Here is a 144179-nt window from a genome sequence, read left to right as displayed (position 1 = left end):
CTATTTATTGTGTAATTCCTAAAATGTTAGACCTCCCCAAATGCATTACCTCACACTTTCCCATGTTGACTTCCACTTACCACTGCTCTGCCCACTTGACCAGTCCACTTATATCCTCCTGTAAATCACAGCTAGCCTCTTCATTATTTACCATGATGTCAATTTTTGTGACATCTGTGAAATTCTTGATATCTTTGCAATAAAGTACAAATCATTAATGAACACCACAAACTGCAAGGGTTCCAGTACCAAATACAGTGGAACCCTACTGGAAACAGACTTACTATCATAGAAACTTCACTCTAACATTATCCTCTGCTTTCTGACTCTCACCCAGTTTCAAATCCAATCTGCTACTCTGCCTTGGATCCCATGGGCTCTTACTCTCTTGAACAGTTTGCCATGAAAAACCTTATCAAAAGTCTTGCTAACGTCCATGTGGATCACATCAAATCCATTACTCTCATCAACATTCCTGGTTGCCCCCTCTAAAAATTCAGTCAAATTTGACAAACATGATCTTGCCTTAAAAAAAATCAATGGCAACTATCCCTGATTAATCTGTATCTCCAAGTGCAAATTTATTCTGATGCACAAAATTCTTTCTAACAATTTCCCCACATTAGACTGGCCTGTAATTTTCTAGTCTATCCCTTCCTCCATTTTTTTTAAGAATTAACAGTCCTCTGGCACCTCACCTGTGTTCAAGAAAGGATTCAAAAACACAGGCAGCGCCTCTGATATCTCCTCCCTTGCAACCCTCAACAATCTCGGATGCATCTCATCCAGGTCTGCAGATTTACCCACTCCTTAGACTGGTAAACTGGTAGTGCCTCCCCAATATATCTATTAATTTCTTGTATATTTCTCAGCCCTCCACCCTAATGTCTGTATCACTGTGAAGACTGATGCAAAGTATTCATTAAGGACTGTGCCTATGCTTTCCAGGTCTCCATACGGATTACTTCTATAGTACATCATGAATTCTACTCTTTCTCAATTATTGTCTTGTTTTTCATATATTTTTTGAGAAGTTGGGTTTTCATTTCTTTATTCTACCCAACAAAGCTTGCTCATAAACTCTCTTAGCTTTTGTAATTATTTTTTGATTATTTTTCCTGCACTTTTTAAGGTCCTCCATATACTCTAAAGTATTGAGCTCTCAGTATTCATCATAAGTTTATTTTCTTTTGTGCCCCTTGATATCTAGGGTTTCCTCAGCTTGGTCCTAACATTTGCCATCACAGGAACAATTTGCCCTATACTCTCTAAATAAAAACCAAAAGAGCTGTGGATGCTGTAAATCAGAAACAAAAACAGAAGTTGCTGGAAAAGCTCAGCTGGTCTGGCAGCATTTGCATTTATTATTGGCCAAGATTGCACGATCAGCCATGATTGTATTGAATGGTGGTGCAGGCTCAAAGGGCCAAATGACCTTCACCTGCACCAATTTTCTATGTTTTCTCAACCATCTCTTCAGCCACACATTGATCCATCCTTCTATTTCTATACTCATGACTGCCATGGTACCAGGAGTAATCTGGAGATTACTATTTTTGAAGTCCTGCTTTTCAATGTCCTGCCCAACTCTCTCAAGTCTTGTTGCAGGACTCATAGCTCTTTCTCTCTATGTCATGGTCCCAACATGGACTATGACCTTTGGCTATTCACCCTTCCAATTCTAAATGCCCCACAGCCATTGAATAACATCCTTGACCCTGGCAGGCAGGAGGCAACACACTATCCTGGGTTCACATTTACAATAACTGAAGCACCTGCCTACTCCCTTCACTAATGAATCCCTTATTGCTATTGCCCTTCCAAACGTCTTTCTCTCACTCTGAGCAGTTGGAGTTCCCAAGGGTATGGCCTTGGATCTGGCTGGCCTCCACAGAGGAGCTGTTACACTCACCATTTTCGAAGGCTGAAAAGTGGTTTGAGAGCAAGATACACTCGGGGGCCTGCTTGGTCCCTTTCTTCTGTCTGGTAATCACCCATTCCCCTCTGTCTGCTGTTCATAGAAACAGAAATTAAGAGCAGGAGTGGGCCATAGAGCCCTTTGACCCTACTCAGCCATTCAATATGACCATGGCCGATCATCCAACTCAATAGCCTGTTGCCACTTTTCCCCCATCCTTTGATTTCTTTAGCCGTAACTGCAATATCCAAATCCTTCTTGAAATCATACAGTGATGTGGCCTTGATTGCTTACTGCAGTGGTAAATTCCATTGGCTCAACATAATGTGATTGAAGAAATTATGCTTCATCTCTGTCCTAGATGTTTATCCCATATCTTTAGACTGTGACCCCTGGTTCTAGACTCCCCTGTAATTAGGGCTATTCTTCCTGCTTTTGCCCTGTCTATTCCTGTAGGAATTTTAAGGTTTCTGTGAGATCCCCTCTCAATATTCTGAACTCCAGTGAACATAATTCTAAGCAATTCATCTTCGCCTCAAAAGTTAATCCTGCCATTCCAGGAATCAATCTGGTAAAAGTTTCTCCGCACTTTGCTGTACAAACATCCTTCCTTAGATAAGAAGAACAAAACTGCACACAATATTCCAGGTGTAGTCTCGTAGAGGCCCTGTAAATTTGCAGAAAGAGACCTTTGCTCCTTTACTCAAATCCTCTTGCTTTTCAGGTCTTCGTTTCCTGCTGCACCTGCATGCTTACTTTCAATGACAAGGTTACTGAGAAATAGTGCTCCAACAATGCAGCATTTCTCAGTAATGCACTGCAAAGTCAGCTTAGATCTAGTACTCGGCCCTTTAAGTGCAAATAATTAAGCTTAACATTTCTTTTAACTTTCTGTTCATATTCTGTATGATTTTTCATTACCTCTATTATCTTTCTTCCCTGTTTAAAAAATTGTAAGAAGTAAATAAACATGAGCACCTTTAAATGTGAACCGATATTATTGCTATATTAAAAGACATTTCAAGTTGATTATTACTACTGAATGGAAAAATATGAATGAACCCATGTCATAATGTCAAACATGCATGCACAGAGCTCCTGTTCCTCAAAATCAATTAAAGTATCTTGGACGAGTGCCTTTAAATAAAACAAAGAACAGCACATGCTGGTGATCTGAAACCAACAAAAGCAGAAATTTCTGGAGCGGCTCTGCAGGTCTGGGAGCATTAGTGAAGAGAAAATAGATTTAATATTTTGAATCCAAAGACCTTTCTTCAGGATGTTTTGAAGAAGAGTCACTGGACTCTAAATGTTAACTCTGTTTTATCTTCACAGACGCTGTCAGACTAGCTGAATCTATCTTTTAAAAATCATTCATGGACATCAAATGTCCATCAGTGGAAAAGTGTTGTTGGTAAGTACTCAAACTTTGCATGTTATCAGGTCATCACAAAAACAATGGAAATACCCCGTCTTTTCTTGCCAAAATGGGCTCATTACTTGAAATCATTGTCGAAAGTATCAATAATAAATTTCTAAGCAAATTCTTGTCACCAGTGTGGTAATAGTTATGAAATGCATTTTTGGTGTTGCCACAAACAGTTTTCACCAAATTTTACTCTTTCGTCCATGATAACTGCTGCCATTAATGCATAAAACAACAACTTGCCTTTATCCAGCAGCTATATCATCTTATGGCATATCACAAATAAATATAAGGAAAGCAGACCCCACTTCAGAAGGGACAGAGTTGAAGCAGTGCTTATAGGTTTACTCAAAGCTGTTGGTGTAGAGAAGATTTTAAGATCTCAGCTCAATCTTGTACCACTCAATGTACCACATTTATAATATTGACACAGAGAAACCCAACAACCAAAGATTTTTTCATGTGCACTAGAGGTTAAGTTGACTATTTGGGCACTAAAAACTGAAACATTTAAAATTAAGGTGTTGAGGGTACTTTTACTTCATAACATTCTTAGACTTTCTTACCAAGTGAAATCTCTTCTTAGCTTTTTATAGCTGGCTTGTCAAAACTTTAACATAGAAAATTAGAATATAGCAACAGGAATAGACCATTCAGTCCTTCAACCCTGCTCCATTATTCAGTATGATCATAGCTGCATTGGGCGGCACGGTGGCTCCGTGGTTAGCACTGCTGCCTCACTGTGCCAGGGACCCAGATTCAATTCCAGCCTTGGGTGACTGTCTGTGTGGAGTTTGCACATTCTCCCCACGTCTGCGTGGGTATGCTCCGATTTCCTCCCACAGTCCAAAGATGTGCAGGTCAGGTGAATTGGCCATGCTAAATTGCCCATAGTTTAGGTGCGTTAGTCAGAAGGAAATGGGTCTGTGTGGGTTACTCTTCGGAGGGTTGGGCAGAAGGGCCTGTTTCCACACTGTAGGGAATCTAATCTAAACAGTACAGCACAAGAATAGGACTTTCAGCCTACCAAGCCTGCACTGATACAGGATGCCTTTTGAAATTAAAAGCTTTTGCCCCTATATGGTTCATATCCCTCTGTTCCTCTGTCTTTGTGTATTTGTCAAGATACCTCTTAAAGGTCATTATTGCATCTGCTTCTAACATTTCCTCTAGTAGCACATTATAGGCACTTACTAGCGTCTGTGTAAAACACAGCTCTCACATCTCCTTTAAACTTGCCCCCTTTTTACCTTAAACCTACATCCCTATTAATTATCATTTCAACCCTGGGAGAATAAATCTGATTACCCATGCCTCTCATAATTTTGTAAACCTCTATCAGGTCCTTCCTCAGCCTTTGATGTTCAAGTGAAAACAAACCAGGTAACATCCTGGAAAACCTTTTCCGTACCCTACCAAAACCACCACTTCCTTGTAATAGTGTCGTGATCTGAACTGTACACAATTTTCCAAATGTGACCTTACTAGAGTTCAGTACAGCTGCAACATGACTTGCCATTTTTTTAATATGCTATGCCCTAACCAATGAAGGCATGGATGACATATGCCTTCTTGACCACCATATCCATGTGTTGCCATTTTCAGGGAATTGTGGACTTGTGAACGAAGATCCTTCTGTTTGTTAATGCTTCTAAGGGTTCTGCAATTTACTGTATACTTCCCTTCTGCATTAGACCCTCCAAAATGCATCACCTCACACTTGTCCAGGTTAAATTCCATCTGCCATTTCTCCATCCAAGTCTCCAGTCTAACTATATCCTGCTGTATTCTCTGCTCATCCTCCTCAATATCTGCCCTTACCCCAATCTTTGTGTCAACCGCAAATTACTATTCAGACTATCTACATTTTCTTGAAGAATCTTGATATATGTTACAAACACCAGGGGACACACCACTGTTGCCTACATCATCAGCAGTCCCTCACAGATGAGGATGACTCTCTTCCACTTTCAGAGTGAGTCTGTAGGTGGCTGTACAGTCTGATGCTGTTTTCACAGATGCTACTACACTTGGGGCAGAAGGTGGCTGTGGGAAGGGATGGGGGACTGTTGATATGGAAGCGTGCTCTTTACCCTGTTCAAACCTGGTTTCCACATTTTCCCGACAGCAAGTCTCAAGATACTCAACACCTTCTCAGATGTTCCTCCTCCACTTTGGACGGTCTTGGGCCAGTGATTCTCAGAAGTCAGGGAGAATGCTACATTTTGCCAGAGAGGCCTTGAGGGCATTCCTGAAGCACTTTCATTGTCCACAGCACTCATCAAAGATCTCCAGTCGAAAAAATATCTATCCACCGTTACTCTGTGTTCAATGACCAAACCAGTTCTATATCTATCTTGCTAACTTACTACTGATCCCATGTTACTTCAAGTCCTGTATCAAGCTGCTCTGAGGGACTTTCAAAGGTCTTGCTAAAGTCCATGTAGACAGCATCCACTGCTCTGCTTTCATCAATCATCTTTGTCACTTCCTCAAAAAAACTCAATTAAGTTTGTGAGACACACCCCCACACAAAGCCATGCAGCCTGTTGTTAATACGACCATATTTTTCCAAACGTGAATAAATCCTGTTCCTAAGCATCTTCCCCAATAATTTCTCTACCACTGACATAAGGCTCACCAGCCTGTAATCTCCTGGATTATCCCTGTTGCCCTTCTTAACAAAGCAATAACATTGTCTGAAAACAAAAAAAAAAGTGATCACAGCAGGCCAGGCAGCATCAATGAAGAGAAAGCAAGCTAATGTTTCGAGTCTAGATGACTCGCCATCAGAGCTGAAATGAAATGTGGAGGGGGTTGTATTAATGCAATGGGGGGGTGGGAGCATTGATACGTTAACACTCGAAACATTAGTTTACTTTCTCTCCATGGAAGATGGCTGACCTGCCGTGATCTTCAGGAGTTTTTGTTTTCACTACAGACTCTAGCATCCACAGTAATTTGCTTGAACAATATTGTCTATTCGCCAGTCCTCTGGAACCTCACCTGTGACTGAAAAGGACAGAAAGATTTCGTACAAGGCCCGAGCAATTGCCTTCTTTGCCTCCCTCAGTAATTTGGGATAGATTCCATCAGGTCATAGAGTAATAGAGATGTACAGCATGGAAACAGACCCAGCTGCCCAATTCATCTATGTCGATCAGATATCCTAAATTAATCTAGTCCCATTGCCCAGCATTTGGCCTGTATCTCTCTAAAACCTTGTTCATCACATACCCATCCAGATGCCTTTTAAATGTTGTAATTGTACCAGCCTGCACCACTTCCTCTGGCAGCTCATTCCATGCATGCACCACCTTCTACATGAAAGAATTGCCCCTTAGGTCCCTTTTCAATCTTTCTCCTCTCACCTTAAATTTCTGCCCTCTAGTTTTGGACTCTGCTACCCTGGGGAAAAGACCTTGACTATTCACTTTACTCATGCCCTTCATGCTTTTATAAATTTTGTAAGGTCACTCCTCAGCCTCAGGTCCTGGGGACATTATCTTAATGCTTTTCAAATCAGCCAACACCTTTTTTTCTATATTGGCACCATCCTAGAATATCAACATACCCATCTCTCTAGACTCACCATCCACAATATCCATCTCCTTTGTGAATACCAGTGCAAAGTATTCATTAAAGACCTCAACCACTTGCTTTGGCTCCCCACATAAATCTCCTCCTTTGTCCATGAGTAACCTACTTTTCACTAGTTAACCTCTTGCTCTTTATGTACATATAAAAAGCCTTAAGATTTTCCTTAATCCTATTTGCCAGGATCATTTCAAGGCCTCTTTTAGCTCCTAATTCTTTGCTTAAGTTCTCTCCTACCTTCTTTATACTCCTCGAAGCCTCTGTCCATCTTTGGATGCCTGAACCTTACATATGCTTCCATTTGTTTTCGGACTGAGCTCCCTATTTCTCTTGTTATCCGAAGGTCCTGAATCTTGCCCTCCTTATGTTTCACTTTCACAGGCATATGCTGGTTCTGAACTCTAACCAACTGACCTTTAAAAGATTTCCACATGCCAGATGTGGATTTACCCTGAAACAGCCACTCACAACCTACATTGTCCAGTTCCTGCCTCATATTGTTGTATTTAGCATTCTCCCAGTTTCGTATTTTCACCAGGACAACTTTTATCCTTAGCCATAAGTCAATTAAAACTGACAGAATTACAGTCACTGTTTCCAAATTTCTCCCCACTGAAATTTAGATCACCTGGCTGCTTTGTCCCGCAAAAGGAGGTCTACTTGTCGTTGGGGTTTGCTGAAAGAATGACAAGCTATATAAATGTAACTTCATTCATTCACAGAAATGGATCTTGGCAACATTAAGAAATCCATGCTTGTTAAACTTAAATGGCATTTCTTAGGCTATCATTTTAAAGCAGTCACGAATGTAATGCATTGTTTTTAAATAATAGCTGTCAAAATAATAAATAACGGACTGTCACTTAAAAACATTGTTCCATCAATATTGATTACTGTCCTATTATTTCTGTTCTTTACAATACATCTCAAACTTTTTTTTTAAAAATCTTTATAGTTTTCAAAGATTTTGGGAAAAGAAAATAATTGGTGTGCAGTTCTCTAATAACAACCCGGAAAGACGTACATCTGTTAAACATTTTCTTTCCTCTTATGTCACTCGATGTGTCATTATCTTTCCTTGGCAAGTTCTTGCTTATTTCTCTTTTATTGCTCCCGGGACGCGAGCTGCAGCCCATCTATCCTCTGCACTCAGTTAATTAATAGTTTTCCACAAGCTCCATGGTTATTACTCTAATATTAAAGGCCCATGAAGAAATATTTCAAGCAATATTTTTCATTAACAAATCTAATTTGAAAATTCACCACCACCGAATAAAGTTTAGTTCGTTACCATGTGTTTGTATTAACAATTAGAAATATGAAGGAAGTGGGAAATGGGAGCAGGAGCATCCCTACAAAGCCTGCTTCGCCATTCAACGCGATCATATTTGAACTTTTACCCAAGGTCCATTTCCTGTATCATTCCCGCTATCACAGCGAAAAAATACCGTTGAGTATATTCGACTGTTCTGAGTTGAGGCATCAAAATACTTTGTTTATAATGATTTTATCTTGTTAATCTTCAGCAATATATATCACTCCAATTTTGCTCAAGAACTCAAGACCAATGAAGGTCAAGAAGTTGCTAGAGGTGTTCAAAGTTTTGAACAGTTTTGAGACGGAACAAAGTGTCTGGAAGCAGAGGTAACTGAACAAGGAATCGGAGGGCAGATTACCGCTTTTTCACAAGTTATTATGAGCTGAAATGCATTACCTGTAGGCTGGTGGGATCAGTAATTTTGATAAGGGAATTGAATAAATATTTGTACAGGGGCGCTTGCAGATCTATGAGCAAAGAGCAGTGGGACTAGTGGAAAGCATGTTCGAAAGGTCAATCCGAGACTCTCCTCTAACACAGGTTCCTCATCCTATTTCCAATCTACTGCAATAACCAACGGTGTCCCCAGATTATAAATATTCATCTTAATCTCGCTCAGTTGGAAACATTGCTGCGTTAATTTGATCGACAGATGAAGAAGTCGGGGGCATCGGGGAAAGAGCGTGTTTTTCAGAAACGGATGCTCTGCTGTCTGTAATTTCTCTTGATTAAACAGTATTCCTGTAATGGCAACGATTTTGTTTATGCCAACTGTTTTGCCGCTGTTCCTACCATTGATAAAGATTGTGCCTAACGGCTGCAGTGAAAATGTGTACTTAAAGGGTTTAGCACAACCATCGGGAATAATTAAAACCCAATAGTTTCAGCAGTCGAAGGGTATGAATGATTTACTGTTTTACAGCTATTCCTGTGGATGACGGTTTCTTGCGTTTGTCTTCCAAAACTAATAAGGGGGGGGGGGGGGGGTTAGAGGTAACTAGACGGAGATGTCCTTTTTTTAGTTTGCAGAGATCCTCAGTTGTGATTTGATCGTGTCGATGTTTTCATCTTTTCTGAATAATCCTGCAGCCTCCTCCAGCAGCGAGTGTGGGTGGAAAATCACATGTGTTTGTTAGCATGGCTTATCGGGAAGTGACTAGTGTACAAACAAAAATCATCATGTGGTTTATAAAAAAAACATAGTGAGAAATGGGTGAAATCACAAACAGCGAACTAACGATAACTGGGAAGGATTGAATTAAGCCTACCCTCGCCGCCAAATGGAAATGTTCTCGAAATTGGAATTTCTTGTTCCCTGCTGTGGTGGATCAGTCTGTTCTATATAGTATGTAACTATATAGCCGCTACTTCCGTGACGCTGGGTGAAAATCCTGGAATTCCCCTCCTTAACAGCATTGTGGGTATCCTACACCCCCAAAACATCAAGAAGATAACTCATCACCACCTACTCCGATGCAGCTAGTGATAGGCAATAAATACTGACTGAGCCAGCGACGCCCACACCCCGTGAACAAATATAACTAAATCGCCGCACGAATTTGGATTCTTGTGACTATCATTCTCGTCCCTAGATTATAGACATAATCCAAATTAGTTTTGAATAAACAACCACTTATCATATTACACAGAGATCGCGAGGCGTCACTGGAAGCGCAGTTGTATTCCTTAGATTTCATTTTTACCTGCGAATTAACTTTAAGAAAACCAATACTAATCACAGTTGTGACATTTCATGAGAATTTGCAGTGTCAAAGAAAAAAGCAAGGGGAAATCTTATGGGACCGGACAGGACATCAAGATGAATTGATTCATTCATTCCCCAGTTTGGAATCGATCGAATTTCTTTTAAAAGTAAAATCGAAACCTTCAGTATTAAGCTGAATTTAAAGCATGAAATGAGCCGATCTTTGCCTTGCTATTGAAATCGATACGATCATTATCATCTGAAGACAATCTGAAGCATTTTGACTCGGCGTTTTTGTTCTATTCCTGTCTAGTTTTGCCAGTCAATGTCAATGTCTTTATTTGACATTTCTAAATTCTATCTGTTATCTTGTTATTAGATATTACTTTATGGTTTAAATTGATGATAAATATGCCTTCGGATTTATAGTCAAATTGAGTGAAGTAGTTTTTTTAAAAAATCTTCCTGTATTTTCTCCCACTTTGGCGACAGCGGGGCCCGGGGCCCGTGATAATGGGAGAGTTTGATGTCCTCAAGTCATGCGCTCACCACGGGCAAAATGTCTTCGTTTCCAACCTCTACAGTGTTCTTTATCAGGTGTACAAAGTTAAAAATCACACAACACCAGGTTATAGTCCAACAGGTTTAATTGGAAGACCCCAGTCCAACACCGGAATCTCCAAAACTGCCAATTAAACCTGCTGGACTATAACCTGGTGTTGTGTGATTTTTAACTTTGTACACCCCAGTCCAACCCCGGCATCTCCAAATCATGACTTTATCAGGTGTGTCATATTTTCGGTTGCTATCTTACGAGCTAAAAATGTCTTTTCCTTTTTTCCTCTCACCGAGAGTCAAACCAGAGTCGACATGCCGGTGAATGGGAAAGAACTGTCGGAGTATCCATCACTCAGAACCGCCTCCATTCAATCACCCCCACAGGTACCTCTGCAATGTTTAGATTAGATTAATTCCCTGCAACGTGGAAACCAACAAGTCCACACTGACCCTCCAAAGAGTAAGCCACCCAGACCCATTTACTCCTGACTAATGCAGCTAACACTGTGGGCAATTTAGCATGGCCAATTCACCTGCACATCTTTGGACTGTGGGAGGAAACTGGAGCACCCGGAGGAAACCCACTGGGAGAATGTGCAAACTCCACACAGTCAGTCGCCTGAGGCGGGAATTGAACCCGCGTCTCAGGCGCTGTGAGACAGCAGTGCTAACCACTGTGCCACCTTGATTTTGAACTTGGTTCACCCCAGTCCAACACCGGCATCTCCAAATCATAGCCTTAATAGGTTTGGTGGGGCGAGTCTTGGTTATAGGAGAAGGTGAGGACTGCAGATGCTGGAGATCAGATCGAGAGAGTGTTGCTGGAAAAGCACAGCAGGTCAGGCAGCATCCGAGGAGCAGGAGAATCGATGTTTCGGGCATAAGCCCTTCATCAGGAATGGTGCTTGTGAGCCTCCGTGGGGGACGATGGAGAGCTAAATGGGAGGGGGTAGTGGGGGGCTGTGGAGAGCCATGTGGGAGGAGTGGGGGGATGCTGTGGAGAGCTAAATGGGAGGGGGTGGGGGGCTGTGGAGAGCTAAATGGGAGGGGGGAGTGGGGGGCTGTGGAGAGCCATGTGGGAGGGGTGAGGGGGTGCTGTGGAGAGCTAAATGGGAGGGGGTGGGGGGCTGTGGAGAGCTAAATGGGAGGGGTTGGGGGGTACTGTGGAGAGCTAAATGGGAGGGGGTTGGGCTGGGGGAAGGTAGCTGACAGTGCGATCGTTGTTGGTGAGAGTAGGGTTTCAGAATTCCACCTCTCTGAAAAGTCTAAGCTTAAGTTCATGCCCCTTTCTTTGGTACAGGGGGAATCTATCCTCATACAGATCGTCTTAAATGTCTCAAGGCATTTTTCATCTTCTCAATGTGCCTTCTCCTGATTGCGCCCCTTCGAAATACGGAAATCTCCCACTTTGGATGGAACACCATAGACTCGAAACATTAACCCCAACTATATCTCCATAAATGCTTCTCGGCCTGTTCGGTGTTCCTGTTCCTTTTTTTTTCGAAAATTACTTCAGGCTTTTATTTACCCTGCAACCGTCCGCAATATTGCCCACCACCCGTTTAACACATCAAAACTGTTCTCATGAGAGACTTTCTGGTAACCAATGGTCCAAACCAAAAGGGGTCGGCGAAACGCCCCTCCTTTCTTGTTTTCCAGCGAACAGATTCCCTTTGGTAAGAACAATCTCGACAATTTCGTTAAAAAAGGACATTTTTTGTTTCCATTTTGACACGAAGTCGCCTGCACATCATTCCACCCTCATTGCACTCGTTGGAAGTTAATGATAAAGACCCCTGAACCGTTTCTTCCCTGCAATAATTTGAAGTTCGGATCCAAACTTAGGTGTTCCTCGTTCGAAATTGTTGGCGATTACGAGGGTGGAGTTTGGGAGAAGCCAAAAATAAGTACAATTTAGAAGTATTTTTGATAGTAAGGCGCCCATACTTTATGACAGTATCAAAGGGATGGGTGATCAAGCATAACTGGATTAGTGGTGCTGGAAGAGCACAGCAGTTCAGGCAACATCCGAGCCCGAAACGTCGATTTTCCTGCTCCTTGGATGCTGCCTGAACTGCTGTGCTCTTCCAGCACCACTAATCCAGAATCTGGTTTCCAGCATCTGCTGTCACCTGCCGGGTGTTCGGTGTTTTTTTTGTCATAAAGACTTACATCGCCTTCTAAAGTGAAAAAAAAAACGGTTTAGAGATAATTCATTAATTAATACCGAATGACACCGATAATTGTCATCGAACATGAAAAGACTTTCGGTTTAATGGCTAATATCATCCTGTGAAAGGGCGCGGATTTATCCTATCTATGTTTCCCCTGCCTTTGATGTTCAGTCCTTCCTGCTGTCCCCCTGCTTTCATTCCAAACGGACAGCGGTTAGCAGAGGGTTAAGCTAAAAACCTTGAACTCCCTGCTGATCAGCGATGTGGTCCATACTGGGTTCACCCCACCCCTGGCCAACTGAACACAGCAAGCTCATGATGAAATCTCCTCTGTGCCCGCAATTACCCGGGGGCAAATCGACAACCAAAAGGCAGTGTGTGAAAGAAATGTTCGCTCAGGCTCCAACGTTAGGAGTTCGGTTTGCATTCATGTCGCCAATGTCCAGTCATTTCTGTTGTCCTGGTTTCCGACTGGCTTGGAGGTGTCAGGAAATTTTGGAGGGCTATGAAACGGGCAGTATCTGTGCGCCTCAGTGGATCATGGATCTAAAATGTGAAATGTTTTTGTCTCCGCTGTTTGCACTGCCAGTATTCCCCGATTTATTCGCAGCATTTTGTCTTTATTCTAGTATCTTTGCTAACTTTATTACAGATCTTTGTGGTTTCCTTTTGTTTAAGGAGCGCGGCTTCCAAACTCCGCCACTCAGCTGAGGAAGTGTCGGAGAAAGGGGAGAGGAATTTGGCTCCATTTCCCTGGATTGTCTAACAGGGCTCTCTGTGACATCAACCTCACTCAAAGCCACGCAGCCTTACATGAGCTGCATTGTGGAAGTGACATACTGCGATGTTGCGGACTACCATGGAACTTGACATTTAACGGCTTGGAAGTAAATGTCAAATAGAGCAATCTCAAAACTAAACGAACTTCATTCCTGCTCACATCCAGCTTTTCATTTCTTTTCCTTCTGAAACAGATACACTTTAATAGAACAGAAAGCGTTGGAGAAATGTAGCAGCGAGAGAAAGCGAGTTAATATTTCGAGTCTAATTTCAGTTCCGAAGTCGTGTAGTCCGAAACGTCAACTTTATTTCTCTCTGCACCGCTGCTGCTGAGTTTCTGCAGCAATTTTTGTTATGTTGTGATTTTGGATTGCCAGTATCTATTTAGAAGAATCCTTCTTCGCCGATAATTGATTCACACACATATACGTGAGCCATGAAACTAAATCAAACATGACGTCGTCGTCATGTATTCAAGGTGTTATGTTTAATTGTCGAAAGATTGTGGAACTAAGGGTCCTGGTTACAATGATCAGTCATGTTATCTCCGAGCCCCTTGTGCACCGTGCGATATGCAGGGCTTTTCTTATTCAAATAGAAAATCAATAACTACACGACCCAACAGAGAAGAACAAGAAGTTATGAAACTAGCCAGATGCTACAGAAACTGAGAAACAACTGTGCATGCTTTTACTGTCAAACACGGTAAATCCATCTTCAGTTGTACCTCAGTACAATCGTAGGTCATATCTGTGAAACACTGAAATGACATGCATTTATTTTGATCGATTGGGGTGGACCAATGTCATGCACATTCAGAATCCCTCAAGGCCCTCTTGAACTGTCAAGTTAAACTACGCTATACAGATGCCTAGCGCGATGCTTTCACGAGATCCCCTTCCAGAATAACTCTGAATCTAAATTTGTACACCACAACTCAGTGTTTGTCACTCACATCGGGACTTAGTTAGACGAGAGCAATTGAGGTATTCCATTCCAAATGAAATGCAAAACTTGAGCCGTTAAATCTCCTTAGTACAGACGGTTATAACACAAACATACATCTACAAACTTATTCTCTGGTGAACGATTTATAGTTACAACTGTGGAATTTATTATTTTTAATTAAGAAGTTTTGGGTGTTCATGAAAGAAACTAAAAAAGTTACACTTGAAAAGAAACGCGAAGATAGCTATTCAAGAACACGCGGAGTGTCAAAGACAGATGAAAAATCTGCATACTGTACTGGGTAGTTCCGATTTCTGATGGAAGGTACAGTTTTAATGGGTAGGTCTCATCTCAAGGCCAACCTAAAACTAACATCAGTTGTTCAGCCCAGTATTGAAAATGTGAAAGGGAAATGAATGTGGGTTTTGAGTATGGATGTATGTATGGTAGACAATTTTAAAAATCATAACAGTTATAAGGTCAACAGTTTCTGAAGCAATGATTCATTCTTTTAGTTCTCATATCGTACGTTCTTGGTTTGTTTGAGTCGAGACTAGAGAGTGTCACAACCAAACGACGGATTCCACAGAGATTGCTAGAACACTGCCTATTGAACCGTACGGAACTCTTACCCTAACTGATATATTAGCTAAGGGTCGAGATGTAGACCGTCGGAAAGATTGCTAGATGGTCTATTTTGTTTAGAATTAAACTTCCAAGAATATGTTGCCTGTTCCATTTGCCAAAAAACAAACGCTATGGTTCGAGTTTACACGATTATTGCGTGGAATTCCCTTTCCGCGGAAAAGAAATTGCGTCAGTAAAAGGTTTAGCGGTTGGTCGGCCTCTGTTTGTCATTTGTTTGACCTCCCTTTGGAAGGTGCCCATTCGGAGATGGGGCCGAACCCCTTTCGCTGGAGCTTAAGATATTGAACCCGAAAACTAAGATACCACCTCAATTACGGTAATTATACACGCCCCCGATTACTTAATCCCATGGATTGAATTTGGCAATAAAGTTCAAATTACTTGATTTTATATTGTTCCTTTTCGGTTGCAACATAAATAAACTGTCAAAACAACAACAAAATGCTGGAGAAGCTAAACAGATCTGGTAGCTTCTGTGGAGAGAGAAACAGATTTAACGTTTCAAATTGTCCATTTTGATTGAAGGAATAGACTTGTTATTTAAATGGGGAGAAACTTCAAAGCAGAGTGAGACATGCCAAGAAAGGTCTGCTAATACATAAATGAGTGAAATTACATTTCAGTGTCACATTTGCAAATTTCAACGTCAGTATTTTTAAAGTGTGAAAAATAAATAAAACAAATATTTTTCTAGAAGCTAACAATGTCCTTTTTTATTGTTCTTACATTACACTGAAAAAGGGATTTACAAACATTTATAAAGACATCATCTCCTCATTGATCTCAGCAGGTCATTAGACTCAGATTGATCTGAGAACAACCATTGTACCCCTAAGGAGTCAGTTATACAGAGCTCCACCTTGGAAACTCAGTACCTTACTGTGATTATCCTTATAAACCAATATGACTTCTGACTTGCTTTAGAATACAATGACAAGTTGAATTGTATTGATAAATTATCCTAAATCCTATAAATATCCACCAATAACACACATTTATTTAATCAAATTCATTTTGTAATTTTGTGTAGTCAACTTAATATAACCCTTGAGAATGTAATTAGAGTCATAAAGTCATAGAGATGTACAGCACGGAAATAGACCCTTTAGTTCAACCTGTCCATGCCAACCATATATCCCAACCCAATCTAGTCCCACCTGCCAGCACCCCGCCCATATCCCGCCAAACCCTTCCTATTCATATACCCATCCAGATGCCTCTTAAATGCTGCAATTGTACCAGCCTCCACCACACCCTCTGGCAGCTTATTCCATACACAGACCACCCTCTGTGTGAAAAAGTTGCCCCTTAGGTCTCTTTTACATCTTTTCCCTCTCACCCTAAACCTATGACCTCTGGTTCTGGACTCCCGACCCCAGGGAAAAGACTTTGTCTATTTATCCTATCCATGTCCCTCATGATTTTGTAAACCTCTATCAGGTCACCTCACAGCCTCCGACGCTCCAGGGAAAACAGCCCCAGCCTGTTCAGCTTCTTATAGCTCAAATCTTCCAACCTTGGCAACATCCTTGTAACTCTTTTCTGAACCCTTTCAAGTTTCACAACATCTTTCCAATAGGAAGGAGACCAGAACTGCATGTAATATTCCAACAGTGGTCGAACCAATGTCCTGTACAGCCGTAACATGACCTCCCAACCCCTGTACTCAATACTCTGACCAATAAACGAAAGCATACCAAACACCTTCTTCACTATCCTATCTACCTATGACTCCACTTTCAAGAGCTATGAACCTGCACTCCAAGGTCTCTTTGTTCAGCAACACTCTCTAGGACCTTACCATTAAGTGTATAAGTCCTGCTAAGATTTGCTTTCCCAAACTGCAGCACCTCGCATTTATCTGAATTAAACTCCATCTGCCACTTCTCAGCCCATTGGCCCATCAGATCAAGATCTTGTTGTAATCTAAGGTAACCTTCTTTGCTGTCCACTACACCTCCAATTTTGGTGTCATCTGCAAACTTACTATCACTGGACAAAAACTATTACCGGTAACTAGTGGGGCTCAACGTCAATAAGTGCCATGGATCCAAAGGGTTACATCCGATAATTTTAAAGGAAATAGTTACAGAGAAAGTGGATGCACTTCCAAGAATCCTGAGATTCTACAAAAGTTCCAGAGGATTGGAAAACTGCCAATGTAACACTGTCATTCAAAAAGGAAGGGAGACAAAAAAAACATTTAATTTTAGGCATTAGCTGAACATCTGTCATTGCAAAAATATTTGAGTTTATTGTAAACATTGTAATACATAGGCACTTAGAAATAAATAACATAACCAAGCAGAGTAAACATGACTTCACAAAATAAATCATGCCTGACAAATTGATTAGCTCTTTGAAGATGTACAAGCAGAATAGATAAAAGGAAATCATTAGATGTAATATATCTGGATTTCCAAAAAGCACTTAATAAAGTAGTATATATAAGATTATTTAATAAGGTTAGACCTGTGGAGTTAGGGATAGTATGTTACAATGTATAGAAGATTAGTTAAACTAATTGAAGACAAAGAGTTGTGATAAAGAGAGCATTTCTTCAGAATGGTCACCTGTAAGCATAGCGTAATGAAAGGGAGATCATGCCTGACAAGTTTACTGAATTCTTAAAAGAAGTAACAAGCAAGATTGGAAAAGGGTAAGCAGTGGATTTAATATATTTGGATTTCCAGAGATTGTTTGATATGGTATCACACATTAGACTACTTAATAAGCTAAGAGCCCATGGTATTGGAGTAGTACATTAGCACAGATAAAGGATCAGCTAACTAATAGAAGATGGAGAATCGGCATTAGGGAGATATTTTCAGGATGAGCAACTTCGGGGGTAGTAGAAGTAAAGATGCAAGGTATTTACAATTATTTACAATATATATTAAAGACTTGGATGACAGAGGTGAATGTATTATTGCCAAGTCTGTGGATGATATAAAAGTAGATGGGAAGGCAAGAAGACGTGCGCAGAGGGTTATAGACAAGCTAAATAGTCCTCAAACATGAATCAGAAAAAGCTAGCATTTAAATTCAGCAGATAATAGGGAAAACAAATAAACTGTTGGCTTTTACTTCAAACGAAATGGAGTACAAAAATAGGGAGGAGAAGGGGAAGAAATGTCACTGGACATTATTTTCTCCACACTTGCTGTCAACTTTTTTTATTCATTCACAGGATGAGGGTGTAGCTGGCCAGGCTAACATTTATTGCCCATCCAAGACGGCAGTTAAGAGCAACCTCAATGTTGTGGGTCTGGATTTATCTCTAGTCCAGAGCGGGTAAGAATAGCACGTTCCTTTCCTAAAGTATATTTGTCAACTAGATGGGTTTTTCCCAACACTTGGCAATGGATTCATGGTCATCATTAGGCTCTTAATTCCAGAATTTTACTGAATTCAAATTCCAATGTCTGTCATGGGGGGATTCAAACCTGGTCCCCACAACATTACCTGGATCTCTGGACTAACAGTCTTGCAATAATACCACTAGGCCATTTCCTCCCTGCTGAGTTTCTCCAAAAAATCCTGTTTTTGTATGAAACTAAGGAAGCCTTGCTAAAACAACACTTGATACTAGTAAGACCACACCTGGAATACCATGAAAAGTTTTAGTTCCTTACCTGAGCAACATGACAGTGGCATTGGAAACAGTCCAAAGGAGGTTCACTAGGTTCTTATGAAGGATTTTCTTATGAAGAATGGTTGAGTAGTTTAGCCTTGTACTCATTGGAGTCTTGAAGAATGAAAACAGATCTGTAGAAATATATACATTTCATGTTTATGAACATGTTCGCTACACACAGCAAAGATTTTGTGTGTGTGTGAATATTGGAAACTGGAATCTAGCTGTAAGCATCAGTCAGAAAGGCTACTCTTGCTGCTGTTAGGACAGTGGTGTCACGGTGACTCAGTGGTTAGCACTGCTGGCTCACAACGCCAGGGACATAGGTTCGATTCCAGCCTCGGGCAACTGTCTGTGAGGAGTTGCACATTCTCCCAGTGTCTGTGTGGGTTTCCTCCGGGTGCTTTGGTTTCCTCCCAAATCCAAAGATATGCAGCTTAGGTGAATTGGCCATGCTAAATTGCCCATAATGCTCAAGGATGTGTCAGTTAGGTGATTAAGTCAGGGGAAATGTCGAGTAATAGAGAAGGGGAGTGGGTCTGGCTGGGGTACTCTTTGGAGGGATGATGTGGACTTGTTGAGCTAAATGGCCTGATTCCACACTGTAGGGATTCTATATACATTTCTTAGGGGGCTTTGAAAGTGTGGATGTGGAAAGATTGTTTCCTCTTGTGGAAGAGTATAGGACCAAAGGGCATAATCTCAGAGTAAGGTGTCGCCCATTTATAACAGAGATGAGGAAGAACTTCTTCTGTCAGAGGGCAGTGAATTTGAGAAACTTCTTACCACAGAAGGCTGTCAAGGCTGGGCCATTTTGGGTATTCAAGGTTGAGATTGACAGATTTTTAAAGTATTGATCAGTAAGGGGAGCAATGGTTATGGGGAAACGATGGAAAAATGGAATTGAGGATTCAGATCAGCCATGGTTTCAGAGACTGCTGGGGCAGACTCAATTGGTTCAATGCTTACTTCTGCTTCTACACCTTATAGTCTATTGAAGGAACCTTGTTGAGTTTCTATAAGTGTATCAAATAAATAGTGGATTGAATATGCTGTTCTTGTGTAACAGTCTGACTTCACCTAAAAAATCCAGTTCAAAGGGAAACATAAGTGCGCACCAAAATTGATCTTAGGCACTTGCTACCATAAATACACTAGCATCTATCATGTCATGAATCTTGAAAGTCTACAAACAAGGAGTTAGATATTCTCCTAATCAACATGTTCAGAGGTGTTATTATGTACCCGAAAACAGATGAGACTTGAACCAAGGTCTCTTGGCTCAGAAGTAGAGATATTAACACCGCACCACAAGAACCCCTTCCAATCAAGGATATTTATAATATTTGTACAGACAAGCAGTTAATATTTGAATTAAAACCATCTTCAGCCGTTAAATTAAGGAACTCCTTCCATGATAAGGTCAAAAGTAGGGATGTTCACTGATGATTGCACAATATTCAGCACTATTTGCAACTCCCCAGATACTGGAGCAGTCCATTGTCAAATGCAGCAACACCTGAACCAAAAAAAAATCTAAGTTTGGGGTTGACAAAAAGGCAAGAAAAATGCATGCTACACAAGTGGCATGCAATGACAACAACAGATAATCTAACCAGTACCCCATGACACTACCATCGCTGAATCGCACCATCACCACCACCCCACCCACAACCACCACTTCCCCCCCAAACATCCTGGGGTTACCATTGCCCAGGAACAGGACTAGCCAATATTGTGGCGATAGGAGGCTCTGAATTCTGAACTAAGTTACTCACCACCTGACTCCCTAAAGCCTGTCTACAATCTTACACGCACAAGTCACAAGTGATCAAATTCTTCTCACTTGACTATATGAATGAAACTCCAATAACACTCAAGAGGTTCAACACACACTAGCCCACTTATTTGATACTGCTTCCACAAATGTTCACTACCTCCATCACTGACACTCAGTAGCAGTACTGAATACCATCTACAAGTTTCACTGCAGAAATTTGCCAAGGTTTCTTAGACAGCACTTTTCAAACCCATGACCAGCACCATTATGAAAAGTGAGGGCAGCATATAAATGGGAAGACCATCTGCAAGTTCCCTTTCAAGCCAATCACCCTCCTGACTTGGATATACTTATTATTATTCCTGCAGTGTCACTGAGTCAAAATCCTGAAACTCCCTCCCTAATGCATTGTAATTATCACCTCCTCGAGGGCAATAAGGGATGAACATTAAATGCCCAGTGATGTCCACATCCCATGACTGAATTTTTTTAAAAGTTCAGAAAATCTCTTGGGCATGCTGCCAAATTTCATAACTGGTTACCTCCACCAGGCTCTGAAAAATCAAGACAGTTCAGAAGTCCAACTAAATTGAATGCCTTATTTTACAGAACAGCAAGTACTGATGTAGCCCAATCTTACCACGGTTTAGGTCCTCAACAGAATACTTAACAATGAAACTTATATCTGAAAATGTGTTGCTGGAAAAGCGCAGCAGGTCAGGCAGCATCCAAGGAGAAGGAGAATCGACGTTTCGGGCATGAGCCCTTCTTCAGGAATGGCTCCATTCCTGAAGAAAGGCTCATGCCCGACACGTCGATTCTCCTTCTCCTTGGAAGCTGCCTTACCTGCTGCGCTTTTCCAGCAACACATTTTCAACTCTGATCTCCAGCATCTGCAGTCCTCACTTTCTCCTCAATGAAACTTATATGCCAGTCATGAAGGAATGGTGTTTTGATGTATTTAAATCCAATTTACTCTTCTTTTAATTTGCAATCAACATTCCTCTGTTACTGACCATTTTTCTAGTTACTACATGATTGTAACAAGTTTGCATGTTTTATCTTTATCACTTAACCTTTATATGAACTTATAAATGTGAGCTCCCATGCAATTCAGACTTTGGGCTGTTAGCATTTTCCTGAATAAAATACCATTATTGTTATGAATACTATAATGTCATACACCACAGCCAAGGTGATGTTGGGAATGTAGGGAGTGAATATTTAAGGTGGTTGATGAGGTGCCAATCAAGCATAGATGGCATAGAACCCCTGAGTGTTTTTGGAATTAGACACATCCAGGCAAGTGGAGGATATTCCATCACTCTTGACTTGAGCTTGACAGAGGATGGAAAAGTTATTTCCAGCATGGGCTCAAGACGCTAATGTGGGTCCCACACATTTGGTAAAGTCTGCATTTATGCTGCTGCCAACTCCAAAATTGGATATTTAGGTATTTGTTTTGCAGCTATCAATTAATTTCCAGGCCCTTGCATTGCATATTTTTGATTCTAAAGTATCTTATAATACATTTCTGCAGTTTTCCATACCATGTTAAATTCTATGAGCCATCTGTGGTCTGGTAAACAGGCAGCTGGACCTGGAAATTAACTGTGCCAGTCACAATTTTAGGTGGTGGGAGAGGCACTGGTGTGCTGTATAGTCATGGTCCAGTTGTAGCACTTAAGTTGACAATTAATGATAAATCAAGGGCCATATCCTGCAATCCTGCAGGACAAGTTGGTCAAAAAACTATGATGCACCAAAAATTATGCCCATTGTTCAGCCCACCAGCATAGAGTCATAAAGATGTACAGCATGGAAACAAACCTTTCCGTCCAACCCGCCCATGCCGACCAGATAACCCAACCCAATCTAGTCCTACCTGCCGGAACGCAGTCCATATCCCTCCAAACCCTTCCTATTCATATACACATCCAAATGCCTCTTAAATGTTGCAATTATACCAATCTCCAACACTTCCTCTGGCAGCTCATTCCATACACGTACCACCCTCTGCGTGAAAACATTGCCCCTTAGGTCTCTTTTATATCTTTCCCCTCTCACCCTAAACCTACGCCCTCTAGTTCTGGACTCCCCGAGACCCCAGGGAAAAGACTTTGTCTATTTATCCTATCCATGCCCCTCATAATTTTGTAAACCTCTATAAGGTCACCCCTCAGCCTTCGACGCTCCAGGGAAAACAGCCCCAACCTGTTCAGCCTCTCCCTGTAGCTCATATCCACCAACCCTGGCAACATCCTTGTAAATCTTTTCTGAACCCTTTCAAGTTTCACAACATCTTTCTGATAGGAGGGAGACCAGAATTGCACACAATATTCCACACAATGGCCTAACCAATGTCCTGTACAGCCGCAACATGACCTCCCAACTCTTGTACTCAATACTCTGACCAATAAAGGAAAGCATACCAAACACCTTCTTCACTATCCTATCTACCTGCGACACAGCTGATCAGTGAAAGCCTCCATCCTGGCTCCCCAGTGTAATTTAGAAACTCCCAATCCTTCCCCCTCCACAGCCTCTCACCAGGAATGCTGTCCTCACCCGCTCCAACATGCCCCCTGCTATTGTGGCTGCAGTCCTGAACTTACGCGGGTTTAGGGATATCCATGGTTCTTCTTCCTCCCAGACATCTTGCAGTGGCAGGATATCCTGGAGATAGATGGAAATCTTGCCTCACTCTAATTAAAGAGCCATTGCCTAAGAGAATTGAAGTGAGAAGAATTGGCCAAACAGAAGCTGACTTACCCCCAAAATCTATGCCTACCCTAAGCCTATGATCCAGCCATATATATTCTTTACAATATATACTTCAAATATAACCATGGTTACTTCATTTTTGAGGCCAATGGCAGTTCTAAATAAGAGCAGGCAAATTGCAAATAGTTGCAAACTTTGCATCCAATGGATCACTAACCTTCATGTATTTGTTACTATTTAAGGGATGCTGAGTTGTTTGCTCAAAGATATTTTCCACTTGATGTCAATTTTATGCAGCATCCGTTTTCAGGGTATTATTTTAGCTAACCTGATGGTGGGAAAAAATTACAGCTAAAACACTAATTCTGGATGCAACCTTATTTTGTTTGAGACTGTGTGTCTCACTTTGACCTGAACTATGTGGTATTTACATTTTAGTTTGATTACATTTTTCTCAGCTTATTACATACGCACACAGAGAGAACAAAGCCAAATGTTATGGGAGGGTAGGCAAGCAGGAGGTTCTGCGCCCTGCCTGGACATTCTAGATACCAACTTCCAGGCATCATGTCTAAACAACACTAGAGCAGAATTTCACTTTCTCTTCTCCAAGAGACCACACAACCGTTGCTCATCACCCACAATCACCCCCACCGATGTCAGAGACCAGCTGAAAGTGATACTATGCTTTAGTCTGCCCTGAAGCTGTCCTTAAGAATGTCCAGGAGAGAAAGGAAATTTCTTTGACTTTGGATGGCAGCAGGAAGACATTCCTACTGACAAAGGCATTATAGACAGAGATGGTCATGGAGATCAACAGCTGTGGGTGGCATAATAGAACCATGCTTGAATGCCACAAAAGAATGAATGATCTGCTGTACTCTGCCAGAATGTGTCCCACTATCGACTCAATGCTTCATGTTCCTATGCCTGTGAATTGGTTTTGTAATATTACCACTGCAGAGGAGTGTCACAAACAAGTTTGAGTGCCAGTAGATGCCTCATGTGCAAGTAATGTTTGTAGTCACAAGTCTAGCATTACTGGCACCACAGTGACACTGGCTCTAACGCATCTGCCACGGTTCACACTTGAAAAATAAAAGTAACTGCAACACCTAGCGGTTCACATACTATCACCGTCTTTCTTCGCAAATAGAACATAGACATCTGATAGTATTTCACTAAAGACTTGCATGGGACAAGGATACAACCACAGAAGATGCTCTTGGAATAGAATAACCCATGAGTATCTCAGGTACACATATAATTTAACCCTGCGCAATTCTGTAGAATGGAATAGAGGCTGCACATTCCCCCATCTCAGTGGTCCTGTGTCCTCTTCTTATGGTCTCTGATAGTTTTTGATAGTCTTGGTTCCAACAGTCCTTTTTCTTCCCTCACATTAATGTAGGGGAAGCTCTTGCTCATCCCCAAAGAAGTAGAGTGGCTCCCTGCCCCAGATCTTTTTGCCACATCCTCCCCTTCTGTCCTTGTTAATATACCTTGTTTTGGTGGCTGGCTTTCAATGCCATGTCAATTACCTGTCCTAACCCATCTTGGTCAACAATCTTGGCCAGCTATTCATGACTCAGATGACTTGTCTCCCTGCCACCTCCATTTCAAGGTTAGTTTACCATTCTTTCTAAGAACAAATACCTCTTATTTTTGATACAATGTGTTGATAATGGAGTTTGGTGGTTTGATGATTCTTACAACATTTCATGTAGAAATGTTTATATTTGCAGAATTTTAGTTATTAATGTGATACAGTTAGATGAGGTCTCATGCTACACTGGAAATACTAAATGTGGAATGCTGAGTTAACACAGGTTAACAAGGTTCCTCATGGACCTCCTCTCCAATTATTATTCATTCCATAGAAAGACCCATTCTATGTAGCTGCAGAGTGCTGGTCCTTGCAACTAAGTATTCAAGTGCATGAAGACATTGAGCAAGGGCCAGATACTTAAAGAATGCAAATGCAACTTACCATGCATAATTGTCAGCTTTCCTTCAGGGATGATGCAGTAGAACAGGCGGCACGGTGACTCAATGGTTAGCACTGCTGCCTCACAGCGCCATGGACCCAGGTTTGATTCCACCCTTGGGCAGCTGCCTACGCAGTTTGTATATTTTCCCTGAGTCTGCGTGGGTTTCCTCCGGGTGCTCTGATTTTCTCCCACAGTCCAAAGAGGTGCAGGTTAGGTAGATTGGCCATGGAGAATGCAGGGTTACAGAGATAAGCTAGGAGGTGGGTCTGCTCTTTGGAGAGTCGGTGTGGATCCAATGGGCTGAATGACTTGCCTCCACCCTTTAGGGATTCAATGGGAACTATTGAAATCTTGCCTTGGAATGATAGACCTTCCAAAAAGACATCCCTCAACTCCAACTCTTCCCCACCTTTCCCATTGTCAGCTAGGAGCATGTAGTACTTGAGACAGTTATCCTACGCCAACAGATTACCTTATGGATTGCATCTATCTCCCTTCTTCCATGGCATTCATGCATTCATACTTTAGACATTATGAGATTGTAATCAGCCTACAATGTATGTTGCAAGACTCTTGTGATGCAGTTAGAAAGTCTGAAAGTCTGGGTTCAAGTCCTGGCTATGTCTCATATTATGGCTGAATAGGTTGGTTAAAAATGATTGCAATGTGCTGTAGCTCCATGGTTTCATCAAATCTTGTAGTGAACCCATGTAATACCATGAGATTTGAAGTTATGAAAGCAAGGGGCAGAAACTACAAAAATGACAGTATGCCAACAAATAAATTTAGACGAGGGAAAATGGTAATTAGAGAGCATTAAAAGCTCTTTATCTGAATGCAGTAGTTATTATAATAAGCTGGTTGAACTGCTAGTATACTTAGAAATAGTGAGTAAGCTATGTTAGCCAGGAACTCTCATGGCACAATGGTAACATCCCTGCTCCTGGACCAAAAGTTCCAAATTCAAGTCCCACTTAAGGACTTGAAGGGTGTATTCACAATGTCGCAAAACAGGTTAATTATGAGTCTGTAAATCCTTCCAGTACACCTGATGACAGATTGACACAATTCCTGGCTAGCTAATATGGTGAAAGCGATGACAAAACACTGTTTATCTTTTGCCAAACAAAATCAAGGACCACTCCAATTAGAGTACACGGTAGCCAATGCCCTATTCTAAAAGGATAGCTATGACAGAGGCAACTGAGTAGGATTTGGAGCAGGGGTATTTGGCATGTTGGAAAGAGAAGTGGGATAGATGAGATAGGACAGTAATGAGAAATTGTTTTGGTTTGGAAAATATAGAGTTGTTCTGATAAGAAATAAGAAAGGTAAGAGTCTCTTGTGGCAGAAATCTATGGGTTCCCTAACAATGTCTATTATTGTTCAAGTACAAATCAAGAAATAATGGGGGATAACATGAAAGATACTATAATAATGATGTCATAATGATAATAATTTTAATGTTCATGCAGATTTGGTGAATCAAATTGGTAAAGAAAGCCTAGAAGATGAGTTGATGGAGTATCTTCAAGACAGGTTCCTACATTCTGAAACCAGTCAGGAGAAAGCTATTTCAGACTTGATAATGAATAATGAGAATTAATTAACGGCCTCACTGTTCAGGATCCACTAAGCTAGAGCAATCATAATGTGATAGAAATTCACTTTCAGTTCAAGGTTAAAAACTTAAGTCTTTATCTAGTGCCTTGAACCTAATAGAATCCTTGAGAAAATCCAAAATTCCTTGGATTCTGAAAAAATACAAGAGGATTGGACATGCCTATTCAAAAGGGAGTGAGGCAAAAATGGGTAACTATCTAGTGTTGGAAAATTATTAGAATCAACTTTAAGGAAGTAATAGCAGAACATTTGGAAAAACATAATCTAAATAAGCAGAGCCGGAAGGCTACCTGAAAGGAAAATAATGTCTAAATAACTTATTAGAGATTTTCAAGGAAGTCTCAACCAGAGTATGTCAAGGGAACCATCTGATATGTTGTGTTTGGACTTCCAGAATACATTCAACAAGATACCTCACAAAAGGTTAAGTCATAAGGTAAGAGACTATGGTATTGGGGCCGATATATTCACATAAAGAATTGGCTAATGGGTTAGAAAAAAGCAAGTGGGTATAAGGGGTTCTTTTTCATTTTGTTGACCAGTGGGATTCCTCAGGGGTCAGTTTTGGGATCACAACTGTTTACAATATATATTAATTGCTTGGAGGAAGGAAGTGAATGTACTGTAGCCAGCTTTGAAGACAACACAAAAAAAACTGAAAAGGCAAGTGTGAGAGGATTGCAGAGTTTAGAGAGAGAGATTGATAGATTAAGTAAATGGGCAGAAGGTGGCAAATGGAGAATAATTTGGGTAACTGTGACGTTATTACTTTTGGAAGGGAGAACAAAAGAACTTAATATTATTTAAATTGAGAAAAACTGCAAAAGCAGCAAAACAAAGGGACGCGGGAGGACTTGTACATGAAACACCGAAAGCTAGCACACGGGTGCAGCAGGCAATCAGGAAGGCTAATGGAATGTTGGCCCCTACTTCAAGGGACTTGGAATATAAGAGCAGGGATGTCTTACTACAAGTGCACATATTACTAGTGTGAACACATCTTGATTACTGTGAGCAGGTTTGGTCCCCTTATATAAGAAAATACATCATTTTATTGAAGGCAGTCCAGAGAAGGTTCATTAGGATGATCTTTGAAATGGAGCATTGTCTTATGAGGGTAGATAAAAACAATGACTGCAGATGCTGGAAACCAGATTTTGGATTAGTGGTGCTGGAAGAGCACAGCAGATCAGGCAGCATCCGAGGAGCAGCAAAATCAACGTTTCGGGCAAAAGTCCTTCATCTGGAAGCCCTTCATCAGCATTGTCTTATGAGCAAAGGCTAAACAGATTAGGATTCTACTCATTGGCATTTAGAAGAATGAGAGGTAATTTCATTGAAACATATATGATTCTTAAGGGACTTGATAGGGTGAATGCTAACAGGATGTCTCCTCTCATGGGAGAATGAGAGTGCATAACCTCAGATTAAAGGAGTGCCAATTTAAATCTGAGATGAGGAAGAATTTTTCTCTCAATGAGATGTGAGTCTTTGGAGCTCCTAACCACAAAGAGCTATGGTAGCAGAGTCCTTGTGTATACTTAAGGCTGAGGTAAATAGATGTTTAATCAGCAGGGGGAAAAGAGTTAAGGAAAAATGCAGGAAAGTGGATATGAGGAATATTGGATCAGCCATGGCAGAGTAAATAAGTACTCTATACTTATTTCTTATGATCTTCGAACCAATTACAATGATATACAGGCAGAGTTATGGGCTGGGGAAATGAATGAAAAATCAACATGGTAAAAAGCAGTGGTAGACAATTAAGGATACTTCTTAAGTATACATTCCAGTGAGAAATAAACTCTCTATGAGAAGGCAACATTAATGGCTAACTAAAGAAGTTAAGGATGATATCAAATTGCAAGATAAAACTACAATATTGCAAACATTGAGGCCAGAGATTGGAAAAAAAAAGAGACTTGCAAAGGATGACAAAATGAAGAGGGAGAAATCAGAGTACGACAGAAAACTAGAAGAAATTACATAACTTTTGAAATCATAATCCTTACCTTTCGCCAGAGCAGAAGACTCAAATAAGCAACCCCATCCTCATCACCTCAGGAGATCTCCCATCCACTGCCTCCAATCACATAGTCCCACAAACCCGCACCGCCCGTTTCTACCTCCTACTCAAAATACACAAACCCGACTGCCCCAGCCAACCCATTGTCTCAGCCTGCTCCTGCCCCACCGAACTCATTTCTGCATACCTTGACATTGTCCTGTCCCCCATAGTCCAAGAACTCCCCACCTACGTTCAGGACACCTCACACGCCCTCCACCTCCTCCATGATTTTCACTTCCCCAGCCACCTTATCTTCATGATGGACATCCAGTCCCTATACACTTCCATCCCCCATCACGAAGGCCTCAAAGCCCTCCGCTTCTTCCTCTCCCACCAACCCAACCAGTACCATTCCACTGACGCCCTCCTTCGACTGACTGAACTAGTCCTCACTCTTAACAACTTCTCCTTCCAATCCTCCCACTTCCTCCAAACCAAAGGAGTTGCCATGGGCACCCGCATGGGCCCCAGCTATGCCTGCCTCTTCATCGGATATGTGGAAATGTCCATCTTCTGCAGCTACACTAGCACCACCCCCCACCTTTTCCTCCGCTACATCAATGATTGTATTGGTGCTACTTCGTGCTCCCACGAGGAGGTTGAACAGTTCATCCACTTTACCAACACCTTCCACCCTGACCTCAAATTTACCTGAACCATCTCAGGCTCCTCCCTCCCCTTCCTAGACCTCTCCATTTCTATATTGGGCGACCGACTCGACACAGACATTTACTACAAACCGACCAACTCCCGCAGCTACCTAGATTACACCTTCTCCCACCCTGCCCCCTGTAAAAACACCACCCCATATTCCCAATTCCTTCTCCTCCGCCGCATCTGCTCCCAGGAGGACCAATTCCACTAACGAACAACTCAAATGGCCTCCTTCTTCAAAGACCGCAATTTCCCCTCCGATGTGGTCGACGATGCTCTCCACCGCATCTCCTCCACTTCCCGCTCCTCTGTCCTTGAACCCCGCCCCTCCAATCGCCACCAGGACAGAGTCCCACTAGTCCTCACCTTCCACCCCACCAACCTCCAGATACATCGTATCATCCTCCGTCATTTCCGCTGCCTCCAGACAGACCCCATCACCAGGGATATATTTCCCTCTCCACCCCTTTCAGTATTCAGGAAAGACCACTCCCTCTGCGACTCTCTCATCAGGTCCACACCCCACACCAACCCAACCTCCACTCCTGGCACCTTCCCCAGCAACCGCAAGTAGTGCAAAACTTGCTCCCATACCTCTGCACTAATAAGAATGGGGTTCCGACCATACCATCGCCCTCCATACCTTGACCGCACTAATAAGAATGGGGTTCCGACAGTAGTCCATAATCTTATTCATGAACAACAGATTAATAAGAGGGCACTTTGCATGGGATGCCTCGATATCCAATCATTTGAGCCTGGATCATTCCCTGCCCAATTGCAAACAAAGGACAGTAGGGAACTCAATTGATACCTCCTGATGTCTGGGAAATCAACTCTTCCCCCTCTTTGAGGCAACTGCAATTTATTAAATTTAATGGGAGGATCACCCATGACGCCAAACAAAGGAATCAAACCATCCCATAAGTTTCCGCAGCACTGACCTGGGAAACATGATAGGGAGCATACGCATGAGATAAAGCAAACGAGGAAGAACATCCATCTTAATGAGAGATATTCGGCCCAACCATGAAATTGGAAGAGCCTCCCATCTCTGGAGATCCCGTCTAATATTGTCAAGCAAGTGGGCAAAGTTAGTCCAAAATAACCGATGAAATTTTAGGGTAATAAAAATACCTAGGTATTGGAACCCTGCCCTTGACACTTAAAAGGGAACCTAGGGCCAACTTCAACCTCAGGCACTTCTTTGAGGTTCCCCAAAGACATAGCCTCCGATTTTGCGAAGTTGATCTTATATCCTGAAATAACCCCAAATGAATTGATACATTTTATCAGATGGGGTCTGGAGATCATTGGGTCCGATAAAAACAGAAGGATGTTATCTGTATACAGTGTGATCTTGTGTACCCTCAATCTCACTTCCGGAGCGGTTATGTGGACGTTCTGATGAATGGCCTCTGCCAGCAGTTCTATCACCAACATAAACAACAACGGTGAGAGGGGGCAGCCTTCATGACTATCCCACCAATCCTAAAGTTCCCAGAACTCACCCTGTTGGTGATGACTATGGCCAGAGGGTGTGATATAAAACCTCCACCCACCTAGCAAAGACCCCACCCAACCTAAACCGCTCGGAGACATAAAAAAGTTCTGGCCATTCCACCTGGTCAAATGCTTTTTCTGCATCTAAGGAAATCACCAACCCTGAATCAATCGTTGCTGACAAACTTGGACCATCTTCAGCAACTTTCCAGCCCCTTATAAAACCTGTTTGGTCCTCTTTAACAATATGGGGCAACACCTTTTCTATTCTCAGCGCCAGGATCTTGGACAGAATCTTGAAATCTGAATTTAATAGAGAGATGGGCCTGTATGAGGCACACTCCTCAGGAATCTTCCCCTTCTTAAGAATTATGGAAGTATTAGCTTCTCTCAAAGATGGTGGTAAGCATTAATATAAAAACAGTGATTGTACATCCCCAACATTGGCCCTGACAGAATCCCTATAAACTCCTTATAAAACTCACCTGAGAGACCATCAGGGCCAGGCGCTTTCCCACTCTGAAGTTGCCTCGCTGCCTCCTGTATTTCCTGAACTGTCAAGAAGGCATTAACGAGAGAGGTCTATTTCAAGGTTACTCCTGGGAGGTCCAGGTTCTTAAAAAAGGCCTCCATTTTGGCCCTCCTGTCTTTGCAACCTTCAGACCGATACAATTCAGAGTAAAAGCTCCAAAAAGCCTCATTAAACGACCCCGGCGCTGTCTCTAATTGCAGTAATGGATTGGGGAGCACACTTTTTTCTAGTCAGGTACACTAAATATTTCCCTGGCCTATCCCCATACTTGAACAGCCTTTGTCTAGTTCTTTCTTTGCAGTTTGTGTAAGTATTGAATTCAAGGCAACCTGGAGAGCTGTGATCGGTTGCAGCTTAGTCACCGAAGGCCACGCAAAATGCGCCGCCTTGGCGGCTTTCAACCATGTCTCGTGTAAACGCTGCTGTTCCCCCTTCTGTCGTTTCCAGTTAGCTGAATAGGAAATAGCTAATCCCCTAACAAAGGCCTTAGCAATCTCCCTTAGCATAGACGGACTACTAGCCATGCCTGAGTCGATAGTCAAGAATTCCTGAAACTCCTTCAGAAAGTCTTCCATAAATTTGGAATCCTTAAGGAGAAAACGATCCAGACATCAGTGCTGCAAACCTAGCCCCTCACTCTTGGCCTTAACCTCCAAATATACCACCACGTGATCAGAGATAGCTATATTCACAATCTTACAACCCATAATCGAATCCAGAAGGGCTGAGGGAGCTAGAAAGAGATCAATCCTCATATGACATTTATGTGAGCTTGAAAAAAATGTGAAGTCTCTGCCAGTAAGGTGAGGGTATCTCCAAATGTTCACCAGCCCCAACTCCTCGCATCAGTCAGTCATCTGCTTGGCCTGTGAATAGTTGGGGGCCCACTAGGCATCCTGTCCACTGTCGGACCCAAAAGGCAACAGAAATAATTTGCCATGTTCCAAAGGCACTCAGCTTATAGATGGCACTAATCAAAAATTTGAGGGATGCACCAGAGGACAGTAGACATTTAAAATGCCATATTCCTCCCCATGTATAAGGGCTTTAAGTATCACAAACTGTCCCTGCTCATCTTTCACCTGCTCTAATAATTTAAATGGAAGATTTTTCTGGATAAGTACTGCCACTCCCCTACTTTTAGTAGTAAAGCATGAAAAGAATACCCGGTCATAATCCCCTGTTGTAACTTTAAGTGTTCCAAAAGTCAAGATAGGGGTTTCCTGCAACAGGGTGGTATCAACCCTTTCCCTCTTAAGGCTAGAAAGCACTTTCTTCCTTTTAACAAGTGAATGACTTCCCTTGATGTTCCAGGTGCACCATTTAACAAGATACTTAGCCATATCCCCTTTCAGAGACCCTTGAACCCTGGGAGGGAGAACCCTGCTTACAATGCGCTAAGCACATAGAGTTGCAGAATTGTGTATACAAAAACTACTCTATCATAACCACAAACAACTATTATTACCAAAAAAACTACAAAGAAAACCAACTATAAAACCTCTCTCCCTTGCTCATATGGGACATTCACCCTGCCCATCCCTCCTTCACAGCTCCTTCAAGCCCAGACTGTGCCTCAGCCTTAGGTAAAAAAAATCCATAAATCAACAAAAAAAGACAAAGTCAGGATGAGCACAGGGAAACACAGGGAAAGAAGGAAAAGAGGACGAACATTAACCATATTCTTGAGACCATGTCTATTCTGTCTATTTTAAAGTGTCTACAAATTTTTTAGCTTTATCCACTGAATCAAATGTATAAACTGAGTCCTTGTGGCTGAAATGGAGCACTGCGGTTACCTCATGGAGTACTGGATACCCAGGTTCCTCAGCCTCTTTTTAACTTCATCAAAGGATTTCCTCTTTTGAATTAAAGCTGCCGAGAAATCCTGGAAAAACATGATTTTTGACCCCTTGTGCAGCAGTGCCTGTGGGTCTTTTCCCAGTAGTCTTGACACTTCTATTACTTTTAGGCTGGTCCTTGAATGTAAATGCACTAGGACAGGGCGAGGGTGCTGCACTGGCCCAGACCTGTGCACTGCGATCCGATATGCCCTTTCAATCTGCAGTTGCTGGACTCGATTTGAAGGCCCAGGAACTGCAGCAGCCAGTTTTCAAAGAAGCTGATTGGCTGCGCAGTTCCTTCTTCAACCTTCGGGAGCCTGACAATCCAAAGATTCATCCTCCGACCTTGATTTTCGATGTCGTCAACCTTGTCTCGTAAGGCCCACACCTCTCGCTCCAGCACCTGGATCTGATCAGATGAGGCCTCCATCACCACTTCCAACGCCTTGGTTCGACCCTCCACCTCCTCCAGCCGCTCCCCAAGGCCCTGGATCTCCCGTTCATGCTCCTGCAGCATGGATGCGATGGGTTGGAACTGGGCACAAATCTCCTCACAGATCTCCTCAATTGCAGCCCAAACCTTTGAGGTAAATCTCTCCATCGCTGCCGCCAATTCCTGTGAGTCTGTCAGGTCCCCGGGGTGGGGGCTCAGGAGAGGCTGCTGCTGCGATCTCTGGTGTGCTGCAGGTGAGTATCCTCCCTGCTGCTGTTTGCTCACTCCTTTTCCCTTTGGCATCCTTCCCACTCCCAAATATTAACAAATATGTGTTCTGTAAGGTTTTAAACTAATAATTCCACCACATAAGTAGGCCAGGGATGGCAAAAAAAACCCATCAATATGTTTCAGTTGTTAGGCAGAGCCATCCACAGCAGTTTTACAGAATTGCCGCCATCTTGCCAAGTCTTGTCTCTTTGGCAATTACTGGCATGTTATTAGTGTCCTCCACTGTGAAGACAGACACAAAATACCTATTCAATGCCTCAGGCATTTCATCATATCCCATAACTAAATGCCCCTCCTCATTCTCTAAAGGATCAAAGCTTACTTCAGCCACTCTTTTTCATTTTATATATTTATAGAAACTTCCAGGCAGGGATACTGGGACAAAGATGGTGATAATGCAGTAGGAGTTGGTCTTTGAGTTGATGTGGGATGGTAGGTCCAGGGTAATGTTCCGTTGGTGGATGATCTTGTGTGTGGGGTCACAGAAAGGGGGAAAACAGCTGGAGTATATAACAGGAGGTGTGAGGATCAGGGTAGGCATGGGGAGAATAATATGCATAGACTCAGAGGGAAAAGAAGGAGGCATGCCAACAATGATAAGATCAAGCCTAATGGAGATTCAAACTTGACAAGGGTGAGGAATGGTTATATTAATGCATTGCATAATTGGGAGTGGAGGGAGGTAGATGAGTAACCAGGGGAGACTAGATGATAGGGGAATATGTTTGAAAGGTGATGCACACCATCATTATAGTTAGTTACCATGGAAATGTGATATCTCGAAGTGTGAAGAGGGTCTTTTCAGATGGGTGAAGTATAAGGAGACTACAATTGCTTACTGAAGGGATGTTCTAGTAATCACAAATCGTCTGGATGAGAACCATGCTCAGATTGTTCTTCTTTCTATAGATACCCTTTGAATACAGAAGACTGGAGTCATAGCAGTGCTTTCTGCAAGATCCCAGGAAGCTCAGGAACTGGAGGAGGGGATGTGCTCTGGATATTTTTGTTTCATTTCATTGTCCTTGCATTCTGGTGGCTGCATTAAATTTTATGTTTTTGTGTTAAAGTAGTTGTGCTCCTTTATATAGACCAATATGAAATGTAACACATTCTTCCTGTGGAGTCAGCGCCAACAGGATCATAACATTACTGCATAACACTGCATAATCCCATTTGAATCTCCATTACGCTTGATCTTATAATTATCATTGTCGGCATGCTTTCTTTTATTATTATTATTCTCCCCATGCCTAACCCGATCCTCACACCTCCCATCATATACTCCAGCTGTTTTCCCCCTTTCATCCACCAACGGAACATTACCCTGGACCTACCATCCCACATCTGACACCTGAGAGGAAAAATGCTGCAGGTTCTTAACACAAGCAAGACTGTACGCCCACACTGGAAGCCACATAGAATCTTAATGTGGCAATGAGTCACCCATGTCTCACTGAAACATTCCACAAGTGGGGGCAATACCTTGCTAAGAACTCTCTCATGTGGTCAGCAGCAAAACATGCAATGACTTGGTTGCAAACGACACATAGGCAGCAGCCTGCGTCTTGATAAATCAGATGAACACTCCTTGATGGGTTTTCAGGTACATTCCAAGGCTGAAATTTTACCCAAGTATACTTAGTTGTCATAATTGACTATATGAGACCTCAAATAGTGTATGCACAGGACCAAATTATCCAAAGTTCATCAGGGTAGGCAGGAATCTGGAGTAGGCAGATCAACTGTAATCTCATTGGATAGCAAAGCAGGTTTGATAGGCTTACGCCTGTTTCTATTCCTTATATTTTAACATCTCCAATGACAGAATCTAGAGGTTCATTATCAACATGGGTTTCAGAATAGGACTGATGCCCTGCAGTGCTCCAAATGTCAGAGACCTGAGCTTTCATACCCTCCATCAACAGTTGACAATGTTGCTGCCAGATCGTGATCAAAGCCCAAACTAGAATGTGCATGCACTGAGTTAAATATTTGTCTTGGTAGTGGTTATGGGGAGATGCCATGACAGTGCTGATTCTGAGTCTTCAAGTTCAGAGTATATGCTCAAGGTAGAGTTATGGAAAGGCTGTCCCTTCTGCTTGGTGTTGCTGTCAGAACCAAATAAAAACAATTAGCTGATGGTTATGCACAATCCCTTTCCTCAACAAAATTTCAGGCATTATTCCTATATGTCCACTAGCCAACAACAGACAGGAGGTCTCCTCAATAGATTACTGAGAGACATCCACACAGACCTATCATATTCTCTTCTCTCTTTCTTTTCCTGCATGCAGAGAAACAATGACTGATTACTGGATGCATAACCACTTTATAAGCATGTATGCTTTTTTCAGCTCCTGAGCTGTTCTCATTAAATGGTTAAGAAAAACATTGATGTGGCTCACTTAGATTCAATTCACCTCCCATCTGCTGCTGAGGCCTGCTACGAAATTACTGTCTAACTTTCTGCACTCACATATTTGTATTGCTTGATGTGTTTGTGAGCATAATTTTGCAATGATTACATTGCATCATTGAGCCTTGCAGAGTACAGCAGATTGTTCACTCATTCCTGCACTTCACCCAGGTTGTGAAATGTGACTGTCAAACCCTCAATTTGACAGTCATTCAGGCCACTTGGGCCAGGTGGGGAAATAGGTCCTTTCCTGTGGGAGAAACTATTGCAAAGTGTCACTGAGTCATGAGGTAACTTGTCTTCTCTAAGACATCCTGATTAGCAAGATATTTGTTGGGAGAAAGGATAAGAACAATTGGTTGCAATACAAAACCCAGAATGATTCTCAGATGAATGAACAACTTTGATTTCCATCTGGTATAGTGTCCAGAGATGTATAGGGTAAACCATGGGAAATGCAAGGTTGCAGGGATAAGGCAGGTCTGGGTTGAATGCTCTCCGGAGTGGCAGTGTGAACTTGATGGGCCGAGCACCACACCCATTATGATTCTAATTGATTCATTATAGAAACATCACTGTTTAATTTTCATTGAAATTGGATAGCTTCTTTAACAATACTGTAATGAAAATGCTGGAGTACCTCAGCATTTGTGTAGGGAGAAACAAGTTCTCATTTCAAGTCTGGTATGGCTCTTCCTCAGACTGGGTGTAATATTTAAACCCAACAACCAACCTATACTGCCTTTTCCCAGCTTGGGCTCTTCTTTACTGATGCCAAAACCAAATACATTGACAATCCACAATATTTTCCAAGTGGGGCTATTCATGGATGCCCCCAATACCAGGATGCATGTTTCTGCTGAAGTCCAAATTGGCTTTTCATCAAGATGCAAAGATGTACTCAAGTTACATGTATATGCGACCAGAAATAACGATTTTCAGACTAACTACAGTGAGATTATTTTGTTATGCAAGAACTCCACCCTGCACTTCCCTTCTTTGTGGTTTTGAGTTTTGAAATAATGAATGGAAAGGATGGAGATTATATATTTTTAGAAACAATTTTGGTCCAAAGTTGTATGGAGGATAGAAATTGGGCATCTGTTCAATGCAAAGGCAAATCAGATTAAACAATACACAATTAAAACAAAAAAGTGTGTTTGTTGGGACAATCTGAAGGCAATTGTGGCCTTTTGCTTCTGTTTCTTTGGCATCATTACCTTTTATGAAAACATAAATACATACTCTCTTTCTCCGTTTGATTCCTTTGATCACTGATCAATGCTGTTCTGCTCTCACTTGCTTTTAATTACACTTTTACCTATGTTGCATTAGCATTGACCACAATGTCTTACTTTTCCTGATTTGTTTGACCTCACAAATATTCTCTGCCCTCTGAAATAACTCCATGAATGCCAGTTTCCCCCACCAGGTTATCCTTTATTTACACGTACATAGGATATGACACTGATCCAGGTAGCTCAAAGCTGGCTCTAATAGTGAACAGAGCCCCTGACATTCCTCTTTTTTTTAATGTCTGACACTCTTTTTTTCTTCTTTTTTTTAAATTTTCCCCACACTGTCGCCTAACAGCAATAGTGCTTATTTTTCCCCAGCACCCATGTTGTGTGTGTGTGTGTGTGCGGGTGTCAGACACAGTGAGCAACAAGTGCATGAATCTTTATTTATATTCTACCAGGGAGAAAGGAAACACCAGAGTGGCCGGTGAGAAGCAATGCCCTTCTTGACAGAGGGCAATGCTACATGATACATTCCTGTTTATTTTATTTGTCTTTTTTTACCTTCCCCACCCCCCCCACCCCCCTCCCCACTCCCCCACCCCTGGCACTACCGTGCTTATCTTTCCCCAGCACACATGTGTGTGTGTGCAGGTGTCAGACACAGTGAAGAACAACAAGCATGTGAATCTTTACTTATATTACACCACCAGGAAGAAAGGAAACACCAGAGTGGCCAGTGACAAGCAGTGCCCATTTCGACAGAATGTACTGCCTGATACATTCCTGTTTTCCTTTCTTTTTTCCCCAGGACGCAGCAGCAGCAGTGGTGGTGGTAGCTGTTTGGTGCAGCTGAGCACAGCTCAAACAAAAGGAAAAACAAACACAAAGGAAAGAAAACAATAAAGAAACCCAAAAAACCAAAGGTCTTCCCTGAACAAGGGGAAAGAAAAAGAAACTCTCCTCAATAGCAGGAACACATTGACTGTGGCCCTGCCAGCACAGAGTCAGTCCCTAAACTGAGGGGATTCTAAATCTTTATTTTCCTTTTATCTTTTGTCCCCACACTACCGCCTAACAGTGGTAGTGCTTATTTTCCCCCAGCACCATGTTGTGTGTGTATGCAGGTGTCAGACACAGTGAAGAACTAATGTGTAAATCTTTGTTTCTCCTGTTTATTTTTTTCCTTTTTGTTTTTTTTTGTCGTGCGTGCGTGTGCAGGTGTGAGAGACACTGAAAGACAATAGGTGTACAAATCTTTATTCATTTTCCACCACCAGGAAGAAAGGAAACACCAGAGTGGCCAGTGACAACAGTGCCCTTCTTGACAGAGGGCAAAGCTATGTGATACATTTTTTTTAGGATGTCTGACACTGCTATTCTTTTTGTTCTTCCAGTTCCCTTAGAAGCAGTTCTCAGAGTTAGAGGAACCAGACACTTCTGGGGTTTTTTTTGACCTACACACTACCACCTAACTGCAGTAGTGCATATATTTTCCCCAGCACCCATGTCATGTGTGTGCAGAAAACAAAAATCACAATAAAAAAGAAAAAAAACTTCAAAATAAACTCCTCCTCAATGGGAAAACACCAACAAAATCAGTCTCCTCTCCTCTTTAATAAAGGGGGGAAAAAAACTCCTTCACTCATACTGATCCAGCTCCCTTAGAGCCAGCTCTCAGAGACAACAAGATGTCTGACACACCTGTTTCTTTTTTCTTTGCTTTATTTTCAGAACCCCTGGCACTCCTGCTTATTTTTCTTTCTTTTTCTTTTTTCCTTTTTCTTTATTACCCCAACACAACCGTCTAACTGTGGTTGTGCTTATATTTCCCCCAGCACCCATGTAGAGTAGACACAAGGTGTACAAATCTTTATTCGATTTCCACCACAAGGAAGAAGGAAAACATCCGAGTGGCCAGTGACCGAGCAGTGCCCGTCTTGCCAGAGGGCAATACTGTGTGACACATCCCTGTTTGTTTTTATTAGCAAAAAAATAAAAGCCAGAAAACAAAAATCAATAACAAAAAGAAACAAAAACTTCAAAATAAACTCTTCCTCAATGGGAAAACGCCAACAGTCTCCTCTCCTCTTTAATGCAGGGAAGAAAAAAAGAGCAGAGTCCTTCACTCACACTGATCCAACTCCCTCAGAGCCAGCTCTCAGAGACAACAAGATGTCTGACACTTCTGTTTCTTTTCTCTTTTCCTTTTTTCAGAACCCCTGACACTCTTGTTTATTGTTCTTTCTTTTTCTTCTTTATGTTTTTTTCCATTTTCTTTATTACCCCTACACTACCACCTAACTGCGGTAGTGCTTATATTTCCCCAGCACCCATGTTATGTGTGTGTGCAGGTGTGGGACACAGTGAAGACACATGATGTACAAATCTTTAATCAATTTCCACCACCAGGAAGAAGGAAAACACCTGAGTGGCCAGTGACAAGCAGTGTCCTTCACATCAAAGCGCAATGCTTTGTGATCAAACAGTGAAGGGGAGGGCAGGGATTAAATCAAAACAGAGTTGGATACATTCCTGTTTATTTTTTTTCAGAACCTCTGACACTCCTGTTTATTTTTTTAAATTTATTTTTTTAAACCCCCACACTACCGCCTAACTGCAGTAGTGCTTATTTTTCCCCCAGCACCCATGTTGTGTGCATGTGTGCAGGTGTGGGGCACTGTGATTGACACAAGGTGCACGAATCTTTGTTCAAATTTCCACCACCAGGAAGAAAGGAAACATATAAGTGGCCAGTGACAAGCAGTGCCCTTCACATCAAAGGGCAATGCTGTGTGATCAAACAGTGAAGGGGAGGGCAGGGATTAAATCAAAATAGAGTTGGATACATTCCTGTTTATTATTTTTTTTCTTTTTTTGCAGTAGTGCTTATTTTTTTTCCCCAGCACCCATGGTGTGTGTGTGCAGGTGTGAGACGCAGTGAGAGACACAAGGTGTATGAATCTTTATTCAATTTCCACCACCAGGAAGATAGGAAAACACCCGAGTGGCCAGTGACAAGCAGTGCCCTTCACATCAAAGGGCAATGCTGTGTGAACAAACAGTGAAGGGGAGGGCAGGGACTAAATCAAAATAGAGTTGGATACATTCCTGTTTATTTTTTTTTATTTTTTTTATTTTTTTTTCTTCTTTTTTTCCCCAATTAACCCCACACTACCGACTAACTGCGGTAGTGCTTATTTTCCCCAGCACCCATGGTGTGTGTGTGCAGCTGTGAGACACAGTGAGAGACAAGGTGTACAAATCTTTATTCAATTTCCACCACCAGGAAAAGTAGGAAAACACCCGAGTGGCCAGTGACAAGCAGTGCCCTTCACATCAAAGGGCAATGCTGTGTGAACAAACAGTGAAGGGGAGGGCAGGGACTAAATCAAAATAGAGTTGGACACATTCCTGTTTATTTTTTTTAAGGAAAACACCAGGGTGGCCATTGACAAGCAGTGCCCCTCACATCAAAGGGCAATGCTGTGTGAACAAACAGTGAAGGGGAGGGCAGGGACTAAATCAAAATAGAGTTGGATACATTCCTGTTTATTTTTTTTTAAAATTTAACCCCTACACTACCGCCTAACTACGGTAGTGCTTATTTTCCCCAGCACCCATGGTGTGTGTGAGCAGGTGTGAGACACAGTGAGAGACACAAGGTGTACGAATCTTTATTTAATTTCCACCACCAGGAAAAATAGGAAAACACCCGAGTGGCCTGTGACAAGCAGTGCCCTTCACATCAAAGGGCAATGCTGTGTGAACAAACAGTGAAGGGGAGGGCAGGGACTAAATCAAAATAGCATTGGAGGGGGAAATGATGCACTCCACTCCCTGCGGCGCCCACCTCTCCCTGAACAACTCCAGGGTGTTGGTGGACACCGCGTGCTCCTTCTCCAAGGACACCCGGGCCCTAACGTAACCGCGGAAGAGGGGCAGGCAGTCGGCCCTAACGACCCCCTCCACGGCCCGCTGCCTGGACCTGTTTATGGCCAGTTTGGCCAGGCCCAGGAGCAGACCCACGAGGAGGTCTTCAGACCTGCCCTCCCTCCTCTGCACCGGGTGCCCGAAGATCAGGAGCGTGGGACTGAAGTGCAACCAAAAGCAGAGGAGGTGGTTTTTAAGAAAATCAAAAAGGGAGTGCAAACGCCCACACCCAATATACACATGGTCCACGGACTCCACAGCGCCACAGAACAAGCAGTTTGGCTGGGAGTCTGTGAACCACCGCAATCTGCGGTTGCAGGGGACTGCTGCGTGCAACACCCTCCACCCCAGATCCCCGAGAGAAAGGGGGAGGACTCCTGCGTAGAGGGCCCTCCACTGGGGATCCCCACCGCCCGGTGGCAAATGGCCACGCCAGGGCGTGTCCGGGCGGTGGATGAGGGAGAAGAGGTGGACGGTGTGCAGCAGCAGTCTGTACAGGACCCACCTTTTAACGTCCTTGAATGGGACAAAATTAAAATTTCGGAGGCGGCTCAGGTTGTGGGGCACAGGCTCCCGCGGGAAGTACGGGACCTTGGGGCCGATGTGAAATTCCGTCCGGGCAGGGGTGAGCGCGGACGGGATCCCACCGCACACCTGAGCGTCCTCCAATTGGTGCACTACGTCGGGTCCAAGCACCGCCGTTTTAAGGCGTCGGATGCCGGTGGCCACGTACCGGACGTCTACCGCTGCCCTGCTCGCTATGTCTTGCGGCAACGTCCAGCCCAGGCCCCCGGCACCCAGCACGTCCCCGACCCTGGTCACCCTCGCCGCCACGGCCCTCCCCTCCGACAGCCTCTCGAACCCGCGAGCACGGAGGTGCGGATTCCTGAGCAACGGCTCCCTGACGACAGCCGCTACTCCTGCCGGAGGGTAGGCGCGACGCGATTCGACCATGTTCCAGACAGTGATCAGGTCCTGGTAAAAGACAGGCAGCACCTTGAGGGCGACCTCCAAACCGTCACGGTCGACGAACAGGAGCTGCGTGTCGTAGTTGAGGTTACGCACCTGGCGGAAAAAATACGTCGCCAGGGCGCACCACCTAGGAGGAGGCTCGACGTAAAGGTATCGCTGCAAGGTCTGAAGGCGGAAGGTCGCGACCTGGGTGCGGACGCACACCAGCGACTGACCGCCCTCCTCAATGGGGAGACTCAGAACCTGCGCAGCGACCCAGTGCATCTTTTTGTCCCAGAAGAAGTCGACCAACGTTCTCTGGATGTCAGCGACAAAGCCAGGAGGAGGGACCAAAGTGACCAGCCGGTACCACAGCATGGCGGCCACCAGCTGGTTTATGACCAGCACTCGGCTCCTGTAAGATAGCACTCGGAGCAGTCCTGTCCAGCGGCCTAGGCGAGCCGAGACTTTGGCCTCCAGCTCCTGCCAGTTGGCCGGCCAGGATTCCTCGGTCGGGCTGAGGTAGACCCCCAGGTAGAGGAGATGGGTGGTACTCCAGCTGAACCCCCGAAACTCCTCCGGCAGGGAGTCCACCCGCCACGGACCCACCAGTAGCCCGGAACATTTGGCCCAGTTGATCCTGGCGGAAGACGCCGCCGAGTACACGGCCTGGCACTCGCGCATCCTCCCCAGGTCAGCCGGGTCGGTGAAAGTGAGGAGCACGTCGTCGGCGTAGGCCGAGAGGACCACCCCCGTGCCCGCGCCGCGCAGAACCAGCCCCAACAACCTCCTCCGCAAGAGGCGCAGGAAAGGCTCCACGCACAGGGAATACAGCTGGCCGGACAGGGGGCAGCCTTGACGCACTCCTCTCCCGAAACAGGGACCCGTTAACTTTAACCAGACACTCTGCGGCGGCGTACAAAAGTCGGATCCGGGCGACGAACTGCGTCCCGAACCCGAACGCCCGCAGAGTCCCGAGCAGGTACTCGTGATCGACCCTGTCGAACGCCTTCTCCTGATCGAGAGACAGGAAGGCGCTCGGCAGACCAGCCCGTCGACAGAAACGGATCAGGTCCCGGACCAGATGGACGTTGTCTTGTATCCTCCGGCCCGGGACTGTGTAGGACTGGTCCGGGTGAATCATGTGGGCCAGCACGGAAGCCAGGCGAGAAGACAACACCCTGGCAAAGATTTTGTAGTCCGTGCTGAGGAGGGAGACCGGACGCCAGTTCTTCAACGAACGAAGGTCCCCCTTCTTTGGCAGCAGGACGATGACCGCCCTGCGCCAAGAAAGGGGCAGCTCTCCGGCATTTAGACACTCCCCCAGGACCTGTGCGTAGTCGCTCCCCAGGACGTCCCAGAACGCCCTGAAGAACTCCACAGTCAGCCCGTCCAGCCCCGGGGATTTGCCCCTCGAGAGCCAATCGAGGGCGCCGGTCAGCTCCTCTAAGGTGACGGGAGCGTCGAGCCTTCCGGCGTCCTCCGGGCTGAGCTGCGGCAGGTCCTCCCACAGAACTCTGCGAGCATCCTCGCTGGACGGATCCGGAGAGAACAGGGCCGTGTAATAGGATCGGACGTGGGCCCTGATACCCTCCGGATCCGAGACGAGGGACCCGTCGTCAGCCACCAGCACAAGGAGCTGCTGACGGGTGCCACGCCTTTTTTCCAGCGAGTAGAAGAAGGGGGAGCCGCGGTCCAGGTCCTGGAGGAGGCGTGACTCCAGGTCGAGCATCTCCCTCTCCAACTCCCCAATCCTGGATTTCCGCCTCTTTGTCGACCCCCTCGCGTACTCCTGATAGAAGACGCGGACATGAGCCTTGCCCACGTCCCACCATAGCCTCAGGGAGGGGAAGCTTCCCCGCTTCCTTCTCCAGCCGGCCCAGAAACGACGAAACAAGTCCCGGAACCGCTCGTCCTCCAGCAGCAGGTTGTTAAAGTGCCAGTACGCGGAGCCCAACCTGGCGCCGAACGGAAGGAGTTCCGCCCACACCAGGTGATGGTCCGTGCACGACACCTGCCGCGTGGAGGCCTTCGGAAAACAGGAGGCGTACGCCCGCGAAACGTACAGGCGGTCGATTCTGGACGCTCCGACCCCAGGCCTCACGAAGGTGAAGGCGATGGAGTCAGGATGGAGATTCCGCCAGACGTCCACCAGGTCCAAGGACTTGACCAAGTCCCCCAACCTCCTCCCCGACGTCGAACTCGTGCGGGCACCGCCGTGGTCTCTGTTCTCGAGGACGCAGTTAAAATCTCCCCCGAGGACGACGCACTGGTTCTCGTCGATGGAAGCGAGATGAGCGGACACTTCTTCGAAGAAGCTCGCTTGCCTCGGCCCGGCCAGGGGAGCGTAGACATTCACCAAGTGAAGCACCGCGCCCCCAAGCCGAACCGTCAGGTGAAGCAAACGGCCTGGCACTGGCTCCCTGACCCCCAAGATCTCCGGCTGAAAATGCGGGGCCAACAGGATAGCCACCCCGCCAGATCTGCGGGTGAGGTGACTCATGTAGACCCCCCCTCGCCACTCCAGGAGCCAGGTAGCTTCGTCTCCCGGGGTAGTGTGGGTTTCTTGCAGGAAGCACACCGCATACCTCCCGTCCCAAAGGACCGAGGGGGTCTGGAATCTGCGCTGTGACTCCCTGCTGCCGTTGATGTTGAGGCTGGCTATAGTTGTCTCCATGTCGGAAGTATAGTGCAACCACCACCAGTACACACAGTTAAACTATATACACATTTACTGGGAGGACGAGAGAGGGGCACAGAAGTCCCTCGCCCTCACCAGGAGTGCTCCCAGGAAGTTCCTGACTCGCTTTCGCTCGTTAACGTCAAGCCCCGGCGCCTGGCGCGCAGCGTGGGCTGACCAGTAGACTCTTTCGAAGGAGCTCCAGCGGTCGAGCGCCAGTTGGGCTCTATCCCGGCGACTCCGAGTTTCCTCGACAAATTCCCGGAGTTCCTCGAGGGGGATGAGGGGGAGATCGGTGGGGGGCACCTGGGACTCGAAAATCTCGCTGGAGACTGACTCCGCGTCGTCCCCGGTGTCCGCCACCGATCCAGAACCCTCCTCCGGGAGGTCGCCTTCGGTCACCGACCCCTCCCCCACCGAGAGGATGGGGGCTGGTCCGGCACCGCCAACTGGCCTCAAACCTCCAGTGACCCCACCCCCAGGGTCACCTTCCGTATCTTCCTCGGCGCACCCCTTCCCGGAACGCCCCGGGTTCGGGTCGCCGGGCGGCAGAGGCTCGGGGCCCCGCTCCTCTCCCGACACCGGGACGCCCGGCTCCTCGGGGAAAAGGGCCTCCCCCAGGGCCAAGGCCCCCGGAAAAACAGTCTGGGAGGGAGGAGCGAGGATAACACCTTCCTCCCCTCCACCGCTCAACGACCCAGCAGTGAATAGAAGACTGTCGTCTGCACCATGGCCCGTGTTGTTATTAAAATCCTCCCCAGGGGCTGGAGGAGTTATGGCGGTGGAAGGCCCGGCTGTCGACCCTGGGGGTTTGGGCAGGTCGGGCCATGGTGCAGGACAGTGGGGAGACACCGTCGGCTCATCCCCTGGAGAGGGGACGCGCTGATGGGATTTCTCCCCCCTCCAAGGGCCAGCTCCTCTTCCCCAGAGAGGCAGGGGGGAATTTATGGGTCTTCCCGTCCCCGCCCGCCTTGGTGGTCATGGGGCCCGAGGTCCCGCCCCCCCCAGCCTTTCCCGGAATATGATTGGCTGGGGGAATTCAGGGGGCGTGGCCAGGGTGGGGAGGGTCAGCTGTGTCACTTCCTGCCCCGCCCCTGGTATATCAGGTGATGGCGGGCGGGGCAGGGGCCCAGTTCCCTCTCCGGGGCCCAGAGACACGGTCGCTGCAGGAAGTGGAGCAGCGGTGGTTCCCCCCAGGTTAGTGCCAGGGGGTGGCTGGGTGGGGCGGGGCTCAGTTTCCGGAAGAGGGGTTGGAGCCCCAGGAGTTTCCGTAGCGAGGTGGGGGTCGGGGTCGGGGTCAGTGGGACCGAGATCAGGTACGTGTTTGGGGGTTCGGGGGTCAGGGTTCCCGCGCCGGGGCGACGCTGGCACGGCCGCAGGGGCATTGTCGTGCCGGGGCGGGGCAGGTCGTGGGCTACGTGGAGGGGAAGGGGAAGGGGATGGGGATAGGGTGGTCTCCCCGTGGGCGGGCTTGACGCGTTGCGTCTTCCTGAGCGCCTTCCGTTCGGTCGGACGCTCACCCCCCTCCCTGCCAGAGGCTGAGGCATTGGGAGCCTCCGGCTTAGCCCCTGGTGCCGGGGCTTGTGGTGTTGACTTTGGGGGAGGGGGAGTGGGTGCGGCGGCACCACCCGCAGCCGTTGGTGTGGGCTGGGCAGCCTTCTGGGTGGGGCAGTTCTTTCTAATGTGCCCCACCTCACGGCACAGGTGGCACCGCACGCCGTCCGCCATCCAGAAGGCGCGGTATGCCGCGCCCTCGTGGAGGACAGTGAATGAGCCCTCCGTGACCTCCTCCCGGGCCAGGCAAATAAACACCTGGCGTCGGAAGGAGTACACGTGACGGAGGGTGTGGTCCTTAAGACCGAGCAGGAGCGGTTGAACACCTGACCGGATCTCCCCCAAGGTGTTGAGGTGGGGAAGAAGGAGCTCGCTGGCAATGAAGGGCGGGACGTTGGAGATCACAACTCTCTGGGCCGTGACCTCCAAAGGGTCGACTGGCAAATGTGTCCCGCCCACAGTGAGCCCCCTCTCCACGGCCAGGTGGACCGCCTGCTCGGTCTTGAGAAAGAATACGGCCTTCCCGTACATGCGGGCCGCAGCGACGATGGCCAGTGGGCCGACCACACTAGCCATGGCCTTGCTGCAGGCCTCGATTGTTATGTTAGGGTGGGGATAGGCCTTGACCCCCAGGCGTTTGGTCAGGTGCCTGAAGGGGGATGCGGTTGCGGCCGGGGTTGGGCCAGCCGAGCCTAAGGCAGCGGCTACCCCGGCGTAGGTCCGGCTGGGCCCTGCGACCTTCGGGCTCGCCATACTCCGTCGGCCCCTGGCAGCAGCGGTGGAGGTGGGCCTCTGGCAGTATTAGCAGTGGAGCCCTTGGGGAGGTGCCCGAGGCCAGTCACCCGAGGCGAGTCCTAGGCAGCGGTGGTGTAGGCAGGCCTCAGGCAAGTCCTCGGCAGGCCCTCAATTGCAGTGTTGGGGGCAGGCCTGTTGGGGGGGTCCCCAAGACAAGTCCCAGGCAGCCCCAAATTAAGTCCTGGGCAGCAGCGGTGGAGGTGGGCCTCAGGTCACAGCAGTGGTGGTGGCTGTGGGGAGTGGCCTCAGGCGAGTCCCAGGCTGCGGTGGTGGAGGCAGGCCTCTGGCGAGTCCCAGGCAGGCCCTCAGTTGGGGAGGGACTCCCAGGCAAGTCCCAGGCAGCGCTGGTGGAGGCAGGCCTCTGGCTGCAGCAGAAGTTGAGGCAGGCCTCTGGCGAGTCCCAGGCTGGCCCTTGGTCCCAGCAGTGGAGGTAGGCCTCAGGTCACACCAGTGGAGGAGGTTGTGGGAAGGGGCCTCAGGCGAGTCCCAGGCTGTGGTGGTGGAGGCAGGCCCAGGCGGGGTCCCAGAGACCAGCAGTGGGAGTGGGCCCCAGGTCAGCTCAAACACTAGGCCCGGAGCACAAAGCTCTCACCTCCTTCTTCCACCTCCTCCTTGTTCTTCTTCTTCTTCTTCTTCTTTCTTCTCCTTCTCTCTTCTCCCACAGGCACAACACTGCCACTGGTCCAACTCCTAACAGGGAAAACACCCGAGTGGCCAGTGACAAGCAGTGCCCTTCACATCAAAGGGCAATGCTGTGTGAACAAACAGTGAAGGGGAGGGCAGGGACTAAATCAAAATAAAGTTGGATACATTCCTGTTTATCTCTGTCAGTAAGACTGCCTGATTGGACCAAATTAACAGCTCCAATCATATTCTATGAGATCTACCTGCCTGACATTTTTCCAATCACTATAACCCTCCTCCTCCTGGGGTGTTGGCCTGTTCTTTCTCCTGTAGTGCTTTCGCTCAATTCTGCCTTAGATACTGGGGGTGTGCACTGGTCCATAGGCCAACTCTTGCACACAGAGCATATGGGCCGAAATTCATCTTCTCTATAAGGTGGTTATGGCATTGAGGCAACGACACCTGCCCTGTCCATCTTGTCCTCAGAAGTTTCTTTAACACCAGCCAGAGGATTCTGACAGCCTTGCCCGATGATCTAAGGGGTGGGATCTGTTTTGTTCCTGTCTCATTTGTAGCTTTCATATCGTTCATGTGCTTGTTCAGGGCTGTCTCTCCTACTCGAACTTTGAACTATGTGGACTATGCCTCTTACCCATGCAGGGCAATTCCTGTGGTCTCAAGATAAAACTTTCTCCCCCTAAGTAAACTGTCTCTTCCTTAAAGAAGTTTTGTGTTTGGCATCAGTGTTCCTGATGCTGATCCACTCCCCACACTCCTCCAACTGCAATTAGTAGTTGCTAATGGGGTGGTCCTATAATCAAACAGGAGCCAGGTCAGTTTGGTATCAACTGAAGCAATAGGCTGTTTCTTTAAGCCTGCCTTCAAAGTTTGGACTGTTCTTTCTGACAGACCATTAGACAATGGACATCACGGAGCTGTCCTTACATACCAAACGCTGTTCATCTTTTGAAAATACTTGAATTCCCTGTTGGTAAATGAGGACCCATTGCCTGTGACCAACATTTCTGGGGTCTATGTATTGCAAGAGATACCCGCAATCTTTCAATTGTGGTTCTCGTGTTTGGTGCATGAAGTCTATTTACGTTCAACCACTTTGAATAGGCATTTGCAATGACTAAAAACATGCAGCCTATGAAAGGACCAGCATCGTTGATGTGTCACCGAGTCCATGGTTTACCTGGTCATTCCCATGTACATGGGTAATTTTAGTCCTTATTGGCACTCTGGGCACTGCCTCACCAATGTGGCTATGTTGGCAGCCAATCTTGGCCACCAGACATTATGTTTTGCCAACATCCTCATTTGGGACACGTCCGGATGACCCCAGTGAATTTCTGCTTGTATCTGCTGGTGACTTTTGCTCGGTACAATCACTCTTGCTCCTCATAATAATATGCTGTCTTCTATGTTGGTCATGTCTCGCCAGATCCAGAAAGGTTTCAATGTCGGTTCTGATGCCCCTTTTGTTTCCCCTATCACCACCAGCTGTTTTAGTTTTGCCAGGACGGGATCATTTTGTGTCTATAGTCTGATATTGTCAGCAGTGAATGGAAGGTGTCCAGAAAGTTTAAAATCAGAACAAACTCTTCTAAGTGGCTGTATCCACCAGTGGGAGGTGGCTCAGGGTATCCGCATTTGGCCTCTGTACGATGTTCCAAATTGTAATTGCACGCACTCAGAATAAGAGCTCACTGTTCAATTTGACCTAAAGCTATGGGTTGCAAGGCCCTGACTCTTTAAGTAGCCCTAGCTGGGGTTTGAAGTCCGTTACTATTACAAATTTATGTCCATAAAGGTAGTGATGGAACATTCTCACACCTAAAATGACCGCCCAAACTTTCTTCTTTTTGTTGGCATATCTTTGTTCGGCATCAACTAAAAAATCGAGGAAGCAAATGCTGTCAGGCATTCCTCTCTACTGGGCCACCGGTGAACCACTACTATCTGATACTATACGGGGAGGCATCACATATCAGCATCATATCTTGCTTGGGATTGTAGTGTGCCAACACCTTTTAGATCATGCTTCTTCACTTCCCTAGAGGGTACATCTTGGCGCCAAGACCATTTCCAAGGCTGACTCTTTTTCAATAGCAAATGGAAGGATGTCAGGATGAAGGCCAGGTTGCATATGAATTTTCCGTAATAATTCACCAACCCCAGACCTAAGCTCCAGTACAGAAATGGGAGCCAGGGCACCTTTGATCACCGTCACTTTATCTTCCAAAGGGTATAACCCAGTCTTGTTGATGCTGTAGCCCAGGTAGGTTACAGGGGGTGCATCGAACACACGTTTTTCCCTCCTAGGGCAGCATGCCCCTACTTTGGAGAAACATTTTAGTACAATTTCCAAATTCTCTAAATGCTATTTATTGGTTTTCCCAGTTATAAGCATGTCATCCAGATAGATGGCAACTTGGGATATACCTTGTAATATATTCTCCATTTTCTGCTGGAAAATGGCACAAGTTGATGATACCCCAAAGGTAGTCTTATATAGCTGTACAAACCTATTTTGGTATTATTTGTAGCATATGTCTGGAAATGCTTATCTAATCACAACTGCAGTACGCATGGTTCATGTCCAGCTTCGTGAAGAACAGTGTGCCCCCCTGCCTGCTTTGCAATAAGTTCTCTATTGGATGGATTGGGTATTTATTCAGCTGCGAAAAGTGGTTTACCATTTGTTTGAAATTGCCACAAAGGTGAACCAACACATCAGGCTTCACAATTGGTATGGCTAGTGCTGCCCATTCACAAACTATACAGGCTTGATGATTCCATTGCTTTCTATACTCATGATTTCTGCATCTACTACTGGCACTGGCTGGGAAGGGGAGACCTTGCAGAATGTGGAATTGTTTCTTGATCAACATGTAAGGTGGCCTTTGCCCCTTGAATAGGCCCTAGATCTTCCTGAAAAGCCTCTCATTATTTAGTTAGGACTTCACTCAGGCGGTTATTTTCTAATCGAAAAATGTTGAACCAATCAAATTGAATCTTTCTCAACTAAATTCACCTCACCAAGCGTGGGCCTGAGCCTTTTAACTGAACCAACTGCTTCTCATTACAGGCTGGAACCAAAGTTGTACCCTTAATCTGTAGGTGTTAACTGGTATAGGTTCACAGCCTAGCTGAGGACTTATGCTAAGAGTTTGAGTCAAAAGTGAATTTTGGTAAAGGTTGGTTCTGCAATGATTGATACAACCGTGGCGGTAATGCCCTCCATTAGAACTGGGTGATGATTTAACTGCACGTTAGTTTATTTGGTTTTGATTTGAATGTTGCTATGCAATTTAACTGTTCCAAGCTAGCTTTCCAAGGTGGACTTTCCAAGGTGTGCACTCTCCTGAATACCATCCTATGAGTCCTCTTACTGAATTCAGACTTAGTGGGACTCTTGCTGTCTTAAGTCTACATACCGGGAGCAACTATAATGGCACGCTGGTCCAGATTCTGAAGAAAATTTAACCATTTAGCTGTGACTTGGCTTTACTTTCAGCAATGCTGTGGGCTGACAGGGAGTCCCTCTGCTCAGGATACATCCTAAGTGAGGCTACGCAATTGCCTTCACTCAAGCAGTGTTTCCCAAGTTCAGAGAGCCTGGCAAGGGTGTCCACTTTCTTTGGAATATCCTGTAACTCATAAGCTCCACTTGCCTCATTTTCTAACGATAAATCCAGTTGTAGCGCCTGTTTGAAGTCCAATTGGCCTTCAGCTAGTAGGGTCTTTTACATGGTCACACAATTAATCCCACATTAGTAAACAGTCTCTCCACATCTCACTTTGGGTTAAACCAAAATCACATGCTTCTGCCAGTCATTTTAACTTAGTCAAAAATCCCAGTATGGAATCTCCAGTTCTCAAACTCTTGTAAAACTGATAAAATCTCAGAATTAGAGGATGCTTGGGACTGTAATATTCCTTAGCTAAATCCATCAACTCTTGAAAGGTTTAGTATCTGATGCCTCTGGGAAGTCAGTCTCCTTATAACTAAAAAAGCTACATGTCCCCACACTGTTAGGAGAATTACTTTGCAGGTTTTGAGAAGATTTGTACCTCAGGTTGAGGTTCTTGATATAAGTTTGCTCACTGAGCTGGAAGAATTTTCAGATGTTTTGTCAGACTAGCACAACACATCCATCTTAGCGCAAGCCAAACAGAGATGCACGAGAATTCCTAGAAGCATGGCACTCCAACCAAATTATCAACAAACACATTGAGTTAGATCCCATTTACCACATCACCCGCCCCCCTTCGAGAAAAAGAACAGGAAATAGCATCACCACAGGAAATGACATCACAACAGGAAATGGCATCACCAACCCAAGGAAACCTAAATACAAATAAAAAATGGGCCATACCACCAGAGGCTCACTGATGATATTACCTAGTATGGTCATGAAATGTCTGAAAACGAACCTTCCAGCTCAGCGAGCAAACTTACATCCAGAATTACTCTGTTTTCATCTGTCCCAATGTAATTTGTCCGAAAAAATAATGCATTCTTTTCACACACTGGGCTTAGTCTTCAAAGGCAGTATTGAATGAGTCCAAGCTTTCCAAATAGTGGCGTGATGCCAGAAATATGTACCCTAACTCAAAAAGGACTGTTTCAAGCTCATCTCTTCAGGGGCATGTTCTTCTCTCCTCGCCACTGAAATAATTTCACAAAGGCCAGTATTCTATTTGAAGTTCACTCTTTATTTACAAGCTGAAAGTCCTTGACACAGATCAAGCACCCTTAGAGTCAGCTCTCAGTGTGTCAGGATGTCTGACACTCCTGCTTTTATCTACCAGCGAGGGCTCTCTGATTGGACCAGATTTACACCCCCAATCCGGAAACACATATCCTATGAGGTCCACTTGGCTGACCTCATTGCAATCATTACAACATATTTGCATAAGTAATGGCCAGATTTTGTAATCATTGGTGAAACAATTGCATTTGCCATTGACCTTGAAGCTGCCCACAAAGATCTAAAATCTCTGAACTGCAGACTTCATCCTTCCAACACAGGTTTAAATCTAGCACTAAATCAAGATGATTTCTAGACAGCTAGCAACAATTTTCAGATCACAAACCAGGAAGTAAAATATGCACTCATTACGATTCACTTTCCAATAGTAGAGCGGCATGGTGGCTCAGCGGTTAGTATTGCTGCCTCATACCCCTAGAGACCCAGGTTCGATTCCCGCCTCGGGCGACTGTCTGTGTGGAGTTTACATATTCTTCCTGTGTCTGCATGGGTTTCCTCCAGGTGTTCCGATTTCCTCCCACTGTCCAAAGATGTGCAGTTCAGGTGAATTGGTCATGTTAAATTGCCTATAGTGTTAGGTGCATTAGTCAGGGATAGGTCGATTACTCTTCAGATGGTTGGTGTGGAGTTGTGGGCCACATGGCTTCTTTCCACACTGTACAGAATGTAATCCAATCATTTATTCCATTCTCTGTAAAATGATTGAACATATATAATAGATTAAAGTAGAAACTAAAATATCAAACTTTTAAGATCATACTTTAAGAACCCTGTTGTATAAAGTGATAATTGAAAATTTTGGCATTCCACAAATAAAAATTTCACAATTTTAACAACATTTATGAACATTGTACGCTGTTGAAAGCCCACTATATCTTAAATAACAAAGTGTAACTTTTACTAAGAACTTTTACGGTGAGACTAATAAAAGAAAAGAGCACGTGTCATGATTTCTAATTGATTTTAGTCCTTGAGGAGCTCAATAGTGCTCATAAGAAGCATAGAATCATTGCCAGTAACTTCTGAATTTCAATGTTCATATGTGCAGACTTTAGAAGTTCCTTTCAGTTACAAAGGAATAATGATTGTGAATGCTCTAAATTCTGTCATTATTACTACCACAAAATATGGACCACTTTTTTTTGCAGCTTTTGTATTAAATGTTCAATTAGATTGTAGCCATACATGCATCTTCCCAAGACATACCCAATTGTCTACAGCAAGGTATATTTCACAACTGGAGAATTCTCAACTTCATAAAATGAAGGTTATTTAATATCTAATTTCTTGCAGCTTGTTGATGAAAGGATGTTCAAAAAAGCCATTCTGTTATGCCAGAATATTATTTATTCTATATAAATTGGAAAACTAATTCCCAACATTTTTTACTCTCAAGGCCAGCCCATGTGTATTAAAGATTTTATGGATGATCTGAACATAAATATGATCCATAAAATCATATGGTGCTTAAAACATTTCTATTATTACCTTTCTTTTACTTAGTCAATGTGAAACTTGAGGGCGTGTACGATGTATAGTCGTACTAACTATGCACAACAATTTTTGTCTTCGCATCAACTGGCTCTGAGGCCTGTGTCTTACCTTTCTGAAGATGGTCACCTCTGTATATCCAGAGAGTTCTGTGGTTCCTTGACATCGAGCGGCAGAAATTTGGCAGTGTTTTTGCACATGTTTTGGCAAATTGAGGATTCAATAACCATTTCCATTTGTAGAATACAAGGGAGGGGTATTGTGGTGACTCACAGTCTGGTACCTCTGCCTGCTGCTATCATTGTAGCATCATGCTGTTTGTGCCAAGGTTTGCTCCTTCTCATTTCAAAGTGCTATTCTCCTTTTATTTTGCTTTGCCTATATCAGTGTTCAGCTTAAGTGCTGGGATATCAAATCCAAGTTCAAAAAGTCATAGTTAATTTGGGAATTACAGATTTCACATATGCCTCATCGAGAATTCCTGAGTTTGAAGATGTACTTTTATAAATGACCATCCTTTCAGAACTGTGAAACCAGGGTGAACAGTACTTTTTAAGTAATATTTACAGGACCAAACAGTCTCATGATGGTTTGTAATCACTTTGTAGTGACGTAAGTTCAGACAGACTACAAAAGTAATAGATTTTTTATTCTTCACTCGTCACCAGCCACAACTACCAACCATACCTATTATGAATACCAAAAGAGGCCCCACTTCAACTTGCTGTTTTTTATTTTAGTTTACAGCTGCTAGTAAATGTAGGGATGTAAGAAATTGGAACAGGAGTAGGTTATTTGTACATTCAAGGCTACACCACTATTCAGAGTCACTAGGGAATGTAAGAATATAAGATACAATAGCAAGAATAGGACATTCTTCCACTTAAGTCTGTCGGGGGCTGATCTGCCCCAGACCTCAACTCCTTTCTCCTGCCAATGACTCTCACAGTCCTCAACTTCTTGATATTTCAATAATCGATCTATCTCCTTTTTAAATACTTTCTGTGATCTAGCCTCCACAATGCTCTAGAGCAGAGAATTTCAGACATCCACTTTATGAGAAAGAGCAGCATAGTGGTTCAGTGGTTAGCACTGCTGCCTCAGCGTGCAGAGACCTGGGTTCGATTCCAGCCTCAGGTGACTGTCTGAATGGAGTTTGCACATTTTCCTTGTGTCTACGTGGGTTTCCTCCAGGTGCTCCGGTTTCCTCCCACAGTCCAAGGATGTGTAGATTAGGTGAATTGGCCATGCTTAAATTGACCACAGTGTTCAGGGATGTGTAGGTTAGGTGCATTAGTTTGGGGTAAAATGTAGAGCAATAGGGTAGGGGAATGGGTCTGGGTGAGTTACTCTTCAGAGGATTGGTGTGGACTTGTTGGGCCAAATGGCCTGTTTCCACACTGTAGGGAGTCTATTCTATTAAAAGGAATTTCTTCACATCTCAGTTCAAAATGAAGGTCCCCTTAAATCTTCATTTTGTTCCTAGTGTAAGATTCCTAACTAGTGGAAATATCTTCCCAACATGGAGCTAACCCTAACTCTGACTTAACCCCTCAAAATCTTGTATATTTTAATAAGATCACCATTTATTCTTGTGAACTCTAATGACTAAAAGACTAACTCATTTAGCCATTCATGATAAGTCAAACTGCTCATTCCAGGAATCAGCCTCGTGAATATCTTCTGAACTGCCAGTATCTCCTTTCTTAAATATGGGACCAAAACTGAACATGTACTTCAAGTGCAGTCTTTCCAACAGCATGTACAGTTGCAACAAGGTTTCCCTATTTTTAAACTCCAACCCCCAGCCTCCCAGCAGTAAAGACCCATATTGTATTTGCCTTCCTAATTACCTGCTATACCTGTACGTTCACCTTTTGTGTTTCATGCACAAGAACACCCAAATCCCTCTACACTGCACTTTCTTGAGTCTCACTTAAATACTAATTTGCTTTTGAATCTTCCTACCAAAGTACTTGACCTCACATATTCCTGCATTAAACTCCGCTGCCAAGCTTTTGCCTATTTACTAAACCTAACTATATCCCCTTGCATATTCCTTATGTTCTCAGTACAACATTTACCTCCACCTACTTATCCATCATCAGCAAATTCGGATACACACTTCTGCCTTCTCCAAGTTATTAATATGCATAATAAATAACTAAGGCTTATTATCGATCCTTGTGGCATCTGTTAGTTATGTCTTTCGAACCTGAAAATGACCCATTAATCCTGACTGTCTTCTGCTAGTCCTCAATCCTTGCTAACACATTACTCCTGATAAAGTGAGCTCCTATCTTGCGCATTAACCTTTTACGTGACACTTTATCAAAGGCCTCCTGGACTTCCAAATACCAATCCAAACCCAAAATATATCAATTCCTCTTTACCAACTCTGCTTGTTATATCCTCAAAGAACTGGAGCAAATTTGTCAAACCTGACAGGTTAATCCACTTGATTGCATTAGCTTTTCTATCAATTTCTTCCTCAAGAATGGACTCTAGCATATTCCCAATGACAGACCATAGGCTAACTGTTCTATAATTTCCTGCTTTCTGTCCTCCTGCCTTCTTGAACCGGGCTATCATATTAGCGGCTTCCAGCGAGGTTTCAGTGGTTTCCAGTTTCCTGGATTCCAGCGAGTTCTGGAATATTTCAACCAATGCCTCCAGTAACTCTGCAGCCACTTCCTTTGAAAACCTTGAAAATGCATCAGGTCCTGGTGACTAGTCTGCGTTCGATCTCATGGTTTGTCAAATACTTTGCCCCTGATGATAGACTGTTACAAAACCTTTTCTTCCATTAGAACCTTACTTATTTGGTATCTTTGGGATATGTAAAGAATACTCTAGCATTAAGGCTGATGCAACATATTGTTTCAATGACCTGCCATTTCCTGTTATCAATTTCCCAGTCTCATCCTGCAAGGCCCACACATTCACTTTAGTTACTCTCTTTTTGTATACTCACAGATGCCCTTCATGTTTGTTTATATATTTCTCGCCAATTTGCTTTATGATCAATTTTCTCCATTTTTATTGGCTTTATAGCCATACACTGTTGGTTCCTAAAAAAAACCCAATTCCTCTGGTCTACCACTAGTTTTCACCACTTTGTGTGGTTTAGTTTTTAATTGGATATGCTCTTTAATTGCCCCTGTTAACCATGGATGGTTCATCCTTCTCATCAAGTCCTTCTTTTTGACCAGAATAAATTTTTGATGAGTGTTAAAAATATCTGGTTAAATGTCTGCCACTGCTCATCTACTGACACTTCCCTTAGTTTATTTTCCCAGCCTAGGTACAGGTAGCTCTCCTATAATGCTGTAGTTATGTTCCCTTGCAACGCCATGTTATAGAAAAACGTGCAATAGAAATAATGGGGCCCATGGGAAAAACAGGGTTAGGGCAAATCACAAACACTATCAATAAAAATCAAAACAAAAGTAATAGTTAGCCGAACTCAAACAATTACAACAGTCTAAGTAAATTTTGACCTGTTGTAACTCATCTGTTGTATGGTGCTGTATAGTGCAATTCATCAGAATCTTCAACCAATTACACTCGATTGACATCTGTATCTGCTGGCTGCACTACATTCCAGCCAGTCTTCTGATCCCATCCAATTGTAATACTACACAATTTAGATCCCAGAATGAAACCTGCCTTGATAGATCAAGCACTGAATTTTAACTTCTTTTGTTGAGTGTCAGTTCCTTTAAGTTTTTCGGAGAGTTTCATATTGTGATGCTTGGGGAGATCTATCATCTTACTTTATAAAGCCTGCCTGATTTATTACCATTTAGTGCCCCTCTCACACATTCTAGCACCATCATACTGTGTGCCACTTTTAAAACTCACCACTTCCTGGATATCTCAGAATTGACCAATATCCGTGGTGCAGCACCATCTTTAAAAATACATTGCGCCCCCAAACAAAAGCTGTCATTCTGGAGCTCCCTGCATGGTTCCTGACATTGGCCCCGGATGTGGCAGACAATAGAAAATTGATGCCTTTCTTTGTGGGCAGGGACATGGAGATGCTGCTTATGAGGATGGGTGATGCAGAGGCAGGATGTCCTTTTCTCCCAGGCCAAAAGAGAATGCCATTCTATTGGAATCATGCCAACCTGGACCAGAGTTACTGTCCTGCCCAGTGCAGTCTCAACCAACTGAAGGAATGTACAGAATGTAGGAAGATCAATGACCTTCTCCACTGTGGCAGTGAAAGTGCCACCATCTTCTCATTGATACTCACACTCACTCTCTGCTACTTGACCCACCATTCCTTGCAAAATCTCCTCCACTCACTCTTATCCTCGCTTACATCTGACCCTGACTAACCCTGAATCTCTTTTGCATAGCCTACTCATCTACGCAGGACATCTCCCCACATGCACCAAACGTAACAGTGTGCCCCCCACCTTTCTCGCCCTCACCTATTATGTGCAGAGTTTCCTGACCCTGACCACCCTGAGCAGTTGACTGACCATGTCCAAGCCCCTGTAGTGGTATTTTTTTGCAGTTGGTTACTATAGTAATTAGTCACTGAAACAGATTCACATGTGTCTGCAGATACGCTTTAACATCTAATCATATTTTTTAAACAAGAGAGAAAAAAAACTCAATACAAACAACAAAGCCAAGTTTCAAACTGCTCCTCAACACTGTCCTTTCACTGTTAATCAAGTCCAGTGAAATTTTACTCTTATCTCAACTCTTTTAAGTTTTTTAGTTGACAGATTGCTCCCAGCTTCTTGACCTCAGGCTATAGAGGCACTTTTATGATGCTTTTCCAAGTCCACTAAAACAAACATTTCACAATACCTTTCACAAAGCTCTTCACAAGAATGCACATGAGTCAACTGAGCATGTGATGGCGACGCGGAGTCCAGTCTTCCAAGCACCACTACATCCAGTGACGAGGACAAGAATCGCATAACAGCAATCAGGAGTTCACTTTATTAAAAAAAAGGCAGCAATTCACAAATCTTATTACAAATTGCTTTTAATAAATACATGTTACAGGAGAACTGTATTTATCTGTAATTACCCTTATTTGGGCTGACGACACGGGTTTGAGATTCAATTTGCTCTCCCTCAAACTGAAGATGTAATTCTATCATGTTGCGATTGCTACACCATTAAAAAATTCTTAACTACATGATCTCTTATTAATCTTGCCTCTATTCACATTCTTAGATCTAAAGTAGCCTGTTCCTGGGTAAGTTATACAACATGCTGTTCTAAAATCAAACCCTGATCTCAATGTATTTCTCCTGCACCAATCTTTAAGCATTCATTTCCTTCTCAATTTATGTTTACCCTATGCTATTTGCACATGGCTCATGTAGTAATCCTGAGATGTTACCTTTTGTGGTTCTGCTTTTTAATTTAGCACAAACTGCTTGTAATCCCTCAGCATAACCTCTTTCCTAGTCCTGCTAATGCAATTAGTATCTTTGTGGATTCTTCCCCTCCCACTACAAGTTCCTCTCTAGCCCAGAAGAGATGTCCTGGATCATAGTGCTTTGATCAATTTGCACATCCTCCCTGCAAACTGTGTCCTCATCCACACCAGGACTAAGACCTCATGCCTGTTGGACAATAGCACTAGCTGAGTTCTCTCCAAAGTTAAATTCTGGATCCCAATTTCTGCCTCACTCACAGCCATATCCTCCTGTCTCTGACCATGGATCAAATGTGATGTAATTAATCCAAGGGGTGTCTCTCCTGAAATATAGTACTGTATTCAAATAATTTCCCCCTCCTTGATGTGATGAAAAGAATACTGTTCAGAGTTGCTCTTCACCTCTGAGCTGAAGTTCCTTGGGCAGCTAACAATTGCATCAGATTTGTTCACCTTAGATCAGACAGGCATCAACCAACTCCCCTATGTGACAACTGAAACACATTGCTTGCCCAACCTTCCGATAAATTAATCTATTTAGTTAATTGAATGTTAAAAATTTTAAAAGTTAATTTCCTAACTGTATTCTTCTGTAACAACACCCCCTGATTTAAATCACTTGATTTAAAATAAAAGATACATGGAAGCAATACCTATTAATCAACTACCAGTTTTCCTATGACATCACACTTGGATCTGACACATAGAAAAGGTTTGAAGGGGCCGTCTGCTGCCGGTTTTTATTTCCTGCCACAGCTGTTCTTCTCAAACAGGTCCACCTTCCTAGTCTGTATCACAAGTGATGCTGACCTGCTGCACACACCTCCCAGACTCAGGAAGGCTGCCAACTTGGCTCGTTCTCAGATCAGAAATAAAATAAAGATATGAATATGAGATCCAGTAGTTAATTTCTGCAGAATCTGTGCATTGAAATCCCTGATGGAATATTCAGAATGGTAATCAGCTTTTCCAGACCTTCCCTGCCTTCCCATAAATATAAGGGCCAATGCTGCTTTCTTTCAGGACAGGAAATTCTACCAACTCAAAAGGCAAAAAACTGAACAAATACTGATTGTGAAACAAAGCAAGACTCTTTGATTGGCATATTACTATTGCAAACACATTAACAGAGTGAGAAATTATAGGAATTATAGAAACTAAAGGAAATATAACTTTCGCTCTCTGTGCAATTATTCAATGCTTCATGAATTGTATTTTAAATAGGAGGCACACAGCATCATACAAAAGGGCTAATCAGAGCCAAGGTGAAGCAATCCTGCAGTCGTTGGTCTGAGGCAGACAGCAGTTGGCGTCTTCCCAACCTCCGCATGGAGATATATGTATCTGATCTATCTTTTGTTCAGAATACTTTAGCTATAGCTATTAATTTAACCTGGGGCAGTGTTTGTAGAGGAATAAGATGGTGTTATTTTCTGGGTCTGTAGATTGTGAAGGAGCAAAAATGGCCTTTGCAGTGATATGTACTTCTTGTCAGATGTAAGAGTTTAAAGAGAGTTTAAGGGTTACTGAGCATTATAAGGTTGATAAGTCCCCGGGGCCTGATGGTCTACATCCCAGGGAACTGAAGGAGGTGGCTCGAGAAATCGTGGATGCGTTGGTAATTATTTTCCAGAGTTCAATAGATTTGGGAGCAGTTCCTACGGATTGGAGGGTGGCTAATGTTGTACCACTTTTTAAGAAAGGTGGGAGAGAGAAAGCAGGAAATTATAGACCAGTTAGTCTGACCTCAGTGGTGGGAAAGATGCTGGAGTCTATTATAAAGGATGAAATTATGACACATCTGGATAGTAGTAACAGGATAGGTCAGAGTCAGCATGGATTTATGAAGGGGACATCATGCTTGACTAATCTTCTGGAATTTTTTGAGGATGTAACTCTGAAGATGGACGAGGCATGTACAGGTACACTACATCATAGTGCTTTGATCAGTTTGCACATCCTCCCTGCAAACTGTGTCCTCATCCACAGATGTAGTGTACCTGGACTTTCAGAAAGCTTTTGATCAAGTCCCACACAGGAGGTTAGTGAGCAAAATTAGGGCGCATGGTATTGGGGGCAAAGTACTAATTTGGATTGAAAGTTGGTTGGCTGATAGGAAACAAAGAGTAGTGATAAACGGCTCCATTTCAGAATGGCAGGCAGTGATCAGTGGGGTACCGCAGGGATCAGTGCTGGGACCGCAGCTTTTTACAATATATGTTAATGATATAGAAGATGGTATTAGTAATAACATTAGCAAATTTGCTGATGATACTAAGCTGGGTGGAAGGGTGAAATGTGAGGAGGATGTTAGGAGATTACAGGGTGACCTGGACAGGTTAGGTGAGTGGTCAGATGCATGGCAGTTGCAGTTTAATGTGGATAAATGTATGGTTATCCACTTTGGTGGCAAGAACAGGAAGGCAGATTACTACCTAAATGGAATCAATTTAGGTAAAGGGGCAGTACAACGAGATCTGGGTGTTCTTGTACACCAGCCAATGAAGATAAGCATGCAGGTACAGCAGGTAGTGAAGAAGGCTATAGTATGCTGGCCTTCATAACAAGAGGGATTGGGTATAGAAGCAAAGAGGTTCTTCTGCAGCTGTACAGGGCCCTGGTGAGACCACACCTCGAGTACTGTGTGCAGTTCTGGTCTCCAAATTTGAGGAAAGACATTCTGGCTATTGAGAGAGTGCAGCGTAGGTTCACGAGGTCAATTCCTGGAATGGCGGGACTACCTTATCCTGAAAGACTGGAGCGACTGGGCTTGTATACCCTTGAGTTTAGAAGATGGAGAGGGGATTGAGACATAAGATTATTAAAGGATTGGACACTGTGGAGGCAGGACACATGTTTCCACTGATGGGTGAGTGCCGAACCAGAGGACACAACTTAAAAATATGGGATAGACCATTTAGGACAGAGATGAGGAGAAACTTCTTCACCCAGAGAATGGTTGCTATGTGGAATGCTCCGCCCCAGAAGGCCGTGGAAGCCCAGTCTCTGGATTCATTAAGAAAGAGTTGGATAGAGCTCTCAAGGATAGTGGAATCAAGGGTTATGGAGATAAGGTAGGAACAGGATACTGATTAAGGATGATCAGCCATGATCATATTGAATGGTGGTGCAGGCTCGAAGGGCAGAATGGCCTACTCCTGCACCTATTGTCTATTGTCTATATCTGCCATAAATGCTGTTGGATGCGAATCTTATCAGATCGAGTGGATGGTTGGAGAGACAGACAGAAGCGATGAGGAATTTGCAGCAGCAACAGTATGTGATGGATGGCAGATATAGGAAGGGGGGAAAGTCTCAGATACAGTCACATAGATGGGTTAACTGCAGGAAGGGTAAGAGAGGTAGTCAGCTAGTGCAGGAGTCTTTTGTGCATATTCCCATTTCAAACAGGTATGCTGTCTTGGAAAATGTAGGGATGATGGATTCTCAGGGGAACGTAGCACGAACAATCGAGTTTCTGGTGTTGAGACTGGCTCTAATGCAACGAGGTGTATGTCAGCTTCCAAGAGATCAATAGTGTTAGGGGATTCTGTAGTCAGAGGTACAGACAGACGTTTCTGTGGCCCGCAGAGAAAAAGCAGAATGGTATGTTATTTCCCTGGTGCCAGGATCAAGGACGTCTCAGAGAGGGTGCAGAATGTTCTCACGGGGGAGAGGGGCCAGCAGGAGGTCATTTTTCACACTGGAACCAATGACATTGGAAGGGAAAAAGTTGAGACTCTGAAGGGAGATTACAGAGAGTTAGGCAGAAATTTAAAAAGGAGGTCCTCAAGGGTAGTAATATCTGGATTACTCCCAGTGCTATGAGCTAGTGAGGGCAGAAATAGGAGGACAGAGCAGATGAATGCATGGCTGAGGAGCTGATGTATGAGAGAAGGATTCACATTTTTGAATCAATGGACTCTCTTTTGGGGTAGAAGTGACCTGTACAAGGAGGACGGATTGTACCTAAATTGGAAGGGGACTAATTTACTGGCAGGGAAATTTACTAGAACTGCTTGGGAGGATTTAAACTAGTAAGGTGGGGGGTGGGACCCAGGGAGATAGTGAGGAAAGAGATTAATCTGAGATGGGTACAATTGAGAACAGCAGTGACTCAGTCAGGGCAGGCAGGGACAAGGTAGGACTAATAAATTGAACTGCATTTATTTCAATGCAAGGGGCCTAACAAGGAAGGCAGATGAACTCAGGGCATGGTTAGGAACATGGGACTGGGATATCATAGCAATTACAGAAATATGGCTCAGGGATGGGCAGGACTGGCAGCTTAATGTTCCAGAATACAATTGCTACAGGAAGGATAGAAAGGGAGGAAAGAGAGGAGGGGGAGTGGAATTTTTGATCAGGGATAGCATTCCAGCTGTGCTGAGGGAAGATATTCCTGGAAATACTTCCAGGGAGGTTATTTGGGTGGAACCAAGAAATGAGAAAGGGATGATCACCTTATTTGGATTGTATTATAGACCCCCAATAGCCAGAGGGAAATTGAGAAAATACTTTGCAAGGACATCTCAGCTATCTGTAAGAAAAATAGGGTAGTTATGGCAGGGGATTTTAACTTTCCAAACATCAACTGGGACTGCCATAGTGTTAAAGGTTTAGATGGAGAGGAATTTCTTAAGTGTGTAATGGACAATTTTCTGATTCAATATGTGGATGTACCTACTAAAGAAGGTGCAAAACTTGACCTACTCTTGGGAAATAAGGCAGGGCAGGTGACTGAGGTGTCAGTGGGGGAGCACTTTGGGGCCAGCGACCATAATTCTATTCATTTTAAAATAGTGATGGAAAAGGATAGACCAGATCTAAAAGCTGAAGTTCTAAATTGGAGAAAGGCCAATTTTGACAGTATGAGGCAAGAACTTTCAAAAGCTGATTGGAGACAGATGTTCACAGGTAAAGGGACAGCTGGAAAATGGGAAGCCTTCAGAAATGAGATAACAAGAATCCAGAGAAAGTATATTCCTGTCAGGGTGAAAGGGAAGGCAGGTAGGTATAGGGAATGCTGGATGACTAAAGAAATTGAGGGTTTGGTTAAGAAAAAGAAGGAAGTATATGTCAGGTATAGACAGGATAGATCGAGTAAATCCTTAGAAGAGTATAAAAAAAGTAGGAGTATACTTAAGAGGGAAATCAGGAGGGCAAAATGGGGACATGAGATAGTGTTGGCAAATAGAATTAAGGAGAATCCAAAGGGCTTTTACAAATATATTAAGGACAAAAGGGTAACTCGGGAGAGAATAGGGCCCCTCAAAGATCAGCAAGACAGCCCTTGTGTGGAGCCACAGAAAATGGGGGAGATACTAGATGAATATTTTGCATCAGTATTTACTGTGGAAAAGGATATGGAAGATATAGACTGCAGGGAAATAGATGGTGACATCTTGCAAAATGTCCAGATTACAGAGGAGAAAGTGCTGGATGTCTTGAAACGGTTAAAGGGGGATAAATCGCCAGGACCTGATCAGGTGTACCCGAGAACTCTGTGGAAGCTAGAGAAGTGATTGCTGAGCCTCTTGCTGAGATACTTGCATCATCGATAGTCACAGGTGAGGTGCCGGAAGACTGGAGGTTGGCAAACGTGGTGCCACTGTTTAAGAAGGGTGGTTAAGGCAAGCCAGGGAACTATAGACTGGTGAGCCTGACCTCAGTGGTGGGCACGTTGTTGGAAGGAATCCTGAGGGACAGGATGTACATGTATTTGGAAAGGCAAGGACTGATTCTGGATAGTCAACATGGCTTTGTGCATGGGAAATCATGTCTCACAAACTTGATTGAGTTTTTTGAAGAAGTAACAAAGAAGATTTATGAGGATAGAGCAGTAGATGTGATCTATATGGACTTCAGCAAGGCGTTTGACAAGGTTCCCCATGGGAGAATGATTAACAAGGTTAGATCCCATGGAATACAGGGAGAACTAGCCACTTGGATACAGAATTGGCTCAAATGTAGAAGACAGAGGGTGGTGGTGGCGGGTTGTTTTTCAGACTGGAGGCCTGTGACCAGTGGAGTGCCACAAGGATCGGTGCTGGGCCTTCTACTTGTTGTCATTTACATAAATAATTTGGATGCAAGCATAAGAGGTACAGTTAGTAAGTTTGCAGATGACACCAAAATTGGAGGTGTAGTGGACAGCGAAGAGGGTTACCTCAGATTACAACAGGATCTGAACCAGATGGGCCAATGGGCTGAGAAGTGGCAGATGGAGCTTAATTCAGATAAATGAGAAGTGCTGCATTTTGGGAAAGCAAATCTTAACAGGACTTATACACTTAAAGGTAAGGTCCTAGGGAGTGTTGCTGAACAAAGAGACCTTGGAGTGCAGGTTCATAGCTCCTTGAAAGTGGAGTTGCAGGTAGATAGGATAGTGAAGAAGGTGTTTGGTATGGTTTCCTTTATTGGTCAGAGTATTGAGTACATGAGTTGGGAGGCCATGTTGCAGCTATACAGGACATTGGTTCGGCCACAGTTGGAATATTGCATGCAATTCTGGTCTCCTTCCTATCGGAAAGATGTTGTGAAACTTGAAAGGGTTCAGAAAAGATTTACAAGGATGTTGCCAGGGTCAGAGGATTTGAGCTATAGGAAGAGGCTGATTAGGCTTGGGTTGTTTTCCTTGGAGCATCGGAGGCTGAAGGGTGACCTTATTATGACCTTTTCAAAATTATGAGGGGCATAGATAGGATAAATAGACAAAGTCTTTTTCCTGGGGTCGGGGAGTCCAGAACTAGAGGGCATAGGTTTAGGGTGAGAGGGGAAAGATATAAAAGAGACCTAAGGGGCAACTTTTTCACGCAGAGGGTGGTACATGTGTGGAATGAGCTGCCAGAGGATGTGGTGGAGGCTGGTACAATTGCAACATTTAAGAGGTATTTGGGTATATGAATAGGAAGGGTTTGGTGGGACATGGGCTGGGTGCTGGCAGGTGGGACTAGATTGGGTTGGGATATCTGGTCGGCATGGACAGGTTGGACCGAAGCGTCTGTTTCCATGCTGTACATCTCTATGACTCAATGACTTTATATGCTTCTGCATTTATGTAACCAGTATATAGTTTTTACTATATAATAAACGTAATCTCATTAACAAAGACAAATAACTCCTCTGCTGAGATTTATTTCTGATTCATCCTTCACAACAAATCAGAAGACCCCTAGATTAGCATATGCAGAAGGCTTATTGGCAATGTTCTGCCTAAAGTACCCAGGATTTATCGTCACAATGATAGCATAATAAACATTGATATAGCTTTGACCTGTGTCGTTTAGAAAATGACAGCTCGAAGAATCTAAACAAAAAGGAACAGAGAAAATTTGGCAGAAAGTGAGCTATTACTTTAAAAGACACAAACCTTTAAGAAAGAACCAACAAGTCAGTCAATAGCTGGAAGTGTTTATACAGACAATAATCAGCACAGGTGCACGAAAACTGAAACAGCTAATGGTTGTTCTCTGAGGTGAAAAGGCAACAAGACCTGTGGAAAAAACACCAAAAACATGAATGTGGGTGACAGAAAGTCATAACTGGGCAATAAGGAACTGGATCATAGTCGCAGTCTAATAGAGTTGCAATGAAGTTCTGCTCCAGCTGGAAATCAGATCTTCAGGGAAAAGGGTAGAAAACCTGTAATTTTAGATTAGATTAGATTTACAGTGTGGAAACAGGCCCTTCGGCCCAACAAGTCCACACCGACCCGCCGAAGCGCAACCCACCCATACCCCTAACCTAACACTACGGGCAATTTAGCTTGGCCAATTCACCTGACCCGCACATCTTTGGACTGTGGGAGGAAACCGGAGCACCCGGAGGAAACCCACGCAGACACGGGGAGAACGTGCAAACTCCACACAGTCAGTCGCCTGAGTCGGGAATTGAACCCGGGTCTACAGGCGCTGTGAGGCAGCAGTGCTAACCACTGTGCCACCGTGCCGCCCCTAATCTCGGCTGTGAAACAAAAGAGAGGAGAGAAGGAATACTTTAAATTGAACATTGCTACAGTCATGAACTTCCTAGCGGATTCAACAGAGATGTTACTAACATAACACACTAGAATTAATGCAGATAACAGTTGCTGAAAAACAACTGTTTCAAATTGAATTCCAAATGTTGCGACACGGGGTAAACCCTCCTACTTAATTTAAACCAGCAAACCAGAAAAGATTTATCCCATGTAGTAATCTGTGAAAATTCGAGGCCAAGAACTATTTAAAGTAAAAATTAACAACTTTATTTTTTAAAGTATAACGGAGAACAATTAACTAACAACTATTTGCAACTACTTCCTCTAACCTATTTTTTTACTTTCTCTTCTATAATACTAGTCCAATAAAACCCCCAATTAAGATCTTTCAAAATTCAAATTTTCAAAACCAGCCAGATGTTGAATCTTCTCTTTATAGCTTCCTCTATGTTATTTTCTTCTTCTTAGGTTTTCTGTTTCACAGGTTACTGATCAATAAAGGTATCTTGAAGAGAGCTACATTTTTTGGTAGACTGTACATGTTGGTGGCTTGGCAGCTATCCTCCCAACTGGTCAATTTTCCCCGGTATTATATCTCCAAAGCATTGGATTGTATCACTGGCTTTTAAGATTGTCAATATATTAAATTCAAACTTGATTGGAGTTTGTTATTTTTTGGGGTATAATTTAAACTGATTGGCTTAACTCAAATTTGTTTTGTCATCTTCAGGCAACCAGCTAATTGAATTGTTCGACGAAATGTTACATTGAATCTTGTTCAGAATATTTGGTGCTGTGTCAGGTAGTTCTGCTAGCTTTTAACTCTCTTAAAGGAACAGTACACCCATATCTTCATAACATCTCCCCCGAAGAAAAAAATGAACACACCATAATGAAAAGATGGCTTCATAGTTTTTCTATTCTTTAAACACATTTCCCTAACATACAGATAACTTTAATCTAAGTTCACCTTAACTTCTTCCCACATAACTGTTTACATGTATATAACATTAAACAAAGACAAATCTTATCTAAACTCTGAGTTAATCCGTGACAATGTACCTGCGAGTACATTCTTACGAACCACAACATGTGCAATTTTTAAATTAAAAGTTGACAACATGAGACTCCAACAAAATAGCCTCATATTCTTGTCTTTAAAGCATTCTAAGAATGTAAGCGGATTGTGATCTGTGTGGACAACCGTCTCCGACACATTGTTCATGGCATACACTTTACAATGTTGTAAGGCCAGTACCAAACTCAACAGCTCTTTTTCGATCGTGGAGTATTTCCTTTGGCAGATATTGATCTTCTTCGAAAACTAACCAACTGGCAGTTCAATCTCATCCTCATCTTTCTGTCAGAGCACAGCTCCAACTCCAATGTCACTAGCATCAATGGTGACATTAAAAGGTTTTGAAAAGTTTGGTGTAGCCAAAACTGGCTTTCAAATGGTTGAATGCCTCTTGACATGGGTCTGTTCACCGAAACTGTGTTCTTCTTCAGCAAATCGGTTAACAGTGCCACGAAACTGCTGAAGTTTGGAACAAATGTCTGATAGAATCCACTGAGACCTAAGAATCAAAGCATCTCTTCCTTCGAGGTTGGTCATAGAAATTCCTCAAAGGCTTTGTGTTCCGTGGGGTCAACCTTCTGTGACCGATGTTATGTCTCAAGAACGTCACCTCTTCTTTTGTGAATTCAGTTTTATTTAACTTTATCACCAGTTTTGCTTCTTACAGATGTTCAAACTGTACCATGTGATCTTTCCAGGATTTACTAAAGTCCTACATCGTCCTGCATTTGGACTACGTACACTGCACAGTTTGTTAACTCAGCCACAACTCTGCTCATGAGTCTTTGGAATGTGACGGGTGCGTTCTTCATTTCAAAGGGCATCACTTTAAACTGATGTAGCCCATTTGGGGTTACAAATGCAGAGATTTCTTTCACCAACTCTGACAAAGGTACCTGCCAGTAACCACGCATTAAGTCCAACTTGGTGATGTAACTGGCTTGTTCGACTTTCTTGATGCAGTTTTCCAATCTAGGAACTGGATATGACTCAGACTTTGCAACAGTGTTGACCTTCCGATGATCCACGCAGAATCCCATCTGGTTTGAGAACTAAGACGATTGGCGAACTCTACTCGCTCTGGCTTGGTTCGATAATGTCCTCATCGAGCATGGCCACCACCTCCATTTGGACCTATCTGGCTTTGAAAGAATTAAGTCGATAGAGGTGTTATTTTATTGGAGCAGCATTCCCTACGTCTACTTCATGTACAACAGCATTAGTCCTCCCCATCTGATTCTTACATATGTACTTGTACTGCTGTACCAAAGCTTTCAAATGTGTCTTCTGCTCCCAAGACAGACAGCTAATTAACCTATCCCACTCCTCAAGGACTTCTTCATTTTTTAAATCTATTTTTGATGCACATCAAAATCCACATCATCTAGATTTGATTCCTCACTCTGTGGAGCGGTAACTAACATATGTTTCTCCAGTTCTTTCTCTCTAGTACAAAATGGTTTCAGCATGTTCACATGACGTATCCCATACTTCTTTTTTCTATTTTTCATCTTTACTAGATAGTTCACCTGACTCAACTTTTTCTCAATTTGATAGGGACCACTAAACCTGGCTTTGAAGGGATCTCTTATCACTGGTAAGAGTAGTAACACATCATTTCCGTGGGAAACGTCAGAGTCTCAGAGCTTTTATCTGCCACTTGTTTCATTCTATACTGTGCCCTCTTTAGGTGCTGTTTAGCTAACTCACCAACTCAATTTAGTCTCTCCCTTACCTCTGATATATAACTTTCGTGTGAGATCTCCGACATTGGTCCTGTCGATTTTTCTTTAATTTCAAAGGACCTATCACTTTCTGCCCGAATATTAACTCGAAAGGAGTGAACTGAAGAGATCCATTTGGGGCATCTCTAATGGCAAACAATATGAATGGGATACCTTTATCCCAATCATTCGGTTAATCCTGACAGTATGCTCTCAATATTCTCTTCAAGGTCTGACGCAACCATTCTAAAGCTCCCTGGGATTCAGGGTGATACGCACAGGATTTAAAGTGCTGTATACCTAAACTATCCATAGCCTCCTTAAACAGCCTAGCAGTAAAGTTTGACCGTTGGTCTGACTGAATCTCTCTGGGTAACCCATACCATGTGAAGAAAGCTACTAATTCCTCTACCACCTTTTTTGCCTTGATACTCCATAATGGAATTGCCTCCGGTAATCTGGTTGACACATCCATTATGGTTAACAAATACTGTTTCTACCTTCAGTTCTCAGGAGGGGATTACACAATCAATTATAACCTGCATGAAAGGTTCTTCAAATGTGTGAATTGGCAACAAAGGTGCTGGCTTTATTACTGCCTGTGGCTTACTTAGGGATGGCATGTTAACCACATCCTTGTGCATTCCAGGAGAATAAAAATGTTTTTGTACCTTAGTCTGAGTCTTTTGTACCCCTAGGTAACCTCCTACAGGTAGTTCATGTGCATCCGTAACACCTCATGTCTGTATACTATCAGAAACACAATCTGGTGCACTTCAGCCCATTTCTCCCCTGCACTAACTTGCCGTGGTTTCCATTTCCGTCTTAGGATTCTATCCTTCAGATAATAAACCTCCAGAATATTCTCTGCCTCCTTTTCAGAGTACACATCCACATGGACATCTTTTATCGTCGTGTCTTGCTGTTGCGAGTCTCTTAGCCTTTCAGGACTAAGCACTTCTGTCTGTCCCTCTGCCTGTTCAGGTTTTTCCTGCACCATTACATCAAACAGGGTGTCCGCTAACTGAACTCCAACTACTTCATCTTTTTCTTTACTTTTCACTTCGTGCTGTGACTTATGATAGTGGGATCTGGTTACCACATGGTCTTGGAAAATACCAGGACATTCTGGTTTAACTCATCAGTTTCTTGTCTTCAAGGGGTGTCACTCCCACCTTGGATCCTGCCAAATTATTCCCAAGAGCAAACTGAGTTCCTGGAAGTGACACTCTATCAATCGCTCCCACTCTAACTTTCCCAGTCTTGAGTTGGCACTCCAACTTCACATCAGGGACGCTAAGTTTCTGCCCATCTCTCCCACAAATTACCACACTCTCGAGTAATAGATCAAAAAGAGTCCATATTCACTCATCCCTTATTATCAGCAACTGGTTAGATCCTGTATCTCTCAAAATTATAACTTCTTGTCCTTCTTCCCCTGTTCTTTCTGAGTAAACTTTACCTACAGAGGCAAACTCTTTGTAGAGATCAGGCACTAAGTCCATGCCCAGCTCCTGCCTAGGCTGTGCACTGTCCTGCAGCTTCTCAGCTCTTCTTGGGTCATCTTTATTACCTTCACTAATGCCACTGGCATAGCTTCTTTTACCACATCTTTTCCCACAATGCCTTTCTTTAACAACCAGCACTGTGACTTTACAAGTCCCACTTTACCACTGTGGAAACACCTGAGGCCTTTCACCTCCTTTCCCCCCTTCTTGGGCTTTATCCTGTGGTAAATTCTTACCGGGGCTTACTACTCTTGATTTTGCAGTGGGGGATCTCCTCTTCTCCCAACTTCTATCCCTCACGGGATGAAATTCTGGCCAGAAGCTTGTCGTATGCACAAACATGTACTCATCTGCTTGTTCTGCTGCTCTTCTCACTTCCTGAATTTTCTGTTCCTCCACGTGAATTCTTACCATCTCTGGAAGTGAGTTTTTAAACTCCTCCAGCAGAATAATCTCTCCTAGAGCCTCAAAGGTCCATCTATTTTTAAAGCCACATCCATTAATCAAAATGACTATGTTTAATTCTTTCGAACACAACATAAGTCTGACCTATTCCTTCTTTGTGTTTCTGAACCGCTGCCTATATGTTTCTGTTACTAATTCATAAGCACTTAAAATAGCCAATTTAACCTCTTCATAGTCTCTTGACACCTCATCTGACAGTGCGGCAAATACTTCTCTAGCTCTGCCTCCCATTTTAGACTGAACTAGCATTACCCATAAATGCTCGGACCACTCTGTCTGCCTAGCCAATTTTTCAAATGATTTAAAGAAGGCTTCAACATCTTTTTCATCAAAATGTTGCAGAGTTTTGACATATTTGTATATATCACTACCTTCTCTTTTAATTTCCAATCCGTTAACTTGACTTTGCTAAGTTGCAACTTCCCAAGTTCAAATTCTCTTTCTTTTTGCTCAGATAAGAACCTTCTCTCGCTTTCTTTTTCCTCTCTCTCTCTCTTTCCTCAGCCAAGAACCTTCTCTCTCTCTCTCTCTCTCTCTCTCTCTCTCTTGCTTTCTCTCTCCCTCTCTCCCTTCTTTGGTTAACTTCTAACTCAATTTTCCTCAATTGTAATTTAAATTTTTCTACCTCTGCTGCACTTGTCTGTTTCTCTGACACACCAAAGTGTTTGAGTAATTCCCTTACAATTTCAGCTTTACGTTTGTCCTTGGTTAAACCCAAATCTAACTTATTTGCTAAATCTAAAAATATGGCCCTTTTCTTTCCTCTAAACTTTCTTGGCAAATTTGAGAATCACCTTCAAATTCCAGAATCTCTTTAGCAATTTTAAGCGCCATTTCTCTCATGTTTAATTTAATCAACCACAAGTCACCGAAAGTAAACAAATTGTCTCACCTATATTTTACCTAACCTGCAAGTGTTCAAATCTGCTGGGATTTCTTTGTACTCCAAATCTATTCAAATCTGTCTAAATCTGTTCAAATCCTGACAACGAGCCCCCAAGTAGTTCAAATCCCAGCAACGAGTCCCCAAACTGCTATGACACGGACAAACCCTCCTGCTTAATTTAAACCAGCAACACAAAAGATTTATCCCATGCAGTAATCTGTGAAAATTCAAGAGGCCAAGAACTATTAAATTAAAAATTAATAATATTCTTTCTTAAAGTATAACTGAGAATAATTAAGTAACAATGATTTACAACTCCTTCCTTAACCTATCTTTTACTCTCCCTTCTATAATACTAGTCCGATAAAATCCCCAATTAAGATTTATCAACTTTTCAAAATCAGTCAGATGTCGAATCTTCTCTTTATATCTTCCTCTGTCTTCTTTTCTTTTTGTTAGGGGTTTCTGTTTCACAGGGTACTGATTGATAAAGGTACTTTTCAGAGAGCTTTTTTTGGGCAGTCTGTACATGCTGTGGTTTGGCAGTTCTCCTCCAAACTTTTCAATTTTTCCTGGTTTTATACCCCCAAAATTCAACATCAATTGAAGTTTTCAGGATATAACTTAAACCAATTGGCCTAATTTGAATCTGTTTTGTTGTCTCCAGGCAGCCAACTAACCGAGTTATTCGACCAAATGTTACATTATATCTTGTTCAGAACACTTGGTGCTGTCAGATAGTTCTGCTAGCTTTTAACTCGCTTAAAAGGTACAGTATACCACATCTTCATAACACAAACCAGAATCAAAACAACTTAATACACTACTTTACTGAGTAGATCCAAAGCTGAAGATGTAATAGACTGCTAGAAAGTAAGATACCGACAATCTTGGTAACATTAAAGAATCTTGAACAATTACTTTAACTTAAGCACAAATAGAATTCTTCAATGGACAAGATTTAACAGAAGAGTTCAACTGGCGGAGAATCTGCAAACAATTTCATTAATGACTCTTCTGAATAAATGAAACCTGTGATTATAAAGCCATGCAATCTGAATCCACAAGAGGCAGAATTTGCATCAGAATTTTTGATCAATTTTTCTCAGATCTTTTACAGTCCAAAGAGGATTTAACTTTGGAAAATGCTATGCAAATCATTTTGAAAATAGAGACCAGGAAAAATCACAGAAAATAAGAACAAACTTCGTACAGAAGTGCAATGGAACCTATTAATTTCATAAGGTACAAACACTTTAAGCACAGACATGACAATCAATAAAAAAAAAGTAGATCATCAGATACTAAGAGTCTCAGTGTAAGTGTTGTGGCACAAAGAAGCCTCAAAAAGACAGTGTCCAACTACCAAAAGAATTCTTATATCTGTAATAAAATGGGTCACTTCCAAAAGATGTGCACAAATCTGAAACAGTTCTAGAACAGTGGAAGTAATAGCGGGTGTACACACATACTGTACACAGAAGGTTACTCCCCTCCATTAGAAGGGATGTTTCAAGATATTTCAAGACATGCCTCCACTGGAAGAGATATTTGAGACATTCCTAGGGGAAGTAGGAAATCTATCACAATCAGATATGACTGAATTTATACTCAATTGACATCTTACTTTAATTGAGCCTCATACAAGGACAACCAAAATATCTTGGCTGAAACATATGAATTTACAACCTACAGATCTATAGTTACTCGTTGCATATAGAACAACACCTAAAGTTAGAATATCTGATGTTCAAGAACACTGTTATCCAGAACCAAAAAAAAACTCACTCAAGTATGGATGCGGAATTTTTCCACTCAACATTCTGCAATTCCATCACTTCATTAAAAAAAAACAGCTATCAATTGACTCAGGAAAACACAACCAGTGGAAAGCTTCATAGGCCTTCCAAGAGTTAAGGTTGAACCTGAAAAGATTGAACCTACAGATATCAGTTACATTGGCGTCCGAAACCTGCTCCAACCAAAGAAGAAGGTTCAACAGATGAAAATCAGTTATACTGAAGTCCAGGATTTATTTCACATGATCAGTAAAGAAGCCGCAGATTGCATAGAGTTTTAGAAAATGTTTTCCATTCCCAATTCCACTGAAGAATCATCAGTAGATAACTACAAACAAAATCTGAGACAACAATGAAATACTACTGCCAAAATTAAGCAATCTCAGGCAGTTCAGGCAGATAGCAGTTGGAGTCTGGCCCAATCTCTTCATGGTGACACGTGCCTTACCTATCTATGGTTAGGTACAGAGCTGAAAATGTGTTGCTGGAAAAGCGCAGCAGGTCAGGGAGCATCCAAGGAGCAGGAGAATCGACGTTTCGGGCATGAGCCCTTCTTCAGAAATGAGGAAAGTGTGCCGAGCAGGCTAAGATAAAAGGTAGGGAGGAGGGACTTGGGGGAGGGGCATTGGAAATGCGATAGGTGGAAGGAGATTACGGTGGGGGTGATAGGCCGGAATGGGAGTGGGAGCGGAGAGGTCAGGAAGAAGAATGCAGGTTAGGAAGGGACATCCGGACCAACCAACTCAATCAACCTGTGGCTCAACACTTCAACTCCCCCTCCCACTCCACCAAGGACATGCAGGCCCTTGGACTCCTCCATCGCCAGACCATAGAAACACGACGGCTGGAGGAAGAGCGTGTCATCTTCCGCCTAGGAACCCTCCAACCACAAGGGATGAACTCAGATTTCTCCAGTTTCCTCATTTCCCCTCCCCCCCCCACCTTGTCTCAGTCCCAACCCTCGAACTCAGCACCAACTTCCTAACCTGCAATCTTCTTCCTGACCTCTCCGCCCCCACCCCCACTCCGGCCTATCACCCTCACCTTGACCTCCTTCCACCTATTGCATTTCTAACGCCCCTCCCCAAGCCCCTCCTCCCTACCTTTTATCTTAGCCTGCTTGGCACTCTTTCCTCATGCCCGAAACGTTGATTATCCTACTCTTTGGATGCTGCCTGACCTACTGCATTTTTCCAGCAACACATTTTCAGCTCTGATCTCCAGCATCTGCAGTCCTCACTTTCTCCTCAACACTGATCTCTCTGGCATTCCCCTAATTACATGGGGAGGTGATAGCCTAGAGATCCAGATAATGTTCTCTGGACTCGGATTCAAAGGCTATCATGGCAGATGATGGAATTTTTTCTCTCAATGAGAAACTGTCTGAAATTAAGTTTAATGATGACCATGAGTTGATTACCAATTGTTGGAAATACGCATCTGGTTCACTAAAGTCCTTTAGGAAGGAAACCACCATCCTCATCTGGTTTGGCCTATGTGTGACTTCAGACCCACTGCAAAGTGGCTGACTCTTAGCTGCCCTCTGTACAATTAGGGATAGGCAATAAATTCTGACCTAGCCTGCAATGCCCATCTTGTGAATGAATTAAAAAATGTCTGTGAATTTTTAGTTATCTCAACTTCAATTAGCCAATCCTGTATCCATACTAATAGATAAGCCCCAAAACCATGAGGTGCAATATGCAATGTTGCATGAATCAAATCTTACACCTTATCAAATGTCTTTTGTATATCATAATACACTACATCTACTTGTTTCCCTTTATCTACCTTGCTTATTACATCCTCAAGGAACTCTGCCAAATTGTCTATATATCTGTAAAACACGTTGTTTGTCTTTCACAAGAGTATATTGATTCTCCCCATTTGTACTACAGTGTCACCTGGCTGCAATTTATAAATGGCACTAGTATCTCCAATCATCACCTTCTTGCCCACTGCCACCATTTGATTCACTGGGCTTCACAATTCTATCTTGTTGACTGTATAGTTGTATTGAGTTTACTGCTTCCAATCCATAATGCAATGTAGACCGCTTCCTGATCACCATCAGGATTCTGGTTGCTTTCATGGAATTCTACCCTTAGATTTTTTTTGGCAAATTAGTAGTCAGGATAATGTAATATCCAACGCTGGAAGCATGCAAGGAACGAACAAAGATGATATTCGGAATATAGCAGCATATGCAGGTTCTCTCAGTAGTTTCCTCCAACACTTTTAAATGGCTAATAGAATATAGAACTTAACAGGGAAGATGTGCAGTTTACAGCATGTCAGGACTTGTCTGTCATGAGTTAAAGACTGCGTCAATCTCAGACACATTCGTATATAATTACAGCACCCAGCTACCTCATGTATGCTTCTTACTGAAGTAGCACCTAAAAGAAACGTAAGGCTAGGGTCAAGCATATATTCTTCATAAAGTGGTAGCAAAAGGAAATACTGTGGTAAGATGCATTGAAAGTCTGTGCAATGTGGTTTGTCCTTACCATTCCAGCTGCACTAAAATTGTTGGACAGACTTTGTTCCTGCTTAGATTTGGATGCTCCTTTTATCAGGTCACAAACAACAGCTCAGTTAATTCCTGAACATAGAAAACCATCTATAATTGATTGTATATTTAAAGAGGGAAGTGAACAACATCAAATGAATTTTTAATGTAGACATCAAGATATGATTTCTTGAGACTCAGTAGAATTGGTGTCTTACAGATGATAGCAGGCTAACTTCTGCAGTCTATTTGGGGTGCTGTGGGGTCTCGCACCTCTAGGGCCTGGATGGTGAAACTTCTTCACAATAAAGTTATTCAACGTTTAACTGTGATCCTTGAGACTAATACTTCTATGTTGTTTAATTAAACCAATTTGAAACAAAAACAGAACAGGCTGGAGAAACTCAGCAATTCTGGCAGAGACTGTGGAGAGAAAAACACAGTTAATGTTCTGAGTCCATTCTGATGTTTCTTCATACAATTCAAAATTGTGTGCAGACTAGCAGGAGAACATTATTTTAACTCAGGAAATTCAAAATGAGTTTCTACAAAATATGCAAGTTAGAACAATGGCATATGAAATTTAATACTATTTATATGTAATTTACTTCTAATAGGAAGAAAAATAGCTTGCATATGTACATGTGCTGAAATATTTCATCTTTATTTTAAAAGAGTAGGAATTTTTTTACACCCTATGCTTAACATGAGAATCATTACAGAAAATCAAGTCAACAAAGCAAATAGAACGCTGAGCTCCATTATCAAAGAGCAGAGCACAAAGCAGAGGAAGTCATATTGAAACTGCACTATGTACTAGTCTGGCCACACTTGAGTACCATATCTACTTTTGGTCACCAATACACAAAGGAGACAGTCAAGCAGCTAAACAGCTCAGAGAAGCATAAAGTTCTTTCCTAAGGGCCAATTTTAACTCTGCAATCAATGCGAACAGGATGATTAGGGGGTTCATACAGGCACAGTGACCCTCCTACAGGTACACGCTCCTACACCCTGGCAATTTTATATGCATGTTTTAAATGGTGAGTGATGGCCCTTGCTGTAAGTAGGTTAACTCTTGTATATTTATGTCTTTGGAATCTTATGAAGCAAGCAGGATACCTACATAATTTTAAAGAGCACACATCCCAGAGAAGAAAAACCTGTATGGACCCATATGAAACCAATTTGAGATCTACTGGCATAAAGTTGCTTTGAGCTGTGTGGATCTGGATATGTACTGGAGGTGACCACAATACTGGTCAGAAATCTATTGGTCAGAAATGTGGCACCAATAGATTTCATGAGTTTTCAGTATTGACTCAGATTAGTCCTGTATTAGATCCCATGCTATCAACTTTTTGTGAATGTATGTGCTGTATACATAAAAACCATTTCAGCATTACGTTCATTATTTTGTGTTTTTTATTTTTAGACAGTCCGTGCCCCCCGGACTCCACATTCCACAGTCCCTGCCCCACCTTGCTCCCACAATTACAGTTTCCGCATCACCCTCACAGTTCCTATACACCCCAATTACCCACCATAACAGCTCCCGAACGCTGGTACCCACCCTCACAACCCCATCTCCCTAAATGCCTACCCTCACAGTTCTTGCACCCCTGACTTCCCACTTTGTGGATGGTTTTGTGTTTCTTGAATGTTTTTGGAGCTCTCCAGGTAAGTGAGAGTATTCCAACATACTTTTGTCTTGTGTTTTGTAGGTGGTGAAGTATCAAGAAGTGAGATAGTCCCTGTAGAATTTCAAACTTTTCATGTGACCTGCAGCATAACATTTTTGTGGTTGGTCCAGTTCAGTTTCTGGTTAATAGTGACTTCATCCAAATTGCTGGCAGTGGGGAATTTAACGACAGTGCTGCATTTCAATGGCAGGTGGCTAGATTCTCTCTTACTGGCAAAGAATTTAACTGATTTGAAACTTCATACATGGCCAAAACTAATACATTTACTAAATCTATCAGAGGTACAGAATAAGCTTCCACCTTGAATCCGGACCAGCATACTTGATTCTGTGGAATACCAGCAAATATACCATTTTCTAATTATTACATCCTTAGACTTCCATTTTTCTAAGCAATCTCTTCAGCAATGGTAGTACACACCTCTGAAGCAGATGAGATTTGAAACTGGGCCTCCTGGGTTAGGACTCTATCACAGGCACCACATGAGCCCTTCCTGAAACTTCTACCATCATCCGTTACAACTGTGTATTCTTGGGTTCTGTTAGTGTCTGAGACTAACACCTCTCCCAATAGGAAAACTTTGAATTTATTTTTCATCTGCTGCTCTGCAATCCAATTTTGACTAGCAATTGGCATTTCAATGATATTTGTACAGCCAATCGGAGTTGGCAAACGCACTATTGCATTCCTATTAGATAAGAGGCACACAATAAATGGCAATTTCATCACCTAACAATGTAGAGGTACAACATTCCCTCAGAGAACCTCACTGCCATTCCCACATTTGCATCACCCACTTTTAACTCACTCAATTTCTCCTTTTCTCTCAATCCAGGAGATGATAGGGCATGATAAGGACAGTAGATAGAAAAAGCTTAGATGAGTGGAGGAATGACCAATATCACAGTCCTCAGCCTCTATGGAGAAGATTGGTCCTGTTGGGATGACAAGATATCCATAGCCTGCCAACTGAGTTCGTACCACTCTTCATTTAACTTCAACTCTCACAGTAACCCCGTTGTCAGTTTCATTCATTACACATCACCACTAAGCAATGGCCACAATACCTTTGCTCCCTTGTCTCTTGCTGGTACTGCCAGGATATTCACCACCTCCATGCAGAATTGGTCAGCTCCCCTAGAAACCACCATCTCAATCTTCCTTCACCAGCTCAGATACTGACACCTCAGTTAGCCTAAGAAAGTTTGGAAGCACAATTTGATGAGCATACCACTGCAACAGCTCCACAGCTGACTGAAGATATAGCTCAGGCTGCTGGCACTCACAGGACCACTTGAGATCAGGGACCTCTTCACCTCTTGGCCAAAGAGGAGCCAGTGACCAGTGCAGTTTGCAATCAGGGATTTGGTTTGCATCCTATATAATGCATGGGTCTGTGTATAACATTGTTTCCCTTTAAACAGTCTCACATCAGTCAGTCCCGCTGCTCCCTCCCTCAGAGTTCAAACAATTATCCTTCCATCTGACCTTGGCCAATTCTCAAGACTGGTTTGCAAGGTTGTCTGTGTAATAACCCCCTGACTGATGGGTGCCTCCATGGACTTTGATGAGGACTACTCCCCTAATACTTTGAAATATGGTGCTTGCTTACTGCAAATAGCAGGTTTGCTGTGTAAACTGCTGTAACATGGTGTAGGTGTGAAAGTGGTATATCACACTGTCATACAGCAAAATTGGATGAGGACTGCTGATCAGCAAGGCAATCAGCCTGGTTGTGTGACTGCGCTAACAGGAAAGACAGGGATGCTGTGAGTGGGCAGGTTGGCACTACGTAAGCAAGCACTAAGAAAGCAAGCAAGCAGCCCTGAAGCACAGTCTGGTCCAATTTGAGAGCTGGGTCCCTGCATGCAAAGTGTCCTTCAGTGCAAAATTATGCTGCATATGCGGCCTGTATCATGGTCATCAGAGACTGAAAAATGTCAAATGCCAATGTTGATGGATGAGGAATACATGCAATGTTCCCCGTAAGCACATTTCAAGAAGTTCTAGATCCAGAAGTCAATGCTGTGCATGGACCTCAGAGGGCCGAGCAGCCAGAAAGCAAATTAGAGGGAATGCTGAGTGCATACAACTGGTGCCTATGGTTCATGCCTGAGACGCTGTTTGGTGCTAAGCGACATGGAGGCAGTTTACAGCCAGCAGCCAGCTGAAGTCACAAGACACCTTCTCTGACATCTTTGCTGAGAATTCACAACTGCCAGTGCGCTCAGCACATTTGGGAAGATAGGAAATTGATTATGAACAAAATATGTTGCAATGTTAATAAGGCATTCATAACAAGCTATAATCCCGCCTAATTGGCAACTCACAACTTTCTAATTGGAAAATTGCATCACCACTCATCAAATGCATAAAACATGCAGTGAGTTCCTACTGATGTTGAGATAAGTCTCACTGGACTTCTCACCCGATTCTACCACAGATCTCACTAAAGTGTACGTTCCTCAAAAGCTTATCAGGTACCACCTACATGGCTTAACAGACTTCACCTTACACTTAAATTCATCTTTAAAATGGAACATTCAAATAAGCTCACTTTCCTCAATGTAATAATTGTGAAATTGGCCAGGAGAGATACTACTACTGGCTGCTGCAAACCTACCTTCATTGGTAAATACAAATTGGGATTGGGGTTTTGTAGCACACTGAGACCTGACGAAGAGTACCCCAGGACTTTGTGGGTGGCTAGGAAGGAACTTGCAGGACCCCTTGCAGAGTTATTGTATCATTGACAGCCACAGGTGAAATGCCAAAAGATTAGAGGTTGGCTAATGTTGTGTCATTTTTTAAGAAAGGTTGCATTTAAGAAATGCCTCAGAACTACACAGCAGTGAGCCTTAACATCCTTTGTGGGTATGTTGTTAGAGGGGATTGAGAGATAGAATCTACAGGTACTAGAAGAGGCAAGGACCTATTTGTGATAGTCAGCAAGACTTTGTGCATGGAAAATTGTGTTTCACAGATTTGTTGAGTTTTTTGAATGAGTGAGCAAGTAAGTAGATGAGGCCAGTGCAGTAGACATTGTCTACACGGACTTTAGCAAGGCCTTTGACATGGTACTGCATGGCAGGTTGTTGAGTAAGGCTAAATCTCATGGGATCTAGGGAGACCTAACCAACTGGATACAGAGGGTGATGGTAGAGAGTTGTTTTTCAGACTGAAGGCCTGTGACCAGCGATGTGCCGCAGGGATTGGTGCTGGGTCCACTGTCATTCATCAGTTATTCAAATGATTTGGATGAGAATTTAGAAGGTATGGTTCACACATTTGCAACTAACACCACAATTGGTGGTATAGTGGACAGTGAAGATCATTACTTGGGAAAACAGTGAGATCTTGATCAACTGGGCCAATGAACTCAGGAATGGCATGTGGAGTTTAATTTAGATAAATGTGAAGTGTTACATTTTGGTAAGAGAAACCAGGGCAGGACTTGCACAGTCAATGGTAGGGCCCTTGAGAGTGTTATAGAACAAAGTGATCTGGGGGTACAAGTTCATAGCTCCTTGAAAATTGAGCCACAGGTAGAGAGGGGGGTGAACAAAGCTTTCAGCATGTTTGCTTTCACTAGTCAGAGCACTGAGTATAGAGTAGGAACATCTTGTTACAGCAGTACAAGACATTGGTGAGGCCACATCTGGAGTACTGCATGCAGTTCTGGTCTCCCAAATATAAAAAAGATATTATTAAACCAGAAAGAGTGCAGAAAAGATTTACGAGGATGCTACCTCGACTGAAAGGTTTCAGTTATAAGGAGAGGTTGGGACTTTCTTTCCCTGCAGCATAACAGACTGAGAAGTGCTTTATAGAGGATATTTAATCATGAGAGGCATAGATAAGACAGCTAGCTGACTGCTGGTTCCCCATGGTAGGGGAGTCTATAACTAGAGGGCATTGGTTTAAGATGAGAGGGGTGAGATACAAAAAGGGCCAGAGGGACAATATTTTCAAGCAGAGAGTGGCGAGCGTCTGGAATGGTTTGCCAGAGGTAGTGGTAAAAGAGAGTACAATGTTGTCATTTAAGAAATATTTAGACAGGTATTTGGATGGAATAGCTATGGAGGGATATGGACAGTTTGCAGGCAAATGGGACTAATTTGAATTGTGAAAACTGGGCAGCATGGGCAAGTTGGACTCCTATTCTGCAGACCTCTATGAATCTAAGACTCTATAGTCCTATTTCTGAGCTAGAAAATCCAGATTTAAATCCCACCTGCCCCTGACATGTGTCACAGCATGTCCATATAGGTTGATTAAAATAAGTACACATTGGGATTCCCACATTTCTGATGCTAGAATATTGCCCTTTTTGACAAACTCAGATAGAACCTGTGCCATTTTTTCACAGCGCAAGCTTGATATTGAAATAGCAAGCATCCCAAAGTCATACAATAGAATGGCAATCTTTGGTTAAATAATTTCTCATTGCATATTGAACAAAGTTATGAACAGTCCAAAGGCCTTCACTTCTAATGCTGAAAAATGCCCAGTCTACCTGAAATTAGGTAAGATATCTCAAATGTTTGATCAACAAGTGTTTCACATAGCTATTATTCAGAGCAACACAAGTAGTGTTAGCCACCAACAACTTGCTACTAACAATACAAACGGTATTCTGCCCAACACACAAGTGAGTAATGTGATTCATCAATTTCAGTGCCCATGGATGCCAGGTATACAGGCCACACATCCCAAATGGATCATATTAAACAGCATGGCTTTCAGCTATTCACAACAAATAAGATATTGACCATATCCAACCAGTTTGCCCTTGCAAAACTCACAACACAATGTCCAACATTAGAAGTGCTTCTACAATGTTTGCTGCATCACTCTAAGCAGATGAACAATTACACTGACAACCAATTTCGGATTGTCAGTCAGGTTCACAGTGTTGTGCACTTAAATGTACTGAAAAATACTTGTATCAGTACACAAAGTCCTATTTTCTCTAGACAGAAGGAACATGTGAGGCACTGTGCCCTGTTTCAACTCAATGAAATATATGAAAGCTATTCATTGGTTCATTTCTTGATGGAGTTATGCATAATGAGGAAGATTGTCAAAGGATATAGCAGGAAATAGGTCAGTTGGAAAGTTGGATGGAGAAATAGCAGATAGAGTTTAATCAGGACAAGTGTGAGGTGAATCATTTTGTGAGGGTAACTGCAAGAGGAATCAGTACAGTAAATGAGAGGACTCTTCGCAGCATTGATATACAGAGGAATCTTGGGGTGCAAGTCCATAGTTCCCTTAAAATGGCAACACAAGTGGATAAAATGGTAAAGAAGGCACTTGGCATGCTTGCTTTCATCGGTTAAGGAATTGAGTAGAAAGATTGGCAAGTCATGTTGCAGCTGTATAAAACTTTAGCTAGACCACATTTGGTTCATTTCTCAGGGTAATGCCTTCACCAGACAAAGTCCATCTGGCGTGTTTAAAATTTAAATAAAACCTGGCAGTTAATTGACCATCATCATTAACTTGTATATTTTCCATAACAATGGGTCTATCAACTGGAATTCACAAACAATCAGTACTCTCCTCCTATTTGGTACAAATATGGTTTTCCCCTCAAATTGGTATTCTTATGAACTGTCCTAATAAGTGCAAGAGATAGCACTTCAACAAAATGTGTCTTTTTAGAACATTAAGCATAGAACAGTGCAGCATAGGAACAGGCCCTTTGGCCCACTGTATCTGTGCTGACCATGATGCCATTCTAAACTAATTTCGTCTGCTCGGATATGGTCCATGATCCTCTATTCCCTGGCTGTTCATGTGTTTGTCTAAATGCCTCTTAAACATTACTATCATTTTTGCTTCTACACCTCTCTGGTTGCACATTCCAATCATTTAATTACACTCTGTTTAAAAAACTTGCTTCTCCTTTAAAATTTTACCCCCTCATCTTAAATCTATGCCTCCCAGTACTTAACATTTCCATCCTGGGAAAAAAGACTTCGACTATCTATGCCTCTGATAATTTGATATACCATCAGGGTTTCCCTCAGCCTCCAATGCTCTAGTGAAAACATTCCACTTTTTCCAACCTCTCCCCATAGCTAATACACACCATTCCAGGCAATATCCTAGTCAACTCCGTTTGCATCCTCACCAAAATCTCTATATTATTCTTATAGTATGGCAACCAAACTACACACAATAGTCCAAATGTGGCCTAACTAAAGTTTTATACAGCCACAACACGACTTGCCAACTTTTCTACTCAATGCCTTAACCGATGAAGGCAAGCATGCCACATGCCTTCTTTACTATTTTATCCACTTGTGTTACCACTTTCAGGGAACTATGGACTTGCACCCCAAGATTCCTCTGTATATCAATGCTGCTAAGAGTCCTCTCATTTACTGTACTGATTCCTCTTGCAGTTAACCTCACAAAATGCATCACCTCACGCTTGTCCAGATTAAACTCCATCTGCTATTTCTCCACCCAACTTTCCAACTAACATATTTCCTGCTGTGTCCCTTGACAATTTTCCTCACCACCATTAACTCCACCAATTTTCATGTAGACCGCAAACATACTAAACAAACCACCTACGTTTTCATCTAAATCATGACAAACAGAGAACCCAGCACTGAACTTTGCAGAACACTGCTGGTCACAGGTCTCTCGTCAGAAAAACACCCCTCCCACAATTACCATCTGTCTTCTATGAACAAGCTAATTTTGTATCTCATTTATCAACTCACTGTGGATCCCATGTTAGTTAATCTTTTGGACCAGTCTACTATGAGAGAGCTTGTCAAAAGCTTTAGTAAAGTCCATGAGGACTACATCCTATTATCAACAATCATTTTTGTTACTTCCTCAAAAAAACTCCAAGTTGTGAGACAAGACCTCCGCCCCAGCATAAAGCCATGCCGACTATCTCTAATAGGTAAATTATTTTCCAAATGCAAGTAAATTCTGTCCCTAAGACTCTCCCAAAACTTTCCCTACCACTGCTCTAAAGCTCACCAGCCTCTAATTTCCTGGATTATCCCTGTTACCCTTCTGAAACAAAGGAATAACATCGGCGATTCTTCAACCTTCTGGGACCTCGCCAGTGTCTAAAGAGAATACAAAGATCGCTGTAAAAGCCCCAGATATCTCGTCCCTTGTGTCTCTCAGATTCCTGGGTTAGATCCCATCAGTCCTTGGGAACTTATCTACCTTAATGTTTTTCAAGATATCAAACACCCCCTCCTTCCTTATTTTGCCACTAACATACCCCTCCTTAATCTTATCATCATCCATGTCCTTCTCATTGGTTAATACTGCTGCAAAGTACTCATTACGAACGTCATCCACTTTTTCTGGTTCCATGCATAAATTCCTTCTTCTGTCCTTAAAATGATGTACTCTTTCTCTAGCTACCCTATTGTTTCTATACACAAATAGAATACCTTGGGATTCTTCTTATTCATACTTTCCAAGCATTTCATGGCCTCTTTTAATCCTCATCCATGTCCTTCTGATGAAGGGCTTATGCCCGAAACGTCGAATTTCCTGTTCCTTGGATGCTGCCTGACCTGCTGCGCTTTTCCAGCAACACATTTTCAGCTCTTTTAATCCTCCAAATTTCTTAAGTTCTTTCCTGCATCCTTTATATTCCTCAAGGCTCGGGTCTGACTTCAGCAATAATTTTCATTATGGTATTAAATATATATTTTATTTCCAAATGCCGGATTATCCTCCCACTGCCAGGAATGAAAGTGGGTCTTTGGTCTGTTTGGATGGATGGCGAGAACCTGATGGCAATAATACCAGCCGTAGCATCAGCCCTCGTTTAGAACTTCTGGATCAATAAAAAACTAGGCTGAGGCTAGCTGAGGCTGCAGATAGTAGAAGAAAGTGCCTAAAGTTTGAGGTGCCTCAAAGGTCAGGTATGCATTTGCAGTTCCTGTGCCAGGATTAGGCAGGCAGAACCCAACAAAAGGAGGGGTGAGTTTTCCAACACTCGTGCAGAGCCACAGAGTAGTCACTAACATCAAGGGGCACCACCATTGGCCGTGGACACACCATTAAAAAAAGGCCCCAACCTTCACTGCTAGAAAGCTACAATTGTTTGTCTGGCAACTCATCACACAGCAGCAGTCCACCTGATGCCTACTGAAGTACTGGACAGGGTGGAAAGCATTTGTGATTTAGTTACTTTTGATCGGTTTAATTGGTTGCCCACCACTTGTCATTCCCCTGTCAGAATAACCTGTGGTGATAGGAAGACGTCAGGTTTCACATCCCCTGCTTTCTGATGCTAGTATACTAAGTATCCTGCCTCTTAGCTCGTCCCTATGGGGCTGGTAAGATCCAGCCCAGAGATTCTCCAATGGGAGGGTCACGAGTATCTCAAACGAAGTTTTCCAGATAGAAATAAAAATAATAGGTCCTCCAGGATATTTGAAACTTCAAGTATCCTGAAGAATGAACAAATTTCATTCGAATTAAATGATTTCCTGATGAAGATGCCACTTTCTTGTTGTTATTATTGGGATTTGTTCGTAAAATTTCTATCTTGATCGCATATAGGTCCCAGTCCTCAGATTTGTGTAGCAAATTAGCTATCAGACAACTAGCTGTAAACAGGTACAATATGCATTATTTCTTCAGATTCCAATAAGGGCAATAACTTTAACGATCACCAAACCAAACTACATAACATAAGCTCCCAACAGCACATTCATCAAATAAGTCTACATTATTCCGTTTACATAGCAATGCACTTTGGCCCAACATTTGCACAAGGGCATAATGCTTGAGAATTGTGTTGAGGTTCTAACATTACTCAAGAGTTGTACAAGTATGAACTTCAATCAAATTGAATACATTTTATCATTGGCATATATATAAAACACGTCTCTGAATTATGACATTTCATGTTTGATTCTCTTTTTTTTGCTCCCAATTTTTATTACTTTTCTTTCACTCACTGCTTTCTTTTTATTTGTTCACAGCATGTGGTTATCATGGGCTCGGCCAACATTTATTGCCCATTCCTAATTGCCCAGAGAACTGCGAATTGCTATTGGTCTAGAGTCGCATGTAGAACAGATAAGGTCAGAAGTTTATTCCGTTAAGGACATTAGTGAACCAGGTGGGTTTTTTTCATGGTTTAATAGTCATCATTAGACTCTTAATTCCAGATTTTTAATATGTTTAAATTCTACCATCTACCATATCAAATTCAGGTCCCCAGAACATTACCCTCATCTCTGGCTTAATACTCTAGCTATAATACCACTCAGCCATCTCCTCCCACTTCACCACAGTGCCATGCACAAATTCCTGATTGAGAAAGTAAGCAAGTAACTTGATTCTAGAACTCTGCTAGTTACATATCTGACCTATTTGTTGGACCCCTAGAAATAAATAATCTACTAGTATTCCCTCACCTAAGTGGCGCATTCAGTAATTGGTTTGAGTGGCTCAAGTGGAATTTAAGTCTTATTAAGGAACTGCAAGACTCAATTGACATTTAATTACGGAAGTCCAAAGCATCTTCCCAGTATTATGGTCTGTGTTGCAGTAGTAGTATCCCTACCTTTGGGCCAGAGTTCCCGGATTCATGTCCTAACTACATCAGAGTGTGTCAAAATAAGACCATAAGACATAGGAGCAGAAATTAGGCCATTCAGTCCATTGAGTCTGCTCCACCATTCAATAATGGCTGATAGTGGGAAAATGGGTTGAAGAACTTATTTATCTGTTTTAAATATACCCAAAGACCTGGCCTCCAAAGCCTCCTGTGGCAATGAATTCCACGGATTCACCACTCTTTGTCTAAAGAGGTTTCTCCTTATCTCCATTCTAAAAGATCTTCCCTTCACTCTAAGGCTGTGTCTTCAAGTCCTCGTCTCCCCTGCCAATGTACACCTTCCTAACGTCCACTCTGTCCAGGCGTTCAGTATTCTGAAAATTTCAATCAGATCCCCCCCTCATCCTTCTAAACTCCATCAAGTATAGATCCAGAGTCCTCAAACATTACTCATATGTTAAGTCTTTCATTCCCAGCATCATTCTCGTGAATTTCCTCTGGACACACTCCAGGGCCAATACATCTTTCCTGAGGTATGGGGCCAAAATTGCTTACAATACTCCAAATGCGTCGGTGCAGAGCCTTACAAAGTCTCAGATGTAGATCTCTGCTTCTATATTCTAGCCCTCTTGAGATGAATGAAACATTACATCTGCCTACCCAACTACCAACTCAACCTGCAAGTTTACCTTAAGAGAAACCTGGACCAGGACTCCCAAGTCCATTGAACTTCAGATTTCTGAATGTTCTCCCCATTTCAAAAATAGTCCATGCCTCTATTTTTCCTAACAAAGTACATGACTTCATACTTTCCCACATTGTATTTCAGCTGCCATTTCTTTACCCACTCTCCGAACCTATCTAAATCTTTCTGCAGCCTTCCCGCCTCCTCAATACAAGCTGCCCCTCCACGTATCCTTGTGTCATTTGCAAACTTAGTCCGAATGCTCTAAGTTCCTTCATCCAAATCATTAATGTATAAAGTGAAAAGTTGTGGTCCCAACACTGACCTTTATGGAACACCACTAGTCACTGGCTTCCATTCTGATAAGGACCCTTATATCCCCACTATTTGCCTTCTACCAGACAGCCAATCTTCTATCTATGCTAGTACCTGGCCTCTAACACCATGGGCCCTTATCTTACTCAGCAACCTCCTGTGCGGCACCTTATCAAAGGCCTTCTGGAAGTTCAGATAGATAACATCCATTGTTTGTCCTTAGTCTAAGCTGCTCGTTACCTCCTCAAAGAATTTTAACAGATTTGTTAAATATGACTTCCCCTTAATGAAACCATGCTAATTTTGCCCTATTTTACCATGCACTTCCAAGTATTCAGAAATGGACTCCAAAATCTTATCAATGACTGAGGATAAGCTAATCAGCCTATAATTTCCTGTCTTTTGCCTTGCTTCTTTCTTAAATGGGGGGGGGGGGGGGGGGGGGGTTACATTAGTGATTTTCCAGTCCTCTGTGACGCTTCTTGACTCCAGTGACACCTGAAAGATCACTATTAAAGCCTCCACTATCTCTTCAGCACTCTAGTGTGTAGCCCGCCTGGTCTACATGATAATATCCTTCAAAAGGTTGATTAAAAATATTTACCAGTGTTCCATATGGTGCAAAAATATTTAAAAATGGCTGGGGAAGAAAGACTTGTCATTAAAAAGTCTGGTCTCTTCCTTGACTTATACACTTTCAAAAGGAATAATCTGTTGCAACAGTAAAAAAGAATGGTCAGTTTTACAATTGACCTACACTGCATTTTCTCCTGTGTGCTCAAATGGGAAGGTAATTTGCAAAGTGAGCAAATACTTAGAATTGTTCTATCACATTATCTATTCGCATATAGAATGTCGTTCTTAACTAAGGTACAATTGAACATTAATAGAAATGTTAAAGAGGACATCGTTGGCTTATTAGATCTTTTCCCTGCCTGTGAGTCAGAGCTCTGCGTTCATATCCCACTCCAGGAATTGGCCAAAGAAGACATGTCCATAACAAGGCCAAACAGTTTGAATGATTATACAAGTGCATTCTGCTCAAGCAAACTGGATTTCTTGGGGTCTACTTGGCCCAACTGGCTGGGTGGCAAGGGTGGGTCAGACTGTTGTCAATAGAATGGTTGGAATGGATTTTAGACTAGTCTTCTTACTCCAGAGGTCATTGTGCTATGGGTCTTTGTTCAGAAAACTGAAGAAGTGCTGTGAACAGATGTCAAGTTAATAACAATTCATGAGTTTCAGTCAACTGTGTGAAGTCACAGAAATCCAAAATAGATAGGTCAAATATATATTAGTTGAAAACATTCACTTAATTAGATTTTCCAATTTCAGTCCTTCAGTAAATATAATAATGCAAAGGTGTTTACAGTGCTGTTGGGAAGGAAGTTCCAGGAATTTAACAATGGTGTGAGGAACAGGATCTAATTCCATGTCAGGATGATTTGTAGCTTGTACAGCATCATGCAGGAGGTCATGTTCCCATGCATCTGCTGACCTTGTTCTTCTTTATGGTACAGACTGCAAGTGTGGAAGAGTTTTGATAAGTTGCTACAATCTATCTTGTAGATGATACACAATGACAGCAGTCATTATGTTTCATCTAACTTCCATGTAACCATAATGAGGCATAGGTTGTAAGTTTGCTCACTGAGCTGGCAGGTTTGCTTTCAGATGTTTCATCACCATACTATGTAACATCATCAGTGAGCCTCCTGTGAAGCACTGGTGTTCTGTCCGTTTTCTATTTATCTGTCTTGGTCTGTTAAGATGGGTGATATCATTTTTCTCAGAGGTTGGTAAATGGAGTTCAAATCGGTGTGTTTATCGATGGAGTCCCAGTTTGAATGCCAGGCCTCTAGGAATTCCCATCCATTCTCTGTTTGGCCTGTCATAGGATGGATGTGTTGTCCCAATCGAAGTGGTGTCCCTCTTCGCCTGTTATGTAAGTATACTAGTGATAGTGGGTCATGTCTTTTGGTGGCTAGTTGGTTTTTGTGTATCCTATTGGCTAGTTCTCTGCCTGTCTGTCCGATGTAGTGTTTGTTACAGTCCTTGCATGGTATTTTGTAAATTAAATTCGTTTTGCTGGTTGTTGGTATAGGGTCCCTTAGGTTAATCAGTAGCTGATTCAATGTGTGGGCAACAATGATGTCAAGGGTCAGAGTAGTCTGGTAGTCATCTCAGAGATGTCTCTGATACATGGCAGTGCGGCTAGTTTTCTGGGCATGTTGTGTCTATTTGTTTGGGTTTTGATGTTTAAGAATCGGCGGACGTGTTTATCGGGTACCTGTTCTTCTTGAAGACGCTGTATACGTATTTTTCTTCTGTTGTTCATAGTTCCTAGGTGCTACAGTAGATTGTGGCCCATTTAAATAATGCCCTGATGCAGTTGCATTTGTGGGTGTTGGGATGATTACTTCTGTAGTTAAGTATCTAGTCTGTGTGTGTTGCTTTCCTGTAGATGCTGGTCTGCAGTTCTCTATTAATTGTTCGTTCCACTGTGACATCTAGAAAGGGGAGTCTGTTGTTGATCTCTTCCTATATTGTGAAATTTATGCCAGTAAGGATGTTGTTGATGATGTTATAGGTTTCTTCTTTATTCCGTTTTGTGATGACAAGACACATAACTAGAAAGCGGGACAGAACACCAGGAGGCCCACTGATGGTGTGACCTAGTATGGTGACGAAATGTCTGAAATCAAACCTCCCAACTCAGTGAGCACGATTACAACCTGAACCTCAGCCTGAGCTATAAACATTCTCAAAACTTGCATAATGAGGCATGCCAGTACATTTATCTTTCTAAGCAAGTCTCAATCAATAACAAAGATACACATATGAACAAATGAAACCAATGTGAAATATTGACCTATCTATACTGGACTTTACATCTGTGACTTCATACAGTTGACTGACACCCAAAATTATTATTATATGTTGCATTTGTTCACAGCACTTCTTCAGTAACTTTTGTTACTGAGTTCAAAAGATGTCATACTGGACTCAAAACATTAACTCTGTTTCTCTCTCCACAGATGCTGCCAGACATGCTGAGTTTCATCAGCATTTTCTGTGTTTGCTTCAGAATTCCACAGTACTTTGTTCTTACTTCTATAACATGTTTGGCTTCACACTGTCAGCTGATTTGCAAAAACCTTCATCGTTACCTTTGTGACTTCTCATCTTGATTATTCAATCACTCTTCTAGCTGGATTCCCACATTCTACCCACTGACCTTGACTGATTGTTACTTACCCCAAAGTTAGTCACTTACCCCTAATCCCTGTACCTGCTGACCGACATTAGTTCCCAGTCTTATCCTTGTTTTCAATTCCCTCCTTCCCAACAGCACTGTCAACACCTTCCCTCATCTCTGTAATCTCCCCCAATATTACAACATTACATGTTAACTGCACTCATGTTTGTGCATTCTCTGTTATAATTGCTTCAACATTGGTCAATGCTTTCAGAAGGCTAGGTTCTAAGTTCTGGAATTGCCTCATTTGCCTCTCCACCTCTCACTTTCCTCCTTTAAAGCACTTACTAAAATCTACCTCTTTTTATCTCTTGGCTTGGCTTGGCTTCTTAATTTATTGTATTGTCTTGTGAAGTACCTTGGGGTGTTCCAATATACTAAAAGGATGTGTGATTGTAAATTCTATGTATATCAGCAATCCTCGTTGCAAATTACTCCCTTTACAATAAAAATTGGCTCAAGGGATTAGAAACAAAAAAAACTGCAGATGCTGGAATCCAAAGTAGACAGACAGCATCAGGAGGTGCAGAAGTCGACGTTTCGGATGTAACGACCATTCATCTGCCTCTCTTCCAACCTAGTTTACTGCATCAGGTGTTCCCTATGTGGTCTTTTCTACAGCAGAGAGACAGAACGTAAACTTAGGAAACGGTCCACAGTGGTCGACCGGATCTCCCAGTCACTGCCCATTTCAATTCCCTCAATGACCCCCTTTCCAACATGACCATCCTTGGCCTCCTCCATTGCCAAAACAAACCACTGCTCCTATTGGAGGAACAAAACCTTAGCTTCCACCTGAGCACCCGACAGCCTGGAGGACAACATTGAGTTATCCAATTTCAAATAAGCTCCCTCCCCATCCCCTGACTCCCTTCCCATTCCTTCTCCTGCCTTCCACTGCTCCCTGCGACCAACCGGATCCATCCATCCCATTGACCAACCAGGTCATACCCTCTCGATCTTCAGCTATCCCCACTTCACCACCCTGCCTCACACCTCCCACTTTATCTGCAGCTCCCCTCACATCCATCCCCAATCCTGAAGAAGGCTTATATCTAAAACATTGATTTCTGCACCTCCTAATGCTGCCTGGCTTGCTGTGTTCTTCCAGCCCCCTGCCTATCTACTATTCAAGGGATTAGAAAGCAGCTGCCAGCACACATTTCTATGTTCTCAGTGCATTCTTGTGTTAATTGCTACTGTTTCCCCTGAGTGTCAGCATTTGGACACATGATGTTGCAGTGCTATGGTGTGTAGTGATGATGTGTATGACACTGCATTGATTGTGTAATGCTCACCTGCAGCGTTTTATTTAAATTTGCATCTTGTGGGCTTCAGAATGTTTTTTTTAAATGTAATCTTCATGCAAAACTTTGTGCTAAATATTGTTAAGTTTGTCTGTGTAAAAGGCACCTGACATTGTTAAATCTGTTTTTCTCCTTTCATGTTTATAAGGAGCTAACATTCTACAGCAACATCCAGCAGGTGATGTCAGAGTCCCAAGCAGTCCTAAAGCTTAAATAATCAGCTCTGTTGGTGGTTATATTAAATACATTATGAATTTAAAAGAATTGTTTTTATTTAGCAGTCTTCCCTGCTGGTAGTTAAGGATTAGTAATTCAATATTCCCAAACAATCTTAAATACTATATTTGTAAATTAATAAATATAATTGTCATGTCATGCCCAAATCTCATAGTGCACATCAACACAATCACAAAGACAAAAACCCGGAAAACCCTCTGCCTTATTAAATCTATTAAGCATGTACCTTCTGTGCTTTAGACAACTATGACACTAAGTTATGACTGTCATCAATGCAAAGCCAAGCAATTTATTACAATTTTCTTCTCTTATATGAAAGTCAATAAGTAAAAGCTGACTGTCATTACTAAATTATTTGACAGGATAGGAAAGTTGCATTGCATCATGTAGATTATTTGCCAACAACACATACTCATAACTCAGGGGAAAGTGAGGACTGCAGATGCTGGAGACCAGAGTTGAAAAATGTGGTGCTGGGAAAACACAGCAGGCCAGGCAGCATCCGAGCAGCAGGAGAATCGACGTTTCGGGCAGAAGCCCTTCTTCGAGCTTATGCCTGAAACGTCGATTCTCCTGCTCCTCCGATGCTGCCTGGCCTGCTGTGTTTTTCCAGCACCACATTTTTCAATACTCATAACTCAGTTTGTTTTACACCAAATTATAGGGAGAAATTATAATTTTTAAAATGTCACTACATATTTAAATTCAACAGTGATATTTTGGTACTAAAACTATTAAACAGTGTTTGTTATCTCTGATAATCTTGTTAACCAATGACAACTGTCACAAATTAACATTAATAATAGCTGATTTAAAACAATAGCATCTGTTACATCTTGCAAGTTTGCTGATTTCGATTGAGCATTTGAACTGACTGAGTCCTTTCCACGAAATGGTCACGTATATGTAAATATAGATACACATTTTAAAAATGATATGGATTTGCCTGACAACAGTGACTTCATCTGATGAAGGAACAGTACTGCACACATGTGTTTTCAAATAAACCTGTTGAACTATAACCTGGTGCGTGTGTGACTACATTTTTTTTCAAAATACAGTAACCGTAACGACAACAATATGACCTTATAGCAAAAATGTTACTTGCAACCTTGCCTCTTCTACAGTGCGATATAGATTTCTTTTAGAAAGCTTATCACAAACACGTGGGATAATTTGACCCGCTGGTTTACTACAACTGGATGGCAGGTCGCGTGTGTTGTGCGCTTTCTTGCAGGGACCGCTCCGCCTACCCTTTTCGCAATGTTGACGCAATCTATAAATAGTAGAACAAAAGGACAACTTCCTTGAAGCTTGCTGAAACTGCATAAAAGGGTAAATGTTGACGTTGGGAAAACATAAGCGTTGATATTTTTGCGAAGATTTTTTTTATTTTAAAGAGTACACATTCTAAGACTTGGATTACATGAGATGTTCGCGAGTCAGTAAGTGTCTCACATTGTTTTCTTCTATTAAAACTCAGGAAGTATTTAGTCATGTACCTGTGTGAATTTTATCAAAGACTGTTGTTTCCTTTGTCCAGTACTTGAAAGATTACTTAGGTACAAAACAGACTAGTTGTGGAGCGTTCAACTTATGTGATGAGTATGAAGCGTATTCCTAAACAGTGCATGTTTGGAGTATATTAAATCGTACCCTTTTGGGCATCAACTTGATTGTAGTAATTGTGCCTAACGACGGAATGACGCAATTACAAGCTTTAATTTTAAAACAGCTGATACAAAATTCTTTACTACAAAATGACATTCGCACGTAATACTCCGGTTTGTTTATGTCGATTTTTCATGTAGCTAATTTGTCCACTCTTAATCCGCATATTACTATCGAGCTAAACTGTGGAACTGATGTTAGAATGTCCGTAATTACTGGAGAAACGTGATACGTTGTTTATTTATGTTTTTTTGAAGTCGGGTTAAAACATAAAGGAAAAGAGAATAAGCGTACGACTGCTCTCCGTTTACCTCTGTTATTAAATTAACATCGCCGGATAATGCAGCATGTGTAAGCACAGCACACCTTAGCTAAGGTAACATAAAGCAATCTGGCAACATTGTAGAGAAGCAATAATACTACCGTATTTACATTGATACACAGAGGTACTCTGCGTAAGGAGATTGACAGACCGAACTTCCATACAATAGTCAATTTAGAACCGGGAAAGTTCCAAATTAGGACAGTGATGCCGTCACCGACCCAATCATCAATGTTCAGCGTGGCCATGAGGGTGGGACATCCGCTTTCGCGGAGTACTTTGTTGCAAACAATAAGCCATTTACAATACTAAGACTGGAAGAGGGTGGATGTTATGTTTTATAATGACCGATTCAAAGTAGAACTTGGGCAAGTAGGCCTGCGTGTGGATGAAATAAACGGAAAGTATCGCTACAAACCAAGTTCGTATTATCATCGGACTACTTGACGATGGGTTGGATTTTTATTTTAAAAGTTAGGAAAAACAATATTTACAAATAACCTAATGTAGTTCTTTAAAAATTGGTGCTGTAAGTGTAAATATTACAAATTGCACCGTGGTTAAACGACTGCAGCTCAAAGCACGATTGAGGAGCAGGTCCATAATGTTTATTCTGGTGGAAGTTTGGTACAGCAAATGCAAAATACAGTGCTTTTAAGAAAAGAAAATAAGTCTCGTGCAGTCTGGTTTAGAAATACATTTTGTCTTACAGGTTACTACAATTATCCTGTTGAAACAGACCAGTAAAAAGTTGTTGTCGGTACGACATATTTAGAGGCACTTTTTGTGAGCGGTTCGTTTTCCGCAATCTTGTTTGTTTGCATTTTAAGGGCGTATTTCTGTATCATGCACCATTTTAGCTACCAGGAAAAATTCAACAATCTGGACAGTTAATGTTTGAAAATTCCTATGGTTATACTTTAGCACCAGCAATCTTAATATTAACAATACAATATTTGTTTCCAATTAACTACGAAATTTCTTCCTATCTAAAAGCGGAACCACTGTTGATCGTTCTGGTGAAATTGAATCCCCCCCTCTTCTATTGGCCTGATCAAAACAGAACACTTCTCCGAACAGAGACTTCGAATTCGTTCCAAACGTGAAAGGATTCATTGAAACGGTTATCTGAGCACTGGTACAGTTTGCTCAAATATTAATGAACATATACTAGCGATTAGAATTTGTTTTCCAACTACATAGAATTGGAACACAGCTATCATTGATCATGGGCTGCATTGAAGAACCTCTTTGCATTAATGCAGTAAGGTCCCAGAATGCTTCACAGGAGTATTCCACAAACAAACTTTCACACTGACCCCCAATATCTCCTAATGTTACTCCATGACCATTTGCTAGGTCAGAGTTAAAAATGAAGAAGTCTTTGAGTTGAAAAGGGGAAGAGAAGCAGAGGTTTAGTTCAGGAATTCAGATGATTAGATTTTTGACACCTGAAGACCTGATCAAATGATGGAATAATTTAAAATTTGGATTACCAAAATTTGTGAAGCATAGAAGGGTTTCAGAGGCGATCACAGAATTAAGAAGAGGCACGTCCACAGAAAAATCCTGGGTTTGAAATTTCTTTTGTCCACGAATCTGTGTTGATCAGTAAGTACAAGGGCTTTAGGTGAATGGAAATTAGGGCTTAGACTGCAGAGTTTGACTTGACTGTTAATAGAATGTGAAATGTTTGTGCTTCAGCTATACAAGGCATTAGTGGGACTATATCAGGAGGACAGCGTATAGTTTAGTCTAATGAGCTACAGAAGGATGTAAATGTGTTGGAAGCAGTCCAGTGAACCTTCACTCAACTAATGTCTGGTTTGGATGGGCCGTCTTGTGAAGAAGATTGGACAACCCAGGCTTGTATCCACTAGAGTTTGTAAAATGGGGATGGCATGGTGGCTCAATAGTTAACATGCTGCCTCAGCAGCAGGGTCCCAGGTTCAATTCCAGCCTCGGGCGACTGTCTATGTGGAGTTTGCACATTCTCCCTGTGTCTGCGTGGGTTTCCTCCCACAATCCAAAAATGTGCAGGTTAGGTGAATTGGCCAGGCTAAATTGCCCATAGTGAGGTGCATTTGTCAGGGGTTAAATACGGGGAATGGGTCTGGGTGGGTCACTCTTCGGTGGGTCAGTGTGGACTTGTTGGGCCAAAGGGCCTGTTTCCATACTGTAGGTATTCTAATCTTATCTTAAAAAACGAGAGATGATTTGATTCGAAATATAAGATTCTGAGGGGTCTTGATAGTGTGTTTGTAGAAAATTTTTCCTTTTTATTGAAAAATCTACAACCGAGGTCCCCCATTTAAGACAGATAGAAATTTCTTGTTTCTCTCAGGATTGAGAGTCTTTGCAACTCTCTCCCTCAAAAGTGAAAGCAAACTCTTTTGAAACATTATTAAGCCTCAGGAAGGCTGATTCTAAATAAGCAAGCGTGAAAGGTTACTGAGGTAGATGGGATTGTAAAGTGATTGGATCAGCCATTGCCTTATTGAATGGCAGAACAAGCTTGAGGAACTGAGTGGTCTATTTCTGTACTCCTTTTTCTTTTTTCAGAATAGTTGAGGTAACTAAAACGTGGATGAGAGTTTCTGCAGTAGATAGTGAAGGTGGGGAAAAGTTGTGCAACGTTGGATAGGAAATGGGCAAAGTTAGAGATGGAATGGATGTGCGGTGGGAGTTCATCTGATTCAGATATAACGTCATAGTTGCAAACAATCTTTTTCCTCTTTTGGTCTTCCCAGTATTTCATTGGAAGATTCTGCTTTTCTAGTACTAGGTGTTGGTTAAGTTCTCCTGGAGCTTGGAGTCAGAGGGTTCCAAGGAGGTAATGATGACACGGTTGTTTTTCAACATCTTAAATGCTCATGCTTTTTGCTGCTAAGAGCCAAAATATGGATAGAGGGATCCGAGCTTAGATTCTTTGGCAACAGGGAATAATGGTGCAGATCAAGAAGATAAAGCTATTTCTTGTGATTGACTGGAAATAGGTATGCAATCCTACCCAGCTGGATGACCATGTGTTAGAGGAGAATGTTGTGGTGTACTGTAAAAAGCTGCAGACAAGCAGAAAAAAGTTCATTTTCTTCACAGCCTCTGCTTTTCTTAGTTCTGGAGTTAAAGCTATCCAAAGAGTAAATATTAATTCATAAGTATAGGTTTATTTTTCAAAAGATGTTTTGGAATAGTATATTCATACTATCACAGGAGTAAAGCTAAGACAATACATAGTTTTAATGTTTGATATCCAATTTACATTTATGGTAAGTCAAGGCTGTTCCATTACAATTGTCAACAGTAAACTCATTCCTGTCTACATCCCTTGTTTGATAACAAAGCACAAATCTCAAAAGACAAGGATGGTCATACAGCTTGTGTAAATATAGAAATCTACTACACTGCTGTCAGGCTAGAACAATTGCATCACTTTGTCTCCATCACTGCGTTCTGAATATCCAGATATTGACTCTGTCAAGCAAGAGAAAGTATATCCTAATATTAATCACCAACTTGCATTTTGCCACTTTATATTTGCTTCCTTGACCTGAAGCCATGTGTTAACCTAAGCTGCAAATTTACCTTTTCTATTCATTGTATTTTACATAGTTACATGAGCTCTTCTCATTTTTGCTTTATTTCAAGGCAAAGAATGAGTTGTAGTGAGTTTGTGCATCCTTGCAACTCATTTGCAAAACTCTATATAAAGCCTTGAAGGTCACTGCAAAAGACTGAAAGGGGTGAAACCCTTTACTGTATAAAACATTTTTGTGACAAACGGAATGCTGGAGAAACATAGCAGATCTGGCATTTGTGGAAAGAAAAAGTTATTTTTTCGAATCCAGTAAGACACTCCAGCATTCTGAAGAAGAGCTATTCTGAACTAAATGCAAACTCTGTTTCTCACGGTAGAGATGTGGCCAGACTTGTTGAGTTTCTCCAGCATTCTTCAGACTTTCAGTAGGTGCAATATTTTACCTATTGTTTCTTTTGTGATAAAGAGGAACTTCAGCTATTTGCCATTGAGTGCACTCACACTTCCACCCTCCTCTTTCCTTCCTCATTAATTGCTTAACATTTCAATTAAACCAACGTATAGTAGCACTAAGATCAGTATTTCAGTTGGGAGACTGTTATACTGAAGTTCTCAAGGTCCCTGGTTTGTTCCCATTGTGGCAAAATGCAATATTTGGAATCTTGTAGTAGTGTTCCTACCTCTGGACAAGGAGGTCCAGGTTCAAGTCCTGAAAGTGTCATAACATGTCAAAACAAGTTCATTAAAAATAACTTCAATAGCACTGACTATTGCCATACTAGTTTGAAAACACTTTATTTGGTCTGAATTTTTTTGAAGTTAACCAGACTCTGGATTGGTTAATACTTTTGGATGGGAGACCATCTGAGAATGCCAGAGGCATTAAGTTTTTGAGGGTCTTATGGTACCGTGATACTATACCTAGCTCTGGGGCCAGATAGTCTGCTTTCAAGTTCCACCTGCTTCAAAAATGTTATAACATGTCTAAACAAGTTGATTAAAAAAAATCTGATAGCACTGTATGGCTGGAGTAAAGACACTTTTTGTAACTTAACAAGAACTGGTTGAACAGCTGCTGTTTTTCTCATGTATTCCTTTTAAAAACACTCATCATGTTTCTGTAAGTATAAAACTTGAAATTTTATAAGCAATTCACAAAGTTTTTGATATTCCCTATCCTGCTATATGAACATGCTGTCTGCTTTCAAATGCCACCATCTAACTGCTGTTTATTGGCAGTCTACTCTGGGTAACCTTTGACATAGCTGAGCTTGCTAACTAATGAACCTGTTCCCAATCTCCCTTTCCTCTCCAAAGCCCTCAAACATGCTGTCATCTCAAATTCATGCCCATTTATCCTAGAACTCTGAATCTCTCAAGTTTCTACCCCTGCCACAACACTGAAATAGCTTTCAATGTCATAAATTTTGTCTTGTGTGATAATGATGGCAATTCTTTCTCTGCATGTCTACATTTATATTTTGAACACACTAGCTTCTTTCAAAGCATGGCCATTTTTCTAATTCAGAAAACTGCACTCCAAAGCAGTTATGAATGAAGTCAAAGTCCTATAGCATGGAGACCAGCCCTTTGGTTCAAACTGGTCCATGCAAACCAAAATGTCCATCAGCTAACCCCATTTTCCTGCACTTGGCCCATATCCTTCTAAACCTTTCCTATCCATGTTTTTGTCCAAATGCCTTTTAAATGTTGTTAGTATACCTGCCTCAACCACTTCTGCTGGCAGCTCATTCCACATGCATGTCATGCTGTTTTTTCTTTTTTAAAAAAAAGTTGCCCTTCAGGTTCCCTTTTATTCTTTCCCTTCTAACCTTAAACAGACATCCTCTAGTACTTGATTCCCCAACCCTGGGAAAAAGACTGAGTGCATTCACCCTATCCATGCCTCTCATTATTTTAAACACTTCTATAAGATCCCCTTCTCTGTTTTCTACGCTCTGAAGAAAGTCCTAGATTGTCTGACCTCTCCCTATATCTTAAATCCTTAAGTCCTGGCAACATCCTTGTAAATTTCTTCTGCACTCCTTCCAGTTTAATAACCTTCCTATAGCAAGGTGACCAAAACTGAATGCAATACTCCCAAGTGTGACCCCACCAAGACTTGTACAATTGCAACATAACTTCCCAACTCCCTGCCTGAAGGTCAGTGTGCCAAAAGCCTCCTTCACTCCCTGTCTACCTGTGACTCTACTTCCAGAACTGTGAACCTGAACACCAAGGTCCCTCTGTTCCACTGCACTCCTTAAGGTCCTACCATTCACCATGGAACTCTTAACTTGATTTGACTTTCCAAAATGCAAGACCTCGCACCGATCTATATTAATCTCCATTTTCTATTTCTTGGCCCACTTCCCCAGCTGATCAATGTCCTGCTGCAATTTCTGACAATCTTCCTCACTGTCCCATAATATCTCCTATTTTAGTGGTATCTGCAAACTTTTTAATCATACCTTGTACATTCTCATCCAAATCATAACAAACCGTAATGGGCCCGCACCAAACCCTGAGACACTTCACTAGTCACAGGCCTCTAGTCCAACAAACATCCTTCCACTACTACTCTCTGCTTCCTATGATCAAGTGAATTGTGTATCCAATTTGCCAGCTCCTCCTGGATTCTGTAGTCTAACCTTCCAGAGCAGTCTACTATGAAACATTATCAAAGGCCTTACTGAAATCCTTACAGACTAGCACTAATGTCCTGCCATTGTCAACCTTCCTGGTCACTTCATCAAAGAACTCTAACAAACAGTTCTGTATAGGATTCAATTCTACCGTCTAATCTCGTCACTTTAAAGTTCTGCTATTCATGTTCTAACCCATACCTTGTGTTCACTGACCTAGATTAGTTCCCCCTGAGCAATGCCTTTTACTAACAAAATGCTATTTTTTTTCCCCCCCTGAAATCACTCCCTCATCTCAATCCTTCAAGTCTCAGTAAATTCCTTGAACCTTACAACTTGAGATATGAGAGTTGTTCAATTGGCGACAACATCTTCAGCTTCCAAGGCCCAAAATTCTGGAAGCCACTGCTTTTTAAGATGTACCTTAAGCCTTGCTACTAACAGAGACTTTAGTCATTGGCCTTAATATTTCCTTCTGGCTCCAGGTTTGTTTATTATTCTTTCTGTAAAGAGCTTCAGATATTTCACTAATGTTAATGGTTCTAGTTACATGTTGTTAGTGACTAGCTTTAGTGTCAGAATCATAGAATGACTGGAGCCCTCAAGCTTTCAAACCATCCTGTCTGCTGGCTATTTGCTAAAGCAACTCTGTCAGCCCCAATTTCCCTCCCTTTTCCTAAACCTTGCAGATTTTCTCTTTTGGATACTAATCAATTTTATTTTAAAAGCAATGATTAAATTAGTTACCACCACACTGAGCAGTTCAGATCCTAACCACTTGGTTGTATTTTTTTTTAATTGTTTCTTGAGTTGCGTTTGTTATTTTCTTCAATTGCTGTTCTTTGGTTCTTGATCCTTCTACCATTGAAAACCGTTTGTCTCTATCTAACCTTAGAAACCTCATGGCTCTCGTTTTTCTTCCTTCTTACTATTTAAATTGCCACAGATGATTTTTGGATTCCCCTTTCTGATAGCTCCATTTTATTGTGTTTCTTCTTAGTTTCTTTTTCATATCCCCCATGAACTTCCAATATTCTGCCTGCTTCTCACTTAGTGTCATCCTGAGACCTGTCATACATGTCATTTTCTGCTTCTCCTGTCATACAATGAGTTTTGGCATTGGTTGTCTTTCCTTTCTATTTCCTCCGTTTTTGAGAATTTATTTCCAATGCAGTTTGTTATAGCTGTGCCTGGCAATATTTGATTTCAATTTACCTTGTCCAGGTCCAATCTCACCCCAATGAAATTGGTCCTTTTCCAACTGAATATCTTTAAACTACAGTTGCTCCTTGTCCTTTCAATAGCAAGCCACAATACTATGATCACAGTTCCCCAAACATTGCCCTGATCTCTTGACCCACCTCACTTCCCAGATTCAAATCTAGCAATGCTTCTATCTGTGTTGGCTTGAAAACATAATGATCAAAAGAAAATGCTACCGAATGCACTTCAGAAGCTCTTCCTTCTGTTCCCTTTAAGTATATTACCATCCTAATAGTGCTCCTATACTACTAACTTTCCTGCAAATTGACACCTCTGCTTTTTCCTATGGTGACCAACAGAATACAAGCAGGAGTGTAATTGTACCTTGCTTCTCTACTGAAACCAATTGTAACCATACTGACACCATTGTCAATATTAAACAGTACTAACTCTCCTTAGTTCTGTTTTCCTGAAGTAGAAACTCTCTTCCCTCAGAGCAATGATAACACACTTTTAATATATGCTTATAAATGGAATTTACAACTACTAACCTCAAGCTTTCAACTTAATTATCAAATTCACATTGGGTCAAGTGTAGCATTTTGAATCCTGTTGACTTCTGTCCTGAAAAGTGGTGATTAGGACTTTAACAATCCAGCATGATGCTCCACTGGACATAAATGCAGCTGGACACAATCCCTGGAATTGCAAAGAATGTGTAGCATTAACTACCGTGTTCACATAAAATGATTACAGTCAGTTTTATATTGTTACCTCTTAGTCTGTTGACTAGCATGTGAATATTTCTACCATTTGAGTCAAAGAATAGTTTTGTCCATACCGATTTTATTATGCAAATGTGACTCAACCAGTCCCACTCCCATGTACCATTCTAGAAGCCATGCCATTTTGTTTCCTTGAGAGCCTATTCGCTTCACATTTGAAACCACTGGTGGACGTTGTACATGCAATGTATTCTTAGGCCCTAACCATTTGCTGTGTTCTTTTTCTCTTCCCAAAAAGACTCATTTCCTCAAGCAGTCTTTTTATTCATTTACCAATCATCTTAAATCTACATCCTTGAATTCTTCTTCCATCTGAAAGTACAAATAGTTTCTCTCCATTTATTTAGCTGAGACCCTGCATGATATTGAACACCCCATCAAGTCTCTAAAGCATTCCAAAATTACTAAATGTTCTAGGGGCAAAAGGTGGAGAGAAAATAAATATACAACAAATATCACTAGATGACAGTGCTTGGGAAATGACTATGACTAAAGACCAATCAGCCCCAAACCTGATGTAGTACATTCTAGGATGTTAAAGGAACTAGCTACAGAGATAGTGAATACCTTGATAGTAATCTTCCAGTAATCCTTAGATTCAGGAAACATTCCAGAATATTGGAAAACTGCAAATGTAAACTTTTTCTTATAAGATAAACTAATTGGCGAATAACTAACTTCTATTTTTGGGAAAATGTTAGTCTGTTAAAGGATGAAATAGCAGAGCATTTAGAAATCCAAAACATGATTAAGCAGATTCACCATAGCTTCATGAAGAAATCATGCCTGACAAATTTACTAAAAGTCTTTGAGGAGACAGCAAACAGGTTGGATAGAGAGGAAGCAGTGGATATAATATTTGGATTTTCATAACTCGTTTAATAAGGTGCCACATAGTTATTTAATAAACGAAGATTAGGGTGCCTGGTGTTGAAGGTAGCATGGCTAGATGACTGGCTAAGTAATGGATTTGAGATAAAGGAGACATTTTCGGGGTGGCAGTCCTTAACTAGTGGTGTGCCACTGATCCGCATTGGGGCCACAATTATTTACTATATAAATCAAATTATTTGAATGAGGAAAGTGCATATACAATCACCAGGTTTGCAGTTGAGACAATTGGTAAGGATAATGAAGGGATCTGTCCCAAATGTCGATTTTCCTGCTCCTTAGATGCTGCATGACCTGCTGTGCTTTTCCAGCACCACTCTAATCTTGACTCTAATCTCCAGCATTTGCAGTCCTCACCTTTTCGCCAAAGATAATATCTGTCTGCAGACAGCTATAGACAGGTTAAACAAGTGGGCAAAAACATGGCGAATGGAATAAAATACGAAGTGGTGCACTTTGGTAGGAAGATGAAGATTACTTAAATGGAGAAAGACTGCAGGAATGCAACAGAACAAAGGATTTGGGAGTCTTCTTCCATGAATCTCACAAAGCTAGCATCCAAGTTCAACTACTATTGGGAAGGCAAATGGAATGTTGGCCTTATTTCAAAGGGAATGGAGTATAAAAGCAGAGAGGTTTTGCTGAAACTACACAACCCATTAGTCAGACTACAGCTGGAATACGGAACAATTTTAGGCCCCTTTTTTTCTAAGAGATGCTGGCATTGGAGGCAGGCCAGGGAAGATTTTCTAGACTGATGCCAGTTGTGGAGGGATTTCTTGAAATCGGATAGATTGAGTCTGTACTTTATGGAAAACAAAACCACAACAAAGCACCCTTATTGAATGCACAAGATTCTCGGGTCCCTTGACAGGGTAGATGCAGAAGAATTGTTTGCCCTCGTGGAGATGTTTATAAAGCAGAGAGCATTATCTCAGAATAGGGGCTTATGTATTTTAAAATAAGTGAGGAATTTCTTGTCAGGGGATGGGTATTTGTGAATTGTGGAATTCTTTATTGCAGAAGGCTGTCAACTGAGTCCCTAGATATATTTAGGGCTGAGTGTTTTTAAAAAGAAATTGAATCTACAGTTATGGGGGAAAAGGTAGGAAAGTGAAGTTGGAGAATTGAGATCAGTCATGAATGACAGAGCAGACTCGATGGACTGAATGACCTACTTCTGCTTCTATAATCTTACGGTCCAACCCACCTCTTCTCCCGTATATCTGCACAACTGTTCCCCCCACCAACCATTTTCATAAGTGGATGACTGCAAAGAAAATCTTGCTAATATTGTTAGGGTTTGAATGCATTTGTGTGAAAAAAAAATGCAAATCTTTCACCAGTGAAGTCAACATGCTATATAGTTTTAATGCACTTTGTCAGTTGGAGTAAATTATAATTTTTAAACTTGTTCTTTACTTTATTGACCAAGCTGACTGACTTCAAACAATTTTTTAAAATGACTTGCCAAAGCAATCACTTAGTTGTGAGGGCACATTTGTCATTGATGATTTACCCACAATCATCTGCCACAAATTAACTTTAGAAAAGGAGTTCATTCCATGCCCTACCCGCACTTTTTTAAAAAAATTGTTTGTGTATAATTTAATCCAGTACTTATCCTCAAAATGTGTCCTGGGTTACATAAACATTTGTAGAAGAATGGAGGATTTAGCCACTTGGGCTGCTCACATTCATATTGTATTGTCCTGTTTATAGCCAATTTTTCCTTACTATTACTCTATTTGAACTAAGCTGTTTTGCAACATTAGAAAAAGGATAAACTTCTATATTATGTTCCTTTGGTATCTCTGAAACAAATATAAACCTCCGATTCCTTGCGTGTCAAACAATTACTATCAGAGGGAAGAGAAAATAAGTGTCTTCCATCAATCTTCTGCAAGTGTAGGTCATAACTAATCATGAGTAACTGCAAGAATACTCAATTTGAATAATTGTGCATTTTCTACCTCCACTGGAATTTTCAGATCTACTCTACCTCTCCGTTAGATTCAGAGTGAAAATTAATATCAACTATGAACACACTTTGTGCTACTTCACAAACACTCTAATAATGTCTGAACACTCTGAGTTGTGGACAATTTATGAAAACAATGGCTAAATAAAAAATGTTTTTAACTACAGCAACAGTAGGGCTCTAAAATTAAATTTTCATTAAGGTTAGTGGAGAAATTGATTTTTAAATCTAGAATTGTTTCGGTGATCAGATTTCGCAGGAAATTCTCTGGTGCAATGGCCTCCCACTGGTGGTATAGGTGCTTGTACTTCAGCCAGTGGACCACAAATAACTGAATTGTCAAAAGTTCTTTATCCTGATAATTTAGTTCTATTCATGCTTTGAATAGGTGTAGAACTTTTAAAAGGTGATTTTTTTTTACCCCATTGAATGAATAAATCCTATTCAGACTACCAATATTGAGCAGTAGCATCAACTGAAATAGGCTAATTCAATTAAACAGATTTTAAATTTTCTATATAATCCAAGGTTCCATGGTGCACGTTATCCAGATGAATGTGGGCAAGGAAATAACTAACACTTTCTGCAAACATTTAGGAGCTCTGGTCTTTGCTCAAAAGGTTTCAGCAATCTGGCAATATAAACACTGGAAGTCATTTCTTCTAGCCCACTGGCAACAAATAACCTACATCCTTTCAGATTATTAGCATTTCAAGATTTGCAGTCAGACATTTGTTTTGAGGGTTACCCGTCTCTTAATGAGTTGCTTGATCTCTTGCCTTACCTCAGTGATGCCACTCTATTCAGATGGTTGGTAGGGCTTCCTCGCTACAGATGGTCATCCTAGTCGATACAGTAAAAGATTGCAAGTCTGAATCATTCAGGAGATCCCAATAGTTCACTTTTATACTTCAGTTTTACCAAGTTTCCCATGACTACAAACAATGTTTTTCATATCTTCGCAATTGCTGAGTGGCACCCACAAACTCCAGATGCATACCAAATACACGGAGGCAGAAGTGGAGCCACATGTACAAGCTTCGAGATCTTTCCTAAATGATACACTAAACATCGGGAAGTTTGACAGAACCTCCACGGAAGGGAGGAAATATCGGGGAATGAACTAGTCAATGGCCATCTAAACGCACCAATCTAATTCATTGACGCCAATCTTTATTGCGAATACGAAACAGATCAGGACTGCGTACTTGTAAATATTCATCAGGAACATAATAGAGCCCTTTTTTTAAAACCAAAAAAAAAGCCAACAGACCTGCAAAGACGTGGGCCAGTTGGGTACATTTCAATGTGAAAGCTCGGCGCAATTGGTGTACTGCTGAATCGTTCGGACTGGAATGGTTTGAAGAAGTGTTCGTCATTTGGAATGAATGTCAGCGCAGTGAGAAGTTGGAGAGAGGGAGGGAGGGAGGTAAACTGGTGGCGGAGCTTGTTTTGTGATGTGAAGAACCGTTGGCCGAGTGGCGGCGGCGGCAACTTGCGCCGCTGCCGTTGGAGCCCAATTTCAAACTGTCAGCGCGAGGAGCTGCTATTACCCATCATGCCGCGGACCATCCCCACCCCTCCCCCGCTACTAACGAATTTGAGTCGAATCTCGGTTTTCGGCGCCATTTTCGACTGGAGCGAAAAAAACACAGCAGCAGCAGTACTACATGCAGATTGCATAGGATGAAGAGAACCAGAGTAGACAATACTGAGGAGGGCCGAAGAGAGACGGGAAGAAGTAATGAGGAACGGAAAAAGCGAGGAAGGTTAGAGCTGAAGTCAAGCCGCTCACACGCAGGTAAAAGCAGCTTGGATACTGATAACTCCGGCGGTAACCAAGGGGACCTTGCTCTCTTTTTCTCTTTAACCCCCACTTCAAATAATTAATCCAGTATAAGAGGAGCAAAAGGATGAAAGACGCATATCCTCTGCCCAGTGTGGAATGAACAGGTTTGTTTTTTTTTTGTTGTTTCTTTCCTGTCTTGTCAGTTGGCACTTTTAAAAAGAAGTTTTGAGCGGGACGCGTCTCTTTCCTCCTTCGCTGTCCTCCGGCACCCCCTAAAGTTTGTTTTCATTTACTCACTCCTTGTCCAGAGAGGGAGGAAAAAAAAACAATAGGGTGTCTGAAAGGGGAAAGTGGGACTGGAACGGTTGAATCCGGTGGCTTGTCGCAACGAATGACTGCGGAGTTATAATTGGTGCAATGTTTGAAAATTGGTAACGCGATGATGGGGAGATGCACACAAATATAGCTGATTCTGGGGAAAGTTTTTTTTAAACTGTATGTGACAGTGCGAGGCGATCTCGAACTCCCACAGTTTCCTACTTGGTCAAATGCCACCCCCCCAACCCCCAACCAAACACACGTTATCATTTCTCTCGGAAGTCAGTCCTGCTTGGTAAGTGTTTTAAAATTTTTCAGGGCGGCATCAAGACTATTAAATGTGTCGAGGTATAATTTAGTCTGACTTTAACGGTGGGAGGGGGGACGAACTGGGTTTCCCAGCCGCCCGGCTACAGTAAGTACAGTACGGCGACCACTGGCGTTTACCGCTAGTAACCAGGCACCAGCCTCCCCTTCGGGATCACAACTTTCGCTCTTTTTTTTTCCCCCTCACCCCTTTCTGGGTAGGCTGAGTTCTTCAGAACCCCCTCGTTCCGAAAAATGAAACTGCGTTTTAAAACCATCCCTCCTCTTTCATCGAGCTTTAGAGGGAGAGAGAGTCTTTTAATGCGAGGATAGTTCGCGATCCGAGGTACCTGTCTGGTAACATTCATTTATTTTCGCTACAACTATAAATATCGAGACCGCCGATTCATCTGAAATGTTCTCCTCCAACACCAGCCCCCCCCCCCAAGTAACCATGAATAAATATCAGCCTTTTTGTATTTTTCCCACCCAGTCCACACACTTATTTTCTCGAAACTTTTTTAGTGGATTTTTTTAAAATGGGGTGAGTTAGAAGTTTCAATTTTTAATTGGAATTAATTTTAGACACTTCGTGACATTTAGATTGCGAGAATAACGGTATTTGAGTAAACTTTTTTTTTCCTCGCTGGCGTGGGCGCAAATGAGTACGTATGAAATCTTTGACTCGCAAAAAACCGTTATTGGCTGATGTCTGAGATGGATTAGAGTAGTTTTATGGGGATGAAATATAGAAAAGAAATGTAACGTGTGGCAGTAAGTAGACTGTTACTGAAAGCTGATGACCCAGTCATGTGAAATCTGAAATAAATTTGATTTTAATAATGTATGGTAACAATTGTGAAATGCAATTAATCATTTTGCATGTTGCCCACGGTTAAGTAATTCTTGGGGCGCTTGAAAGAAAAGTTGTTAGCTTTTTCAGCGGACATTTATAAAAAAAACTAAATGTGGATCATAGTCGACGTTTCAGATATACTTGGGTTTTAAAATGCTGCCCCCGATTAAGTCCGTAAAATGGGTGTCGTTGTATGTGGGCTTAAACCTTTTGTAGTAATTTCTTCAATGTATTTACAGTATTTGAACAAGTGCTATACAAAAAACTTTAAGATTGTTTGCACCTATTAAAAAAGTTTGTGACAGAAAACTGAGCAGTATTAAAAATGTAATTACACTTGCTAAGGATAATTTGAGTCCAGCTTATTTCAAATGTGTTCATCTGTAGTAGGTCAAGGCCACTGGTGATAAAACTCAGTCAGTACAACGTGAAGTTGGAATGGTGCTGTTCTCTTTACTGTCTTCCCCAGTTTCTGCATGTAGTTTAAGTTACAGCATTAATGCACAGGGTTTTCTGAAGAATATACTGTATTCCTCTAGTCATAGCAAAATAAAACAGCCCTTCAAAAAAAAGTTTAGGACAAAGTGTGCAATCAGTATTTGAGCATTATGAGCTATGCTGTGCTTTATTTCGCTTTAATTCAAAAAATGAAAACAAACTATTTCATGCTACTTTTCTGTTTTGTCAGGAAGACTACAGACATATAGTTTAGTAATTATGCCTATTGTTGCTGCAGCTTACAATCATTTAGATAATTTTAATGTGAAAACAGCCATAGATAATCAAACTGTTACTAAAAGGTACAATATTTTACCATTATGCAACAGTGATAACTTTTCCTAGACAGTATATTCATATTGACAAACCATCACTCTATTTTCCTTGCACAACACCAGTCTGAATCAAAGTGAGACATACTAGAATGACTAAATGATATGATGATAGGCTCACTAATAAAGAATTCTACAATGTGTTAAATGATGTAAAATTTTCTAGGATATCTTCTAAATATGCCATTTAGTGGAGCCACAAAATACATAAGCTCAGCGAGTTAACTTGCATGCTTAACATCAACCTGAGCTACAAATTTTCTCAAAAATCACCGACATAAATTATATTCTGTAAGTAGTAATTTTTGTTTGTGTAAAAGAAAGTCAGTGAATAACTTATACACACCTTTTGTGTTTTTGACCCAAATGTCATAGATTGCTAATTAGCACAGGGATGTCTAAAATTAATGCTTGGCATGCTTCAGAAATGGAAGTTGTTGTCTAAAGGAAGCCTACATGATGGCCTTCTAATCTCCTGTTGACTAAAGCTGAAGGCAGTGAGCTGTGCCTCCCTGCCATCTCAACTCATCTTTACAGAAGTCCTAATTAGTAGGTTGCAAAAACAATCTTAAGAAAATTATTAGTTATCTTACTGTTATGAATCAGTTATTACTATAAGCTATTGAGAGATTGCAATTGAAATTATATCAATGATGAGATTACTTAAGAATGATGTGTATGCTATATCGAAACATTGGCAAAAATTACGGTTGGTTTATGCCCCCTTTGATTAGGGAAAGCATCTGCAGTCATTGTTTTTACCGATTTAAGGGAAAGCACTTACAGCATGGCTATGTAAGTGAGTCTGCAGTCTTATGATTATTAAATTTTATATTTTTCAACCAGGTTACACACCTTTTTCTTGCTTTTGCCTTTAATGTCTGAACGTTTTGGATCATATTTGAGCTTTACTACCTTGCAAGCAAGAATTCTAAACATTCTTGTGTATAGATTTTGCATTGTGAGCCAATAATAGGGTTTTCTTCAATCACAGGAGTTTTTTTAAATCAAGAAAAACACAGTAATTTTTAAGATATTCCTATAGTGAAACAAGTGATGCTGGAAAATCACTTTTTTACATTTTTCTAAATCTGATTTTATAAGTAGTGCAAAGAATCTTTTAGGCAAAATACACTTTTTTTTCCCCTAAGTTAACTTCTGTAGTTAAAGTTGTTTTCTTAACATCAGAAATACAATATCATAACATTTGCACAATAGAGTAACTAATCTATCAGGTTTGCCTAACTATAGCTATCAATACAGTTCTGATTTTATCTTGCAGCGTGGTAAACATACTAATTTGCAAGTACTCAGACTTATAGTATTGCTATTTTTTTCCTGTCCCTCCTACACTCGTATCATTGTCTCAATTTGCTTTTACAGTTTATAATTTTGTACATAAGTGGGTAAAAGACAAAAATGTGGAAAACTTTGTCCAAGTAAGATGCAGATTTTAATCTAAATTTCAGAACAGTAGAGAACAGTTCAATGGCAACCATTACAGTTTCAGAAACATTTCTGATTAATTGTGTAGTATCTTAAATTACATTCTGAAACAGATGTTAACTTTTTAATTTGAATGCAAAGTAAAGTGTATTTTAGGGCTTGCTCACGAAATTCTGATTCACTGATTTGGAAAAGATAGAAGTACAAACTGAGACAAAGATGACCAACAAGTCAGTAGCTTATTTATTTTTGTTCCTGTCCAGATTGAAGTTGCAAAAGTTCAGTAAAATTGTGGTTAAAATTGTCACACAAATGTCTACTTTAACGTAGAAACAAAAACAGAAGTTGCTGGAAAAGTGAGCAGGTCTGGCAGCATCTGTGAAGAGAAGTCAACAGGTACCTCTAAATTATACAAGGGAAACTAATATTTCTTTGTTATGATCTTGTATTATGTAAATCCATAATATTTCTGCTTTGTGCATTTGCTGCAATTTCGTATGTGATGACTAATGGTTTATTTTTAAACTGAACACTCTGCTGCTTTATGAAAATTGAAAGCACTAGGACCTTGGAGAAGTCTTCTCCTCTATTGTCATGACTTTGAGCTATGCCTAATTCAAGACTGAACACTTAAGTTCCACAGTGCATTCCTTTATCTTCATTTATTTTCTTCAATAGTCTTCAGTAAGTTAAATAATGTAGAGTTGTATATGGGGAGAGAAAGAGGAAAATGACTGAACGATGCATGCAATGATGTTGAAAGGGTTTCATATACTTATTTTAAAAATGCATTAGAAGTTGATTCTTAACCCTTCAGCACTAAAATGAGCATTGCAATAATGATTTGAAACTTCTGTACATTTTAAGACTCTTTAGAGATTCATAAACTCATTTCTGTTTTACTTGTGGAATGCTGTAGGACCTATAGTTTTGATGGAGTTGAACTAAATACTGTTCTGAGATCAGTTACATAATCACTTAATGTTACATATTCCCTAAATCTGTACAGTAGTTAATTACAAAGTAAAGTCACTTGCATAGATCAACAGTATACCTTTAGCTGCAAAGGAGTACGTACACTGCAATGTGGAAACCTTTTTTCACTTTGTTATTATCCACTTTAGTGTCACTTTTTTTTTTGAGTGAATTTGCCATTCCGAAAATTCACGCCACTTTGAGATTGCAGAAACATTTAGGTCGTGTATGAGCATGGATCAAAATTTATCAACCTCCTAGATTTTTAATGAAATTTGTGGATGTAACTGAAGGGAAGATTTACTGAGGATCACTTCAGCCTGTTTATCATAAAACATTTTTATTTATTGCAGTGTTAAAGTGCATGTGTCAAACTAAAGGTCTAATTAATTTTTTTTAAGTTGTAGGAGCGAATAAATTAAACTTAATAAATGGTTATTCTCCAACTGAAGGATGGTCAGGCATTGTTATTCCTCCAAAGGTTAATGTTGAGAGCAATGTTCTTTTAAAATGTGGAACTCACTTTGGAAATGGAATAAAGAATAAAATTTCAAGATTTGTCAATGGTCCCAAGCATTGAATTTTAAAAAAAAGCAAGGATGCAACAAATGAACTGTAATTGGACATAAGCTAGCAGAATAAACAGACGAGGGACAGATGGAATTTAATACAGGGAAGTGTGAAATGCTGCTAACTGATTAGACAGGCAGTATAGATATAATGATGCATTTTTGAATAAATTGGTGGAATGGAAACTGGGAACGTGTACTAAGATATATCTTTGAGGATAGCAGGGCATCTCAAAAAAAAAGCAGTTAGCATAGCATACGGAATCTTGGTCTTTAGGAATAAAAGAATTGAGTACAAAAATAAGATTGAACATTTTATTAACCACTAGTTAGACCTCCACTGGAATATTACTTCCAGTACACCTTGTCACAATTGAAGAAAGACATGAGGGTCCTTGACAGGATGTAGACTTCATTTAATCAAGATGATTCCAAAGGTGAGGATTTTAGCTACACGGTTAGTTTGGAAAAGTTTTTCATGTTCTTTCTTTTATTGGAGCTAAAGAGATTCAGGGGAGATTGAATTTACAGGTTTCGATAAGGTAGTCAAGCTTTTCCTTTTTAAGAAAGAAAAGCTGACCAGCAGATACAATGTAGAGTTTTGGGTCAGATGCAGGAACAGATGCAAGGAAGATGGTAGTGACCTGAATCTTGCTTCCTATGAAGCAGGTGGAAGCAGAGATTTGTCAATCGTTTTCTACAAAAGAAAATGAAGGGACACTGAGGAAATAAACATTCAGGGCTATGTGGATCGAGCAAAAGAGGTGAGATTGGCTGACATTTGCTCTACTGGTATGGTCTTGATGGGTTGAGTGGCCTCAGTTCATGTGATAAGAGACTCTAACTGTAAGCAGATTCCTTAGTTCACGGGTCTAAATTGAGTATTTCTTGACCTTCTACTTACACTTTTAAAACTTTGATCATGTGACATATGTCATCTTGTACATGCAATTTGACTTCAGTTTCTGTGTAGCAGATCTTAAACTGCTTAGGTGATACATTCATTCTGTCATTACAGCTGATTTCAAAGTGATTGAGAAGGCAAGACCAACTAAGACTTATTATGCCCCTTTTTTTTGTTGCAATCATTTTTTAGAAATTGAAAGAGGCTGCTAGTCAAATCAGAACTCTATTATTGGTATTTCTCTAATTCATATTGCCTGTGAATTTTTATTTGTATAAATGATTGGCAAAACACTGATTTTCAATCATTTATCTATGATAGCACTGAAAGCTATTACGACTCAAAACTTTTATGTTGAAGTTTATGGTCCTCTCCAGTTTCTCTACTGTCACAACATTTCTTGATGTAACAAAAACAATTCATAATGAACCTGTGTATGAGATAAAGTTGTTCAAGCAGACAATGAAGGTAAATATTGTGAAAAATATAAATGGAGGGGGTGGATTTAAAAAAAACTATATAATGGAGAGACATTGATCTTTGGACTGTACACAATAGTGTTCTTTGCTTTTTATTTCTTTACTTTCCTATGTTGCCAATTTTCTGCTTTCTTTTCCACCTGAAGGCGTTGGTTTTGGGAAATTGTGAAGCATAACCCAACAAGCTGCAACACCTTAGTCAAATGATCACCTTTCATGCACGAGACTAGCCACCAACAATCCAAGAAGTGTTACTCAAATATAAGAGATCAAGGTGAAGACTTTTTCATCCCATTCATAGATGCCTAACCAGCACATTTGTGATGAATGTGAACTTTCAGTACTATTCCATTTTTCTTTTTCACCTTGGTACACTGAAGCAAATGATGTCACTACTGTACTTGGCAGGAGGGGTAGGCCATCTTGCAAAGCTGTCTTGTATGCTTTTAATTTTTTTTTTTGCAGTCTTGAAGCTGCAATTTTGTAATATTTGTATGAATACATTTTAGTAAATTTTCCCTACAGATTTGACTTGTTTCTTCTTAATGTTGTTCAGTCTATTTTGACTACTTTTTGATTTTTAACTTTTTGAATTTAAGCTATGTTTCTCCTCTTGCAAAGGCTTCCATGTTAGCAATTATACTTTCAAGTAACAATCACCTGATACCAGCTGTTGGTTTTGATCTCTTGGATCAGCCAGTTAATCGAATTATTCTACAATATTTACTGTTTTTATTTCTATTCCATTTGGCAGTTAGGAAAAGATTTGGGCATGCCTGGCAACTAAAATATATTTTTTGACAACTTTTTGAAAGTAACAATTAAGATACTAGTGGGTTTTTTTTTTGTATTTAAATCAATTTAAGTTCTTTTGAAAGAATAATGTGGTGTGGATAGAGAAAAGCCTACTGATATACTATACTTAGATTTCCAGAAGATGAGGTGCTACATAGTTATTGTGCAAAGCAGTAGTGTGTGATGTGGGGACATTGTACTAGCATGGATGAAAACATTCACAGGCAGAAAACAGTATGCATTTTTGATTGGCAAGGTTCCATGGAATCTGTGGGATTTTTCACAATTATGTCAACGACTGGATGAAGGGAGCAATGGTCTAGCAACTAAATTTAAATGAAAAAGATAGGAAGGTATACCGTGAATACGACATAAGGAAATTGCAAATGGAAGTAGAGTATAATGTGGCATAATGAGAAATTTTTAAAATTCTTCCTGCTGAAATGAATAAAAACTTATTATTTAGTGGAAAACGATTGCAGAGTGATTGTTAGTGTTTTGTTGCACGAGTTACAATGAGATTAGAATAGTGCATTTTTATTAGAGGAATTGAACATAACTTTTATTTTTATGCAGGATATTGATGAGATCACATTTTGAATATCCTCTGTGGTTTTGCTGTCTTTATTTAATGAAGGTTGTAAATGCATTGGAAGCAATAACTGAAATGAGCTATTCGTGTTATGAGGAAAAGCCAAATGAACTGGGTTGGTTTTTCCTGGCATTTAAGTGTAAAAAGTGAGCTCTGCAGATGCTGGAGATCAGAGCTGAAAATGTGTTGCTGGTTAAAGCGCAGCAGGTCAGGCAGCATCCAAGGAACAGGAAATTCGACGTTTCGGGCCAGAACCCTTCCTGATGAAGGGCTCTGGCCCGAAACGTCGAATTTCCTGTTCCTTGGATGCTGCCTGACCTGCTGCGCTTTAACCAGCAACACATTTTCAGCTCTTTTCCTGGGATTTGGTAAGGACTGAGTTAATTGAAGTTCATAACCTTGGCAAGTCCATTTAGAAGCTTAATGTGGAAACAATGTTTCTTGGGTGAGTACAGAGCTAGGGGCACAGTTTGAACATAGAAACCTATAAAATAGAGTGGATGTAGGCTGTTCGACTTTAGAGTCTGATGTGCCCTCCAATATCCTCAATGATCACCAAACTCCATACTCCAATTTATCTCTCTTCACCCGCTCCCCACCCTTGCAGCCTACCCTTTTGATCCCTTTAGTCATGATGTATGTGAGGCTTTCTTTTATTAGGGCCTTTAGGGCAAAGGAGAAATGTTGAGTTAAATGCATGAAATACACTTCAGAAACTGGTGGAGTTGGGTAGTGTCATTCGTTCCTCTGGTAAAAATCTGTTTCCATTTTAAAAGTATTCCAAGGTTATCTGAGTAGATGGGAATGTGGAATTTGAAACACCAATCAGCCATAATCTGAACAAATGGCAGAACAGGCTCAAGGGACCAAACGACCTACTTCTGCTCTGAATTAGTATAGATTTGTATGTTTTTTTGTAGTTTGGATTTTTAAAAAATTAACCAGATATAGTAGCTTACATATATGATGACACTCAGAATTCCAGAAACAGCAGGTTGCTATCTCGATGAATGTCATGACAGGAATTTTTAAACTATTTTATGTACGTAAGATAGTGGAATTGCCTTAATTTTGCATTCACAAAGCTAAGGCTGCTTTACTGTGAATTTCTGAAAGTAAAAACACTGGTATGAAGGAAGATTTACCAGGAATATACAGTTGGCAAAATATATAGGATTACTTTTGTAGTAAATTAGTCAGGAGTAAAACCTTGACACTGCATGAGACTGATTTGCAGAAGTGCGGCCTAACAGGTTTGAAAACTCCATGAGCTAGTTGTTAGATTTTAGGTATCAACATATGTTTTGGGCCACACTTTTTTTAAGTTGTTTGTTTTCCCCCTAGTAGTTAAATTCTTTCCTGTTTTCTGTGAAGGAACCATTTGCAAGTAGTCTGTCCTGGAAAGAGGAATTGAGCATAATACTAATGATTTGTACAGCTACTGTGCAAACTTTAGTGTTTCTGCATGACCATGGTCAGTTTGATAGGCTAAGAATAGTGTGCTAAACTGAAACCTAAGATTCAGGAAGGAAGAAGACACAAATTTCAAATCTGTCCTTTTTGCTGCTTTGAGATCATTTTTGCAATGTCCTGACATATTTTCAAACTATACTGCTTTCAAAATTGGCATCAGTGACACTCCATACCCAGTGTTGAATTTCTTCCCAGAGTGTAATTAAAAACTGAGAAAGTTATCTCTAGCTAATACAACAAGTTGTTTTTCTGAAAAGTAGATGATAGGGAGGGGACAAATATGCTGTTATCAAGATTAATGTTTATGTTGTGACCTGAAGGTTTGATATTAAAGTTTTCTACTGAATAAAATTTTAACAGGATAGCAAGTTTGAATATTAAATTCTGTTTAATATGTATAGGGTTATTCAGTTCTATTGTCCAATGAAGTGGAAGTGCTGACGTCAGACTGGGGTGGACAAAAATAAAAAATGTCACAACAGGTTTATTTGCAAGTACAAGCTTTTGGAGCATTTCTCCCTCAGGTAACGCACGGAAAACTTGCAACCTGGTGTTGTAATTCAGTGAAATTGGTCTAGTCAGATCTTTCACTGGCTGATTTTAATGAGCTTCCAAATGCTCTGTTTTACTAAATTAGCTGCACACCTGAAATAAAATTTAGAGCTGACCAGAATTTTGGGGGGATGGTGGGTCTTTATGGTCCACCTGCTCCAGAGGTTTGTAACAAACACCTTCTGAATAGGTTCATTAGAAAATAAATATTCTTAAAGATCAGAGCCTACCTATAGAGGCCCTGTGCACAGTGATAGTATCCCTACTTCTAACCCAGGAGATCTGGGTTCAAGACACACTTGCTACAGATATGTGTAATGAAATATCTGAACCAGTTGATTTTAAAAACTGGTCAACTCTAATATATATTCTAAACAAAAAAACAAAGTTTGTCTTTTGAGGGACTGGCATCTTTCAAACTTTTTGTACAGCACAATATTATAGAATGCTGCTTTTCTTTGGAACTTCTGTCTCTACTATTTTCCTCTTGTAAGAGTACAACAGGTGCCAAGATGAGTTGGTTGAACAGTTTAGTTATTTGGTTTTTTTTCTAATCAGTGGTTATGCAGCTATCCAATAGAGTGCACATTTGGTACGATTTCAGTACTATTTAGAGCTCTAGCATTTATCTTATGGGTATTCATTTATCATTTTGATAAGTATGTTTATAACTAATCTGTACAAGTTTTGAAGACTAACTTTTGCCCTTGATGGTACTCAATTGCAAGCAAACATTTTGCAATTTGAACTACTCTAGTACTCGATTGTATATGAAGGCTATTAAAAGAACTTCATCTTCAAGTGGAATTATTATGTTTGTCTGAGTGTTAGATTTGTAAAGTAGTATAATGTTTCCACATTCTAAATAATGGGGACCGTAATGTCCTGAATTCAGAGACTGTTATAGTTGATCGTGGTGTTTTTGTCTGCTCTTGCCTCCAAACATTCTTCTATGGTGATCTTAAAACCCACAAGTATTTTTGTTTAGAATGTGACTGTTGATTATAGGTCAGAATTTACTATCCATTCCTAATTGTGTTGTAGGTGTGGAGGTTGTCATTGTTGAGCCATTTTAGTCCATGAGGCGGATATGCCAGATTCTTATGAATGGCATTCTAAGATTTTGGTCCAGCAGCAGTAAAGGGACACTAACATAGTGCCAAGTCAGAAGGTGTTTGTGGAGTTCTACATCTTGTAGAAAGTACATGGTCCTGCCAATTGCTTGTTTGAGGTGGTGAATGCTGTGCCAGTTTTGTTCTGGATGGCAGTGAACTTCTAAGCAACACTGAAGCTATCTTCATTCAGGCAAGTGGAGAATCTTTTCAATGTTCATTTTCTATATGGTTATCAAGGTTTTTAAATTTGTTTTCAAAATGTCAACTATCTACAGAGTTCTTCAAATTCATTGAGTCACTTTCCTTATGAAATCGCTAAGGACCGTATACTGGATCAGATATGGTGCTTTTGTTTTTAGAATCTTCTCTCTGCCATAAATCAAAATCCTCTGCATCTATTAAACATGGTCATCCACTTTTCATTTGAAGTACCCAAGGACATTTTTGTTGCACTATGATTTGAAAATGAAACTTCAGTGTTGAGTAGGACAGCGTGTACGTTTTCACCCTTCTGAAGGGTTTTTTTTTCAGATCATCAATCCACCCTTATAATTCAGTTCAACCTTGATCGACTTGTGACTTGGTGATGACACTACTGGATTCCTCTGTGGTTTTGAATCAGCTTGACAAAGGGCAGTCTTATTTTGGGTTGGAAAAATAATTTGAGTTGTGATGACTATAACGTGTAATTGCATGGTGATTGCATTTTCAAGGAAACATGCAATTATCACATCCAATGCATGAGGGAGCAGACCAAAATTTGTTGGGGTAGGTAGGAATGTGGAGTTGAGGTTAAAATCTGATCAGCCATGATCTTACCGCAGAACAGACTTGAGGGGCCAAATATCTTGCTCCTCTTAATTCATATGATCTGTGTTGTGAGGTACACATCTCCGGGTTGAACTACAGATGTTAGATCCCCTTTATATAACCACGATGTGGATGTCATTTCTTCAAGAACTTGGGATCTGAGCATGTCTCCGTTTTTTTTTACAAACTTCATTATTTACATAGGTGTCTTGGTAACCTATGTATTATTGATCCATAATTTTACCCCAACAGCTGTCATGTTATATCGTTATAATATCATATCGGGGAACTTGATGTCTGGCATGGTTTGAAAATTACTTTGGTGTTAACTTTGTTCATGGACTAGGCAAGCTAGTACTACTACAAATCTTGCCATTTTCAATAAAACTGTTTTTAAGCCCAATTTTTACTAGCCCAGTTTGGCTGCAAGGCTTTAAAGTGCCTACAAACACACATTTTGCACAGCACAAATTCAGCAAAGCTAGCTATTCACAATAACAATAGACTGCAAATATTACTGAACTGCATTAAAAAAAGCTATTATTCAGAAAGTGTTGTTTTAAATTGTGGTACCTTTTTTTGATTTTTGTCCTCTGCTCGTTCTTCAATAGGTGCCTTTTTATTCGTTCGTATTGAAGACTTTCTGCATGATATTGAGGGTGGAGGATAGTACTGGAAGCAGGTTTACTAAGTTACTCACTGTTAAGAATTGATCACTTCAGTTCAGTGTCCAATGAATGGATAAACCTAATTTAAAACTTGTGAAACTCTATTATAGACTTGCTGAATCTCGCCATGTGCTCTGTTGAAAATTGGAAGATTGTAATTAACTAATCGAATGCTGTAAAACTCGTTTCCATTACATTTCCTGGTTTGTAGAATATGCCAGATTTGGTCTTTGCATACAGAATTCTGTCGGAGACTGCAAAACTCATGAAATTTGTGTACATGGTGTATTAATTTGAAAGTTTGTTTTTGCACAAAACACAAGTTGGCACTTTATTGCTAATTGATTTTTTAAAAAATTTAGTCTTGAGTAAATAATTGGTACTTTTAAATGGGAAAGTAAGCTATATTTTGAAAATCTTCAAATAGAAATCAAATGTTTTTGGATGGACTACCTGTTTGTGTTATATCTATGCAGTCTTAATTCAGGAGCACATTTTAACTTAAGTAATCTGCTCAATTTCCATTAGGACTCGACTAAAAAATTCCTTTTGTTTTGTATTATTTGCATTGCACAATGCAAATTTGTTAGATATTTAAATAGTTTAGAGCGTAAGTAACCAAATTTAAGTAGGAACTGTATGTACTTATTTGAAAGGTTTAACAATTGTTGAAAGTTGAGAACTGTGTAGTTGTAGGTTTATAACGGTCATCGCAACATCTTATTAATCTTCTATATTTTTAATTCTAGCTTGTTAAATACCCAACCAAAGTTATTTAACTTTTTGTTCTGTTTGAACCAAACCTCTATTATTTGGTGACATACCAAGCAGCTGTGCTGTGTTTTTAAGCTAGTGAAATAACAGTTTGCTTTTTGCCAAGGGAAATTTCTACAAATGGTAGATGAGTAGTTTTTTTTTTGCAAATTTGTTTGTTCTTTCTATTGAACAGAACAGTTGATTGGGGAGAGGAGTCTCATCCTGCCTTTCTTAAAGCATTTTGCATCTTGCTATTTTAGTGTCTTAAATATTTAAAATGTTAATGCTTGCAGCATATGTTTAAAAATTCAGATTTTCAGTACTTACAGTATACCTAGTTGGATCTATGCCCTGTAGGTATGAAAGAAAGGGAAATGAATCTTACGTAATGCAAAAACTTGAATATCAAGTTTCATTAATATGAATACAATTTTGAATTACTGTTAGATTAAATTGTTTTAGATGTTCATATAATTAAATTTCAATTGTGTAATGTAAATATGGTGGCTGTTGGAATGTCTCTGGCTGTTTATTGTCTCAGTCTTTTACTAGTTTGGGGGATGAGGGGGCAGTGGGAGAACAGTATTAAATTGAAGGATATTAATCATTACATGCTGACCCTGACCTTACAATTTTTTTTGTGTTTAATCTTGATATCTGCAATTAGAATAGAGTATACGAAGAAATTATTTCATTTAAGTCATTACTTTTTTTTAATGAGAATGTTCTCCACACTGGTACCCCAACTTTGTAAAGATAAATTTTAAAACATGGTAAATAGTTTTTGCAATGCCTTCTGTGTTAATGAGATGGTATTTGGCAGTTTATTCTTTAAAGTTAACACAGATTAGCACACTCTTTTTTTCTCTGTTACAAAATCATTAGTTTCTGAACTTCAGTTAGATATAGTTGTGCATGTTATGTCATTATTCTTGAATTATTTTAAATGGTTGAGGTTACACTTCTTCACCTACAGCTTCCAATTTCCTAAAACTGAATGGTAAGTTCTAGCAGAGTGGTTGGGGGGGGGGAGGGGGGTAACTATACAATTCAAACGTTTGTGAATTGTCCAGTAAATTGTTAGCTTTGTTTAATATGATTTTTAAAATGTTCTTATTCAATAGATCTCCTAGCTTACACTTTTTTTTAAAAAGCTACATAGGTTTATATTAACTGAATATCATAGTTTGATCAAGGAAAAATGAAACTGCCTGTATTCAGCTTTTGTGACTGAAAAACTGAAAATGATAACACAAATGCTTGGTCACCAGTATGCTTTTCACGTCAGGCAGAAAAATTTAAATCCGGTTTTTGTGAAAGTTGGGGCATGAATTTGAGTGATGTTAATGTCTAACCAAAACAAAAATTACACTTACACTTCACAAATCAAAATAAATTTTCAATTCTACTGTAATATAAATTTGTTCAGGTAAATTGTGTAATTTTGAATATTTTCTTTTCTTGAAAATGCCATTTGTTGACCTCGTAAACATCTGTGCAATCTTCAATGAAATTTTAAAATTTTGCATGAATAAGTCAGATTTGATGTTACACTCTCGCTTGTTTATGTCTTGTTGCAGTGACAGATGTTTAAATATAATCTGTTCTTCCTCGATTTGGGAATGACCGCTTTTGTAAGATGTTAACATTTTTCTTTAATCTTGTACATGCCACACAGCAAGCTATAAAAGAAGAAAATGATGATTGACCATTTTTGAGTCAGCTGTATTTTGATGCCAAGCATCTGATATTTTTCATAGTGTATAAAACCTGTAACTTGCATGTTTAAAAGGTTGCAGTTATCCAGGAATGGATTTCCTGCAAACTATTTTAAGTATATTTCATTTTTCTTTTTATGGCATTTGAAAAACAAACATTTAAGAACTAATATTTTAATGGCAACCTTTTTTTTTAAGGCCCATTTGTAACAAAACTAAATATTGAAGTACTTGAAATTCTACTTCTTGGTTCATGAGATTTTATCGTTTATTCAGTTCAATATCAACAGCTTCAAATTTGAGTACATGTCTTACTCATATCCTGCAAAGGAAATCCTTTTTGGTATTCTTCAGCCTGAATATTATAAAATGCAAAAATAAAATATGTATTATTCTTTTCTTATCTTTTCTCTGCCACTAATTGTCCCTCTTTCTTTTAACCCTCCTTTCTAACACCACCCACCCACATTCTTATTACAAATTTACTGAGAAAGATACGCCTTTTGGCAAGTCGCCATACAAGAATCTCCTTAAACTTTAATTTTGCATTGATATTACACAAAGCAGTGCTTATTTCTAGACTTTTGACATTATTTATAGGATTGGTTGGGGGGGGGGGGGGGTGGTGTATGTGCTGTGGAAAGAATCAGAATCAGGTGTGCGTGAAAATAGTATGCAGTGCAAGATATGTCAGTGGGGAGCTGGCATGGCCTGGTCAGAGAGGCTTGGCAGTCGGTCTGTTTGTGCTTTATTAAAGCAAGATGTCGCAGAAACAAAGGTGACAATGGCTATGCTACTTTACTAATTGTTAGATCATAAGGATTCATCTGATATGCTGCTTAAAATGCTGGAAAACTCTGGCATATATTTCATGCAATATTACAAATGATTGAACAATCTTTTTATTCAAATGAGAAACTTTTCTGGTTTCCTTTTCACTGTTGCCAAAGTTTATTTTTCCATGCTCATTTTTCATTTATCTTATGACAGCATGTTTGCTATATTTCAAGTAGTTCTTTTGAATATATACAATCAACCTATGAAAGGCAAAAGAACATTAAATTGTGGACATTTGATAGACCAGAAGCTTTTCAGTTTATTTTTGTTTGTACTAAACTGGGAAAAACCCATCTGTGCTCTTGAGATTTTGACTGCTCTTTTTTGAATTAAATTAGAAGGAAGTTGCTGATTGAAAAACAGAAAATAAATCATTTTGAGTATAAAATCCTTTGCATTCAGACTTGAAATTGAGTGTCATTTTGTCTTAAATACAAAAGCCACTGATTTTTTTTTTGTGAATTAATAATATTGAAAGAAATGAAATGCCCTACTATGCATATTTTATTTAAAACCTTAGTACACAATTGTTTCAGATTTATCTTTTAAGATCTTTTAGCATTTTGAATTTTGGGATCTTATCACACAATTCTTCAACCCTGGGCTGCTATAGAAAGATATTCCTGTCTTGATTGCATTGACTTCAGTATTTTTTTTTATTTTGTTCTGAAGTTTTTCGAGACATTTAACATGTTTGTGCTATAATTAATCTGTTAAATCCAAGATGTGAAGTATTTAAATTTGTGTTTATTGTAAATTGCAAGTGTAATGGAAATCGGAATCATGGATGGTTGATTAAAAATATAGTTGTAAGCTTTTGGCAGACAATTGTACCACCTGAATATACAAATGTACACATGGCAAAGTAGTAGTAGCAAAAAATGCCATTGAGTGGCCTAATTATGCGCTGAGGCCTTTTATAAAGAAATGAATTTTGTATTAACTCAGAATTACGATAACACTATCAGAACACAATAAAAATACGTAGGTTCTGAATTCAGCTACCTACTTTCCAATGACTAAGCACAGTGCATTTGCTACTGAGATTTAATTATTTTGCCAGTATTACAACCAGAATTCTGATTTGAACAGCGGCATGTCAAGCAGAAAGTTAATACTTTGAAAAACCTAGTCAGTCTTTCTCTGACACCAGAAGCTAATAAATATGAAAATTGTACAATTTACAGAATTTGTGCAAGATGAGAGTAAAGGATTTACAGGAGAATTTGAAAGCAGCTTGTGAAATCCCAACGATGAACCACACTGACTCAAGTGAGCCTTTGTATGATTTGCAAGAGCACCTGGAAATGTAGTCAATGGTGAAGTTTTTGTTTGTTTTATGGGCATGTGGCACCTGATAGCACTGAAATTATTTAAATTCTAAACTGGAAGTATTTGAAGAGATTTACTGGGTTGCACAGGTATGTGTTTTTAAAATTCTGTTTAATGTATGAAGTATGGATCTTTTTAAACATTGGTTTTAAGGGTGTGGTTGACAATACTTGATTTGCCTAGGAAAACAACAGAAATTATTGGGAAGTCTGAAGGGATAAAAATATAATGGAAGGTCCTCTTTCTTTTAATAAAGAATATACTACATTTTTAACAGCGAAATAAATGTTACTGAATTGTGACACAATCCAGTTGCTAGAAATTGAGGTGTTTAGAGGCTTACTTCAGCTGGAAACTTATTTGAAGCGAGTATTTGTAAAGAACTTAATGACAGGAGATGCCCACAAGCTCCATTCTTGATCTCATTGTTACTGCCATCCTGTACATTTTTGAGACTGGGTTTAGAATATTACTTCCCGTTTAAAAACTGCAATGTTGATTATTTTTAAACTTTAGAATTTGCTTCCTCAATTTTGTGTTTGCTGTTGACTTAATTTTTTAACACCGCTTCTTTTTCACTGTAGAAATAGTGTGATGGCTGAGTTTGGACAGAAAAGTAAAAGCAGTATGGTGTTTTCTTGTCAGGTGCCAGTATCTTAACAAAATGCCACCAACTTCACATGTCCCCTCAAATTGTTCATCCATAAAGCAAAACTCCTTAAGAAATATGTAGTTTGCAATCAAAAATTCTTTCTCCGCCATGGCAACTGATCTAGAGTTAATAGGAGAAGAGATGCTTTAGTAGTTTTTTACCATGCCTAATGCCACTTGTCAGTTTCTTTTGTCAAAAGTTTTCTGAATTAAAATCCAAAAAACTTTTTTTTTTGTTTTAAGTATTTGTAAAATATTTTTCACGTGCTGTTTTGTCCCCTCCAAATGTCCCTTCCCTTCCTCCCCTGTGCAACTCCCCACCCCCACCCCACCCCTGTGCTGTTAAATGCTAGCAGACTTGGGAAATATAGTAAAAGATTTGTAATGGATAAAAATATCAAGCTACAATACAAGGAGCTGTATTCAGGAAAAGAACTGAAGGGTAAGCGTGTACTTTGTCATTACAGTAACCCATGGATCTAAGATTTTTTTAAACAACCTCCTGACTTTCAAGTGACTCTTAGGATTTGTATACTATACAGGTTGGACTTGCTGTTTTTTTGAGGCCAGACTAAGATCACATGTAGAACTCCAAAGAAAATGTGTTGCTCCTTTTTTTATTTGTGTGTGTATATCAGTGAAATATGTTTTCAATTAAGTTAGACACATTTGAGCAATGTATTTTTCTTAAAATCCTATTGAAATGTGATCTGGAGAGCAAGCTACTGAATATGGTTCACAAATATAATTGATCAGGTGAAGTTTGTCTCGAGATTGTTGTCCAATTTATCTGCCTTGTAGTATAGACTGGCAATTCTCTGCAGAGTTGCTGAATGGACCCCTGTGCAAAAGCAAGAGATCAGCTTCAATTTGAATCTCTCCTTTTGAGTGCCAGTTAAATGAGGAATTAATATGGCTTTAGGAAAATCTGTGACCTTTTCAAAATCTGATTTCCTAGCTTAGACACTTGCTAGGAAAGAAAAAGCTGAAAGCAAGTTTAGAACAGAACTTTCATCCGTCCTGAATTTAGCTATTTTATTGACTTTTAAAGTCCATTGTATAAAGCAAGTTGACACTTAGCATTGTAGAGTGTAGACTGGATGAACTAGATTTTAGCCAGCAGTAGAATTTAGGGATTGTTTTGAAGGAAAGAAATTGAGGTTTTACAGAGCAATCTTATGGGGAAAGCCACAAGTTGGGCCCATGTTGCTGAAGGGGCAGCCACCTGTGGAAGTGCAGTTCAAGTCAAGCGATCAGAAGGACCAGAGATTAGAGATCTGGAAGGATTTGGAAAGGAGGATGAGAAATTTCAGTCATGTCTGTGCTTAACGGAGTGCCATTATAGATCTTAGTGCACTGTTTACAGGTTGGTTGGTTGGCAGTGCTTGGTGCAAGGTTGGACACAGGACGCAGAATTTTGGATAACCTCTTAGTTATTGAGAATAGTCAAGATGAGGTAAGCAACACTTGAGCAGACAGGATGGTGCAGATATGTGCTTGAAGCTCATTACAGGATCAAATCTGACACAGTAACTGCAAACACTAGTTCAACATCAAACTCTTGCCAGGAAGAGAAATTGAGTCAGTGGCTAGAGAACATTGGTTTTGGTCTGTTTGATATTTACTTGGAGAAAATTCCTCGCAGCGGATGTTGCAGAAACTATCTGATCGTTTTAGACATGTATACTGATGCAGTACTTCACTAGCACTCTAAACTCTCCAATCTGTGTTAGGATCATTTTGACGGACAACGTGCAGATAAGATACAGGAAGGATCCATGAGGGATCCCAGATGTAACAGCCCATGAAGAGGAAGGAAATCATTTTATGATACTATTGCAACAATTAAAAATTGATGTTTTCTCTTAGCTACAATATGGTCCATGTAAAGCAAGTGGTGCATCAGTAATGTAAACTTTATGGAATCAACAAATAACTACGTATTTGTTTGTATGCATCAAATGTTTTGTACCATACTTTACACCAAAAGTCATGTGGCTGAATTGAAAGCAAGTAATTTTGAGGGATTGACGTGATTTGGACACAAAGCCGTATCAAATGGGGTCATCTGGCTGAGTCAGAATAGGTCAGGATGGATTGAGTCATCCACTCGTCTGTTATATCGTGTGGATCTTCCTTGTTATCATTCACCATAGTAATGGCATCGTTCCAAGAGTAACTCTTCTACAGTCAAGTAAATTTAATATACTGCATTTTGGGTTTTTTTTAACTGTTATAAGTGCCTTCATACATCCATTAGAATTGTGTTGCTATTGAAGATACTCACTCACTTTTGTTAGTGAATTATTTTTGCCTTTCCACATTTTTTTTGGATATTATCCTTGAGGTTTATACATGATCGTATCTGAGAGTTGAACATCACTTGAGCACTTGGAATAGCTTCCATGCCAACATTAGTTGATCTAACAACACTGGTTATATTGTTGACAAGATGAATCTTTAACTTATCACAAATAAGCAAATTACTTTACAAAGTCCGCCTGATCTCAAATTCCACATTTTCTTCTTTCATATATTCAACTTCTTTCTTCCATCCAGTCTTGAGAATGGATGATTATGGCTTGCTGGAAACTCTTCTGGGAAAGGTTTGCATTTGAATGTCACCAATTTTAATTTTTGACCATTCCCAATATAGAATAGAACTACTATGAACACAGCCAGGCAACCTGTCATGGTTGTCAGCAAGTTGCTAAACAGCACAATGCCACATCTAAATTATGTGCTTGGCTGATGCAGCAAATACACTTATTGTCCTTTAATCCAAATGGACATGCCTCAGGAGTAGTAAAGTCCAGGTGGCCTGTTGTCAATCAGGAGATGTCACCACATTCTGCCATCCAACCTCTGTTCAGGAGTTTAGACATTGCCAATTAGCCACTTGGGTTCAGGGTCAAGGGTTCTGTATCATTACATCATGGGATTGAGTCATGGTCAGTCCTACACGTTTAGTCCAAATAGTGGTGGTGGGTGGGGGAGGAAGAGTTAATGGTAAGTCAGCTGAGCAGCTGCAAAATGATCAATCAGGTGTCTGGTCATTGTAAATAAAGGGCTAAGTGGGAACAAATGGAAGTTCAAACCAGATGGTGTCAAAAAGGAATGTATTTTGAGAGGGTGGGTGACCTACATAGACTGCAATCCACTTTGTGAAGAGCTGTCAATGTAGCCTTCCATCAATTCTCATGTGAATCTCAAATATACAACAGGTTTTTTTTTTAAATGGCTGCCATAAAGCTGGAGTGGCATAATTGACTTATTTTCCTGTCTTAATTCAATTGGACATGCTACACATCATTAAGCAGGTACTTGCACAGGGCAAGTTCAAGACATTTGAGTCATACACTACAGTGAAATAACTACAGAAGACAATCCCCTCACCAAGTCACCCTTTATTTACTTGTACACAGTACACTGGCAGTGGCCAACCAGCTCAGACAGTCCCCTGGACTGAGGAGATTCTAAATCTCCTGGGTTTTAAAAAAATTAATTAGTACAAAATGAAGTTAATAAATAGAAAGCAGCAGTTCACAAAGCATCCTATATAAAGGGAATAGGGCAGCAAAGCCAAAGCCCACCAATCAACCAATTTTCAGGGAGGTGAGCACAAACCTCAAATCCCACTTCTCATTCATCACAAACACTTGTGGGCGGCACGGTGGCATAGCGGTTAGCACTGCTGCCTCACAGCGCCTGAGACCCGGGTTCAATTCCCACCTCAGGCGACTGACTGTGTGGAGTTTGCGCGTTCTCCCTGTGTCTGCGTGGGTTTCCTCCGTGTGCTCTGGTTTCCTCCCACAGTCACAAAGATGTGCGATTCAGGTGAATTGGTTAAATTGCCTGTAGTGTTAGGTAAGGGGTATGAGTGGGTTGCGCTTCGGTGGGGTGGTGTGGACTTGTTGGGCCAAAGGGCCTGTTTCCACATTGTAAGTAATCTAATCTAATAACAGTAACAAGCACAGACCAAAGACCAAATACAGCTGTGAAAAAGACAGACCGTAGTCACCCTTCAAGTCTCCGGCCGCCCTGCTTTCCTCCAGGCTGATTGTTGGCCAGCAGACTAGCCATTGGCTGACTGGCTCCCAGCGTATTGATTGGTCAGCCTTCTACGGCCTGCCATAGGCTACCTGACTCAGCCTCCCCGCATACTGACCAGCCTGCCCTATACTGGCTTTCCTGAGGACACTCAGTTGCTTGGCCCCACCTGTCCTATGTACTGACCAGGCTCCTCCCAGCCTGCTTTCCTCCAGGCCGGTCATCAGCCCTCTGGCTCACAGCTAGCCCACATACTGGTTGCCCCTCCCTTGACCAGTTTTCCTACGAACACAGTCTGCTGCCTCTCCCCCAGCTGCCTTGTGTATTAATAGACCCCCCCAGCCCCCAGCCTGTTTTTCCCCCCCAGGCTAGTCATTGACCCTTCAGCTGCCAGCCACCCCACTAACTGACTAGCCCACTCTGGCCCCCATTGAAACACTATTACAAAACCCACATACAGAATTCACAAAATCCTCAATGCAGGTCCACGTCTGAAAGCAAGCATTCAGTCTTCAAGAGGCCTGGTATATCCAAAGGAGCACAGTACGTTGTAAAGGTGCAGTTAACTCTCCGGGGTTTGCTCCGCTCCAGGATGCAGTACCTCAACCTGCAGTTAGCTTGCTTCCTCTTGCTTGTTCGTTTAGGATTCCTTTGTTTGTGACATAAGGGATCCTAGATACCCTGATTGCTCGCATCAAACCAGCCATCTCTCTGGAGCTCTGCTACAAGGCAAGCTGGAAATGATTTTGGCCTAGAGGTGAAGGTTAAACAAAGACCACCCATTTTCTGCCATCAAGATGCTCTCTAGATGATACCAGCACGTGTGCATGCACAAGGCCAAGCTGCAAACAGCTTGGTAAATCATCCATGGTATGAGAGAATGGACCCCAGACTAAACATCCAGAAAAGACCTATTCTCTACCTGCCATTCACACTTGCCCTAGAATGCTCAAACTGGCAAAGAAGCTGACACCAGCCACTTTGCTTGGCCTCCAAATGGTGACAACACAGAAGCTGCAGAAAAAGCACCGAATCCACAGCATCCAATCAATCTTGTCAAACATAACCTTCCCTAACATTCCAGATAGTGAAGAAGGGTCACCTGAAACGACAACTGATTTCTCATCAGATGCTGCCAGACTTGTTGAGCTTTTCCAGCATTACTTCTGTTTTTATTGCTGATTTGCAATATCCGTTCTTTTGGGTTTTATGCTTGTTTAAGTCATTGTTTCATCTCCAGTTCTGAGAGTACTTGAGCTTGTATTTTAAGATGCCTTAATACTCAGCCTAATGTGCACTAACAGTGCATACAAGTTATCCACAAGTAACAAGCATATCCTGCCTTTACGCTGAATAGTTAAATGAGATTGTCCAGTCATTGCTTAAATATCTCATTGAATATTTTTAGGTTTGCCCAAGAATGTATTTACTTCAAAGGTTGTTGAAGGTAGATGGAAATGTGTAACACTCAGCGCAAATCGATTAGCCATGATCCTATTGAATGCTGGAGCAGACTCAAGGGGGTGAAGGAGCAAAAGTAGCCCCATAAGTCAGTATTACTATTGACAATCTTCTCGTCCTCTTGTGAACCACAGTATCTGCTGACAATCAGATAAATACTTGATTTTTTTTTTGTAATGATCAAGAGAAATGCTTTTTGACTCCAACTGCAGTATTTATAATATCCACTTGACGACATAAGTCTGGTTTTGCACTGTGGTAGATGCCTCCCTTCAAATCAGCAAAAAGTGCCTTGTCTAAATTACTCTTTGAATATTTTAAGTCCACCTTCTGACTGTAATTTTTCTCTTTAGAGTGGTCCAACATTTGATGCAGTTCCCTGATTTTTTAAATAATGAAAATCTGTAATAAACAAAAATGAACCTTGAAAGTTATGATGTGGGTGTACTGTACTTTTTAATTTAAAAAAATGTTCAGCTAGTAGAACTACCTGGCAGCACCAAGTGTTCTCATGATGCGGTGTACCATGTGGTCCAGCAGTTAGGGTAGCTGGTTGTCTGGTGACAAAAACAGATTCAAATTAGGCCAATCAATTTAAATTATACCCAGAAAAGAAGCAAACTCCAATCCAGTCTGAATTTAGTATATTGACAACCTTAAAAGCCAGTGACACAATCCAATGCTTTGGGTGTATAAGATTGGGAAAAATTAAACAGATGAGAGAAGATCTGCCAAGCCACTAGCATGTAAAGTCTGCTCAAGAAATAGCTCTCTTAAAGGTACCTGTGTCGATCAGTAACTTGTGAAGCAGAATTGCCAAGAAGAAGAAAAGAGGAATACAAAGAAGAACCAAAAGCTGCCTGGTTTTGAGAAGAAGTTTTGTTTTGTAAATCTTAATAGGGATTTTTATTAGTATTGTAGAGGGGAAAGTAAAAGGGGTTAGAGGAAGGAGTTGTCAACAGCTAATAACTTTATTTCTTAAAGTATAGCCGAGAAGTAAAGTTTTATTTTAAATAGTTCTAGACCTCTCATTTTCAGAATACTGCACAGGATAAATCTGGTGTTGCTGGTTTACTCCGTGTCGTAACAGTGATGTCAAAATACTATGTTTTGGTAAGTGAACTTCTAAGTGGGCAGTTTTCGATGTCTGTCTGTCTGTCTGTCTTCAGGAATATTTATTGCTATTTGATTCTATAGGCATCGGTTTAAATCTATACAATGCTAAAACTGTTTACTGATATCTTAGTCCTAACCTTTTAGAATTAAATAAAAAAACATGCCAAGCTCTCCAGTTTTGTAGGGCACCCTTATTGGAATGAGCTGCCAGTGGAAATGGTACAATTGGAACATTTTAAAGGCACTTGCATGGTTATATGAACAGGAATGGTTTTGAGGGGGTATGTCCAAATGCTTGCAAATGGCGCTAGATTAATTTAGGATATCTGATCGGCATGGACGAGTTAAACCAGAGGGTCTGTTTCCATGCTGCATATCTGACTCTAAAATGTGAGGTGGTGCACTTTGGCCAGAAGAACACTGAAAGACAGTCCAAAATGGCAGTTACAGTTCTAAAGAGGATGCAGAAATAACCTAGGTGCAAATGTGCACAATGTAATACAGGTGGAGAAAGTACTTAATAAAACATTAATGTTCTGTACTTTATTAATAGGGGCATAAAGTAAAGCAGTGGGGAAGTCTGTTGAAGTTGTACAAGATGCTTGTGTTAGACCTCAGCTGGACTATTTGTGTACAGTTGTGGGGATCACATTATAGGCAAGATATAAATGCATTGAGGGGCGTACACAAGCAATATGCAAGAATGTTTCCAGGACTGAAAAATCTGTTATGAAGGTAAACTGAAGATGTTGGGACTGTCCTCCTCCAGAGGAGTTTTGGAGGTTTTGAAAATAGTGGGCTAGATTGACTAAAGAAGGAGAAACTGTTCCCACTCTTTTTTTTTAAGAAAGGCATAGATTTTAGAGTGATGTACAAAAGAAGCAAGTGTGATGTGAGGAAAGCTTTTCCCATACACTTAACTACTTATTGTCTAAATGCCCTGCCTAGAAAAGTAGAGACAGGATGACTTCAAAAGGATATTGGATGACTTATTTGATTTGAAATTTATGTGCAGGAATAGGGGGAGGGGGGCAGTGGTTTGGAAAAGACTAGAGATGTTTGCTGGACAGGAGAGCAGGCTGAATGGCCTCCTGTGCTGTAATGATACTGTGAAGAAGACAGCTCATCACCACCTGTTTAGGGCAATGAGGGATGAGCAATAAATGCAGGCATATTCACCAATGCCAACATCCTATGAATGAATGTTAAGAAAAATAAATTCTTTTGCCTCCATCTACAATGAGCTTCGCATCCTAATGGGAGCAAGCATCACAAGGTATTGCAATTTCCCATATCCCAAACTCCTTATCAACATGCCTTTGCAGAATTAAAGTAGAAATTATTTGTCATGACCCTAAATGCTTGCATAATATCTAAGGCAAATATTAAGGCTTTTCGAGCTAGGGGCCAGATGATCCTGTCAAAACAATTATCCATAAATGAGTCCAATGATAATGTGAACAAGCTTTTTAACCAAAAAAGCCAAAATTAATGGGTCTTAGCAAAGCAATTTTTTCTTGTTTTAAAGGCACCACCTATGCATGAATGAAGACTTCTGCTCTGAAAAAACTAAATATGAATCTTCTGTCAACTTTCACAATTTTGTTGATTTTTGAAAGTGCCAGTTCTGACCTTGTTATTACTTTACAGTTCCCTTTATCCCAACTACTAGGGACTTTATCTGCATTTCCAGTTTCACGCTGGCTCCCAAACTTGTAGCCGCTCTTCTACTCTCCTTCAGCCCCTCTTCTGCCCAGCTCCAATTTTTGCCTTTTCTTCAGACCATTGAAGTATCCAAGAGTCTGTTCCCACCCACCAGTTTAGCTGCTAATCTCTTCTGGTTAACATTGAAGCATTAGGTGCCATCTAGTGGAATATATTGATAAGTACAGGTAAGCCTGGGACTCCAGCTGATGAACTTCTGCCACCAGATGGAGCCTGGTCAGCTTAAAACTGCGGTGAAGGAGTGATCTGCAATATTTTTGATTTTCAATTTTAGAAGTTGTGTATATTTAGGAACATTGTAACTTTACCAACTTTTTTGCTAACATAGATCCTTAACCATACTGTACTTTTTTTATTTTGCAAGATATTTCAGCTAGGAATGTGTGGTACTTCCAATTTACAGACTGGAAAATTTAAGTATGGCCAAATGTAACCTGGATGAATTTGTACAATATCTTCAGGATAATTTCTTTGCACAACATTAGATTTAGTACTTTGCTTTGTGGCTGGCTTCAGAACATGCGGTATGAGGTAAGACCATAAGATATAGGGACAGAAATTAGGCCATTCAGCCCATCAAGTCTGCTCCACCATTCAGATATGGCTGATGGGTTTCTCCATCCCACTTTCCCACTTTCTCCCCGTAACCTGTTGATTCCCTTGGCAATCAAGAATCTATTTATTTCTGCCTTACGTATACTCAATGACCTGCCCTCATAGCCTTCTGTGGCAATGAACTTCACAGATTCACTACTTCTCTGTCTAAAGTTTCTCATCTCTGTTCTAAAGGGTTTTCCCTTTACTCTATCTAAGGCCCCCCTTGGAGCCTCTCTCTCCTGTCAATGGCAACATCTTCTCAACATCCACTCTGTCTAGGTTGTTCAGTATTCTGTAAGCTTCAATCAGATATCCCCCTGCCCCCATCCTTCTAAACCCCAAGTATAGTGCCAGAGTCCTCCTATGTTAAACCTTTTCATTCCTGGGCTTATTGTCGTGAATCTCCCATGAGCTGCTCCAGGGCCATTACATTCTTCCTAAGGTATGGGGCCCCAAAAGTGCTCCCAGAACTGAGGTTTGACCAGAACCTTATAATGCCTCAGAAGTTGCTAAAACCGGGGACACACACACACACACACACACACCCCTAATTTAAACCAGCAACAGAAAAAAATGCACCTTTATGCTGTAATCTGTGAAAATTTGCGAGGCAAAGAACTACTCTAAAAGTCACTGGTGTATTTTTAAAGTCAAAATTAACAACTTTAATATTTTAGGTCTAACAGAATATTAACTAACAACTACTTACAACTCATTTACCTAAACCTATCTACCACCTTCCCCTTGACAATATTGGTCCAATTTAAAACCCCCAGTTAAGATTTACCAAAAAATTAATATTTCAACCAGCCAGTTGTCAAATCTTCTTTGTATCTTCGACCTGGAGAGCAAATCTACAGAGGGTGTCTGTCTTTTTCTGTGCAAACTCTTTCTCTAGACAGGTACCTCTTGGGACGTTTTACTCACAGCCTACATCTGTTGCTCTTTTAGCAGTTCTCCAACTGTTCAATTTTTCCTGGTCTTGTATCCCCAAACCATTGGTCCGTTTCATTGGTTTTAATATTGTCAAAATGCCAAATTCAAACTTGATGTATCTTAGGGCATAATTTTAAACTGGTCAAATTTGAATTTGTTGTTTTTGTCTCATAGTACCCAGGTACTGCTAAGCTACAGGACCAAATGTTACATTGTAAATTCTCCAGCATTCTGTGTGCTTGCTAAGACCTTCAACTCTCAAAGGTATAGTGCCCCTTACACCTTCATAACAGAAGTACATCCCTGCTCTTATAGTCAAGTCCTCTCGAGATAAATGACAATATTGTATTTGCCTTCCTAACTACCAACTCAACCTACAAGTTTACCTAAAGAGAATCCTGGACTAAACTCTCAAGTCTCTTTGCCCTTCAGATTTCTGAATTTTCTTCCCATTTAGAAAATATTCTATACTTTTTTTATTCTTCCTACCAAAGTGCGTGACCTCACACTTTCCCACATTATTTTTCATCTGCCACTTATTTGCCCACTCTCCCAAACTGTGTAAGTTGTTCTGCAGCCTCCCTGCTGCCTCAATACTACCTACTAAATTGATTCGGTATATTTCTTTGCATGCTTAGATTATCAAGCAAATGGTGTCCAGTAGCAGAATAACATCTAATGTTGGGCAAAATTGCAAGTTTCTCAAGTGGACGAACAGATGATATGGTTGTACCTTGTTGCAAACAGAAGGCATAGGCTGTTTGATTAAATGTCAAGGATTGACAGATTGCATAGGCTACAATCCTGACATCACGCCAGCACTAAAATGTGAATTAATGTCTGTCTTTTGTGTAATTGTCTGTCTTTGTCAATATTACCCACTTGTGTGATAAGCAGACTGTCCTTTGGCTTGACCACATTCTATTAATGGAAAAAGCATTCCTCCTACTACATAGTAGCCCGGAACCGGTAGCTTCACTCATTAATCAAACTTGTAGATAATGTTTCTGTTCCAGGGTAATTGCAAGTAAACTGGGCACCTTTCTTCATGATGGTTGGCAACTGGACTCTGATTTTTTTTTTTCTTTTTAAAAAACACAGCACTTTCTTCTTGTGTAGTATAATTGATCTTGCCCCTTAAATTCATATTCTTGTGATCAAAGTTTGTGAGAAGATTTGTAGCTTGGGTGCTCGTTGTTGTGGTTCTGTTCGCCGAGCTGGGAATTTGTGTTGCAGACGTTTCATCCCCTGTCTAGGTGACATCCTCATACTTGGGAGCCTCCTGTGAAGCGCTTCTGTGATCTTTCCTCCGGTATTTGTAGTGGTTTGTCTCTGCCGCTTCCAGTTATCTGTTCCAGCTGTCCGCTGCAGTGGCCGGTATATTGGGTCCAGATCGATGTGCTTCTTGATTTGAATCTGTGGATGAGCACCATGCCTCTAGGAATTCCCTGGCTGTTCTGTTTGGCTTGTCCTATAATAGTGTTGTCCCAGTCGAATTTATGTTGCTTGTCATCTGCGTGTGTGGCTACTAAGGATAGCTGGTCGTGTCGTTTCGTGGCTAGTTTGGTGTTCATGGATGTGGATCGTTAGCTGTCTTCCTGTTTGTCCTATGGTGTTTTGTGCAGCCCTTGCATGGGATTTTGTACACTACATTGGTTTTGCTCATGCTGGGTATCGGGTCCTTCATTCTGGTGAGTTGTTGTCTGAGTGGCTGTTGGTTTTGTGTGCTGTTATGAGTCCTAGTGATCGCAGTAGTCTGGCTGTCAGTTTGGAAGTGCTCTTGATGTATGGTAGTGTAGCTAGTCCTTTGGGTTGCGGCATGTCCTCGTTCCGTTGTCTTTCCCTCAGGCATCTGTTGATGAAATTGCGGGGGTATCCGCTTTTGGCGAATACATTGTATAGGTATTCTTCTTCCTATTTTTGCAGTTCTGGTGTACTGCAGTGTGTTGTGGCCCTTTTGAATAGTGTATTGATGCAACAACTTTTGTGTGTGTTGGGGTGGTTGCTTTCGTACTTCAGGATTTGGTCTGTGTGAGTGGCTTTCCTGAACTACAACAGTGTACAAAATCCCATGCAAGGACTGCACAAAATACTACATAGGACAAACTAGAAGACAGCTCACGATCCGCATCCACGAACACCAACTAGCCACGAAACGACACGACCAGCTATCCTTAGTAGCCACACACGCAGATGACAAGCAACATAAATTCGACTGGGACAACTCTATTATAGGACAAGCCAAACAGAACAGCCAGGGAATTCCTAGAGGCATGGTGCTCATCCACCGATTCAAATCAAGAAGCACATCGATCTGGACCCAATGTACAGGCCACTGCAGTGGACAGCCGGAACTGACAACCGGAAGCGGCAGAGACAAATCACTACAAATGCCGGAGGAAAGATCACAGAAGCGCTTCACAGGAGGCTCCCAAGCACTGAGGAAGTCACCTAGACAGGGGATGAAACGTCTGCAACATAAATTCCCAGCTCGGCGAATAGAACCACAATATTCTTGTGATTTTGTCCTGATGAGTGCAAAACAAAAAAGCTTTGCCAAAATTGAATTTTTTTTTCTCCAGTGGTATTCTATTTTGCAATTAAAAGAAACTTTTCTGTTTTATTCCTTTTGTTTCCTCTAGCACAACTGAAATTTTTTAGCTCCATCATGAGGATGAGGTCCTCCTGCTCACTAACTGGAGGGGCAGATTGCTTTGCTGTGCTCTGGATTTGTCCATAATTGTTGAGAGTCAAAAGTTTGTTGGTGAGTAGGATGAAAGTACCTCCTTTTGGTCTTCAGTGTAATTGCTTCAGTTATTAGACAATGTATTAATACTGTAAAGCATGCCATGCTTCATGCTTCTAGTGTTTATACGTAGAGGTAAATGACATTAAAGTGACTTTAAAGTGCACCCCCCCCCCACACCCAATTCTTAAGCAGAAGCTTTTTTTTCCTTTTTTATTGTTTTCTATTTTGAAATGGGCCATCCCCCTCAGCAATAAGCATACCATTTTTGATACTGTTGTGGGGGGGGGCCTATTGGGGAAACTGTTAGTGGCCATGTCTCTGGCGCTGAGCTTAGCTCTATGGCTCGGAAGGGAAGGGGGAGAATAAGAGCGATTTAGTGATAGGAGATTCAATGGTTAGAGGAACAAACAGGAAATTCCATGGTCATGATCAAGACTCCTGGATGGTATTTGGCTCCTAGGTGCCAGGATCACGGATGTTCGAGAGTCTACAGGATTCTTAAGGGGGAGGGACAGCCAGAAGTCATGGTACATATTGGTACCAATGACCTAGCTAGGAAAAAGATGAGGACCTGAAAAGTCATTATAGGAAGTTAGATTGGAAATTTGTGCGAAGATTTGTAGCTCGGGTGCTTGTTGTAGTGGTTCTGTTCGCCAAGCTGCAAGTTTTTGTTGCAAACGTTTCGTCCCCTGGCTAGGAGACATCAGTGCTCTGGAGCCTCCTGCGAAGCGCTTCTTTGATGTTTCTTCCGGTATTTTATAGTGGTCTGTCCTTGCCGCTTCCGGGTGTCAGTTTCAGCTGTCCGCTGTAGTGGTTGGTATATTGGGTCCAGGTCGATGTGTTTGTTGATGAATCCATCAACAAACACATCGACCTGGACCCAATATACCAACCACTACAGCGGACAGCTGAAACTGACACCCGGAAGCGGCAAGGACAGACCACTATAAAATACCGGAAGAAACATCAAAGAAGCGCTTCGCAGGAGGCTCCAGAGCACTGATGTCTCCTAGCCAGGGGACGAAACGTTTGCAACAAAAACTTCCAGCTCGGCGAACAGAACCACTACAGAGTAGTAATCTCAGGATTGCTACCAGTGCCACAGGCTAGTAGGGTGAGGAACAGAGAGCAAGTACGGATGAATATATGGCTACAGGGCTTGTGTAGGAGGGAGGGTTTTAGATATTTGCATCATTGGGATACCTTCTGTGGAAGGTCAGACCTGTACAAGAAAGGGTTGCACCTGAACTGGAGGGGTATCCATATCCTGGGTGGGAGTTTTGCTAATGCTCTTTGGGAGGGTTTAAACTAGTTTGGCGGGGGCATGGGAACCAAAGCTATGGATTAGAGGATGGAGCAGCTAGTGAACAGCGAGGAGCAGTATGCAGAGAGTCTGAGGAGGATAGACAGTTGATAGAGTAAAGTTACAGTCAGTGTGATGGGTTGAAGTGTCAGGAATAAGGATGATGACCTTAGAGCATGGGTCAGTACTTGGGACTATGATGTTGTGACCATTACAGAGACTTGGCTATCGTTGGCAAGAATGGTTGTTGGATGTTCTGGGTTTTGGTGTGTTTTTTTTTCCTTTTTTTTTGAAAGGAATGGGGGGGGGGGGGAAACGGAAGAGAGTGGGTGAGGGGGGTAAGAGGTGAGGAAGTAGCATTACTCATCAGGGATAGTAGCACAGCTACAGGAAAGGGGCAGTCACTTTTTATAAAGAGTTTTCTGCAGACGCCCCCCCACCCCCACTAGCAAGAGATATGAAGGAGCAGGTTTTGGAAAAGTGCAGAAGTAACTGGGTTGTCATCATTGGGGACTTTTACTTCCCTAGTAATGATTGAAACCACCTCCGTTTGGATGAGCGGTTTTTGTCAGGTGGACAGAACTGATTCCTGACTCTGTCTAGATAGACTGACTAGAGGGGAGGCCATATTGGGTTTGGCACTGAACCAGGAAGGTGTCCGATCTCTCTTGGTAGGAGAGAATTTTGGTGATCGTGATCCCAACTCACTGACCTCTATTATAGTTGTGGAGAAAGATAGGAGATGGTATGGGAAAGTATTTAATTGGGGGAGGGGGAATTACAACGTTATTAAGCAGGAATTGGGGCACCGAAATTCAGAACAGATGTTCTCCAGAAAATGCACAACAGAATGTGGTTAGGGAGTAATTGCTGATAGTGCTGGATAAGTTTGTCCCACTGAGGCAAGGAAGGGATGGTAGGGTGAAGGATCTTGGATAAGAGACCTTGGACTGTAGGCTCATAGTTCCTTGAAAGTAGAGTCGCAGGTAGATATGATAGCAAAGAAGGCATTTAATATGCTTTCCTTTTGGTCATCATTGATTATAGGAGTTGGGAGGTCATATTGCGGTTGTACAGGACGTTGGTTAGGCCACCTTTTAGAATGTTGTGTGCAATTCTGGTCTCCTTCCTATCAAAAGAATGTGATGAAACTTAAGGATTCGGAAAAGATTTACAAGGATGTTACCAGGGTTGAAGGATTTGAGCTCTGGACAGAGGCTGAATAGGCTGGGGCAATTCTCCTTGGAGCATCGGAGGCTGAGGTGATTTTATAAAGGCTTATAAAGTCATGAGGGGCATGGATAGGATAGTCTTTTCTTGGGTTGGGGTGGGTCCAGAACTAAGGAGCATAGGTTTCTGGTGAGAGGGAAAAGATAAAAGAAGGGATGTAAGGAGCAATGGAGGGTGGTGTGTATGGAATGAGTTGACAGGAAGTGGTGGAAGCTGGTACAGCTGCAGCATTTAAAAGGCATCCGGATGGCTATATGAATAGGAAGGATTTAGAGGGATATGGGCCAAGTGCTGGCAAATAGGACCTTGATTAGGTTAGGATATCTAGTTGGTTAGGTTAGGACAAGTTGGACTGAAGGGTATCTTTCCATGCTTTACATCTGACTGTATGATTTAAGTGGCAGATGGAGCTCAACCTGGAAAAGTGTGAAGGGATTCACTTTGAAAGGTCTAATTTGAGTGTAGTATACAGTGTTAAAGGTAGGATTCTTGGAATGTGGAGAAAGAGGGATCCTGGGGTTCATATCCATAGATCCCTCAAAGTTGCCCCCCAAGTTGATAGGGTTCTTAATGCATATGGTGTGTTGGCTTTCATTTAGGGAGATTAAGTTTAAGAGCTGTGAGGTTATGCTGCAGTTCTATAGAGCCCTGGTTAGACCACACTTGGAATACTGTGTTCAATTCAGGTCACCTCCTTTAAAGGAAGGATATGAAGCTTTAGTGATGGTGGAGGGGATTTACCAGGATGCTGCCTGGACAGGAGGGCATGTCTTAAAGGTTGAAGGAAGCTATGGCTTTTTTCATTGGAATGAAGGAAGATGAGACACTACTTGATAAGTGTGCTTGATGATGAGAGTGAATAGCCAGAGACTTTTTCCCCAGGGTGGAAATGGCTATCATGAGGGGACATAATAAGGTGATTGGAGAAAAATTTAGGGGAGATGTCAGAGGTTGATTCTTTACATAGTGGTGGGTGTGTGGAATGCACTGCCAGCAATGGTTGTAGAGTCAGATACATTAGGGACGTTTAAGTGACTCTTGGATAGGCACATGGATGATAGTAAAATGAAGGGTATGTAGGTCAGTTTAATCTTAGTAGGATAAAAGGTTGGCACAACATCAAGGGCTGAGGGGCCTGTCCTGTTTCATG

The 144179-nt window shown here is 41.5% G+C and overlaps 1 long non-coding RNA gene across 2 annotated transcripts; it reads right to left on the bottom strand.

Moving 5' to 3' along the window:
• Positions 1–53074: 53074 nt before the first annotated feature.
• Positions 53075–109594, bottom strand: LOC132820692 (uncharacterized). 2 transcript variants are annotated; one of them, XR_009645229.1, is made up of 6 exons: positions 109365–109594; positions 108876–108934; positions 104986–105133; positions 67404–67526; positions 59449–59580; positions 53075–53818 (listed from the first exon to the last, which is right to left on the bottom strand). It is a non-coding gene; the product is annotated as an uncharacterized LOC132820692 (long non-coding RNA). The 2 variants fall into 2 exon arrangements; XR_009645230.1 differs by lacking the exon at positions 67404–67526.
• Between the last annotated feature and the right edge of the window lie 34585 nt (positions 109595–144179).

This window comes from Hemiscyllium ocellatum, chromosome 12, assembly GCF_020745735.1.
Source record: "Hemiscyllium ocellatum isolate sHemOce1 chromosome 12, sHemOce1.pat.X.cur, whole genome shotgun sequence".
Classification (NCBI taxonomy): domain Eukaryota; kingdom Metazoa; phylum Chordata; class Chondrichthyes; order Orectolobiformes; family Hemiscylliidae; genus Hemiscyllium; species Hemiscyllium ocellatum.
Note: the sequence above shows the minus strand (reverse complement) of the source record. Positions and strands in the feature narration are given on the sequence as shown.